The sequence below is a fragment of the Euleptes europaea genome, chromosome 18 (genome assembly GCF_029931775.1).
Source record: "Euleptes europaea isolate rEulEur1 chromosome 18, rEulEur1.hap1, whole genome shotgun sequence".
Taxonomy (NCBI): domain Eukaryota; kingdom Metazoa; phylum Chordata; class Lepidosauria; order Squamata; family Sphaerodactylidae; genus Euleptes; species Euleptes europaea.
The window spans coordinates 32,467,393-32,607,619 of record NC_079329.1 but is presented as its reverse complement, the minus strand read 5'-3'; the positions used below and the strand labels follow the sequence as shown (position 1 = coordinate 32,607,619).

General features: G+C 43.5%; 8 protein-coding genes across 8 annotated transcripts; 4 read left to right on the top strand and 4 right to left on the bottom strand.

Annotated features, from left to right (window-relative positions):
- Positions 1 to 7,511: 7,511 nt before the first annotated feature.
- LOC130490869 (vomeronasal type-2 receptor 26-like) lies at positions 7,512 to 28,780 on the bottom strand. Its single transcript, XM_056864673.1, has 10 exons — positions 28,516 to 28,780; positions 26,691 to 26,751; positions 26,072 to 26,133; positions 18,972 to 18,982; positions 15,998 to 16,344; positions 12,785 to 13,076; positions 11,821 to 12,678; positions 11,432 to 11,659; positions 9,659 to 9,785; positions 7,512 to 8,425 (listed from the first exon to the last, which is right to left on the bottom strand). The coding sequence occupies exons 1-10, from the start codon at positions 28,778 to 28,780 to the stop codon at positions 7,512 to 7,514; spliced, it is 3,165 nt and encodes a 1,054-aa protein (XP_056720651.1).
- Positions 28,781 to 36,163: 7,383 nt separating this feature from the next.
- On the bottom strand, positions 36,164 to 44,060 carry LOC130490868 (vomeronasal type-2 receptor 26-like). Its single transcript, XM_056864672.1, has 6 exons — positions 43,801 to 44,060; positions 42,011 to 42,302; positions 41,045 to 41,902; positions 40,616 to 40,843; positions 38,270 to 38,396; positions 36,164 to 37,080 (listed from the first exon to the last, which is right to left on the bottom strand). The coding sequence occupies exons 1-6, from the start codon at positions 44,058 to 44,060 to the stop codon at positions 36,164 to 36,166; spliced, it is 2,682 nt and encodes an 893-aa protein (XP_056720650.1).
- Positions 44,061 to 51,863: 7,803 nt separating this feature from the next.
- On the top strand, positions 51,864 to 65,384 carry LOC130490867 (vomeronasal type-2 receptor 26-like). Its single transcript, XM_056864671.1, has 6 exons — positions 51,864 to 52,123; positions 58,355 to 58,646; positions 58,746 to 59,603; positions 60,355 to 60,582; positions 62,546 to 62,669; positions 64,480 to 65,384. Exons 1-6 carry the CDS (start codon positions 51,864 to 51,866, stop codon positions 65,382 to 65,384), a joined length of 2,667 nt encoding a protein of 888 aa, XP_056720649.1.
- A 6,903-nt stretch (positions 65,385 to 72,287) lies between these two features.
- On the top strand, positions 72,288 to 73,077 carry LOC130490866 (erythroblast NAD(P)(+)--arginine ADP-ribosyltransferase-like). The gene is made up of 2 exons (XM_056864670.1): positions 72,288 to 72,993; positions 73,058 to 73,077. Exons 1-2 carry the CDS (start codon positions 72,288 to 72,290, stop codon positions 73,075 to 73,077), a joined length of 726 nt encoding a protein of 241 aa, XP_056720648.1.
- A 2,428-nt stretch (positions 73,078 to 75,505) lies between these two features.
- On the top strand, positions 75,506 to 88,554 carry LOC130490865 (vomeronasal type-2 receptor 26-like). The gene is made up of 5 exons (XM_056864669.1): positions 75,506 to 75,654; positions 81,814 to 82,120; positions 83,704 to 83,808; positions 85,043 to 85,166; positions 87,650 to 88,554. The coding sequence occupies exons 1-5, from the start codon at positions 75,506 to 75,508 to the stop codon at positions 88,552 to 88,554; spliced, it is 1,590 nt and encodes a 529-aa protein (XP_056720647.1).
- Positions 88,555 to 95,713: 7,159 nt separating this feature from the next.
- Positions 95,714 to 103,323, top strand: LOC130490864 (vomeronasal type-2 receptor 26-like). Its single transcript, XM_056864667.1, has 6 exons — positions 95,714 to 95,976; positions 97,760 to 98,051; positions 98,153 to 99,010; positions 99,478 to 99,582; positions 100,603 to 100,744; positions 102,422 to 103,323. The coding sequence occupies exons 1-6, from the start codon at positions 95,714 to 95,716 to the stop codon at positions 103,321 to 103,323; spliced, it is 2,562 nt and encodes an 853-aa protein (XP_056720645.1).
- A 9,520-nt stretch (positions 103,324 to 112,843) lies between these two features.
- LOC130490863 (vomeronasal type-2 receptor 26-like) lies at positions 112,844 to 123,688 on the bottom strand. The gene is made up of 5 exons (XM_056864666.1): positions 123,609 to 123,688; positions 122,540 to 122,831; positions 118,305 to 118,532; positions 115,578 to 115,704; positions 112,844 to 113,742 (listed from the first exon to the last, which is right to left on the bottom strand). The coding sequence occupies exons 1-5, from the start codon at positions 123,686 to 123,688 to the stop codon at positions 112,844 to 112,846; spliced, it is 1,626 nt and encodes a 541-aa protein (XP_056720644.1).
- Positions 123,689 to 126,683: 2,995 nt separating this feature from the next.
- Positions 126,684 to 140,144, bottom strand: LOC130490862 (vomeronasal type-2 receptor 26-like). Its single transcript, XM_056864665.1, has 6 exons — positions 140,068 to 140,144; positions 138,926 to 139,217; positions 136,845 to 137,681; positions 135,599 to 135,826; positions 133,137 to 133,263; positions 126,684 to 127,582 (listed from the first exon to the last, which is right to left on the bottom strand). The coding sequence occupies exons 1-6, from the start codon at positions 140,142 to 140,144 to the stop codon at positions 126,684 to 126,686; spliced, it is 2,460 nt and encodes an 819-aa protein (XP_056720643.1).
- Positions 140,145 to 140,227: the final 83 nt, after the last annotated feature.

The window sequence follows — 140,227 nt, the reverse complement described above, 5'->3', positions numbered from 1 at the left end:
CAGGTTAATAGCCAAAACACAGACATATTTTTTTAAAAGATCATGAATAGATAAAACATCCATTGGTTTAAAAGGGCTTTATTTTTACACCAGTGTGGTGTAGTGGTTAAATGTTGGATTAGGATCTGGGAAACGCAGGATCGAATCCTCACTCTTCCAGAGAAGCTTGGTGGGAGACCTTGGGCCAGTCATATACTCTACCTCACCGGGTTGTTGTGAGGATAAAATGGAAGAGAAGAAAAGGATGTAAGCCTCTTCGGGTCCCCATTCTGGAGAAAGACAGGGCATGAATCAAGTAAATCGATAAAAATAAAGTTTAAAAGTGTTTAGCTTTTCTATAGAGGGTCAACAAAGAAGATACTGATTAGTTGCAGAGAGGGAGATTCAGGGCGAAAATGCATGGGAGGTTTTGCCTTGGATTTGCCACTCTCTAAATGCCCATTTTCCCCATCAGAATTCTCAAAACTCTGCATGGGGGCTTATTGTTTAGTTCTGAGAATTTGGCTGGGGAAAATGTACATTTAGAGAGCGGCAAATCCAAGGCAAAACCTCCCATGTGTTTTCGCCCTCAGAATCTGAGGAAAAGCATTCTTGCACGCTGACTTTAGCCTCCAAAGTGCTGTATGCATTGTTTATATAAGTAAAAGGGGGAAATTATAAATTACTTACATAGGTTCATTAATCAACATCTGTGTGGGTTGCTTCTCAAAAGAAGGTGTCTCATGCACTAAGAAGACCTGAGAGACAATCCCACCAACGACAAGGTCACCAGGTTGAGAAAATTCATGAGACAGAGGAAGAGGATCCACTGCTGTGGTGCAATTAATGGAATGCTTCTTGCACACACTACAAGTCAGCAGTACAAGCAGCAACAGTAATACCAGCAGCACTCGAATGACAAATCTTTTCTCCCAGTTATCGGTTTCCATGTCTCTTGACAGCACTGAGTGCTTAATATTCAGTTTAAAAAAATAGCATGGAATGTTGCCTCTGCCCCCAGAAACACACTAAGATCACCTATATAATGCAAGAGAGGAGCACATATTGAAGCTTTGCAGATGAAAACACTGGGGAGAGGGGTGTCTGCCGCTCTAAATGAGAGAGCAAAGTGAGCCATGGGGGAAGAAAACACCTTGCAGCAGAAGAGAGTGTGGACATCTATTTTGCATAGTGAAACTCATCAGGAAATTATTCTGGGTCTGACCCTTGCCAAGACTTTGGTTGTTGACAGGGTATAAGAAGCAGCAGCTGACTTTAAGGATCTGAGGAATTTGCCTCTCTAGTTGCAATTGGAAGAACACTTACCTGGGAGGAAGACCCATCCAATAAAACGGTTCTTTCTTTTAAAGGGACCTGCTTAGGATTGCAGCCTCTGAATTTACCATCATCTCCCTGACAATCACTTTCTGAGCAAACTTTATTCTGAAGTCACTTTATGTGCTTGGAGGCAGTGGTAATTGGTACTTGGTGGAAGTGTGGCAATTTTCTCTAATTGCATAGGCCTGGCTTGACTGATCTTTTGGGGAGATGCCATTTCAGAGGGCTGGCCCTAAGGGGGGAGGGTTGTGTTGAGATAAACAGAAGTTACGAAGCAGTGTAAGGAAATCCTAGAGAAGAAGAGTTGGTTTTTATATGCCGACTTTCTCTACCACTTAGGAGAGAATCAAACTGGCTTACAATCACCTTCCCCTCCCCACAACAGACACTCTGTGAGGTAGGTGGGGCTGAGAGAGCTATGACTAGCCTAAGGTCACCCAGCTGGCTTCATGTGTAGGAGTGGGGAAACAAACCCAGTTCACCAGATCAGCGTCTGCCACCCATGTGGAGGAGTGGGGACTCAAACCCGGTTCTCCAGATCAGACTCCACTGCTCTTAACCACTACACCACACTAAAAGTCATTGTTCAATATGCAGCTCATTTTTGCTCAAACAGTTTGAGCCTGACCTCCAGGTCTCTTGTGCATCTGTGCCTGTACCAAAGACCGCCCCCACCCCACATTCAACGAAGTGAGGGGAGGGGAGCATTTGGCTGCAGTAGCGTGAAAAGAGAGCCAGTCCTCTTGCATCTTCTGGCCTGATGTGGGAAGAGGGCAGGCCTGGGAAAAGGGCTTAATAGCGCCGGGGTGGAGATTTCCTCCTTCTTTTGAAGCGGACGGAGCAGACAGGTGGACAGAGGAACGGAGGAACTCACACTCGGACACGTGGCTGAGTATCTAGGAAGAGGGAGATGGGCAGGGGCCGTCCGTTTGGTACAGTCCTTCCAAGGGGGGGGGGCAAGCATCTGCTTGTGCGCAGAGGGTCTCAACATCTCCTGCTTTCCGCCTCTCCGGACACAGTCCTCTTTTCGTTCCCTGCCGCATGTGCGCGCGGTTTCACTCCTTTTGTTTCCTTTGTCTACGTGCGCTTTCAGGAGTCATATCCTTTGTTCCATTAGCTTGTGCTTAGGAAGCCGGGTTGCGAACTGGCTGCCCGGCGTCAGGGTCCTACTGTCCCCATTGTTCAGTTGCTTGTAGCCTAGCTGTTGCTTCTCTCTCACGCACGTTTTTGGAACAGAAATGTTTCTTTTCTGCAGCATCTACCTCCTGCTTCACGCACGTTTCTGGAACGGAAGCCCCCTTCATTTCTTTTCTGACGCGTCTACCTCTTGCTTCTACCAGCCATGGGACCAAGGAAAGGTGCACAGCCCTCACAGGCCAGAAGGCCCAAGAGGACACGGAGGCCCACCCAAAAAGTACTGGAGGGGCAGGCTGCTGGCCATGTGGCCCGGCACATCCAAGCCACAAGCACGACCACCCAGAAAGGGAAGCGGGCGGTGCTTTTCAAGCAGCGGGTGGAGTGCAAGGAATCATGGGGCAGGGGAGGCTGCCTGCTCAGGGTGGGGCCTCACTGCAGGGGGCTCATGATTTGGAATCCATTTATCAGATTGTGTCCATGATTGCAGGATGTATGGATGCGATTGCAGGGTGTATGGATACGCTGGAACAGGGGAATGCCAGGGAACACAGGGAGGACAGTGAGTCTGCCCCTGCACTGACAAGGGAGAGCTGCTCACCGCCCAGGCTCTCAGAAACAGGTGAATCCCCAGTGCATACACAGTCACGGGCCACAACATCTACTGGGGAGTCTTTAGTTAACAATCAGGCAATGGACTTGCCACCCCCTTACCACTCAAATGAGGCACTGCCTGCCTTGGGGCCCCCGCAGCTCTCCGGGTTGGGGGGGGGCTTCCAGGCTGGGGCAGCAGCCTTTTCGTCAGCCTGCGGCCACTGCCCATGATCAAATGTCAGTGATCAATCAGGTGTGGCAAGGACAGCAAGCCACTGACCCCCGGGGGACACTGGATGGGGGAGCCACAGGGCCCACTCCAGTGGCTGTGCAGCCAACTGCCGCAGCTATGCTTGGCCAGGGCCCTCAGCCTCAGTTGATAACACATGGGGAGGATCCCACCTTCCCCAGGCTCTCACAGACAAAATACTTAGAGGGGAATATGTGGATATCTTTTCACTGCTGAACGGGGATGAGGAGCCAAAAGGGAGAGACAAGGAAGGGCATAGGGATGACGATAAGTGGCGAAGGAAGAAAGTGGACCGCACTTGGCCCAACTGGTTGGTAGGTTACCTTATCTATCAGGGGGTGATTGTGCGTGAACAGCCATCCAGGGCCTCGGCCTTGGTCAAGTATCTGGACATCATTAATCATGCTTATAACGAGTTCATGGGTCAAGCTTGGCTCCAATACGACGAGAATTTCAGACTGCGAGCAGCTCATAACCCAGCCCTTGCTTGGGACGTCCCGCAGGGTGAATTGTGGATGCAGTGCATGATGCCTGCAAGGGCAGTGCAGGGTGAGAGGTCCCACAGTGGACACCTCATCAATTGCTCCCCAAGTTTCAGGCTCCCGGGGGGGGCAGGTGGTTCAACCCCGCTTGCTTTGATGGGATTTCAGTTCCACCGGCCACTGTGATCATAGCACATGCAGATACAGGCACGAATGCCCCATCTGTAGGGAACCCCACCCCGTCACTTCTTGCCCCAAGGGTTGACCCCATAGGCGGGGTCGAGGGGACTAGGGCTGGGGGCAGAAAGGAGGTGGGGGAGCTGCCACAGGTGCTGCTCCAAAAGGCACCCAGTCCAATTAAAGTCCCCGAACTCAGGCGCCTTTTAACTGCCTACCCGAAGAATTTGGACGCGCAATATTTGATTGACGGTTTTACATATGGTTTTCAGATCCCAGCGGTGGGCTCTAGGGTGCATAGCATGGCCAGGAATCTGAAGTCAATAACTGGGATGGATGGTGTAGTTAAAACAAAAATTGATAAGGAATTCAAGGAAGGCAGAGTAGCAGGCCCGTTCAGTGCCTTGCCCCTAAAAAATCTGGTGTATTTCACCACTGGGTATAGTCCCAAAGAAGGCTCCTGGGGAGTTTAGGCTGATACATCATCTATCATTCCTGAAGGGCGGATCGGTGAATGACGCCATTCCCCAGGAGCTTTGTTCGGTCAAATATTCATCCTTTGATAATGCAGTGCGTTTGATACGCACTTTTGGAGAGGGTGCGCTGTTGGGGAAGTGTGACATTAAGTCTGCGTTCTGCCTCCTCCCCATCCACTTGACTTCGATCTCCTGGGTTTCTCATTTCAAGGCAAATTCTATTTTGACAATGCATTGCCTATGGGGTGTTCCATATCTTGTGCGGCATTTGAGAAATTCAGTTCCATGCTAGAGTGGGCAGTTAAGGTGCTTTCTGGTCAACCCAGCGTAACACATTATCTATATGATTTCCTTTTTGCAGCCCCCCCCCCCCCCGAGTCGTATAAGTGTTTGGAGCTCATGCAGCGATTTCATGCATTGTGCAGGGAGCTGGGAGTGCCCCTAGCCCATGAAAAGACCGAGGGCCCATCCACCAAGCTGACCTATCTAGGAATCGAACTGGATACCATGGGGCAGCTTTCGAGGCTGCCAGTCCAAAAGCTTGCTGAGCTCCAGGGCCTCGTGCTTGGTGCTGTGCAGGCAAGGAAAGTCACGCTGCGTGAGCTCCAATCATTGGTGGGACATTTGAATTTCGCATGCAGTGTAGTCACGCCGGGGCATCCCTTTGTGCGTCGCCTCTGCCGGGCCATGGCCGCGTGCGGGCCGCCCACCACAGAATACGGGTCACTAGCACCATGAGGCAGGACCTTTGCATGTGGGCCCCGTTTTTTCAAAAGTTACAATGGGGTATCTTTCTGGAGGGAAGACCTTTTGCTCGAGGCAGAACTTCAGGTGCACTCTGATGCAGCTGGGGCCCATGGGTTTGGCGTTTACTTCCGGGGCAGGTGGTGTGCCGAGCGGTGGCCAGCAGAATGGAAGGCCAGTGACATTATAAGGGACCTCACTTTCCTAGAATTTTTCCCAATGGTAATGGCAGGCTCTAGCCAATCATTCAGTGCGTTTCTGGTGTGACAATAAGGCTGTGGTCCACATCGTTAACACACTGTCCTCCCAATCCCCTAGAGTCATGTCCTTGGTGCGGGCTTTTGTACTACAGTGCCTCAAATTTAGCATCCTTTTTTCAGCTCGCCATGTTCCTGGGATAACAAATAATTGCGCTGATGCACTATCCCGTTTTCAGATAGAGCTCTTCAGGATCCTGGCCCCTCTAGCCCTGGAATCACCAGAGGAGATGCCCGTGGCACTGTGGAGTCTTGGAGGGGTGAGGCCTGGTGTGCCATAGACAACTCTTTGGCCCCACATACTCGGAATGGCTATGCCAGGAGTTTCCAGGCTTTTGAGGAATTTAGGGGGAAGGAGTAGCTGCAGCCAGTTTGGCCTATACCGGTGGACCACCTCATGCAGTACTGCATCCAGCTGCACAACACAGGGTACACGGTTTCCACTATATCTGGCCGCCTGTCAGCTTTGGTATTCTACACAAAGGCTGCCAGGAGGGCAGACATGACAGGCGACTTTAGGGTGAGAAGGATGCTGGAGGGATGGGCCAGAGCAGAGCAAAGGAAGCCAGATGCCAGGGCCCCGGTGTCCCCTGAGTTGGTAGCAGGTTTGTCTCTGGCCTTAGAATCGCACTGCGCCTCAGCTTTCGAGGTCAAACTGTATCGTGCAGCTGCCCTCCTGGCCTTCTTTGGGGCCCTGCAGATTAGTGAATCAGGCAGAGCACTGCATATGCGGGATGTTTCCGTAACTGCCACGGGTTTAGCAGTCAGGCTCCGAGCATCTAAGACTGATCAGAAGGGTAAGGGAGAGGTATTTCAACTGTACCCCTGTGCATCAGTGGCTGTTTGCCCCATGCAAGCCGTGAAGAGCTATGTTGCAACACGGGGACAGGGAACTGGGCCTTTTTTCCAGCATGCCGATGGCAAGCCACTTACTAGGTACCAGTTCTGGGTGGTACCTAGTAATTCAATAATGCTAGGAAAAGTCGAAGGGAGGAAGAAAAGAGGAAGACCCAACAGGAGATGGATTAACTTGATAAAGGAAGCCTCGGTCCTCAGTTTGCAAGACCTGAGCAAGGCTGTTAACAAGAGGACATTTTGTAGGACATCGATTCATAGGGTCACCATGAGTCAGAAGCGACTTGACTGCACTTGACACACACAGGTAGTTTCTGAAGCAAAAAGTAGGGAATAACTGCAGAGCCAGGGTCGAAGGCAACTGGGCAGTTTGCATTGCAATGCTGGGTACCCAAATAGCATGAACAACGTTAAGGAGGATTTCTGTGTTCAGTAGCTAGATAAGTTTATTGTCGCACCCACATGGTCATACAAGCAAAAAAACCAAAAGCAGAATGATAAGCATAAAATAAAAATAAACTGTGCAGCTATAAAAACAAAATGCCAACAGTGGTCACATTCAGAATAGAACCTAAAACTACACTATGGCCAAATGTCCATCAAGGTTAGTGAGTAAAATATATTTTTCCTGGTTTTAAAAGGGTAGGAGCTTAGCATCCTGAGAGAAGGCCTCCTCAATCATGTTGTCAATACTTTGGAATTCCCTTACCAGGGAGATTCATCTGTCACCCTCTATCATTGTCTCCCACCACTGAGTGAATACTGTTTTCTTCCTATTGTTTCTCATACCCCACGTTGCTCTTATTGGCCCACCTCCCTGGGTTTTTTTTTATTGTTGTTGCTATGTTTATAAATCTGTACAGAATTCTTTAATTTTTAATCCTCTTTAATATTTTAAATGTTTTTACTGTTTGCCAATTTCTGGGGAGAGGGAGAGGCTTCATTCCTTCTCTTTTCTGCCCACTCGAATGCTAGAAGGAAGCACATACAATGAGCAGAACGAGAGATTACTTGAGTAAATAGATATAACAATCTTATAAACATTGGTGGGTGTGTTGCACAGCAAATTGAAGAGACTGTCAACGAGTAGCTTAATGAATAAGGAAACAACTCCATGAAAAATGTAAACCAGGTCCACACCAGTTCGACGGTTACAGTTTGCATAAGGAGTCCTAGAAATGATAGATTACTGTCATATTGCTGAAGTACATATGAACAAAGAATATTAATTGGTGTTTTCATTTTTCCTCTTCTTAAAGAGTTCCCTATTGTTTAGCTCAGGTTTCAGAACAATAATGTAAATTTTGGGGGTAAAAATGCAAACCAGTAACCCAGCACCAGAGACTAAGATGGAGAAGATCTCCACGGCCACCATGGATTTCCCCTTGGTGCTCAGGTAAGTTGGGATAAAGGACAGCCAAACACTACAAAAGAGCAACATGCTGAATGTGATAAATTTGGCTTCGTTGAAAGTGTCTGGTAACTTCCTGGCTAGAAAAGCCACAATGAAGCTGACTATCGCCAGGAAGCCCATGTAGCCCAAGACACAGTAAAACACTGCTGCTGAGCCCTCATTACATTCCAGTATGATTTCCTCATTCCTTGAGAGCATATCCATATCTGGGAATGGAGGGGAAGTACTTAGCCAAAGAACACAAATGCCCACTTGAACGAGGGAGCAGGAAAGCACAACAGAATATGGCAGTCTTTTCCCTATAATTAGCCTCATCCTAGATCCTGGTTTGGTAGCCATGAAGGCTAAAACGACAGTAATGGTTTTGGCCAGCACAGTAGAAATGGCTACTGAGAAGATGACGCCAAAAGTCATTTGTCGGAGAAGGCAGGTCACCTTTCCGGGCTGCCCAATGAACAGCAAAGAGGAGAGGAAGCAATAAACAAGGGAGATTAACAGGATATACGTAAGGCTTTGGTTGTTGGCTTTGACTATGGGACTGTCCCGATGCTTCACAAATGTCCCAAACACCAAAACTGTGGCCAAAGAGAAGGAAATAGCCAAGGTAGCTAAGGTGATACCTATTGGTTCTTTGTAAGAAAGGAAGCTTGTATCTTTGGGAACACAGTGATTTTGGTAATTGTTGGAATAATGATCTTGTGGACATTTGATACAGGTATCCATGTCTGGAAGAAAAAACCCAAAAACAAAATAAATGCTATTTAAGTGTTTCAATGCAAGATGACCCTGGTGGTCCCTTACAACTCTATGATTCTATGATTCTAAGACATTTCCTTTATGAACCTTTGTTAAGCTTCATTCTCTCATCCTTAGCCCCCAACTGCAATATGGGAATTATTTCTAGACTACAGAGGAGCCAGCATGGTGTAGTGGTTAAGAGTGGTGGTTTGGAGCAATGGACTCTGATCTGGAGAACGGGGTTTGATTCCCCACTCCTACACATGAGCAGCGGAGGCTAATCTGTTGAACTGGTTGGTTTCCCCACTCCTACACATGAGGCCTGCTGGGTAACCTTGGTCTAGTCATACTCTTTCAGCCTTACCTACCTCACAGGGTGTTTGTTGTGGGGAGGGGAAGACAAAATGATTGTTAGTCGGTCTGAGTCTTCCTTAAGTTGTAGAGAAAGTCAGCATATAAAAAAAAACTCTTCTTCTTCTAACTTCTGGTTAAACTGGAGTTGTTTTTTGAATCAGAGCTCCCGTCCCCATAGTGGGCTCATCATTGGATTGATTCTCAGTCGGTTAAGTACCTAAAGAGAAATTTACCATTCTTTCTTGTTTTTAAACCGTTGTTCGCCCCGAGGAAGCGAGAAACTTAGGATAATATGGGTATTGTTTCAAAAGCTAAGAAAGTCAAGGGAGTTTCCTGTGTACTTTGGTGATTCTGTTTTTCAAAGTTTACCAGTTTTAGTAGAAGATCTTCAAGGGCAACCAGCAATTGCACAGGGGGAGAAAATAATTAATGGGATGGATGTCTGTTTTGTTCAGATCAAATAGACTCCCTAGCCCACATTGTTTTAGCATGTTCACAAAACAATATTGAATGAAATATATGTATCACTCCCTGGATAAAACAGCTAATGACACTTTCTGAGAAGGGGATACTGAGTTATCTGCCTGCCTCTGCATCATGCTCCTGGTATTCCTTGGAGGTCTCCCATCCAAATATTTGCAAGGGTCGAGGCTGAGAGTTTCCATGGCAGAGTGTGGATTCAAACCTGGCTCTCCCAGATCCTAGTCTCCTTAACCACTATTTGGGAATATTATTAAGCAAGGAGAAAACCAACATGTGGCAGGCGTTCCCAGGTGCTCCAGATAACATAATGTATACTACATCCTTAAGATTGTTCTTTTTGAATATATCATATTAGAGTATATGTTTGACACTGGGTCTCCTACCCTTCTTTTCAGAGATCATTCCTTCTGGACATGGAACACAATCATAGCAGCAAAATTTCTCTCCCTCCTTCTTTTTCCTGATGTAGCCAGGACTACAGTTTTCACTGCAGACAGAAAGAGGCACAACCTGTCCATATACAGAAAGGGATATTAGCACCTAGTACATTGAGAAGGGCATGTCAGTCCATCCTGGGTTATTGACAGTGGAGTGACAGTATGTGTAGTGGTTAGAGTGTTGAACTAAGATCTATAAACTCAAATTAAAACTATTTTTCAGCCATAGATGTCATGCAAGAACCATAGATCAGTCATCCTTTCTTAGCATAAACTACCTCACAGAGTTGTAGTTATTTGGAGGAAAAGGCAGAGTATAAATATCGAAATAAAAACAAATGGTAAAAACACATATTTTACTGTTTCTTAACAAATTTCAGATGACCTGGGATGTATTAATGATGCACAAAACAGACCATGATCATCAAAATGAAATGCTGCCTTTCAAGCCCCAAACATATTAATTCTTAGATGCATGATAAAGGTGCTTTTATGGCAAACATCTTCATTTTGAGTTGTGATTAGATCAATAAAGTACAAGTTATCTTTAGATCCTGCATGAAAACTCTGCAACCAAAGATATGCATCATTGTTAAAAGACCAGCTACAGGTAATTGGTTACAATGCAAAAAAATACACTGGAACACATGAAAAATACCTTGCCCTATAAGCAGGTTTTAAGGATAAGAAGCCACTGCGCTTATAATGAAGACTGTTCTCGTGAATCAAAACATCTTAATGAGCAGAACATTAGTGGAATGTTTTGATGCTCACATTGGGGTTTGCAAACGAAGTTCAAGAATGGTCTTTTCTTTGGTCTATGTAATTTTTGTAATCTTTTTTTTTCTTTTGGTCTATGTAAATCTATGTATTGTTTTTTTCATTCTTAATTTCTGACGTTCCTGTTTTGTTCTGTTTTTTGTACTTTCTAACAATAAAACTCTTTAAAAATGAATCAAAACATCACATTGAAACATATTATACAAAGGTGACTGAAGAATGTGTTCAGGTGTGCCTGACTAAAAGCAGTTCATGAAAAAATGGAAAAAACATCATCATGTTCAAGAAAGAAGTAAAAAGGAAAATCCATATTTAAATACTGAATGTCCATGGCATCCGAGAATGCCAATTTAGACCTGTCATAGCATGCAAAAATGCTATAAAAATTGCCAGGTTTGCCAACGGTGATACTTCTTAGGTTAACATAACAGATGTTCAGAGAAAGATTTGTGTGGAGCAATTCCACCTTGGGGTAGTTGTGTTATAGTTCCCTGGATTTCATTGATCCAATTGTAAGAAGAAAATATATACTCCAATATTTAACTATGTGTAATTGCTTGCAAATTTGGTTTATTGTGTCACATATCTCAACAATAATTTTGTGCAGTTTTGTTATAGTGATCCTCCCAAGCAGCTCTACTTAGAAGGAAGCCCCATGGTATTAATGGGACTTACTTCCTAGAAAAGGTCCTTACAAGTAAAGCTTTAGAATGGGGGCCACCCAGCTTTTCAATTGGTGAAAAAGGAAGGAAGGTTTCTTTTTCACCAGTCAGTGCTGAGGATCGTGGAACTTGCATGGGGGGAAAAAACCCATTTGGGATGTAGGGTCTACAAAGGAGGAGAATTGAATGGCCTTGAGCAATAAGGCTAACAGGAACCAGCCAATGAAGTTAAAAGTTGACTGTTCTTCACACAAAAGCATCAACTTCTGAGACCCACCTGGTTAAAGGTTCTATGCCACACAATTTTATTGTCATCAATTGTTAATTCTTTGCCAGGAGGAGCCCAAGGATCAAGTCTTCCTATTTTTACTCTAGTGAAGGAGCCATTTGGGAAAGTGATCCAGTTTGTAACATCAAAACCAGCTCTCAGTTCCCCATTTTCATTAAAATGCATAGTGTCACCCGCACTGTTATTGAATGTGATGTTCCTTAGAAAACGATGCAGCTGGTGGATAGAGAAAAAGAAATAAAAATTGTTATCAGATTCAGATTATTTTATATGGTTATCATATAGTCACTTCTTCCTAGTGAATAGAAATTAAGAGAAACATAATAAATTATAAACTTTAATTTGGAAATCTGAAATACCAGTTTGTAATACAATACCTGCCATGGCTGCAGGTTCCGAAGCACCAACTGCTCTCCTTTCAACAATCGTCTCTGGTTGGATCGGGAAAGGTATACTGCCTGCAAAGCATGTGCCGCAGCGTAGACAGCATTGTAGATATTGTAGCTGTGGCCAGTCATGCTCATTTCAAAGAAAATCCCAGGAAGAGTCTCCAGCTTCTCCTCACCTGTGCAAGTGTTCTTGCTATCACCATGAATGCTGGAAACTTTCAAGGAACAGCTGAATGCCTGCTCCCAGAAGTTCTGGATAAAACCATCTCTTTTTGCCCAGGAGGGGTTTATGGCTTGAAGAAATTTTTGGAAACCTGGTGGCTGATTGGAGTGAACTGCGAAGGATATGGTACCATGGAAACTTTCTATATCCCAAGTCCTTTGTACGGACAGGGATTCAAAATCCCATTGAGATGTAACAATCCATACTTTGTGCACAGGTGGAAATGAGATCAAGGGTGCTAGAAACAGCAGCAATCTCAAAATGAATTGGGATGGATGTTCTGCATAAACAAAGCATACAGTAGCTTTGTTGTCAAAAGCAACCAAAGACATTTCTGCCTGTCTTAAAACAGAGTCTGTCAAATCATTCAGATAAGTCAGTTTTGGTAATCTCAGAGTGAAAGCAAAGCAGATGTCATTTTGAGACAGCAGTGGTACCACCGTTTGCAAAAACCTGTCACCCCTGTCATCATCCACAGCTAAGAGCCCAATCCATGTCCAATTGAAATGCCGAAGTAAGCGGATAACTCCCATGTATTGATAGGCTTCCTTTGGGACCATCTGGTACAAGAAAGAGAACTGAGTTTCATCACTCTGTGCTGGGGAAAATGATCCATAAGTGAGCTGAAAGAAAACATGTAGGTATATTATTTTACAGATGAATTATTACAAATTGTTCAAATGTATGTCAAAAATATGCAAGTTCCCCACTTTATTTTATGTGATCTACCTGTGGCACCTTGTAGTTGGCAGTAATGGTGGCCATGTTAACAGAAGTTTCAGAGTCAAGTCCTCCAATGACGGCTGTCAGATTTTTAAAAATAGCACACTTGTAGTTGGGGACAAACTGCTGCTGCGTGGAAAGCAAACTCAGGGTGGCTTTGTTGGTCATCTTTGCATTATAATAGCTGTTGAGGATGCGGACACCCAAAGTAATGTTGGGCAAGATGTGGGGACTCTCATTAATCTCCTTTATAGCAAAGGCCAAGGCCAAGATGTGCTGGTAGTTCTTTGGCTCTGATCTGTAATTAAAATCACAAGTTCTTCAATGAATCATTCAAAGTTTATCTGTACATTATATTGCAGGCAGCTCTCTTAATCGTGCCTTTAACATCTGCTTATGTTTTAAATTACAAATACGGATTTCTACATATTCAATGCTCTTTTTTGCTCTTTCGTCCAATCTGCCTTACAGCTCTGTAGCTTTTGAAAGCTGCAGTGTATTGAAAACCTCATTTCATATAGATTGACCTTAAAAAGCCTCAATGGCCTCATTTCTGAAGGTAATGTGTTAAAGACAGTTTTGGAGTAACTAAAATAAGGTAGGTTTCCCTAACTTATATTGCCAGATGCCTTTGGTAGCTCTTCTGTGTGATTAATAAACGATTACTGGTTAATTAACCTATCCCGACAGAGTTCTACCACCTCCCCAATCTTGCTGCAAAACTGTTCTGCTCAACAGGCAATTCCATCACTCACAAATAGGATTGCCAGCTCTGGGCTGGGAAATACCTGGAGATTTTTGGGGTGGAGCCTGAGGAGGGCGGGGTTTGTGAAGGGGAGGGACTTCGATGCCATAGTCAATTGCCAAGGTGGCCATTTTCTCCAGGGGAACTGATCTTTATTGGCTGGAAATCAGTTGTAAGAGCAGGAGATCTCCAGCTTGTACCTGGAGAGTGGAAACCCTACTCACAAAAACTAACTTTATGAGCCCCCCTAGAGACAAGTATATGATTGTACAAAATCAATATCTTGTCTGACCATTCCCTGTTTATTAATTAATTAGTTAGAACATTTTTATGCTCCCTCTTCAGGAACATGCTGACGGCTGAGCGTACACGCATGTGATGACCCAAGGCTTAATCTGTGAGAGAAGCTCTGAGAAAGGGAGTGGGCAGAGCTAAGAGGCTTTCGCTCTTCTGAAGAAAGGAACTGTAGTCTGATTTTGGTTATCTGCATGATCAGTAGCTGAGTTTGACTCTGAGAACCTGAGGGTTCAGTTTTGCCAAATCCTGTGGAGTGACAGGCAGAAACTGAGCGGGAAAGGGCCCTTTCTCAAGTCACTAAGGGGAGTAAGCTCTAAGAAAGAGATATTCCAGATACAGGGTTTTGTGAGTGGATCTCTGCCAAAGAAAGGTGGGGTAGTTCTATAGTAGGGTTATCTCCAGGTAATAGCTGTAGATCTCCTGCTATTACAATTGATCACCAGCCAACAGAGATCAGTTCACCTGGAGAAAATGGCCACTTTGGCAATTGGACTCTGTGGCATTGAAGTCCCTCCTCACCCCAAACCCCACCCTCCTCAGGCTCTGCCTCAAATCTATCCCACCAGTGGCGAAGAGGGACCTGGCTACCCTACCAATCTGGCCTGGAGGAAAATTCCTTCTTGACTCCAAAGAGGTGATCAGCATTACCCAGGGTATGTAAGAAAGGGCCACAAAAGGGGTGCATTTTGTCTACGGGCGCGAAAAGAGAGCCAGTCCTCTTGCATCTTTGGCCTGACGTGGGGAAGAGGGCGGGCCTGGGGGAAAGGGCTTAATAGCGCCGGGGTGGAGATTTCCTCCCTCTTTGGAAGCGGACGGAGCAGACATCCCACCCTCCCTCTCCGTGTTTCAGAGTAGGCATAAGCTGGTCGCCCATCTGGGGGCCGGGTAGGAATTTTTTACCCCCCAGGCACCATTGGCAACTAGCCGAAGGGGTTTTTTCGCCTACCCTGCTCTGAAAGTGATAGGTAGCATGCGGGAGCAGTGTGGGAAAAAGGTGGCTTCATGGTTCATTTTACAACTCCGGTGAGCACCCTGAGGCATCACTTGGGAAGATGAAGGAGTAACCCTCAAACCAGGACTGGGGCCTCGGTGCCTGGCAGGGACCTGGGACAGGAACTCCTTGAGGGGTGCTGCTATCCTTTACCTATAGACCTCGCGGCTAGGGTGGATTGGACGCGGCACACCTCCCTCGAGCACTAAAAAGGCTTGGCAAGGAAGAGCGGGAGCCGTACCACGTGTGACGGCTCGGAGCTCAGAGCCAGGGTGGGTCTCACCCTTAGAGCGAGGATGCAAAAGCAAGAGGAGGCCTGACTCTTCAGCATCCCCACAATGGCCCGCACTGCAGTCAGTTATTAGGGATGTTTTGGTTTTGTGCGCTGCAGATCCCTCTTGAATGATTAAATAAAGTTGGCCCTTTTATTATCCCAGCTCTGGTGTCGGCTCTCATTATTTACGCATCTGTGGACAATCAGTATTGCTGTCTGATGGACATCTACCCTCTGCTTAAAAAACCCCAATGAAGGAGAGCCTTCCACCACCCAAGGAAGACTGGTACACTGAATAAATTATGCAAATAGTGAAACAATACAAAGAGCAGTAATAGATTATAAAATATAAATATGAATAATTTAAATGAGAGACCTTCTATGAAGAGTGCCTATAATCCCACAATCCCCAAGCAGCAGATTAATAGCCAAAACACACAGACAATTTTTTAAAAGATCAAGAATACATAAAACATCCATTGCTTTAAAAAGGCTTTCTTTTTTACACCAGTGTGGTGTAGTGGTTAAAATGTTGGATAAGGGTCTGGGAAACTCAGGTTCGAATCCCCTGTCTGCCAGAGAAGCTTGGTGGGTGACCTTGGGCCAGTCATATACTCTCAACCTAACCTACCTCACCGGGTTGTTGTGAGGATAAAATGGAAGAGAAGAGGATGTAAGCCTCTTTGGGTCCCCACTGTGGAGAAAGGCAGAGTATAAATCAAGTAAATCAATAAAAATAAATTTTAAAAGTGTTTTGTTTTTCTATAGAGGCTCAACAAAGAAGATACTGATTAATTGCAGAGAGGGGGTTGCAGAATCTGAGGGAAAGCATTCTTGCACGCTGACTTTAGCCTCCAAAGTGCTGTATGCACTGTTTATATAAATAGAAGGGGGAAATTACAAATTCCTTACATAGGTTCGTTAATCAACATCTGGGCGGGTTGCGTCTCAAAAGAATGTGTCTCATGCACTAAGAAGACCTGAGAAGCAATCCCACCAACGACTAGGCCACCAGGTTGAGAAAACTCATGAGACAGAGGAAGAGGATCCACTTCCGTGGTGCAATTAATGGAATGCTTCTTGCACACACTACAAGTCAGCAGTACAAGCAGCAACAGTAGTACCAGCAGCACTCGAATGACAAATCTTTTCTTCCAGTTATCGGTTTCCATGTCTCTTGACAGCACCGAGTGACCAGCATTCAGTTCAAAAGGAACCGTGGAATGTTGCTTCTGCCCCCAGAAACGCACTAAGATCACCTATATAGTGCAAGAGAGGCTCCTATATTGAAGCTTTGCAAATGAAAACACTGGGGAGGGGGGTGTCTGCAGCGCTAAACGAGAAAACAAAGCGAGCCATGGGGGGAGAAAATACCTTGCCGCAGAAGAAAGTGTGGACGTCTATTTTGCATAGTGCAACTCATCAGGAAATTATTCTGGGTCTGACCCTTGCCAAGACTTTGGTTGTTGACAGGGTATAAGAGGCGGCAGCTGCCTCCTGGGATCAAAGGAATTTGCCTCTCTGGTTGCAATCTGAAGAACACTTTCCTGGGAGTAAGACCCATTCAATAAAACGGTTCGTTCTTCTAAAGGGACCTGCTTATTTTTGGAGCCTCTGAATTTACCATCATCATCCTAACCACCACTTTCTGGCAAACTTTATTCTGAAGTCACTTTACTTGCTTGGAGACAATAGTAATTGGTACTTGGTGGAACTGTGGCAATTATCTCAAATTGAATAGGGCTGGCTTGATAGGTCTTTAGGGGAGATGCCACTTCAGAGTGCTGGCCCTAAGGGGGGAGCATTGTGTTGAGGTTAACAGAAGTTACGTAGCCAGTGTAAGGAAATCCTAGAGGTCATTGTTCAACATGCAGCTCATTTTTGCTCAAACAGCTCGAGCCTGACCTCCAGGTCTCATGTGCATCTGTGCCTGTGCCAAAACAAAGAGGCATACACAGCACTTGAGCTGTGGGTCTGTTTGTCCCAGTCCCATTCCAAATAAAATACAGAAGAACAACGGGATGACTAAAGTAAACCAACCGATGGCTGCAGCACGAATGAACAAGATATAAGCAAGCCTCATCCTCATTGGCCAGGCTTTTCCCACTTGCTGCTAACCTGCCCTCCCTTCCTTTTAGGATTGCCAGCTTCAGGTTGGGAAATACCTCGAGATTTTGGGGGCAGAGCCTGAGGAGGGAGGGACGGACTTCAATGCCATAGAATTCAGTTTTCAAAGAAGCCATTTTCTTCAGATGAACTGATTTCTATCAGCCACGGATTAGTTGCAGCAGTTGGAGATCTCCAGCCACCACACTCTATGTCTGTATTCCCTTTTAGAGGCTCCACCTCATTGCTGTGCCTCTTGTAATGCTTCTGCTAGCAAGCACAGGAGCCACTGACTGTAACTTTGTGATTTAGATCTTTTGTGCTCCAGGGAGAGTGAGCTTCTCTGCTGCCCTTTCCCACTACCACACTTCAGATATCAAGGCCACTAAGGTGTGGTGTTTTTGCAGAGATCAGACTTAGACTCTTTAAAAAGATACAAAAAGTTAATAAATGCTTAAAGGAATACACATGTCCTGTTCAAGCTATCGGGCATAGCAAGAGAACAAAGAAAAAGTGAAATACATAGTCCTCCCTTAATTATCTATGTACTTCCTAAAAGATGTTTAAAGTAGGATAGACTAGCTTTTCTTGTAATCGCAGTAAGAGTTCTTCAATACATTAGATCTCCATGTCAGGACTTGTTACTATAGCCTCCTGCCTTGCGTTCAAGCTGGAGTCCCTTAATGAAAGCTTAGTCCATTGTGGCTTCTGTTATCCAAAGAGCAGCCCAGAATGGAAGAGCACCTCTTCCTTGTGTCCAGAGTTTTTATAATCTCTTCCACCCCTTTTGGAATGATTTCCTGTCTTCCTGCATGGCTTAAATCATCAGGCCATTCTTTATTTATAGCCCATGTGTCTCGCTGAATCAATATTAGATATATGTTATGTACTACTCAGACAAAGATATCTGTATGTTGTATATAGCTATTTTTACAAAGAAAAGAAAAAGAAAGTATCCGTCTGCCCAGGTTATTGCCACACACACATATACCCCATGCATGTCGCATTAGAAACTACAATTGTCTGTGCCAGGCATAAAGCCTCAGACCGTAAAGCTCAGCACCTCACAATTTGCCATTCTCCTCAAGAGGATCCTGGGAGGAGGGGTGTGCATTCAGATACACCTCCGCCAAAAATAAATGTGAAATTAGCAGTTTTAGGTTGGCTAAGGAATAAATAAAACAATGCCCAAATGCTCTCAAGCCTCGGTCCTCAGTTTGCAAGACCTGAGCAAGGCTGCTAACAAGAGGATGTTTCGGAGAATATCGATTCATAGGGTCACCATGAGTCGGAAACAATTTGACAGCAGTTGACACACACTGGTAATTTCTGAAGCAAAAAGTAGGGAATAACTGCAGAGCCAGGGTCGAAGACAACTGGGCAGTTTGCTCTGCAATACTGGGTACCCAAATAGCATGAACAATGTTAGGGAGGATTTTTGTGTTCAGTAGATAGATAGATAAGTTTATTGTTGCGCCCACATGGTCATAATAAGTATAAAATAAAAAGCAAAAAGAGAAGCATAAAATACAAATAAATTGTGCATCTTAAAAAAACAAAATGCCAACAATTGTCACATTCAGAACAGAACCTAAACATACAGTGTGACCAAATGACCATCAAGGTTTGAGTGTCAAAATTTTTTCCTGGTATTAAAAGATAACAAGGCAAAAATAGTCTCTTGATGAGTGACATTAAGAAAGACATCCACCAGAAAAAGCTCAAGAAGTTCCATGTCTGTGAAGTTGATGATAATATGACCCAACCACCTTTCTCTTACCGGTACTCCTTCTTAGAAGGGGAAATGGAAGATAAAATTTTTGAGGTATTCCACTTGATCTTGGCATCACTTTATGGGAACATTGTTAAATCTGCCTGCAAGACGTGGCAAGGGCATGGTCTGGAAACAAAAGCTGGTAAAAGCCTTTCTTAATGGGGGATTGGTGAGGTTGACTAAGTACCGTGAAGTGAATTTGTTTTTCTTAAAGGAAGGGTACTCGAGAGAGAGCTTCGAGTGCTGAACCAGGGCATCTTCTCAGCTGGCATCATGCTTGTGGAGCCAGTCATGGATTTTGTTGTATCCCATGATCTAACATCCTCTACAGAGGGTATGGAATACATTTGCAAAACATGGGACAGCATGTTCATCCACTGATCGGCCTCCTGAAAATGCCAGTAGCAAGATTTAATGAAGAGATCTTCCAGAAGGCTATCAAGTTTCTTAAACTATTTTAGCAACTTCACTTGAGCCTTAATAGTAACTGAGGTCTGTCTCTAGCTTTAAATGTGCAGCTGGAGTACCCTGAGGGAGATCCAACTATTTTCTTAGAAAGTCATTCTGTAGAGTTTTTAAGTGATTGAGCACCTTCTCATTCCAGCCCCAAATGGCTTCCCCGTGCAGACATTGGGTAATACTTTGCCATGGAATATTTTGGTCATTTATGCATGGGAGTTTTACCTGAGGTTCGTTGCTGGCTGGACCCACACTTTCCAGTTGGGAATCTCTGCACCAGCAGTCTCCAAAGTCCATGTGGGCTTGGAGGGGGCGGTGGCGCAGAGCTGAACATGTTTCTCAGACCAATATATTCCAGAAAGGTTTTCAGCATGTCTAATTCCAGCAATGACATATCACAGCACTGCTTGACCTAATCACCTGAAAAAGTCTAATTTCTCCCCCACCCCCGGGTGCAACACAAGGTGAGAAATTCAGTAAGCAGTGCTTCAGTTCTTCAATACATTTGTGACATGGTGTGACATGTCAACCTTCCAGGAGCCCAGGGACAAATTATTTGATATATCTGTACCTTGGACCTCTCATTGGCTTTTTACTCCCTTGACCCTGGGATGGGGAGTTGGTGATATGATATTTCAGTGGTTCTGCTAACACATGTGAAGCAAGAATTGGAAGGTAGTGCTGGTGCCTAATGGTAGCTTCTCTCATTCTTTGAAAAATGAGGCAACTTCTTCAGCTATGTAAACCAATCCATCAAGGATTCAGTTGCTGATATAATAATAATGACAGATTTCACTAGTTAGATGATAACACCACAATAGGAAATCTACATAACAGTAGCAATTCCTGTTTCCTGATGAATTACAGAATATTTTGGACACATGGCACAAAGTCTTCCATTTATTTCTAAAATAAGGGAAATGAATTCTTGAAGTACCTTTAAATTTGTTGTACAACATTTCCTCAAACATATACCAGAACATTATGTAAGCCTTTAGTCAAGTAATCTATCCTCTGGGGATTGTATTCCCCACCTTCTTAGAAATGACCTTAAAATAAGATATTGTTGGGTAGGGCTGTCAATTCGGTTCGGCCCGAACTGAAAATCAGCCGAATTCTCCTTGATTCGGCGATTTTCAGTTCAGACGGATCCGAACTCCAAAATGAGAGTAATCCGGATGGCCGAACTCTTCATGTTCGGCGTGTTCGGCGTGTGAATTCGGTGAATTCGGTGGTTCGGCGGAGACGCATGCGCAGGAGCTGATCCGGCCGCTTTCTCCCACGGCCAATGGTAGCCCAGCAGAATCTTCCCCTGGCCAATCAGAGCTTTGATTTGAAGTTTTGAACTGGCCAAGAGAAAGTTTAAAACGCCTGCCGCCCATCCCTTCCTTCCCCAGTGTTTGCCATTTTGGTGGCGAGATCCAGCCAGCAGAATTGTTGCAGTTGTGAGAGATCCACCTGAGTTCATCTTTTGGAACTGGTTTGAGGGTGTTTTGTGGTGTTTGTGTTGTGCGGGTGCGGGTGGTTGCTTTGCTTGGGGTTCCACGGTCCGGCCTAGCCCCCCCCCCGGTTGCCTTGAGAAGGGCGTGCGGTCTCCGCGCGGAGGCGCACCCTCTCGCCGCCGGCCGGGCCTCCCGCGTTCCCATCCCAACCCCCGGTGCTTGGGTGCCACTTGAGTTCATCCAGCGCCTTCGGATTTTGGTTGTCTCGTGTGGCCTGTGAGTGGTGCGGTGGGTTGCTTTGCTTGGGGTTCCACGGTCCGGCCTAGCCCCCCCCGGTTGCCTTGAGAAGGGCGTGCGGTCTCCGTGCGGAGGCGCACCCTCTTGCCGCCGGCCGGGCCTCCCGCGTTCCCATCCCAACCCCCGGTGCTTGGGTGCCACTTGAGTTCATCCAGCGCCTTCGGATTTTGGTTGTCTCGTGTGGCCTGTGAGTGGTGCGGTGGGTTGCTTTGCTTGGGGTTCCACGGTCCGGCCTAGCCCCCCCCCGGTTGCCTTGAGAAGGGCGTGCGGTCTCCGTGCGGAGGCGCGAGGACCCTCTCGCCGCTGAGGCTCGCGCGACCCCATCCCACCCCCTCCACCGTGCTTGCGTGCCACCTTATCTGACCCAGCAAACCCGCCTCTGGGTTTTGCCAAGGGGAAAGATGAGTGCCAGGCGTCCAGGAAACAGGGGCCCTGGGGGGAAAGCACTGCAGAAGACCAGAGGGGTGGAGGGGAGGGGTAGGGGGAGGGCCTCGGTTCACCCCCGCCCTGTGCGTAGATCAGCTTCGGTGGCACCCTCAGGGGTGCAGCGGCGGATCGATTTTTCAGACGGTGCCTCCGCAGCTGCCAATCCTGCACAGGTGAGAGGTGATGCTCACACTGGTACAGGGACTGCTGCTGATGCTGCTGCTGTCCAGACTGTACCTCCTCCTGCTCCTCCCATTGTTGACGTGGAGGGGCCTGTCACGCGGCAGCGGGAGGAGGAGGAGGGGGTGCTGTCTGGGGAGGAGTTCGGGATGGAATGTTTTGATACCAATGCATTGAGGTATCTCACCCCCACTTCAAGAAGAGTGGTCGAGGAGTTTGCACACTCGATGGACAGCCCGCCGACTTTGCCTGCTTCTCCAACTCCCAGAAGCAGTTTGGGAACTACGGAATGTGAGGAGAGGGTGGAGGAGTCGCAAGAGGAAGAGTTTGTGTTGTTGCTGGAGCCATCTCAAACCCTTACCCCGCCGTCCCCTCCCCGCAAGGTCCCTAGACAGCAAGAGTCTGCCCCGAGCACCTCCAGGCAGGTTGCTCCTGCGGCAACCTCCGCGCACAAGCCGCATGGGAGCCACTTCACATCCTCGGTTTGGAAGCATTTCGAAGTGGCAGAGGATGATACCCGCATTGCCGAATGCCAGCTCTGCAGGGCGCGGGTGAGTCGAGGGAAAGATCTCAAGCATCTCTCGACCACCGCACTCCGGAACCATCTCCGGAAGCACCATAACGCGGTGCTGCTCCAGGAGGAGAGACAGGCTGGTACTTCGCTGGCAAGGGTTCCCGGGGCCAGTGCACTGCCATTTTCTGCTGCTCTCCCCGTCGCGCCCCGTGCTGCGACTCCCCTAGAAAAGACCCGCCAAACCACTCTTTCAGAGATGTTTGGTGTGGGGGATGGCGTCTGTAGGATGCCGAGAGGTGGGGTCAGAGCAGCCACGAAAAAGGCCACTCGTCTGCTCGGCGAAATGATTGCCGTGGACGATATGCCCTATCGTGTTGTTGAGAAGGTTGGATTCCGCAGACTCATCCAATTCTTTGCGCCCTGGTACAAGTTACCATCTCGCAACATGATGGCTACATCCATTGTGCCATCGTTGTACGCGGGCGCAAAGGCGCATGTGAGGACACAGCTGTCGCGCGCTGCCGGCGGCACTGTGCACTTCACATCCGACATTTGGACAAGTCTGAATGCGGAATCTTTCATCTCCCTCACCGCGCATTGGTGGCAACCACAGGACCTCGTGGGTGGGGGAGGGGTGGGCAGCGTTAGGCAGGGAGACTGTCGCCGGCCCGGCTATTGCAAGGCCATGCTACACGCGGAGGAGTTCGTGGAGGCGCACACGGCGGCCAACATCGTCGCCGTCCTGAAGCCACACATACAGAATTGGCTAGGCAGGGAAGTCACCATGGGATTCATGGTGACCGATGGTGGCGCAAACATCAGGGCGGCGGCAGGGCAATTGGGTGTTGAATCACGGATCTACTGTGCGGCCCATCTTCTCCACCTCGTGGTGAAAGATGCCCTGGGCCTCGGATCACAACCTGAATCCAAAATGGATGGGCAGACTCGCAACTTCCGGAAGCTCATGGTAAAATGCCGGCAGCTTGCAAGTCACTTCTCGCGCAGTCCAAAGGACAACTACGCACTGCGTGAGATGCAGGTCCGGGAAGGCGTGCCAGAGCACCGTGTGAAGGGTGATGTCAACACGCGTTGGAACTCCACTTACGCCATGCTCGAGCGTTTGGTGGAGCAGAAGAGGGCCCTCAGAGCATTTTTTCTGGAATCAGAATCCGTGGGGTCTGAGCGGCAGCTCAACCAACGTGAGTGGCAGATTATTGCTCAGACTGTGCAAGTGCTTGAGCCCTTCAAGCATTGCACAGAGATGCTCTCCTCGGACACGGCTACGCTGGCTCTGTTCACCCCCATGGCCCACAGGCTCCGTGTTAGGATGAGGACCTTTCAACAGCAGTTCCAGGAACAGGGAGATGATCAGACAGCCTTGACCGGCCTAGTGACGAGGCTTCTTGAAGGAGTGTCCAACCGTCTGATGCCTGTCGCTCAGGAGCCGGTCTACATGTTGGCGAGCATGTGCGACCCGCGCATCAAGGGCAGCATTGCAGAGCGTTCCAGCGAGCTTCTGCGCTGGAGAGACAAGCTGTCCCAGCGAGTTGAGCGATTGCGGGCCCAACGAGGGATTGACACTGAGGAGGTGGAGAGGGAGGAAGACTCCCTTGTCACCCATCCCACACCTTCAGCATCTTGTGCCGTCCCCCTGCAGGCCACCACCTCGATGGCGATGGAGATGGACGTCATCGGGTGGGCAGTTGGCCCCTCCGAGGCTTTGTCTAAGCGCAGGAGACAGGACACGGGAGAAGCAATGGTAAGGGAGTACCTTTCTGAGCCCTACGAGCCACAGATGACGTGTCCGCTGACCTACTGGGCCGCGAAACAGTCAGTCTGGCCGGACCTCGCAGTCGTGGCCCAGAGGCTCCTCTCCTGCCCTCCTACGAGCGTCCAGAGTGAGCGCCTATTTTCTCATTTGGGTGAAGTTCTTCGCCCACAACGCGCAAGCCTGGCACCCTGGCACGCTGAGCAGTTGGCATTCCTAAAGGTCAACCTGCCCTTGTTTGGCTTCCCCGACCTGGACACTGAGGAAGGATGAGGTTAGAACAAGCGTGTTGTCACCGCATGTCCTCGATGGACTGTGTCGGTGGGAATCTGGTGAGGCGCTCTTTCCCGATTTAAAAAAGGAAAGAGCATCCATTCCCCTCTGCAGACTAATTTGACCACTGACTAGCCAAAACGAGGTATAAAGCTGTATTCAAGACTCAAACTCCGTGTGCTCTCTCCCCTCTCTAATCACCTTCTCTGTATGTTTTTTTGCATCCCGGATGAGCTCTGGTGTTTCTTTCTTCTGGCTGACATCCTGGAGGCTTCTACTGCACCCGAGCTTCAGGCAAAGAAAGGTGAGACTTTATCTGGTTCATGGGCTTCCCCTGCCCGTTTTCTCCCCAAGCATTCATGTGTCTGGTCAGGAATTCTCACTTTAGAACAACACGTAGCAGAAGGGGGACCCCTTCATGCGCAATGCTCATGAGTTGCCATTTTAATGTTCGGGATTGGGCTGTGTGTGGAAGAAAGTCAGTGTAAGAATTAGGCCTGCAGCCACTTCTGCTCTGCTCCCCACCACTGCTCCTGATTCAAGTCCAGAAGCTTGCATCACGAACCGTTCCCCATTCTGATTTGGCTGGAGTAAAAAAACCTGTCAGTGCTGAGGGACTAATTTCTGTAGAGTTGTGGCTGTTTGGCAGTCTGTCTCCCTTCCTCATTTCCCCCTTTTTTCCCCCTTCACAGGTCAGATTGTCCTTTCTGGCGTGAGCCATCCAGGAAGCCTCTACTGTCACTGAGCGCCATGTAATTGAAGTGTGGGCCTGATCTGTCGCGTGAGCTTCCACGCCTCTCATGACCCATTGGTTCTAAAGGAATAATGTTCCGGATTTCCACCCAGGCCCAAAGGCCACACAGCATGGTGTGGGCCGCACCCATAAACGTTCATCACGCTTATGTGGGTGGGGGGGTGGTTCCCTTAACTCGAAGGCCAATGATGACACCTTGGGCACGCACACTGAAAAGCTCCTCCGTCTGCACGCTGCTTGTTGATGTGTCGTGCCGGAGAGGGCTGCCCTGGACACAGGCGCAGTAAAACCCCTCTCCCCCAATTGCTCTGAGGCCTTCCCTTAATGGTGTAAACCTTTGGTTTTTCTTTAAAAAGGAAACATTGGGGAAATGTCTGTAACCTTATGAGTCTTCCTGAGGACACTTGTGTAATGCCAAAGATTAACTTTTCCTTTATTAAAATTTAAAAATTTGAAAAAACCTCAATAAAACAACAGTTTAAACCGAACAAGTATAAATACAAAAACATTATTAAACTTGGTGTTCTCCTCTGGCTCCCCGTGGTTCTGGTTAGCGCCGCTCCTCCTCCAGGAGCGACACGCGTTGCTCGAGGTTTTCCACTGCAGAGGGGGGGGGGAAACAGTGTTGACATGTCAGTTCACAACTTTACTATGTTGAAAGGGGGGGGTTGCAATGCCAGTATCAATGACTCTATGGGCAAAGCGTTGGCTGAGCTGAGCCGCCACCCAAATCCCAGCTCTCCTCCGGTCATAGCTCCCCAAGTAGCTTAAAATTTTCTTAGAAATAGAAAACTTTGAAAGCGTTCAGGAAGAACTGTTGAGCTATGCCTATGTTGCAGGTCATGTGTGGGTGATTTTTTTTTTTTTTGAGATTTGTAGAAGAGAACACAGATAGTTGCAGCCTGGCCACTTCTAAGCGAGTTAAGCAATGTGGGCTTCTACTGTGGTCCCTCATAATACAGAAAAATGGTTCAAATCACTGCAAGGACTCACCGGAGGCACGCAGTTCTCTCACCAACCCCCATATTTCGCACTCTGGCCCATGGCCAGGGTATCTGTAAGAGGAAAAACTTGTTCAGTGAGATCGTTCGCATTGGGCGGCCGCCTTAATTTTCTGGTGGCGGTCAAATAGGGCAATAGTCCAGTGAAAACTGTAAGCCTTACACAAATAAGTGATGGGAGGGCATGAGCTTGAGTGTGCCACGGCTCACCGTCTTATCAGAAGAAGTGAACACTGGCTCACGAGAGATCATCCCCTCCCATCCCCCTTTTTCTCAAGGCTTCAAGGTGCTACTGTAATCTTGGGCTTGTAAATGGATCAAAACTTTAAATTGAAGTTAGGACCAGATGATGACATTGCGACATGTAGAAGCGGCCATTCATGGGGGAAGCATGCTGTGCGGGCAAATGCTCATAGGCTCAGTGAGTCTCCGCTAACTGCAGGCCAGAACACAGTCCGAGACACAGACCGTGTATTTAAAGCTGCTGGAGGGTCGGAGGGTGATGGCAAGGGACACAGAAAGTGGGCCTTTGAGGAGTGTTAAATGATGGCAAACGTGGGGATGGCAACAACTCCTATTACGGTCCTGCCCAGCCTACACTCCATACTCACCGCTCTTGGAGGCACTGCTGAATGCCCTGTTGCCCCGCCATGTCCATTTGGTTTTCCGCCTCTGGGGGGAGAGGGAGATAGAGAAGGAGCATGGTTACAATAACGCAAGGCCACCCAGAAATTGCGCTATGTGCCACTCTTAGACTTAGGCTCCACAAGTGTGAGTAAGCGTTGTGCTGCTGCCCTCCTTGTCAAGTTGTGACGTTGGCTGGGAACCCCTGTTAATTTATCCAATTCAAGAATTTGCCTAAAACTGTTAAGTGATGTGGTATTGTCATTGGAAATTTCAGCAGGGTGGTTATTGTTACCCTGCTGAATCCTTCCATCTTCATTCAAACACTGTGGGAGCAGTTGCCAGGGGAGGGAAATTTATTGGCCGTCCCAACGGAGACCCCACCCACCGCTCAAAATACCAAGCTTTCCATTAAGGGTATGATTTCAGCATCCTGTTTCATGAGATCAGCATTCTGTGATGACGGGCAAATGCTGATGACATGAGAAGGGGCATTAGATGCGAGAGATCCCAAGTCGAGGGAAACATGGCACCCCGGCTTGTGCACGAAAATTGGCCAGGAATGTGATGCCCCCAGAATAAAAATTAAAAAAAAAAATTTCTATGCTTCCCCGTGCTGTCCTCATACCTGGCCCATGATACAAAGCACTGCTTTGACACATTCACCTTTCACTGTTCATACCATGCACTCACTTGGAGAGTGCAATGATTTCAGAAGGGAGAAACCAATTTTTTCTAGCTTATCATGAAGACCAGAGCTCATCTGACACAATAATCAACGATTTGACATGGACGCAGCACCAAAAAACCAGTTAGTGTTGACTTTCAGAAAATTATTACAAAAGGCTTGGATGAAGCTTGGAGGAGAAGCTTGGATCCTCTCTGCCCCTGAGGCGGGGGCAAAAAAAAAAAAAAAAAAAAACCCTTTAATTGACTCGCATCATGGGCCAGCAACCACAATGGGAAGAATGTAATATTTTCTTCCTTTCTAGGCGCTGCTTGAGTGCCTGTGAATTTGATGTTTAGGAATGCAAGGAGGTAGGAACATAATAGAATATCCTGTGCACACTTGAGGTTGGGATGAGAAGGTGACACAGGGAAGGCAATGTGCAGCTGGTGTGAGGGTGCAGGGTCTGGTTTGAAGAGTGCTTGGGTTATTAATCTTGTAGGCGTTAGCTTGAGATATCACATTGGATCTCCAGCACACTTTGAAAACAGTAACCGGTAAAGGTCCTCACATTGGCACATAATCCCAATGAATGCCCATGCACCCCAATCCCCACCCTCCTCATGCTCCACCCCTGAATCTCCAGGGAAACCCTCATCTGCACATTGGCAACCCTAACCGCAGTTTTGCAGAGATGACTGAGGTTCACCAGCATGCAGAGAAGGGGAAGTTAGAGTTGGGAATTCCCCCAAAAAAAGAGCCTTGAATGGGAGAATAAGGGAGGGCAAGGTCATTCAATTGCATTCCATAAGCACCTTAAACTGGAAGACCAACCAGATTTGCAGAGTGTCATGTCTTCATTGTCTTGTGATCCCCCTGGTGTGAGGGTGGGAGCTTGGACTCTTGAAAGCTTACACCCCCGAAAATGGTAAAGGGCTTTCAATGGCAAATCCAAAAGTTAGAAGGAAGGTTGACTCTACCTGGAACTACAAGGTTACCTGAAGTTGGAATTAAAGCCTGAGGCAGGACCAGATGTTCCCATTAAAATCTGAAAATGTACGTTGATGTTCCCTAATGTGTCATTAGGCCAACAAAACAAGCCCATCACCTAAAAACAAAAGGTCTAGGTAAAGCGATTGACTCACCCATACGAACGGCCATCTCTGCGCGGGCCGCATTCCGAACCTCCACCAGCCGGTCGTAGTGGGGTGGTAGTTCCCCCCCCAACAAGTCGAATATCTGGAGGGAGATGTATAGGAGGTTAAACTTCCTGTAGCAGGCGTTGGCGGTCCTCCGCGCATATCCCGCGCGAGAGAGAAGCCGCGCCACCCTGGTAAAGAAGGGGCGTTGGGGGAGGTCGCTGATGGTCACGTCAAAGGCCAGCCCATGATGGACAATGATCCTCAGCATCTCCTCGACCTCAACGCCCCTCCACTGCAGGGCGCGTCTTGCTCTCCCCGCCATGTTCGCGCACGAGGTCGGACTAGTGCTGGGGCGGAGCTACGCGCGGCGTGTTGGGGTGGGGTTGGGTTGGGGAATGACGGGAGTTGCCAGGCGGGAGATTTGAAAGTCTAAAGCACACTGTGAAAACACTTCCTCAGCGGGGGAGAGGGAGAGGGAGGTGGGGGAGCAAAGCTTTCTGTTCTCCCCCTCTTCCTTAACCAACATCGTTTCTCAGAGTTTGGGGCACTGGGGTTAGCGACTGACAGCTGGCCTGGCTGAGCTTCCGTTTCACCCCGCCACAAGGACAATTGTCCATGGTCTAACATTATTCTGCTACCACAACTCCTTGGGTAGGTGTAGGGTACTTCTGCCTCGCCAGACGCCACAGACAGAACAGTCACGAACACCGGTCTGGACCAGAGGGTTTGGCACATGTCATTTAAACGGCCGGGACTCGGGACTCCCGAGTTGGGAGCCCCGCTCGGCCCCTGACCGCGGCCGGCGATTTGACACCTGTCAAAACAATGTAGCTTTCACCTAAGCGAATGCGACCTGGTTTTCGGACTTAAAAAGAAGGTTGGGCTTTGAGTCGGACGTCCGTCTTTTGCGCGGGTGGGGGAAACACCACCACTTGGGGCGGGCAGCTTCTTCACTCAGTTTAGGCTGTCCGTAACGTGGACAGCGAGCTGGAGCGCAGCGCTTGCAGCCTGTGTGTGTGATGATCCATCGTCCCATCAAACGGCTTAGGCAACCACGGACCTCATTCTCAAAAGCTGGGGAAGTCGCGTGTAATGGTCTTGAATCCAGCGTTACTTTCGCCCCCGCCCCCCTCCAAGGCTCTTTGCGACCGGGGCTTGACAAAAGCTGCCGGGCGGCGGCCAAAAAACTAAGTGGAAGATATGGACGGGAGAAAACACACACGGAGAAAAAAGGAAGGGGGGCCACTGGTTTCCCTTCTCAACCACTTTTAGTCGTGCGATCGATGCTTATCTTTCGTGCCTCACCCCGGGCCCGGGGTGCAGTATGTGTGGATTGCGTGTGTGGGCAACAATTTCAGAAGGGAGAAACAAAATATTGCAAGGTTATCAAAAGCCTGCTTAACTATGCTGATAATTTTCCTTGGGTGTTGGTTGAAACGACAGCTCAACAAGCTGAGGGTCGTCAATCGCACAACCAACTAGCATATAAGCCGCTCTAAAAGGAAAGGAGGAGGGGAGGAAATTGAACTCTCTAAGTATCCACCCCCCCCCGCCCTTTTCTTCCTTTCTGTCATCCGATTTTAAAGCGGTTTTTTTTGTTTATTATTTTAATTTTTTGTATTGTGTGTGTGCAAAGGCATCATATGAATTGTAGTCCTCCTCACCAGGGAAGGTGAGACAGCCCCGTCCCAAAGAGACTGCCCCCTCCCAAAGAGACAGCCCCAGCATTCCTAAGTCCCCTCTAGTTAGAAAGAAGGGAGCAACCCCCCCTCCCATCGTTTCAAGATCTATTCTTTAACAGTGAAGGTGGGGTTGTTATTGGCCAAACCCCGAGCACAAAAATTAAAAAGTTTTTTTTTGAGGATTAGCTCCGCTGGCGGCGTGTCGTCGCACCCACCGTAAAGGCGGGAGCCTCCGTGCAACGACCGATTTCAGGCTAATGAAGGATAGCCGTGCAATGGTGGGGGAGAAAAAACTGTGGGAAAACCAATAGGAAAACGCAAGGGTGGGGTGCGTTAACGCTCGGGCCATCCTGGTTTTGGACGGCCCACCCACCAATGCAGGAAAGCCTCCCACCACCACCGCATGGTCTCCCAAAGACACCCACCCTGAGATCACAGGGACCCCTTTCCCTCGACAAACAAAAGCACCCCTGGCAGACCAGCACCTCCCGTGGTCTGAAGAACCTGTCGCTATCTCTTTAACGGACAGCACCTTGACTGGATACCTGTCCAAACACCAGGAGCACTCAGATACCCTTCATGCCCCTGGACATAAAAATTTGCATACACCTAACCCTCTGGTGCAGACCGAGATTGCGCATTTTGAGCATGAAGGGCCCTGGCCCCCTCCCCTGGAGCATACCAAGGCAACTTATAGGAAATGTTGTATATGTTGCTGTGTTTGTGATTCTATCTTTTACCAGTATAGGAGAGGTCCCCCCCCCCCGAGAAGGCGATTCCGGCCCCTGTGGAATCGCCCTGTCAGGAAGAGACCTCAAGGTCCTGGTTACATAGTTAGCCCGCTCAGTGGGCTGACTATCCAAAACCAGAAAGGCCCGAGCGCAATCCAAGAGACCCTCACGGGTCTAGTGGGAGGACCGCATTTACTGGTGGGTGCGAGGACATGCCACCAGGGAGAATTAGCTCACAGCTAATGGAGTGCACCTCGGTCTGACTTGGTGCCCTAGCCCCGGTTACCTTCTGCAGACTGTGTCCACTGTCCAACTAAACCTCTCGTACAATTCTTTTTTCTCATATGTGTAAGAATAAGAAACCAGGAAGCCTCACATGCACATGGATATAGGAATGTTATTAAAAATGCTTTATTAATGGAAGTGTAAATTTATTGTGTACCAGGATGCCTCTCGCCATATGCAAATGCCTCTCCTCCCCCAAAAAACGCCTCCCGGCTCCAACGTGATATCCCTAAAGGAAGGTCCGCAGCTCAAAAGGCCGTGAGAACAGGGAGGATTAACACACCTCCCCTTACGGAGAAGTCCGAGAAAGGCCGATCTCTGCCGAAGGGACTGCACCCTGCCCCTCTCCCTCATCTGTTAAGTCTGTTCTTTGACCTTAATAGGCGGGACTACCATTTTTCGGCTTGCCCCTTTGGAAAAATTGGCTGGGAACAGTCAGGATCAGGAAATTGATGGCATTTTCACTATGGTGCTCGCGGGAATGGAACTGCCAGATCTGGCCTTTGCCCTGGAAGCCCAGGCGAGTTATCGTCAGGCCGGTTTTGGACCACCAGCCCACGGCCAGCACTAGGCCGGCTCGGTAAAGAGTAGGGGCTAGAAAGTCGTCCGGATCAAGGGCACCTGTAGACGCACCTAACATGGCGACCGACAAAAAATTGCAAGCAGCCCACACTAAGAAGGTCAGAGACAGACCCAATCCCCCGCACATGCCCCTGCAGGTCTCCAAACGGAGCACCTGATATGTAGCCGCACTAGGAGTCCCCTCCCCACCACACAGCCACAGGTGCCCCTACCCAGCATGCCAGTATGCTCGCCAATTTGCATACGACAGCCCCTCCAGCCCTAAGACAGTAATTGTGCATAAATGTCTTACTGCATGTGTTGTATGTGTATTTTGTTTGATCTATCTTTTACCAAGTATATTGAGGCCCTTCCCGAGGACGCGATTCCAGCCTGACCAAATGGAATCGCGTCGTTAGTCAGAGCCTCGACGGTTCGCCCGGATTAACCCACACGGCGGGATCATCCGGTCCGAAACCAGAATGGCGCGAGTGTCAGCCAACGAGGTCACCTTTGGTGACTCGCCGGATAGGCGCCACCCCCGAGAGCTCCCATAGTGAAAACTGCGCAAGCGCGAGTCCTCATGATTGATGAATGGCTATGCAAGGCGAGGGCATCCACTACAGTAGATCAGCCCTAAAAGGATATAGTGGACACAAAACCAGTGCACAGGAAGGGTCCCCGGAATCCCGTACAAAGAGACCCCTTGATGACAGGCAGAGGTGCCAGAGTGAAATGATATAGTAATCTTATTGTGCCCCTAGCATGTCCATGGATCCAACCAGATTGCCTTGCAAGGCAGTATGTAAATCACCCCACGCCCCCTTAGCCAGGCCATCCCATTACCAACCCCCGAGACAGGCCAGGCCCCAAAGAGTGCTACCGAAGAAGCCCGAAGATAGCCGAGCCCAGCCGATTGCCAACGGAAGAGGCAAAGAAGTCTTTTTTTTAGGCCCCCTCCCCCTTACTGTGGGGAGGAGCGAATTGCGCTAAATGTGTACCTTACCCTTCTGCTAGGAGGGGAACGAGATTTTCTGCTGAACAAATGCCTGTAAACCAGCGGCATGTCTTCCTAATTTTTTTTTAATATTTGTAACTTTAAAAAGGGTACAAATTTTTTCCTTCTAAATTTTAAAATCTGGCAGCCCCGCGTAAGGTTTTTTCTTTGTATCCTATGCACACTGTTATGACTCCATGTATATTAATGTAGTCTGTTAGTTTAGCAATCTAAGGTTGTCTTTAGAAAAAAAGGAATGTTTTATTTGGTATTGTAAAATTAACCAGATGCTTTGACTTATGCACCCATGCATCCGCCACGGAATACGCTCTAAAATTTAACCATGCACACTTCTTGAGAGGTTGTTGTCCAACCTCCCTAGCCGGCCCACGTTTTTAATCTAAGATTTTAGTATAGTACAAATGGTTCCCATCCCAAAACACCATTGGCCAACACAACCCGACCCCGTTGTCCCCAAGCAAGACTTCAATCAACACGTGTTAAGTGTGCCGCCATGTCAGACGTTGTCTTCAGGCGGCAAGGAGGGGAAATGATAGCATACGGGCCTGCCTAAATCTCCAGGACTGGACCTGGCAACCCGGTATGCAAAAGCACTGCTTTCCAGCCGCGCGCCCGCCTCAAACGCTACTGTGAGTGAAGTCGCGGCGGGCGCGGCTTTTTTGAAACTGACACAGCCGCTCTCACCAGCCCGGTCCGCCATCAGGATGGAACAAGACAAAGACGCCAAGCCAAGGGCCGTTTCTTGTGAGCCTGAGAGGAGCCAGGTTCCAGTAAAACCTCCGTTCCAGTAGCAGCCATTTTGCAGAGAGCTCAGCTGACGTGACACAACCACACGTACTACTCAATGCGAGCTGCTCCCCCTCCCAACTTCCTCCGATGCTCAATGGGTCGTTGCACTGCAGTAATTCTGTCTGTGTCGCCACAGACAGAACTGTCACGATTCTCACGAACACCGGTCTGGACCAGAGGGTTTGGCACATGTCAATTTCACGGCCGGGAGCGCTCGGTCTCTGACCGCGGCCGTCGATTTGACAGCTGTCAAACACTTGTCTTCACCTAAGCGAATGCTGCCTGGTTTTCTGATTTAAACAGAAGGTTGGGCTTTGAGTTGGACGTCCGACTTTTGCGGGGGGGGGGGAAATCACCTTACAGTGATGTTTTAGAAGCCCCCACACTTGGGGCGGGCGGGCAGCTTCTTCACTCAGTTAGGCTGTCCGTAACGTCGTGGACAGCTGAGCTGGAGCGCAGCGCTTGCAGCCTGTGTGTGTGATGATCCATTCCATCGTCCCATCAAACGGCTTAGGCAACCACGGACCTCATTCTCAAATGCTGGGGAAGTCGCGTGTAATGGTCTTGAATCCAGCGTTACTTCCACCCCCGACCCCCGGCTCCAACCTTTGCAACCGGGGCTTGACAAAAGCCGCCGGGCGGCGGCCAAAAAACAAAGTGGGAGTGGGAGATAATAGACGGGGGAGAAAACACACACAGAGAGAGAAAAAAGGAAGGGGGGCCAATCATTTCCTTTCGTTCAACCACTTTTAGTCGTGCGGTGCGATGCTTATCTTTCGCGCCTCACCCCGGGTCCGGGATGCAGTATGTGGATTGCGTGTGTGGGCTCTCAAAGTCCAATGTGTTACAGTGATTTGTGCAAACTTGAAAATGCAGCTGAGCAGCCGAGTAACTTGAGTCACGGACCGTCAATTCTATGCTTTGCGATGGGCAGTGGGGGGGGGGTTTCCCGGATCCATATCTCGACTCCCTGGGAACCCATCGTTACCAAACTTGGCGTTCCTTTCATTTAGGGTCAAAATCAGCCATGCTGAAAGTTTTGGACGTCCCGCTCAAAATATGCCCCTCCCCACGCAGCCGCCGACCGAGACTCTGGTCTGGCAATATTCGGCCGAATTTTTCTCCGAACTTTGAATTCCGGCCGAATTGAACGGATCCGAAGCAGGGGAGTTCGGAATTCGGCACGTACCGAACCCACAAGGGCCGGATTCGGCCGAATCCGAACTGTACCGAATTTTTTTTTTTTGACAGCCCTATTGTTGGGTCATGGGAACTGAAATCTTAAACTTACCGAGGAATCCTAATCAGTTCTACTCAAAATCCTAGTCAATGCTATTCAGTGGGGGTTATTAATCTTAGGAAAGTGTCCTTAGGATTCCACTATGACATACCAAACAGTACCTGCTTTCTAGAATCAGAAGGATCATGACTAAAAGCAGGCTTGTGGTCATCTACCTCTGTTCAATACCTTCTGGATTTCCTTCTCCCATATGAAAATACCCATTCACTCTGATCATCTTGGGAGGCCCTGCTTCAGGTACCCCTTGTCAAATGAAGGTAGGTGGGTAGCAACCTGAGAGAGGCCTCCTCAATCATGTTGCCAATACTTTGGAATTCCCTCTCCGGGGAGTTTCATCTGTTGCCCTCTACCATTGTCTCCCACCACTAAGTGAATACTGTTTTTTTCTGTTGTTTCACATACCCCATGTTTCTCTTATTGGCACTCCTCCCTGGCTTTTGTTGTTGTTATGTTTATAAATCTGTACAGAATTCTTTAAAAAAAATTAATTCTCTTTAATATTTTAAATGTTTTCATTGTTTGTCAATTTCTGGGGAAAGGGAGAGGCTTCATTCCTTCACTTAGCTGTCTACTCGAATGCTAGAAGGAAGCACATACAATGAACACAATGAGATATCACTTGAGTAAACAGATATAACAATCTGATAAATATTGGTAGGTATGTTGCACAGCAAACTGACGAGACTGTCAATAAGTAGTTTAAGCAAGAAGGAAAAAACTCCATGAAAAAAATAAACCAGGTCCACACAAATTCGACAGTCGAAGGCCAAAAACGCATGGTCCTTTAACCCACTTTATTCCCCATTTCAGCCAGGATCAAATTTACCCTGGCTGTGGGAAAACTGTATGCATTACCTTGAAAAGCAGGGACGAAACTGTGTGCAAATCCATCCGTGTAAACAGAAAAAGTGGGAGACGTGCACAGTTCCAGTTTAGCTTGCAACACCCCCGCCCCCGGTGATTGGTCGTTTCCCGGGGCAGGGAAGGCCCTCATTGGTAAATTTGAAATGACCAATCACCGGTGTCATGGGGTGTGTGCCAAACTAAACAGGAACTTCATGTCTCCCGCATTTTCTGCTTACATGGATCGATTGGCACAGTTTTGTCCCTGCCTTTCAAGGTAATGTGTACAGTTTCCCCCCCAGCCCAGATAAATATGATCCTGGCTGAAACGGGGAATGAAGTACGGTAGGTTAAGGGACCATGCATTTTTGGCCACAGTTTGCATAAGGTGTCTTAGAAATGATTTCTGTGATATCGTTGAAGTACATATGAACGAGAAATATTAATTGGTGTTGTTTTCATTTTTCCTCTTCTTAAAGAGTTCCCTATTGTTTAGCTCAGGCTTCAGAACAATAATGTAAATTTTGGGGGTAAAAATGCAAACCAGTAACCCAGCACCAGAGACTAAGATGGAGAAGATCTCCACGGCCACCATGGCTTTCCCCTTGGTGCTCAGGTAAGTTGGGATAAAGGACAGCCAAACACTACAAAAGAGCAACATGCTGAAAGTGATAAATTTGGTTTCGTTGAAAGTGTCTGGTAACTTTCTGGCTAGAAAAGCCACAATGAAGCTGACTATCGCCAGGAAGCCCATGTAGCCCAACACACAGTAAAACACGGCTGCTGATCCCTCATTACATTCCAGTATGATTTCTTCATTCCTTGAGAGCATGTCCATATCTGGGAATGGAGGGGAAGTACTTAGCCAAAGAACACAAATGCCCACTTGAACAAGGGCGCAGGAAAGCACAACAGAATATGGCAGTCTTTTCCCCATAAATAGCTTCATCCTAGATCCTGGTTTGGTAGCCATGAAGGCTAAAACGACAGTAATGGTTTTGGCCAGCACAGTAGAAATGGCTACTGAGAAGATGACGCCAAAAGTCATTTGTCGGAGAAGGCAGGTCACCTTTCCGGGCTGCCCAATGAACAGCAAGGAGGAGAGGAAGCAATAAACAATGGAGATTAGCAGGATATATGTAAGGTTTCGGTTGTTGGCTTTGACTATGGGACTGTCCCGATGCTTCACAAATGTCCCAAACACCAAAACTGTGGCCAAAGAGAAGGAAATAGCCAAGGTAGCTGAGGTGATACCTATTGGTTCTTCGTAAGAAAGGAAGCTTGTGTCTTTGGGAACACAGTTATTTTGGTGATGGTTGGAATAATGATCTTGTGGACATTTGATACAGGTATCCATGTCTGAAAAAACAACAACAAAGGAGATGCTATTTGTTTCAAGACATTTCCTTTATAAACCTTTGTTAAGTTTCATTCTCTCAACCTTATCCCCCAACTGCACTATGGGAGTTATTTCTAGATGCGAGAGGATCATAACTTCTGGTTAGATTGGAATCAGAGGTCCCATCCCCATAGCTCATGGCTGTAAAATCTAGAGAAAGGAATGAATGGGATGGAGCTGAAGAAATCTGGTCCTCTCTAACACTGGCTCATTTAACAGGTTGTGTTAATGATTATTGGAGTTAAGCTTGTGCAGCACATGGAATGGTCAAAAAAGCAGCATTCAAACCGAACTAGATTTTCTGTTAGTCTCAATAAACCACAATAATATTGGCCAATACAAGCTGTTTTCATGGATGATCCTGAAGGCCACCCCCAGGACAACAGTGAGGGCTGTAGCATATAAAGGTCTGACTAAGGGGTGTCTGTCTGCATCACAGAATCAGCCTAGCTTTAGCATTCTGTGCAAAACAAAAGAATAAAATAGAAAAACGGCCATCACCACGGCCTGGTATTCTTGGATTATTATTATTATTGGCTGACAAGCCACAGCTGACTTATGGCAATTCCTGGTGTAGTTTTTAATTCAAGAGACATTCAGAAGGGGTTTGTAATTGCCTGCTTCCGATGCCTGGTCTCTCATCCAAATACTTGCCTTGGTTGAGGCTGAGAGTGTGTGACTGGCCCAAGGTCATCCATCAGGTTTCCATGATCTGTTTAAAGGGGCCCCCGCGCACCTTCAGGGGAGCCCCCTGAAGGCGCGCAGGGGGGCTTGGAATAGATTTGTGCCTCCCGGCCGGGAGGCACAAATCTATTTAAAGGCGCGCGGGGGGGGGGGGCTTTAAATAGATCTGCCGGGAGGCACAGATCTATTACAGGCCGCCCCGTGCGCCTTCAGGGGGCGCGGGGGGCTTGGAATAGATGTGTGTCTCCCGGCCGGGAAATTCAGCTGTTTTTCGGTTCGGGATGAACCAAATCGACAGCCCTACTCCAAACCGCTGCTCTTAGCCATTACACCATGAAGGCAGGTGTTCCCAGATACTCCAGATCACATAATGTGTTCCAGATCACATAATGTATAGACCATCCTTAACATTGTTCTTCTTGAATATATCATATTAGAGTATGTGTTTGACATATGGTCTCCTACCCTTCTTCTCAGAGATCATTCCTTCTGGACATGGAGCACAATCATAGCAGCAAAATTTCTCTCCCTCCTTCTTTTTCCTGATGTAGCCAGGACTACAATTTTCACTGCAGACAGAAAGAGGCACAACCTGTTTATATACAGAAAGAGATATTAGCACCTAGTACACTGAGAAGGGCATGTCAGTCCATCCTGGGTTATTGACAGTGGAGTGACAGTGTGTGTAGTGGTTAGAGTGTTGGACTAAGATCTATAAACTCAAGTTCAAAATCTTTTTCTGCCATAGATGTCATGCAAGAACCAAAGATCAGTTATCCTTTCTTAGCGTAAACTACCTCACAGGCTTGTAGTTATTTGGAGAAATATGCTGAGTATAAATATCTAAATAAAAATGAATGGTAAAAACACATATTTTTCCGTTTCTTAAAAAAATCAGATCACCTGTGATGTGTTACTGACCCACAAAACAGAGACCGCGGTCATCAAAATGGTATGCTGCCTTTCAAGGTCCAAACATATTAATACTTAGATGTATGATAAAGGTGCTTTTATAGCAAACATCTTCATTTTCAGTTGTGATTAGATCAATAAAGTACAAGTTATCTTTAGATCCTATATGAAACATTTGCAACCAAAGAAATGCATCATTGTTAAAAGACCAGCTATGGGTAATCATTTAAGATATAAAAAAAATGACACTGAAACACATGCCGCCCTATAAGCAGTTTTTAAGGATAAGAAGCAACTGCACTTATAATGAAGACTTTCCTCATGAATCAAAACATCTCAGGGAAACATATGATATAGAGGCAACTGAAGGATGTGTTCACGTGTGCCCAAATAAAAGCAGTTCATTAACATAAGGAAGAACATCACCATGTTCAAGAAAGAAGTAAAAAAGGAAAATCCATATTTAAATACTGAATGGCATCCTTGAATGCCAAGTTAGACCCATCAGAGCATGCAAAAATGCCATACAAATTGCCAGGTTTGGCAATGGTGATACTACTTATGTAAACATAACTAATGTTCACAGCAGGATCTGTATGGAGCACTTCCACCTTGGGGTAGTTGTGTTGCAGCCCATTCCTGAGAGATGAAGAGGCTGGGGATGGCATGGCCATGTAAGTCCCCAGCACCTCCAAAGAGGTTTCACCGCTGCACTGGGGGAAAAAAGGGCTTTATTAAAATTAAAAATTGGAAAACCCCATTGAAAATAGTGATGCTGCACCAACAAAAAGGTGGTGCACCACCACCATTGCTTCAGGAGGCATTCCCTGGCTGAAAGGGGTTAGGAAGTTTCCTAATGGCAGCTTGGCCCCCAGAAAACCCCAAGAATGGCTCTTGGGATGCCAGCACAAGGAATTGTGCCAGGAGGATGGCTGCGGGAGGCCAAGCCGGCACCTGCAGACCATGCTGCTGCTACAGTCCAAGGGTGGGGGGTGTAAGTGCCCCTACGCAGACGTCCTTTCCAGTTTAGACCATGCAAGTGGAACAGACACTGGCATAGGGGTCATGTGTGTGTGTGTAAAGTGCCTTCAAGTCGCAGCCGACTTATGGTGACCCCTTTTGGGGGTTTTCATGGCAAGAGACTAACAGAGGTGGTTTGCCAGTGCCTTCCTCTGCACAGCAACCCTGGTATTCCTTGGTGGTCTCCCATCCAAATACTAACCAGGGCTGACCCTGCTTAGCTTCTGAGATCTGACGAGATCAGGCTAGTCTGGGCCATCCAGGTCAGGGCATAGGGGTCATGCCGCCTCCTAAACCCATTCGGACTCAACCTCAGGAATGTGCTGTTATAGAACCCTGGAATAATGAGGGATTACATTGATCCAATTGTGAGAAGAAATATATGCTCTCCAATATTTAACTATTTGTAACTCTGCACATTTGATTTATTATGTCACATATTTCTTCAATGATTTTTGTGAAGGAAAACCACCCGCATTTTTTTAGTGTGCACTTTTATTACAGTGACCATCCTAAGCAGATGTACTTAGAAGGAAGCCCCATGGTATTAATGGGTCTTGCTTCCTGAAAAAGGTTCTTAGAACTAAAGCTTTAGAATGGGGGCCAACCAGCTTTTCAAATGGTGAAAAAGGGAGGAAGGGTCCTCTTTGACCAGTCAGAGCTGAGAATGATGGAACTTGCATGGGGAAAAAAACATGTATGGTATACACGAGAGGAGAACTGAATGATCTTCAGTAGCAATGCTACCAGGAACCAACCAATGAGGTTAAAAGTTGACTGTGACCTCATCCCATGCTTCAAGTGCAAGCAGAGCTCTGGGGGGGGGGGGAGAACTTATTTTGTGTTTTTCACACAAAAGTATCTGCTTCTGAGTCCTACCTGGTTAAAGGTTCTATGCCACACAATTTTATTGTCATCAATCATTAATTCTTTGCCAGGAGGAGCCCAAGGATCGAACCTTCCCACTTTTACTCTAATGAAGGAGCCATTTGGGAAAGTGATCCAGTTTGTAACATCAAACCCAGCTCTCAGTTCCCCTTTTTCATTAAAATGCATGGCATCACCTGCAGTGTTGTGGAATGTGATGTTTCTTAGAAAACGATGCAGCTAGTGGATAGAGAAAAAGAAATAAGAATTGTTATGAACTTTGCAGTATCTTGATTTTGCATGATTCAGATTTCATATACTCATTGCTTTTTTTTGTTAAAATTCTTTCATTTTTCTTCCATGTGAGTAGAAATTCAGAGTAATATGATAAATTATAAACTTCAGCTCAGAAACCCGAGATACCCCATTGTAATACAATACCTGCCATGGCTGCACATTCTGAAGCACCAACTGCTCTCCTTTCAACAGTTGTCTGTGGTTGGATCTGGAAAGGTACATGGCCTGCAAAGCATGTGCCACAGCATAGATGGCATTGTAGACATTGTAGCTGTGGCCAGTCATGCTCATTTCAAAGAAAATCCCAGGAAGAGTCTCCAGCTTCTCCTCACCTGTGCAAGTGTTCTCGCTATCACCATGAATGCTGGAAACTTTCAAGGAACAGCTGAATACCTGCTCCCAGAAGTTCTGGATAAAACCATCTCTTTTTGCCCAGGAGGGGTTTATGGCTTGAAGAAATGTATGGAAACCTGGTGGCTGATTGGAGTGAACTGCGAAGGATATGGTACCATGGAAGCTTTCTATATCCCAAATCCTTTGTACGGACAGGGATTCAAAATCCCATTGCGATGTAACAATCCATACTTTATGCAAAGGTGGAAGTGAGATAAAGGGTGCTAGATACAGCAGCAATTTCAAAATGTATTTGGATGTATATTCTGCATAAACAAAACATACAGTAGCTTTTTCGTCAAAAGCAACCAAAAACATTTCTGCCTGACTCAAAACTGCATCTGTCAAATCATTCAGATAAGTCTGTTTTGGTATTCTCAGAGTGAAAGCAAAGCAGATGTCATTTTTGGACAGCAGTGGTACCACCGTTTGCAAAAACCTGTCACCCCTGTCATCATCCACAGCTAAGAGCCCAATCCATGTCCAATTGAAATGCCGAAGTAAGCGGATAACTCCCATGTATTGATAGGCTTCCTTTGGGACCATCTGGTACAGGGAAGAGAACTGTGTTTCCTCACTCTGTGCTGGGGAAAATGATCCATAAGTGAGCTGAAAGAAAACATGTAGGTAAATTTTTTTGTCCAGATGAATTACTACAGATTGTTCAAATGTATGTTAAAGATATGCAACATCACCGCTTTATTGCATGTGACCTACCTGTGGCATCTTGTAGTTGGCAATAATGGTGGCCATGTTTACGGACGTTTCAGAGTCAAGTCCTCCAATGACAGCTGTCAGAGTTTTAAAAATAGCACACTTGTAGTTGGGGACAAACCGCTGCTGTGTGGAAAGCAAACTCAGGGTGGCTTTATTGGTCATCCTTGCATTATAATAGCTGTTGAGGATGCGGACACCCAAAGTAATGTTGGGCAAGATGTGCGGATTTTCATTAATCTCCTTTAAAGCAAATGCCAAGGCCAAGATGTGCTGGTAGTTCTTTGGCTCTGATCTGTAATTTGAATAACAAGCTGTTCAAAGAATCATCCAAAATTTATCAGTACATTATATTAGAGGCAGCTCTCTTAATGGTGCTTTTAAAATCTGCTTATGTTTTATATTACAAATACTGATTTCTCCATATTGAATACTCTTTTTTGCTCATTTGTCCAACTTGTATCAGAGCTCTATAGCTTTTGAAAGCTGCACTGTATTGAAAAACACATTTCATAAATATTCCCCCCCCCCAAAAAAAAACCCTCAATGACTTATTTCACAAGGTAAAATAATGCTTTAAAGACACTTTGGGAGTAACTAAAATAAGGTAGATTTCCCTGACTTATATTGCCTAATGCTTTTCATAGCCCTTCTGTGTGATTAATAAACTGGTAATAGTTACTATACTCATCCCAACTGAGTGCTACTACCTCCCCAATCTTGCTGCATAACTACTTTGTTCAACAGGCAATTGTTTAAATAAACAATTAAACCACTCACAACTAAGGTTGCCAGCTCCGGGTTCGGAAATACCTGGAGATTTTTGAGGTGGAGCCTGAGGAGGGTGGGGATTTGGGAGGGGAAGGACCTCAATGCCATGTGATTGTACAAAATCAATATCCTATCTGGCCATTCCCTGTTAATTAATTAATTAGAACATTTTTTATGCCACCTTTCCAGGAACATGCCCTAGGTGGCTGACAAAATAAAAACAATAAAAACAAAACATTAAAAGGTTTTGAGCAAACTCCAGCATCAAAAAAGCCCCAGCATAAAATTATATATAATAGACCATAGACAACTTTAAATAAAAGTTTCCAAGATTACCCTGGGTATATAAGAAAGGGCCACGAGAGCTGAGCACTGACTCATCCCTTCCCACCATCTTTCTTATGATCTGCCTAAGTTCACAAAATCAGTATTGCTGTCTGATCTAGCTTAAAAAACCCCAAAGAAGAACCCACCACCTCCCAAGGAAGCCTTGTACACTGAATAAATTATGCAAATGGTAGAACAATACAAAGAGCAGGAATCGATTTAAAATATAAAAAATGAAGACTTTAATTGAGAGGCCTTCTATAAAGAATGCCTACAATCCCACGATCCCCAAGGAGTAGATTAATAGCCAAAACACACATTTTTTTTTAAAAGATCATGAATATATAATCCCCATCTGCCAGGGAAACTTTCTGGTGACCTTGGGCCAGTCATATACTCTCAACCTAACCTACCTCATCAGGTTGTTGTGAGGATAAAATGGAAGAGAAGAAAATGAAGTAAGCCTCCTTGGGTCCCCATTGTGGAGAAAGGCAGGGTATAAATAAAGAAAATCGATAAAAATAAATTCAAAGAGTTTCATTTTTCTATAGATGGTCAACAAAGAAGGTACTGATTAATTGCAGAGATGGGTTTTTAGAATCTGAGCGAAAGCTCTCTTTTACGCTGACTTTAGCATCAAAAGTGCTGTATGCATTGTATATATAAATAAAAGAGGGAAATTACAGATTCCTTACACAGGTTCGTTAATCAATAATTGTGTGGGTTGCATCTCAAAAGAAGGTGTCTCATGCATTAAGAAGACCTGAGAAGCAATCCCACCAACAACTAGGTCACCAGGTTGAGAAAATTCGTGAGACAGAGGAAGAGGATCCACTGCTGTGGTGCAATTAATGAAATGCTTCTTGCACACACTACAAGTCAGCAGTACAAGCAGCAACAGTAGTACCAGCAGCACTCGAACGACAAATCTTTTCTTCCAGTTATCAGCTTCCATGTCTCTTGACAGCACCACGTGCTTAATATTCAGTTCAAAAAGAAACGTGGAATGTTGCCTCTGCCCCCAGAAACACACCAAGATTGCCTATATCATGCAAGAGAGGCATACATATTGAAGCTTTGCAGATGAAAACACTGGGCAGGGGTGGTGGTGTCTGCAGCTCTAAATAAGAGAACTAAGGGGGAGAAAACACCTTGCAGCAGAAGAAAGTGTGGACACTTATTCTGCATAGTGCAACTCATCAGGAAATTATTCTGGGTCTGACCCTTGCCAAGACTTTGGTTGTTGACAGGGTATAAGAGGCAGCAGCTGAATCCTGAGATCTGAGGAATTTGCCTCTCCAGTTGCAATCATAAGAACTCCTGGGAGTAAAATGGTACTTTCCTCTAAGGGGACCTGTTTAGGGTTGCAGCCTCTGAATTTAGCATCCTCTCTCTAACAACCACCTTCCTGGCAAACTTTATTCTGAAGTCACTTTATGTGCTTGGAGAAAATTGGTACTTGGTGGAAGTGTGGCAATTATCTCTAACTGCATAGGCCTGACTTGACTGGTCGGTAGGGGAGATGCCACTTCAGAGTGCTGGCCCTAAGTGGGGAGGTAAACACAAGTTACCTAGTCAGTGTAAGGCAATCCTAGAAGTCATTGTTCAATATGCAGGTCATTTTTGCTCAAACAGCTCGAGCCTGACCTCCAGGTCTCCTGTGTATCTGTGCCTGTGCCAAAACAAAGAGGCATTCACAGCACTTGAGCTGTGGGTCTGTTTGTCTCAGTCCCATTCCAAATAAAATACAGAGGAATAACTGGATGACTAAAGTAAACCAACCAATGGCTGCAGTGCAAATGAGCAAGATATAAGCAGGCCTCACCCCCTTTAAAAAGTTAAAGGTCCCCTGTGCAAGCACTGGGTCATTCCTGACCCATGGGGTGACGTCACATCCTGACATTTACTAGGCAGACTTTGTTTATGGGGTGGTTTGCCAGTGCCTTCCCCAGTCATCTTCCCTTTACCCTCAGCAAGCAGGGTGCTCATTTTACTGACCTTGGAAGGATGGAAGGCTGAGTCAACCTTGAGCCGGCTACCTGAAACTGACTTCCGTCGGGATTGAACTCAGGTTGTGAGCAGAGCTTGGACTGCAGTACAGCAGTTTACCACTCTGCATCACGGGGCTCCTTCACCCCCTTTGGCAAGGCTTTTAACCTGTCCTCCCTCCCTTTTAGGGGTGCTAGCTCCAGATTGGGAAATACCTAGAGATTTTGGGGATACAGCCTTAGGAGGGACTTCATTGGGTATAATGCCATAGAAGCCACCTTCCAAAGTGGCTTTTTTCCTCCAGGGATCTGCTCTCTGTTGCCTGGAGATCCAGTTGTAATTAGGGTTTGCAAATCGTAGAGTTGGAAAGGACCACCAGGACCATCAAGTCCAACCCCCTGCACAATGCAGGAAATTCACAACTACCTCCCCCCTCCACATCCCTAGTGACCAGAAGATGGCCAAGATGCCCTCCCTCTCATCATCTGCCTAAGGTCACAGAATCAGCATTGCTGACAGATGGCCATCTAACCTCTTCTTAAAAACCTCCAGGGAAGGAGAGCTTACCACCTCCCAAGGAAGCTTGTTCCACTGAGGAACTGCTCTAACTTGTTGGAAACTCTTTTGATTTAATTCCAACCCGTTGGTTCTGGTCCGACCTTCTTGAGCAACAGAAAACAACTCGGCACCCTCCTCTATATGTCAGCCCTTCAAGTACTTGAACATGGTTATCATATCCCCTCTCAGTCTTCTTCTCGTCAGGCTAAAAAAACCCAGCTCCTTCAACCTTTCCTCATAGGACTTGGTCTCCAGACCCCTCACCATCTTTGTTGCCCTTCTCTGGAGACGTTCCAGCTTGTCTACATCTTTCTTAAATTGTGGTGCCCAAAACTGAACACAGTACTCTAGTTGAGGTCTAACCAGAGCAGAGTAAAGCGATACCATCACTTCGCGTGATCTGGACACTATACTTCTGTTGATGCAGCCCAAGACTGCATTTGCCTTTTAAGTTACAGCATCACACTGCTGAGTCATGTTCAGTGTTTGGTCTACTAAGACCCCAAGATCCTTTTCTCACACACTACTGTTCAAACAAGTCTCCCCCATCCTATAATTATGCATTTGATTTTTCCTACCTAAATGCAAATATTTACATTTGTCTTTGTTGAAGTGCATTTTATAAGTTCTAGCCCATTTCTCCAGCCTGTCAAGATCATCCTGCATCTTGGCTCTGTCTTCTACCGTATTTGCTACCCCTCCCAATTTAGTATCATCTGCAAATTTAATAAGCATCCCCTCTATTCCTTCATCCAAATCATTTATAAAGTTGTTGAACAACACAGGGCCCAGCACAGATCCCTGAGGAACTCCACTAGTCACTTCTCTCCAAGTGGATGAGGAACCACTAACTAGCACTCTTTGAGTATGATCTGTCAACCAGTGGCAGATCCATCTAACAATAATAGGATCTAACCCACATTTTCACAATTTGTCAGCTGGAATACTATGTGGAACCTTATCAAAAGCCTTACTGAAATCTAGGTAAACTATGTCTACAGCATTCCCCTGATCCAGCAAGGTAGTAACTTTCTCAAAAAAGGAGATAAGATTAGTGTGACATGACTTATTCTTGAGAAACCCATGCTGGCTCTTAGTGATCAGATCCATCCTTTCTAAATTATCAAGGACTGACTGACTGATGATTTGTTAGAACACTTTTCCTGGTACAGAAGTCAAGCTGATGGGTCGGTAGTTACCTGGATCCTCCTTTTCCCCCTTTTTGAAGATGGGGACAACATTTGCCCACCTCCAATCTTCTGGCACCTCACCTGTTTGCCAAGACTTTTCAAAAATAATGGACAGAGGTTCCGAAATTACATCTGCAAGTTCTTTGAGTACCCTTGGGTGCAATTCATCTGGCCCAGAGGATTTTGTTTCATCTAAAGAAACCAGGTGTTTGTGCACTACCCCAATGCCAATTCTAGGCTGCAAATCCCCTCCCTCATCACATGTTCTGTTTATGCCATGTTGAGCGCCACTTCCCTCACGAGAAAAAACTGAGGAAAAGTAGGAATTGAGGAGTTCTGCCCTCTCTTCATCTCCTGTTACAATTTCACTTTCCGGTCCATGCAATGGGCTTATCTTGTCCTTGTTCTTACTCTTACTCTGTACATAGGAAAAGAACCCTTTTTTGTTGTGTTTAGCATCTCTCGCTAGCCTAAGTTCATACTGAGCTTTAACTTTCCTGACACTCTCCCTACAAGCACTAGTTATTTGCTTATATTCCTCTTTGGTTATAAGGCCCTCCTTCCACTTCCTAAATGAGTCTTTTTTTATTTCTCAACTCTTTAAAAAGCTGTTTATAGAGCCACCCTGGCCTCTTTAGGCTCCTCCTATTTTTCCTTCTCATAAGAATGGTTTGGGATTGCGCTTTCAGTATTTTATTTTTAAGAAATGCCCACCCTTCTTGAACTTCCTTCTCCTTAAGTATTTCTGACCATGGGATTCTACCTAGCATAAGTTTAAGTTTGTTAAAATTTGCTCTTTTGAAGTCCAACCTACATGTCTGACTACGTACAGGTTTTCCTCTCCCCAAGATTGTAAATTCCAAGAGTACGTGGTCACTACTACCCAGGGTACCTACTACTTTAACCTCATCGACCAGTTCTTCCCTGTTGGTGAGAATCAAGTCTAAGATAGCAGACCCCCTTGTTTCCCTGTCCACTGTCATGGTCTCTGACATAATTATGGTATTTTGTGTACACGTGCAGAATTCCCTGTAGAGCTTGAACACATCATGTAAACTGAGCCACATACTGCAGAGGTTTGCGTAATGTGTAATGAAAAGCCTGTGTAATGCCTGTGTAATGCAAATGTCCTTAGAACAGGCTGACAGAATTCTCTCAAGGTCAGCTCTTTCAAGAGCTAACTAACTAACTTATCTGGTCTTGTCCTTAAAGGGGGAAGAGCAGAGCACCTTTCGTTATCTGTCAGATGTAACTAAAATCACCTTTCTGACTCAGCTGTCAGCTGTATCTCAAAAACAGAACAGTTTTGCCCTCCTCAAGGTCTACTTGATATCTTAATGTACTGAGAATGCATTAATAGCTTCAACTTTGCTTTTTATAACTTAAAGGCATTAAAGATTCCTGCAGTCTTATCAAGGATATGCTTTCTTTCAATGCCATTCTCCAGGTGAACTGATCTCTATCGGCCTGAGAGCAATTGTAATAGCAGGAGATCTCCAGCTAGTACCTTCAGATTGGCAACCCTATGCTGAGCTCTTTTACATTAACTCATTAAATACGTAATGTGGTCTGCATCTTTATTTGGGGTGCTGGGGCAACGTGTCTTTGAATAATGATCACCTGCCTGCAGCCACTGCTCCTGAATATCCTAGCCAATAGTTTCAATAGGGAAAAAAAATCACAGACACATATAAATAAATATTTCTGAGGGGGAGGAGCCCTGTGCTTTTCAATTCAGCTAAGGAGCAGAAACCTTCTCAAATTAAGCAATAGACTGCTACAGACCACAGTCTGCCACACTTTCTTTTGTCTGCATTGAAGTGCAACTGCTTATTGATAGTGCATAGCACTAACAAGTTATATAGACTCCCTCATAGCTTGTTGTGTTGCTTATGTGATTGCATCAGGTCCTTAAAATGCACAGTTCATTCACTCAGCAACCTATTGATCCCAGTGGACTAGAAAACATCGAATAGATTGGCAGCCATTAGTGTGGTTGTCAGATTCAGACAGATGTCAAACTGGAAAGCACAGTTTTTCCCCTAGAAGTATTTATTTATATGCCTCTTTGACTGTATTTGCCCTGACCTGAATGGCTCAGGCTAGCCTGATCTCGGCAGATCTCATAAGCTAAGCAGGTTCAGCCCTGGTTACTTCTTGGATGTAGGGCTGTCAAAAAAAAAAATTCGGTACAGTTCGGATTCGGCCGAATTTGACCCTTGTGGGTTCGGTACGTGCCGAAGTCCGAACTCCCCCACTTCGGATCCCCGGTAATTCGGGGGGATCCGGAGTTCGGGGGGAAATTCGGCCCCAGCGCGCCTTCAGAGGGATTCCCTGAAGGCACGCGGGGGCCCTTTAAACTGATCTGAGCCTCCCAGCTGGAAGGCGCAGATCAGTTTAAAGGGCAGCCTGCCCCCCTTCAGCAGGCTCCGCTGGAGAGGCTCGGGCTGTCCTTTAAACTGATCTGCGCGGAGGCGCAGATCAGTTTAAAGGGCAGCCCGCACCTTTCAGCGGGCTCCGCTGGAGAGGCTCGGGCTGTCCTTTAAACTGATCTGCGCCTCCCGGCCGGGAGGCGCAGATCAGTTTAAAGGGCAGCCCGCCCCCCTTCAGCGGGCTCCGCTGGAGAGGCTCAGGCTGCCCTTTAAACTGATCTGAGCCTCCCAGCTGGGAGGCGCAGGTCAGTTTAAAGGGCAGCCCATGCCTCTCCAGCGGAGCCCGCTGAAGGGGGGCGGGCTGCCCTTTAAACTGATTTGCGCCTCCCGGCCGGGAGGCACACGTCAGTTTAAAGGGCAGCCCGCGCCTCTCCAGCGGAGCCCGCTGAAGGGGGGCGGGCTGCCCTTTAAACTGATCTGAGCCTCCCGGCCGGGAGGCACAGGTCAGTTTAAAGGGCAGCCCGCGCCTCTCCAGCAGAGCCCGCTAAAGGGGGGCGGGCTGCCCTTTAAACTGATCTGCGCCTCCCAGCTGGGAGGCGCAGGTCAGTTTAAAGGGCAGCCCGTGCCTCTCCAGCGGAGCCCGCTGAAGGGGGGCGGGCTGCCCTTTAAACTGATTTGTGCCTCCTGGCCGGGAGGCACAGGTCAGTTTAAAGGGCAGCCCGCGCCTCTCCAGCGGAGCCTGCTGAAGGGGGGCGGGCTGCCCTTTAAACTGATCTGAGCCTCCCGGCCGGGAGGCACAGGTCAGTTTAAAGGGCAGCCCGCGCCTCTCCAGCGGAGCCCGCTAAAGGGGGGCGGGCTGCCCTTAAACTGATCTGCGCCTCCCAGCTGGGAGGCGCAGGTCAGTTTAAAGGGCAGCCCGCGCCTCTCCAGCGGAGCCCGCTGAAAGGTGCGGGCTGCCCTTTAAACTGACCTGCACCTCCCAGCTGGGAGGCTCAGATCAGTTTAAAGGGGAGCCCGAGCCTCTCCAGCGGGCTCCCCTGAAGGGGGGCCGAATTTGCCGAATTTATTCGCGAACTCCTGAACTCGCTGAATTCGGCCCCCCCGGTTGCCCGCCAGTTTTGAGTTCGGATCCGTCCGAACAGAAAATCACCGAATCAGGGGAAATTCGGTTGATTTTCAGTTCGGACCAAACCGAATTGACAGCCCTACTTGGATGGGAGACCAACAAGGAATACCAGCATCATTCTGCAGAGGAAGGCAATGGCAAATGGCCTCTGTCAGTCTCTTGCCTTGATAACACAACTGGGTTGTCATAGGTTGGCTGCAACTTGATGGCACTTTACACACACATGACTGTATTCTTCCTCTGAAACCTTTGGCAAGGGCATTTAGGAGCAGCAGCTACAGGCAGGATATCATTATACAAAGACATGTTTCTGACAACACATGCAGATTCAGAAAGCAATCCAAAGAACAAATTTACAGCCCATTCCTGAGAAATGGGCTGAAAGTCTTTAGGAGGTGGTGGGACCTTGCTGCCAGCATAAGTACGTGTAATCGAGTGATTACATGCACTTACGGTGGCAGCGAGGCCAGTCCCGCCGGCGGCAGAGCACCGCAAGACCGCATCTCCACTGGAGCGGCCTCTCCGTGGTGCAGGCAATGGCGTAGAGAGGCCGCGCCGGTGCAGGGGGGCATTCCGGGGGGAGGAGCCGCCAGCTAGGTGGCTCCTTAACCCATTTCGGCCTGGTATGCCGGCACCAGGAACGGCGGTGCTGCACCTCCTTTTTAGCAGGCTTTTTTGCAGGCGCAGCTTCGCTGTTCCCTATGGGGAGAAAAGCCCCAGTTGAACAAAAAAAAGCCGTGAAAAAGCTTTTTTTTGTTTAACGGCGTACGGGAATCGGCTTAGGAAGAGGTGCCGCTGCGCCTCTTCCCAGCCGTCCCCGTACGCCTCAGCTCAGGAATGGTCTGTAAAGCTGTTTGTGGAAAAAAAAAATGATCTGCCTACTGAACAATGACCTCTACGATTGCCTCACACTAGTAGGGTTACTTGTGTTTACCTGAGCCCAACCCTCACCACTTAAGGGCAACACTCTGCAGTGGCATCTTCCCAGAACACCAATCAAGCCAGGCCTCTGCAATTAGAGATATTTGTCACCATTCCACCAAGCGCAAGTTAGAATTATCTCCAAGCATGGAATAAAGTTTGCCCAGAAGGTGGTTATTAGCAGAAGCAAGAATCTTAAGCAGGCCTACTTTGAAGAAAGAATCATTTTATGGAACGGGTCTTACTCCCAGGAAAGTGTTCTTCAGATTGTAACCTGAGAGGCAAACTTCTCCCATCCTGGGAGCCAGCTGCTGCCTGCCACATATTGTGACGCAGCCGCATCAACGAACGAAGTCTCAGTAGGTATAAAAGGACAGACCCAGAAGCCTTTACTGCAAAGTTGGACCCTACCGAATAACTGTCTGCACTTTCCTTTGCTGCAGGGCATTCCCCGCCCATGGAACACTTTGTTCCCATTTAGAGCTCCCGCCTCCCTAGTGTTTTCATGTGCAAACCTGCTATATGTGCCACTCTCTTGCACTATGTAGGTGACCGTTGGGTGTTTCTGGGGGCAGAAACACCATTCCCTGCTGTTGAGGGACATGGAAAATAATAATTGGAAAGAAAGATTGGTCATTCAAGTGCTGCTGGTACTACTGTTGCTGCTTGTACTGCTGACTTGTAATGTGTGCAAGAAGCATTCAGTCAATTGCACCTCAGAAGTGGATCCTCTTCCTCTGTCTCATGAATTTTCTCAGCCTGGTGACCTCATCATTGGTGGGATTGCCTCCCAGTTCTTCTTGGTGCATGAGACACCTTCTTTTGAGACAGAACCCTCGCAGATGCTGATTAATGAGCCTATGTAAGGAATTTGTTGTAATTTTTTTAAATTTCTATGATCTATTTTTTAAAATTTTATACATATGTTGTGATTATTAATCTGCTGTTCTGGGACTGTGGGGTAGCATACATTTTTATAGAAGGCTTTTCATTAAAGTCCCCCTATTTATATGTTGCAGTCTATTACAGATTGAGTATCCCTTATCTGGACATCCAAAATAAGAAAAGATCTGAAATACGAACATTTTGAACCAGCATTCAGGCATTACTAACAGACCCTCAAGCTGTTTTCTGATGGTTCAATGTACACAAAATTATTTAAAATGTTGTTTAAAATTACATTCAGGCTATGTGTATAAAATGTATATAAAACATAAATGAATTTTGTGTTTCGACTTGGGTCCCATCCTCAAGATATCTCATTATGTATATGCAAATATTCCAAAATACAGAAAGATCTGAAATACAGAACACTTCTGGTCCCAAGCATTCCGGTTAAGGTGCATTCAACCTGTGGAGTTCTTTGTATTTTGCTACGTTTTGCATAATTTAAAACATTATTTTAAACATTTAAGCCTTTTGTAGCACAACCCAAAACAGTTATACCCTTCTAAGTGCATTGACACCATTAGATTAAGAAGGCTATAATGCTGTTTAAGATTCCATTGTTAGTTCATTTTTAAATTAATATAAATGAAATACAAAGGCAATGAAATAATTTATTTACCATGGCACAGAATTCAGTGGTGAGACTCTTATATTTAAGAGGTGGGTGGCAGTTGGAAGCTGGTGACATAATTATTTGTGTAGCCTCCAGGATCAAAAAACTTGTAAAACAGGGCCTGGTGATAATTCACTGAGGCCATTTTTGCATGGTAATTAGCAGCACATTCCAGGCTGAGTTGTCCAGCATATTTTTTTTTAATTTTGCACGAAAAACCGTCATTCCGGAAGTGACTGTGAAGCCGGCGCATATCTGCTTTGCACTACTAAAGAGTCCCTTTAACATGACCTTTAGTGTTTGCCGCAAAGAATCCCCCTCAAGGAAACATGCAAAACAATAGAGGCATGCTAGCTATGCACATGCTAATGGCTTTTCAAACAGGAACAAAGGATCAGGCGAGTGGGGGTGGTGGAATTTCTCCTTTTGTGTCAGGACCGTGAATAGGCATTTTTAAAGTCACATTTTAAAAAAGAGCTTTGAGCAAGCATCAAAATTGACCATGCAAAAATGACCTGAGTAACAGCATGAAAAGTACTCCAGTCACATACAACTAGGATATGGTACCATATGATGTTTGCGAGCACATATACTGTAATTACAATCATTTGGTTGGGAATCAATGAACCAACAAATGGACCAACAATACAAAAAAATTAAAACGAGTGTATGCTCAGCATACAATGTAGCAGAGCAGTTAGGGCCAGAGCATTACATTTTGTCTCTTAATTGTGGGCAGATAATGGAGGAAGGTCATATGGAAAAAACATGCACGTGGGTTAGCAGTGACATAGCAGTCAAGGGCTTATGCATTTCCCATACATGACAGGACCTGTTACAGTAATGTAGATAAGAATAAATCTCCAGAACATTTATTTGCCAAAAGATTACTTTCCTCATCTCATTTCATAGAAGAAGAAGGAGAAGAGTTGTTTTTTACATGCCAACTTTCTCTACCACTTAAGGAAGAGTCAAACTGTCTTACAATCACCTTCCCCTCCCCACAACAGACACCCTGTGAGGTAGGTGAGGCTGAGAGAGTGTGACTAGCCCAAGGTCACCCAGCTAACTTCATGTGTAGGAGTGGGGAAACCAACCCGGTTCACCAGATTAGAATCCACTGCTCCAAACCACCGCTCTTAACCACTACACCACACTGGCTGGGTGGGCCCTATCCTTTTAGTTATCCAGTGAGTTATGTGAGATCTGTCTCACAAGCCCTGCTTTCTCTCCACTGTCTTCCAAAGTCAGACAAGTGACAACAATAGCCAGGGTCTTTTAAGCAGTGGCACCTTGCTTGTAGGAACCCCTTCACTTTGAGGCTTACCTGGCACCCACATTGCCTTCTGTTTGGTGCCAGGCCAAAATGGCATGTTCACCAAAGGGTTTACCAGCAATGCGTTGATTTTTAGCTTGGAAACTTTTAAGCTGTTTGCGGTCTATTTTTATGATCTATGTTTTTCTGCTGGGTTGGGGCTTTTTTTAATACTGTATTTTAATTCATATCTTCTAAAGTTTTGATTGTAATATTTTTATTTCGTAAGCCACCTCTGGCACAGTCCTGGAGAGGTAGCATAACAATGTTCTAATTAAATAAATAATGAGCAAGGAATAGCCAGATTGGATATTTATTTTTTAACAAATACATAATTGTCTCGAAGAGGAGTTTATTAGTTTAGTTTTTGATCAGAGAAATATGGACTTCATGGTTGTGTGTGTGTGTGTGTTTTACTTCTCCTAATAGGAGTTGTCACCTTATCTCAAAAATGATTTCATTCTAGTATTCTATATGACTATCATGCTGCACTTCAAAATATGCTTCTTAAAATATGCCAAGGTGTGATGTGGACTTCCAAGTGGGCTGGAGAAAGAATGCATGGCCTTTCTCCATGTATTTAAGATCATGTATCTATAGGGAGGGAAGCTGGCATGGAAGGAAGGTGGCATGGCATGGCATGGCATGGTGAGCCAGCGTGGTGTAGTGATTAGGAGCAGTGGACTCTAATCTGGAGAATATGGTTTGATTCCCTGCTCCTCCACATGAGTGGTGGACTCTAATCTGGTGAACTGGGTTGGTTTCCCCACTCCTACACATGAAGCCAGCTGGGTGACCTTGGGCTAGTTCTCTCTGAACTTTCAGCCTCACCTACCTCACAAGGCGCCTGTTGTGTGTGTGGGAGAACCAATGGTAAGCTGCTTAGAGACTCCTTATGGTAAAGAAAAGTGGGGTAATCAAACGAACTCTTCTTCTATATCCAATAGGGCTGTCGATTCAGTTCCATCCAAACTGAAAAACAGCTGAATTTTCCCCGATTCGGCGGTTTTCCATTCGGATGGAACTGAATTCAAAAAAAGGCGGGAAAACGACGAGCCGAATTTGACGAGTTCGGGCGGATGCCGAATAAATTCTGGCAAATTTGGAGCCCCCGAAGCAGCATTCTCCCGCGGCCAATCAGTGGCCACGCTGAGTCTTCTTCCGGCCAATCAGTCATGGTTGAGTGCATGAGCCTACCTGCTGCATGGCCTGGGGAGAGAAAGAGAGAGTGTTTGTGTGTGAGAGAGATCCCTGTGGGGGGGGGTGTGTGTGCACATTTGCGCCTTTCCGCGGCTCTGGGGAGGCATGTTTGGAGGTAGAGGTCCCACACTTTCAGTGTAGCTTGAGGGGAACCTTCTTGCAAGAACCCCCAAGTTTTGTGAAGATTGGGTCAGGGGGTCCCGAGTTATGGGGTCCCCTCATCCACCCATTGGAATGAATGGGAGAAGGCAATCCTTAATGTGCATCTAGAGCAGTGGTTCCCAACCTTTTTTTGACCAGGGACCACTAGGACTTTTTTGTTCGGTGCAGGGACCCCAAGGTTCAAAATAAAAATTCCGAGAATTTGAAAATAAACTTTAATCATAACTGTTAGTTAAACATTAAACTTAGAATAATATTTGAATGTATATTTTTATAATAGAGGACTTTTAATTGAAAATATTAATTTATTGTGGGTTTATAACTTTGTTTCGCGGACCTTAATTTGGTTCTCGTGGACCCCTGGGGGTCCACGGACCCCAGGTTGGGAACCAGTAATCTAGAGAGCGGCAAATCCAAGGCAAAACCTCCTGTGCATAAATGGCCAGAGAGTATGTGTGTGTGAGTCTGCTAGAATCGTATTGGATTACTCCAGTCCCTGCTCCTGATGGAAGAGAAGACATCCACAGTTTGACCCATTTTGGGGCTTTTATCTATAATTTTTTCCTGTGTGTGTGTATGTGTGTGTGGGGGAGATTCTGTGTGTGTGTGTGTGTGTGTGTGTGTGTGTCAGGGGGCAAGCCAAAGGGGAGTGGGTTTACCTTTTCTGCTGGGGAGTGGGCTTGATTGCCTCTGTGTGGGACTGTGCTATCTGCTGTTTTCACTGGTTGCCAACTTCGTGTGGAGTTAACTGTGGGTCAGTGAGTCTCTCTCTGGCTGGTTCCTATTGTTTCCAATGGGCTGTGCAGCCGCTCCTGTTGTTTTAGTACATCCCCTGTAATGTATTTCAATGGATTCAATGCAAGTAAACTGACATTCCCCTCTCCTATTATCTTCAATGGGCTGGGCAGCCTCTCCCATTTCTTCCAATGGGCTGACTTGTCATTCGTTTTAGTACATCCCTTTTAATGGCTTTATTCCGATGGGTAGATGGGGGAAACCCCTTCCGGGCCCCATAACTTGGGACCCCTGACCCAATCTTCACAAAACTTGGGGGTCCTTCAAGCTACACTGAAAGTGTGGGACCTCTACCTCCAAAAATGCCTCTCCCAGAGCTGCGGAAAGCCACAAATGTGTTTTTAAAGGCTTTATTCCAATGGGCAGATGGGGGACCCCTTCCGGGCCCCATAACCCGGGACCCCCTGACCCAATCTTCACAAAACTTGGGGGTTCTTGCAAGAAGGTTCCCCTCAAGCTACACTGAAAGTGCGGGACCTCTACCTCCAAAAATGCCCCCCCCCGGAGCCGTAGAAAGGCACTAATGTGTTTTAATGGCTTTAAATGGCCAAATTTATTTGCGAACTCCGAACTTAGTGCCGAAATCCACGGATCAGAATCGGGGGAGTTTGGACTTCGGCATTTCCCATATAAAAATGGGCTGAATTTTGCCGAATCTGAATTGTACCGATTTTTTTTCAACAAACTTTTTTTCTATATCTCATCAGCTCTTTGAAGCTACATAAAGTTGGTACTTGGATGGGAGCCCACCAAGGAAATCTCTGCAGAGGAAGGTGATGGCAAACCACCTCTGCTTCTCACTTGCCTTGAAAGCCCCTTCCTGGGGTTGCCATTAATCAGTTGCAGCTTGATGACACATAAACACATATCTATGTTTATGCATTTGTACTATATAAGTCTAGGAACTGACAGATGCTCACAGTTACAACCAGACATAGTGTAAAATAACAAAGTCAAAGTGAGATTGACAGATAATTTCATTGTGTTGGATTCAGCCTGCTTTTCTGTTAGTGAAAAATAAAAGAGGGATACACATAGCCAAAAAGGCTTTGCCAAAAAATTCCAAGACCTATGTGAACAACAGACATATGGGATCGGGGCTATAGTAAAGACGGGAATGAGGCAAGGTTTATTAAAACACTGAGTGAATGTAAACTATGGTATATTTTCTGGCACCTTTGAATATGGTTCTTGGAAAGCGAGAAAAGCGTCCCTTCTACAGGACTTACGTGGCTGTCTTATTTCTACATGAACAATAAGGATGCCATGAATTCTGCTGTGAAAATATTTTCTGGTCAAACATACGGTGTTCAAAGCTGGCAATCAGATGATTGAACCATTTTGCATTGGGTTTTCCCAAACATGGGCATGCACAAAGGCACTGTTGATTTAAATTGATTGGTAGCCATTAGCACCACTCCCAAATGGTAGGGTTTTATTGAAACATGGCAATTATTTAAAACTGATTTCCATGATTTATGAGTGATAGTAGAACACAGGTTGTATGAGAGTGGGCATGCATAAAAAGCCAATTCCACTGTACTGAATGCTTAGTAAGGAATACAGTGAAGCAACCTGTTGGATACCCTAAACAGACAAACAAACTGATTATAGAAAATCAGATCTCTGTTCACAACCAGCAAACAGGACATGAGGCAAATAGGCAGATATTCGTGTATCCCTCATGCAAAGCAAATGAGTGGATTGGTTGCCTTCAAACAGTTTATTAATCAAATACAGAAGGGTTACCAAAAGCATTAGGCAATATATATTATATAATGCTTTCTTATTTTAGGTAGTCCCAACGTGACTTTGAAATAAAGTTATTAAGGTTTTTGAAAAAAAATTGAGGTTTCAATACATCTCAGCTTTGAAAAGCTACAGAGCTGTGACACAGGTCAAACAAATGAGCAAAATGAGAGAGCATTCAGTGAGAAACTAGTATTTGTAATTTAAAGATTATCAGAAGTTAAAGGCACAGTTAAAAGAGCTGTCTGTGAAGCTGCAGGTGGAAATGCTCTTTTGACGATGCTTTAACCAGCATGTGTCTCTAATTACAGATCAGAGCCAAAGAACTACCAGCATATCTTGGCCTTGGCATTTGCTATAAAAGAGATTAATGAGAATCCCCACATCTTGCCAAACATTACTTTGGGTTTCCACATCCTCAACAGCTATTATAATGCAAGGATGACCAATAAAGCCACCCTGAGTTTGCTTTCCACACAGCAGCGGTTTGTCCCCAACTACAAGTGTGCTATTTTTAGAAATCTGACAGCTGTTATTGGAGGACTTGATTCTGAAACTTCAATCAATATGGCTACAATTACTGCCCTCTACAAGATGCCTCAGGTAGGACATAGACAATCAACAGCACATTTTTTTGGTATACAATTGAACATCCTTTAGTAATTCAACTGGAAACAGATATACCTACATGTTTTCTTTCAGCTCACTTATGGATCATTTTCCCCAGCACAGAGTGATGAAACTCAGTTCTCTTCCTTGTACCAGATGGTCCCAAAGGAAGCCTATCAATACATGGGAGTTATCCGCTTACTTCGGCATTTCAATTGGACATGGATTGGGCTCTTAGCTGTGGATGATGACAGGGGTGACAGGTTTTTGCAAACGGTGGTACCACTGCTGTCCAAAAATGACATCTGCTTTGCTTTCACTCTGAGATTACCAAAACTGACTTATCTGAATGATTTGACAGACTCAGTTGTAAGACAGAAAGAAATGTTTTTGGTTCTTTTTGAGGACAAAGCCAGTGTATGCTGTGTTTATGCAGAACATCCATCCCAATTTATTTTGAGATTGCTGCTGTTTCTGGCACCTTTGATCTCATTTCCACCTTTGCACAAAGTATGGATTATTACATCTCAGTGGAATTTTGAATCAATGTCCTTTCAAAGGATTTGGGATATAGAAAGCTTCCATGGTACCATATCCTTCGCAGTTCACTCCAATCAGCCACCAGGTTTCCATACATTTCTTCAAGCCATAAACCCCTCCTGGGCAAAAGGAGATGGTTTTATCCTGAGCTTCTGGGAGCAGGCATTCAGCTGTTCCTTGAAAGTTTCCAGCATTCATGGTGATAGTGAGAACACTTGCACAGGTGAGGAAAAGCTGGAGACTCTTCCTGGGATTTTCTTTGAAATGAGCATGACTGGCCACAGCTACAATGTCTACAATGCCATCTATGCTGTGGCACATGCTTTGCAGGCTGTATACCTTTCCAGATCCAACCAGAGAAGACTGTGGAAAGGAGAGCAGTTGGTGCTTCAGAACCTGCAGCCATGTCAGGTATTGTATTACAACCAGGTATTGTATTACAACCTGGTATTTCTGGATGCACACCTTAATGTGGTGAGGGGGGTTGTGTGTCAGGGAAGCTGAGAGCAATACGGTAAGGGGTCTAGACTCCATCAAGAGACTAAACTCCTAGCAGAGTCACTCAAGACGGAATGGTCACAGCTGAGACACCAGATGAACATGCATCCACCCCCTTAAGGGATCAATGGCCACATCTGCTGAAGAGAACAAGCAGTTCAAATGGGGATGGGAGCAGAGGAATCCCTGAAGGTTAGCTACTGGGCAGCAGCAGTAGGGGAAGGTGACACTGGCGGAGGATCTTTCATAGACAATGGCAGTGCCACTATGGCTAACCCTGGTTAGTACTGCACAGAAGAAGGCACTGGTAAACCACTTCTGACCAACCTTTGCCTTGAAAACCCTATGATGAGACAATCCAAAATGAAAAAAGCCACAGCCTTCAATTTTCAAGATCTGAGCAAGGCTGTCAAAGATAGGACATTTTGGAGGACTTTCATTCATAGGGTCGCCATGAGTCGGAAGCGACTTGACGGCACTTAACGCACACATTTCAGGTTTCTGAGCTGAAGTTTATAATTTATCAAGTTTCTCTAAATTTCTATTCACAAGGAAGAAAAATTTCAGCATTTTAACAAAAAAAGCATGAAATAATCTGAATTGTGCGAAGTCAAGATACTGCAAAGCTCACAACAAATCTTATTTCTTTTTTTCTATCCACTAGCTGCATCGTTTTCTAAGGAATATTACATTCAACAACAGTGCGGGTGACACCATGCGTTTTAATGAAAATAGGGAACTGAGAGCTGGTTTCGATGTTACTAACTGGATCACTTTCCCAAATGGCTCCTTCATTAGAGTAAAAGTGGGAAGACTTGATCCTTGGGCTCCTCCAGGCAAAGAATTAACAATTGATGACAATAAAATTGTGTGGCATAGAACATTTAAGCAGGTGGGACTCAGAGTTCTTTTGTGTGAAGGACTCAAAAGAGGTTCTTCCCCACCCCCACCCCCCCGAGTTCTACCAGCACTTGAAGCATGAGGTCATGGTCCACTTTTAACCTCATGGGTTGGTTCATGCTTTCATTGTTGCTCAAGGTTGACCATTTCTCCTCCTGACTATAACCTGCATCTCACATGGGTTTTGTCCATGCAGGTCCCATGATCCCCAGCATTGACTCTTGGGTGATCAAGAAGGACCCTTTCTCTCTTTTTCGCCAATTGAATAATTGGATCTCAATTTAAGGCTGCAGCCCTAAGGACCTTTTCCTGAGAGTAAACTCAATTATATAACACTGGGCTTACTTCTCAGGAGAGCAGCTTTGGGTAATCCCTAAATTGGTAATAGAATTGCACAAAAAAACAAAAACAAAAAAAACTGGTGGTTTTCCTTCATGAAACCTATTATAAGGATATGTGATGGAAATAAACCAAATTTGCAGAGTTTCAAGTTGTGAAATATTTCAGTAGATATTTTCTTTATTCAATTGGACCAATGAAATCCCTCATTCGTCCAGTGAACTGGAAGAAAAAAAATGTCCCTGAGGTGGACTTGATTAATACAGATGTTGTTATGTAATATTAACACAATGTAGTTGGCAATTTTCTTAATGTATGCATGCCATGATAGGGCTAACATGACATCCTGAGATTACATGCACAAAGAAACAGTATTTAAATATAGATTTTCTTTTTACATCTTTCTTGAATATGATGAAGTTCTTCCCTGTTTTCATGGGTTGCTTTAATTCTGACACAACCTGAACACTTCCATGGGTTACCCTCTGTATTGTTATGCTCATAAGAACATTATTCAAAAGAGTGCAGTTGATTTATATCCTTTAAAACTATTTATAGGGCAAGGAATTCTTCGTGTGCTTATGGTATCTGCTATTTAAGATACATTAGCAGACACCATTATCCATAGATGGCCTTTTAACAGTTACACATTCGTTTGGCTACATATTTTTAACACAGGATCTAAACGTGACTTGTACATTATTGTTCTGAACAATGAAGGTGTTTGCCATAAAAACACTTTTTATCATGCATCTAAGTATTAACGCGCCTGGGGCTTGAGAACAGTATATAATTTTGATGACCACAGTCTATGGCTGCTTTCATACATCATTGGTTAAGTGCACAATAGCAGTAGTTTGCATCTGGATTTTCCTGTGTGCAACCAGAAAATTCAAATGCAAACAACTGCTGTAGCACTTCCAGAGTGCACTTCTGACCTGTATGAAAGGAGCCAATGTTGTGTGTGTCAGTAATTTATCACATGTGAAACAACAACCCTGTTAGGTAATGGGCAGGGCAATCCTGAGTGTGGGGGGGAGTTAGGGGATGGCCGGGGTTCCTGGCCCAAAAAGCAAGGGGAAAAAGCAATTTCAACAAATCCCCATGAAACTCCTCCATTGGGTTTCACTGGGCCACACCAGCTGTTTTGGAGGTGTAACTCGATGGCTGCAAAAAGGGGTGTCCCAGGCCAACAGTGCATAGGGAGCTGACTAATGTCAGCTCCGTCCCTGGGAACACCCCCAAACGCCCCCTGGACACTGGTGCATGCATTAATGCAAGAAAAATGCTGCTGGTGAAACAGTGCCAGCACCTGAGCCTCATGCTACCATGCAGCTCAACAGCACTTACACTGGTGTAGGGGTCACACCACCTCCTCAGCAGTTCCTCCTCCTTTTTCAGGATTGCTCATTTAGTCTAAGACAGAATGACTGATCTATGCTCACCCAGTGACCTTCCATGGAAGAACAGGATTTTGAGGCTGGATTTGTAGATCTTTGTCCAGCACTGTAACTACTACACAACACTGGCTCTCCTAATTTAACAGCCCAGGATGTGCTGACCTGCCACTTCTACTGTACCAGGTGGTAATAACCCTTTCTGTCTATGGACAGGAGGTGCCTCTTTCTGTCTGCAATGAAAATTGTCATCCTGGGTATACCAAGCAAAAGAAGGAGGGAAAGAAATTTTGCTGTTATGATTGTGTTCAGTGTCCAGAAGGAATGATCTCTGAAAAGAAGGGTAAGAGACACAATGTCAACTATATTCTCTAAATATGATATATTCAAGAAGAACAAGGATGGTCCATACATTATGTGATCTGGAGTGTTTGGGAACAATGATTGGACTGTTTAAATATTTTAAATGCTGTTTTAATGTTTAACACATTTTAATTTGTTCATGTTTACCACCATGGAGACCCTATTTGGATGGAAAGGCAGTGCAGAAATATTTAAAATAATAAACAGACAAATAAATAAATAGATTTTCAGATCATTTGCCAAAACAGACTACTATGAATATGGCTTATTGAAAATTCAACTCTAGTGTTTTAATTGTACTTTTGAGGGCATACCAAGCATTGGACAATCTTGACCAATAATAATTAGCAAAATCTGTGAAATGGGCCAATATTAGAGGGGATTATATTTCTCTGCTCCACCCAATTAATGATTTTTCCCTCTCTAATCTTTCCTTTTAAATTGGTAAATTTTGAGGGACCGAACCACAGGAGTACACAAGAAAACCCCCAGACTTCCTCAGCTTTTTGAAACAATACCCATATTTCCCTCATTTTCCATCTTCTTCAGGACAGAAATGGCTTTTAAAAAACAAACAAAATTGGTCAGACTGCTCTTTACAACTTTAATCAATTGAAAATCAATCCAATGATGACTCCAGTGTGAGGAAGGGAACTCTGATTTAAACATAAACTCTAGTCCAGGGGTGTCAAACATGCAGCCTGCAGGCCAGATGCAGCCCAAGGAGGGCTTTTCTCTGGCCCGCGGAGCCAACAGCCAGCCCTTCTCACCCAACCCTTGCTGGGTTTCCTGAGGATGGAGCAGCCCCTTGGTCCCAGCCAGCCACCTTCCCCACTGCCATCTTGGGCTTCCCAGGGCTGCTCCGCCCACAGGCCCAGCCCAGCCACCTTCCCCCTGCCTTCCTGGGACTGCAGCAGCCCCACGAGCCCAGCCAGCAGTCTCCCCCCCCCCTTTCTGGGCTTCCTGGGGCCTCTCTGGGCTTGCCAGCCAAGGCACGTCCCCCTCCCAGTTCAGATCTGGGCTGGCGAGCTCCCTGCTGCGAGCTTGCCAGCCAAAGCAGCCCCCTCAATCCAGATATGAGCTGGCGAACCCCCCCCCCATCCATATCTGGGCTGGCAAGTCTGCTGTGGGCTCACCAGCCACGGCAGCCACCCCCACCCCCGTTTAAAAATAAAAAAAAATGTCAGGGACTAGAGATAAAAACTTTATGGATGACACATGCAAAGTCAATTAATATATTATTTTTACTTTATTTTTTACATAAAATAAAAACAAATAAAACAAAAATTTGTTAAATAAAACAAAATACTGTAAGAATGTTATTGTTGTAAGCTTGTTTGTGTTTTAAGTAAAAAATAATATCATTAGTTGACTTTGCTTGTGTCTTTTATAAAGTTTGTATCTCCAGGCATTACATTTTATGGTATTTATTTATTTATTTGGTATTCATAGTCTGGCCCAACCAAGTGACATTTATGTCATATCCGACCCTCCTAACAAATGAGTTTGACGCCTCTGCTCTAGTCTAATCCGATGCCATGATTGTACATAGTCAATATGATACGATACAACACCATTTATTGCATTTAGCCAAAGATCGTTGCAATCAATCACCAAGATATAACATAAATCATAAATAACTTTGTTAAAATAACCAGATCTAAAAGTCAATAAATTATTTCCATATTGCAGTTAGTGGCTAAATTTAAGAGAGTAACGCTTAACAAAATCCACAAAATAAATGTCTTGAAATATTTCAACAACTTTTAATTTTTATTTACTTTCTCTAGACATGGATTCCTGTGTCAAATGTCCACAAGATCACTATTCCAACCATCACCAAAATCAATGTGTTCCCAAACATATAAGCTTCCTTTCTTACAAAGAACCATTGGGTATCACCTTAGCTACCTTAGCTATTCTTTTCTCTCTAGTCACAGTTTTGGTTCTTGGGACATTTGTGAAGCACCAGGATAGTCCCATAGTCAAAGCCAACAACCGAAGCCTAACCTATGTTCTTCTTATATCCCTTGTTCATTGTTTCCTCTCCTCTTTGCTGTTCATTGGGCAGCCCGGAAAGGTGGTCTGCTTCCTCCGACAAGTGACATTTGGTATCATATTCTCAGTAGCCATTTCTAGTCTGTTGGCCAAAACCATTACTGTAGTTTTGGCTTTCATGGCTACAAAACCAGGATCTAGGATGAGGCTATTTATGGGGAAAAGACTGCCGTATTCTGTTGTGCTTTCCTGCTCCCTCGTTCAAGTGGGCATTTGTGTTTTTTGGCTAATTACTTCCCCTCCGTTCCCAGATATGGACATGGTCTCAATGAATGAGGAAATCATACTGGAATGCAATGAAGGTTCAGCAGCTATTTTTTACTGCGTCTTGGGTTACATGGGCTTCCTGGCTATAGTCAGTTTCATTGTAGCTTTTCTAGCCAGGAAGTTACCAGACAGTTTCAACGAAGCCAAATTTATCACTTTCAGCATGTTGCTCTTTTGTAGTGTTTGGCTGTCCTTTATCCCAACTTACCTGAGCACCAAGGGAAAATCCATGGTGGCCGTGGAGATCTTCTCCATCTTAGTATCTGGTGCTGGTTTACTTTTTTGCATTTTCCCCCCAAAATGTTACATCATTGTTCTGAGGCCTGAGCTAAACAACAGGGAACTCTTAATAAAGAGGGGGAAATGGTAATAAAAATTTGTATTTTTCTTTCATATATACTGCAATGAAATGACATCTACCCTTCCTGAGTCCTTCTACAAAACTGTGATGATCAAATTGGTATGGACCTGGTTTACTTTTATCATGGAGTTGTTCCTTATTCTTTAATTTAATGGCTAACAGTCTGTTACATTTTTATTCAACATCCCCATGACTAATTGTCAGACTGTTTTTTTTACAATTTATTCAAGTGTTCATTATTGTATGTTCATTGTATGCACCTCTATCTGGTATAGAGATAGATTTACTTAATAAAGTCCTAGACTAATAAAAAAAATCCATATGATAATTCAAACCAATAACTTCCAGACCTCCTTCTAGTATGTGAGTAGGCAGATCTGTGAATGAATTATGCATCTAAATTTCTCCAGAATTATGTATATGTGTATCAATATATCTAATTGTCAATGTGGCACTGTCTGTGTATACTTAAATCTAGTGACTGGATTCATGAACAGAAGAGACAGATGAACAGCCAAGACAGATCTTTCTTCAGAAAAAACAACAACAACCCAGATTTGCAAAATAAAATAAAATCTGAACCTTAAAAAAATGGGGGTTAATAGAAGAAGAAGAGTTGGTTTTTATATGCCGACTTTCTCTGCCACTTAAGGAAGAATCAAACCGACTTACAATCACCTTCCCCTTCCCACAACAGACACCCTGTGAGGTAGGTGAAGCTGAGAGAGCTGTGACTAGCCCAAGGTCACCCAGCTGGCTTCGTGTGTAGGAGTGGGGAAACAAGTCCAGTTCACCAGATTAGCCTCTGCCACTCATGTGGAGGAATGGGGAATCAAACCCGGTTCTCCAGATCAGACTCCACCGCTCCAAACCACCGTTCTTAACCACTACACCACGCTTCTCATTGGCTGCTGTGGAAGTTGGCAGGCAACCAGGATGGTGGTGTCAGCTTCCAAGCCTTGGTGTCTGTGAGTAAAAGATAGGGTGAGGGGCAGGGCCCTTCCACAACTTTTGAGGGAGGATTAATCAGGGCTGGGTCTGGCAGCAAACACTGCACAACTTGCTATCATGTGACTTCCATGACTCATCCAGGCCTGGCAGTTCATTATTTTCAACAGGAACTACCCCATGAAAGAGTATGTGGTGTGGTAGATAGAGTATCAGACTATGGTTTAGAAGACCTAGGTTGAAATCCACACTCTGCCATGGAAGCTTGCTGGGTGACCCTGGGGTGACCACACACACTCAGCCTAACCTACCTCAAAAGGTTGTTGTGAGGGTACAATGGAGGAGAGGAGAATGAAGCCAGCTGCTTTGGGTCCCTGTTGTGAAGCAAGTTGGGGTACAAATTAAATAAGTAATAATAAACATTGCTGAAGTTGGGTGACAGAGAAAGGTTGCTTGGTGAGTGGAAAGGAGAGATAGGAGCAACGAAAGGTGAGGATATAAGGACTGCCAGGTGGAGAGCTAGGATTTCCGGCTCTGGGTTGGGAAATACCTGGAGATTTTTGGGGTGGAGCCTGAGGAGGGTGGGGTTTGTGGAGGGGAGGAATTTCACTGGGTTATAGAGCCATAAAGCCCACCTTCCAAAGATGCTATTTTCTCCTGGTGAACTGTTCTCGGTTGTCTGGAGATCAGTTGTAATCAGTTGTGGGAGATCTTCAGCCACCACCTGGAGGTTGGCAACCCTATGGAGAGCCCTGACCTGGATAGCCTCAGGCTAGCTTGATCTCATCAGATCTCAGAAGCTAAGTAGGGTCAGCTCTGGTTAGTATTTGGATGGGCGACCTCCAAGGAATACCAGGGTCATGACTCAGAGACAGTCAATGGCAAACTACCTATGAATGTAGAAAAACTCAACCAGATAAGTACAGGGAGCTTTAAAGGTTGAGCTAGAAAATATAAACTATAACAAAATAATTATATTTATTACAAGATGTACACTATAAATTTGTTAAAAATGCAGGTTCTAGAATACAGGCTACAGAAAAAAAACATCAGTTACAAATATATCATACACAGTTGATATACATTCAATATAAATGACCAACTACTCCCTACCTTCGGAGAGCTTATATGCTGGCCCGTTTTAATGTTCTCCCTTCTGCCATTCTGTTTGGGAGATATAAGAAAATTCCATACTCTGCTAGAGCGTGTAATTGTGTTATGGGAGAGATAGAAAGTATTGACCATATTCTTTTGTACTGTCCTTTTTACTACGAAACTCATGCTGCACTTTTAAACCCTTTTGTATCAAACTATGCTAATCAAGCTGATGACAGTAAGATGAACTTGTTGTTATCTTCCCGAAGTCCTGAGATCATCGAATCTGTAGCCAAATTTTTTGATGATGTAATTAAGAGACGAGGTAAAATGTTGTACAGTAGCTAGTTTTATTCTTATTGATTGTACTTAGTATGTCAATAAAGGTATTGAAATTGAAATTGAAATATAAATGACCAATACTGGACCATATGAATTTTGACCTGTGTAGGCCTTACTCAGTGGTCATAAATACAATGGACAGTTGCTCACACTGGTGTAGAATTATCTATATTATTTATTACACCTTATAATAAATATAATTATTTTGCTATCGTTTTTAGTTTGTAGCTCAACCTTTGTAGCTCCCTTTATATCTGATTGAACAGCAGATGTAATCTGTCTATTGAGAAGTGTGGGGTATTTTTTATCATTTCCTTCCATGAGCTTCATGTGCTAGTTTACTGAGAGTTTAAACAGATTTGGAGAAGATACCACATGCATGAGTGACAAGGGGTATGTGCGTGTATGATAATTCAACTCACAAAGCAGTCTTCAGTTAGATATAATTGTCAAGGATTCAGCTTGGTTAGTTAGAGCTGGCACAGAATGAATGGAAAGTAACAAACTTGAATTATTAGCATGGGCTCTTCCTTTCAGTAAAGCATCTGGGTGGTAAAATAGTCCCTGAAATTTTATTCCAATTAGAGGAATAAGATTGTTACAACTGGAAATGCACTTCATAGTGAAGCCAAGAGTTTGCCTTATCATACTTGATTCTCTTTCATACTTTACACCTGTTCTTAATCCTCACTGTGCCCATCCAATATTCTTTATTTTTATCCTTTCCTTTGTAGACAACTCACTCTCCTTCTCAGATGTTATGGAGACTGAGGGGCTAGAGGTTGGAGGATGTCATGTTGAGGAGGAGGGACATGATCCTTTAGATGGGCCCCCTTTCTCAAATGATGGACCAATATTCTCTCATACCCCTCAGGGCTTGGGGGGAGATACACTTTTGGAAGTGGGTGATTCAATTATTAGCAATCCAGAGAGCAGAGTATGTGACAAGCATTTTGGATGCATGGTGATTTAAAAAGTAGTAGAAGAAGAAGAGTAGGTTTTTATACCCTGGTTTTCTCTACCTTTAAGGAGTCTCTAAGTGGTTTATATTCGCCTTCCCTTCCTCTCCCCACAACAGACAATTTGTGAAGTTGGTGGGACTGAGAGAGTTCTGAGAGAACTGTGACTGGCCCAAGGTAACCCAGCAGGCTTCATGTGTAGGAGTGGGGAAACCAACCCGGTTCACCAGATTAGTGTCTACCGCTCATGTGGAGGAGTGGGGAATCAAACCTGGTTCTCCAGATTAGAGTCTATGGCTCTTAAACACTATACCACGCTGGTTTAACTGCTGGGTCTGAAGTTTGTGGACATTACACACATTCTAGATCAGAGTGGAGCTGTGGAGGAGTCAGAGGTTGAGGTGCACATTGGCAACTAGGATATTGGGAAATATAGTCCTGTGGTCCCAGAGGGGGAAAAAAGGGTTATTAGGCAGAACATTAAAGGCCCAATGCACAGATTAGCTAACAGTTCCATGTAGGGTTGCCAGCTCTTGTTGGGAAATACCTGGAGATTTGGGGAGTAGAGCCTGAGTAAGGTGGGGTTTGGGGAGGGGAGGGACTTTAATGGGGTATAATGCCATAGAGTCTACCTTCCAAAGCAGCCATTTTCTCCTGGTAAACTAGTCTCTGTCACCTGGAGATCAGTTGCAATAGCAGGAGATCTCCAGCCACTTGTGGTTGGCAACCCTAGTTCCATGTCCAGGCCTGCCAGACAAATGCAGGTTAGGGGTCTCAGTGAGTGGATGAGAAAGTGGTGCTTGGAGGAAGGGTTTAGATTTGTTAGGCTAGAGGATGTAGTGATGATCCCAGTCATACACAATTTTAAAAGTGGATTAGACAGCTCCACAGAGGATAGTTGTATCAGTGGCTACTAGCCATGGGGAGTAAAGGGAACCCATTCAGAGGCAGTAAACCTCTGAATATCAGAGCACATTAGGGGAAGACCTCATCTTCTTTGCTGTGTTATTGGTCTTCCAGAATAACTGGTTGGCAAGTGTGTGAGACAGGGTGCTGGACTAGAAGAGCCACTTTCTGATCCAGCAAGACTCTTGTTATGTTCTTATGTTCTGTTGTGGTATGCTAATAGCCCTTTAGGCTGCCCTGGTACACCCAGCAAGGTGTTCAGGACTGGAGCTAGTGTGCAAGGATGGAACACTGCTGTATATCCAGAGTCAAAGAGGGGTCTCCTGGCATCCATCTTGTTTGTGCCATGCTGCAGAACCCAACTGGTCAATGTCATTCTGTTTACCGTGTTTCCCCCTTGGGAGGACATCTGGTATTCCTTGGAATATCAAGAGACAAAAACAAATTCTTTAGCATTCCTTTAGTTCTCCTGCAGTAGACCAGTTGCCAGGTCTCATCATCTCCATTCAGTATGGACACAGTAATCTCATCAAGTAGCTAGCCTAGTCTTCTGACTCACCCTGCCAGAACATTTCCAGCCTCACCTTCATTTCCAATTCTATAGCTCTGCTGTGAGGTGCTTAGCCGCAAGTACCTAGATATTGTTTATGATCTGCCTCACCTCCAAGTTCTATTCTCCTTCCCATTCCTAATCCAATCTAGAGCAATCAAGCCTTTGTCACTGGCAATGACCAGTCATTCCCAGACATTGCCAGGAGCAGTGAGACATAGCCAAATTGCTAGTTCTTCTCCTGGATCCAAAGTGTGTGCCATGATACTTGTGTGTATCGTTATTCCTTTCCTTGCAAGTAGCGCAGGGCATTACTTGTCTCCACTCAGCTACCTCTATCTGGACCCTCGTTCCCTGGAAGGTCAATATAATTTCCCCTGGGTACCTTCAATCCTTGTGACCACCCCCTCAAACCTTTACTTTCTGAGTTCTGGGTGTATTGGGCATATTGTGTGTCTGTGCAAACAAATTTGACTGTTTAAATAAAACCCTTAAAATTCACAAAGCGCTTCTTTATTGGGAACCTTTTTCACTGGTGCGCTCATCCGCGTAAAAATTGCTTTTAAAGATCCCCTTGCCAACCTCTTGCAAAGCTTTACCAGTCTCCAGCTAATTTCCCCCAATAAGAGGAGACCCCTCTGCTTGGCGTAACAGTTCTTTATCAACTCCACATTTCAAATTTTAAACTATATTTAGAGAATTACAATGGATGAGAGTACATTGAGAGAATGGAAACATGCTTTATCAAAGCAGATCTTGTACCCATCATATTATCTGCCTGATGACCACTCTTCCTATCACATGAGCCACACCAAATCTTTGTGATAACCAGAGTAACAGTTTTACTCATGGGGCAGATTCATATAAAAAAGAGCACCCACAGACTTCAGTTACACGACGCAGAAAGAAGACCCTACATTTAGACAGAGTTGCTACTCACTACAGAGGTGTATTAGGATGGAGAGCCATTTTTGTCCTCTTGTCCTGTTTTTAGGTGTTATCATATTATTGCCTACTGCAGGAAATGCTGAGGTAAGTACCATATCTCCCGATCCCCAATGACAACCAGCATATGAAGAGTGACTAATAGCTGCATGCCAATAAAGGTCAATTGATTGATTGATTGACTAATAGTGCAATACGAAACAGCATTACACCCTGATACGTTTATGGACCTCAGTGGACTTAAAAGGGTGTAACTGCTTAGAAATGCATTCTAAATTACAGAAAGCCAAACTAGGAGACCACCAAGAGTTTCCTTTGGTTGGAGAGGGCAGCAGGGTCTTTTGGGTTACAGCAGTGGGAATTGATGAGAAACAGAGATCCAAAATGCAGCTTAGAGATGTCCTTTGGGGTAAAACTTTGTCTCATGCTCATAATATGAAAGCTCATAGGTTCATCAATACCTCCATGCCACCTGCCACTACTTCTCAGGCAATGGAGCACTTCGGGTCCATGACTTCCCAATCCTCTTTTACCTACTACTGATCCTTGAGGACTAGTAATATGGAGAAATTAATGGAGCTTTGAAAAAGAATAATAAAAAAAAAAACAATCTGTGAGCTCTCAAGTTATCCAGGAAGCCCACACCTTTTCCTATTAAATGGAATGGTAGTAGTAGTTAGCAATAACACAATACTCTTCTTGAAAAAGTTGTGGCTAGTACGGGAAGTGTGTGTGTATGTGTGTGTGTGTGTGTGCTGATGGTTGACCATTAGGCCAGGAAGTAATTGGATAGATTTAGGGTTGCCAGGTCCCTCTTTTCCACTGGTGGGAGGTTTTTAGGGTGGAGCCTGAGGAGGGCATGGTTTTGGGAGGGGAGGGACTTCAATGCCATAGAGTCCAATTGCCAAAGCAGCCATTTTCTCCAGGTGAACTGATCTCTATCAACTGGAGATCAGTGGTAATAGCAGGAGATCTCCAGCAAGTACCTGGAGGTTGGCAACCCTAGATAGATTCCATTGTGAAGTGTATAGCAAAGCCAGAGACGTACTGGGGAAAAAAAGCAAACTTGTATGTTACAATAGGACCTACAAAAGTCTAGTGTTACAATCGGACATTTATTTTTCATGATATGTAATTATCAATTAGCTTCAGACTGGCTCCCATGAGATGGCAGCAAACACATCCAACCCAGTATTGAACCTGGCTTCTTATGCCCTTGATGACAAATACAAGGGTTGTGTGAAAGCCATGAAGAACAATCTCAAGTCTCTCCTTGAGATGGAGCTGGCAGGATCCTCAACATATAAAGCTACATGGGAAGAAGCCCTGAAAGAATGGTGGCCGAAGAAGGATTCACAGTCTTTACCTCAGAATATAAAAGAGTTTGCTGAAGTGGCAATCTTGACATATGCATCCGAAGTCCCTAAAATCTACCCAGAATTCAATACTGCCACCCGAACTGCAGGAAAAGGCCCCAAAGAATATGAGGCCTACCCTTTCAAATCCCTTCATTTCCTTTTAACATGGGCAGCCAAAGCATTCCAGTCGACAGCGCCCAAATGTGTCCGTGTCTACAGGGGCACCACAGTGGAGTTTTCCGTCGAGAAAATGTTCCGGTTTGGACAGTTCACCTCCACTTCAGAAAGTAAAAAGGAAGCCAATCATTTTGGGAAGACAACCTTCTTCAAGGTGCTCACTTGCAAGGGCTACTCAATAAGCGAGAAGTCCATCTTTGAACACGAAAAGGAAGTCCTAATTCCTCCTTATGAGCTGTTCCGGGTCACCTCAGTTGAAGACACTGCAAAGGGCAAGATCATAAACGCCAAGTCTGTGGGAAGCTGCAGCAACCACAACTGTGCTTTCATGGGGAAAGGTAAGAAAACACAAGCTGGATTTCATTTTATTTTTCTGATTTCTTTTCTGTGATTTTTTTTCAGACTTCCTTGGAGACTTTTGAGAAGTAAGATATAAAGATTTTTAATGCTGGAAAAATACTTGTCCTACTCCTATTTGCATTTGTGTGTGGCAGTGGTGAAGAAGAAGAAGAAGAAGAAGAAGGAGAGAGAGAGAGAGAGAGAGAGAGAGAGAGAGAGAGAGAGAGAGAGAGAGAGAGAGAGAGAGAGAGAGAGAATGGAAGAATAAATCTTATATGAAAATTCATTATGGGGACTTCTTCCTCCATGAGTAGGGTTGCCAGGTCCCTCTTGGCCACCGGTGGGAGATTTTTGGGGTGGAGCCTGAGGAGGGTGGAGTTTGGGGAGAGGCTTCAATGCCATAGAGTCCAATTGCTAAAGCGGCCATTTTCTCCAGGTGAACTGATCTCTATTGGCTGGAGATCAGTTTTAATAGCAGGAGATCGTCAGCCGCTACCTGGAGGTTGGCAGCCCTATCCATGAGGACTAGGCAGATCAGAGAAGAAGTTATGGGATTTTGCACCTTTTAAATAGCAAAAAGGTTGGGTTGGGAAAATGGCTATTTAAAGCAAGTGGGGGGACTAACTAATTTTTCATTTTCTAATATGCAGGGTGGAATGGTACCATGGCCTGTCATGATCACCAAGGTATGTGGGCTAATGAGGTAGAACTTCAGATCTGGTGGGAGGAGTGACCAACTTTTGAATCAGCCCCTTCAAGTCAGTTGGATCTGCAGCCAATAGCGTGTGATACTTATTGGGTCCCATGAAATGAAAAACTCCACTTGATGATTTATGTATATAAAATTTACAATAGGATGAAACACAGGTGGTGCCCAATAGAAACCAAGCCAAACACACGCAGCTGTAATGGCTAGGTTACCAGCTGCAGAAACCATACCAAGGGCGAAAAAGCATGGTCGCTTTATCCTCCTTTATCCCCTGTTTCAGCCAGGATTCAGCCAGGATTGAACGCATGCTTTTCGCCGAACGTGCGTTCAATCCTGGCTGAATTCTGGCTGAAACAGGGAATAAAGGAGGATAAAGTGACCATGTGTTTTCACCCCAACCGTGACTTTTCCTGGTATAGAATCAAATAAGTCTCATTTACGAACAAAGTATAATGATGTGTGTCTGTCAAAATAAAAATATGTTTTCTAGAAACATGAGTCACTGCCTTGCAGTCATGGATTCTGTTTTTTTATGTACATGAGAGTCACAATCCTTTACTGGAGTCTGCATAGCACAGGGAATGTTTAAGGGGAAGGGTAAATAGCAGCAAGATGGGAAGATGACTGGGGAAGGCACTGGCAAACCACCCCGCAAACAAAAGTCTGCCTTGGAAACGTCGGGATGTGACGTCACCCCATGGGTCAGGAATGACCCGGTGCTTGCACAGGGGACCTTTACCTTTTAAAATAGCAGCAAGGCTCTCCTGAGCTGGCCTTGCCAGAAAGTTAAAAAACTATTACTTATCCACTACATTCCAAAAGGGAGGCACTATTTGTGGTGGAAAGGGTCATCAAATCACAGCTGACTTACAGCTACCCAGCTAGGGTTGCCAGCTCTGGGTTGGGAAATACCTGGAGATTTTGGGGGTGGAGCCTGAGGAAGGAGTAGTTTGGAGAGGGAGGGGCTTCAATGCTTCAATGCCATAGAGTTCAATTGCCAAAGCGGGAGAATAGATTTTCTCCGGGAGAATGGATTTTCCTTGGGAGAACAGTTGTACTAGCGGGAGATCTCCAGCCAACACTTGGAGGTTAGCAACCCTATACCCAGCAGGGTTTTCCAGGCGAGATATGTTCAGAGGTGGTTTGCCATTGCCTGCCCTTGCATAGTAACCCTGGGCTTCCATGGTGGCTCATTAAAGTACTAATCAGGGTTGACCCTGCTTAGCTTCTGAGTTCCAACAAGATCAGGCTAGCTTGAACTATCCAGGTCAAGGTAGGCAGTATTTAGATGCCTGAGTGTTAAGCTGCCGTACTGCAGTCAAAAGCTCTGCTCACGACCTGAGTTCAGTCCCGACGGAAGTCGGTTTCAGGTAGCTGGCCCAAGGTTGACTCAGCCTTCCATCCTTCTGAGGTCGGTGAAATGAGTACCCAGCTTGCCGGGGGTAAAGGGAAGATGACTGGGGAAGGCACTGGCAAACCACTCCGCAAACAAAGTCTGCCTTGGAAACGTCGGGATGTGACGTCACCCCATGGGTCAGGAATGACCTGGTGCTTGCACAGGGGACCTTTACCTTTTAATCTCTTTTACTGTGACATTAAAATGAGCTGCTCGCTAGAACAGCCTAATATCATTCTGAGTTTTTGCTAAGGCAAATTGTAAGGCTATCCCTTTTGTAAAAGGGTGCTGCTTATTTGTTAGCAGAGCATAGATGGGGCATTTGCATCCTAGTTGCAGAAAAGTTACTTCCACAAGCAACTACTTAAAAAACAAAAACAATTGGTTCGCACATTTGATTGACAAAATGGAAATGCTTCAAGATCCCCCCTTGAGCCTTTTAGAGGCTGATTACACCATGTACATCAATGCAATCAGTAGGGTGACACACATGATCAGCAAAGTGATAGGACTGGGATCACAGGAATCTAAAACAAACAGAAATCTGAAACAAGAGTAAGTATTTAATATAGCATGCTAATTGACCAGTAAATGGTATTGCATATGAAGAAATGTATGCACTGAGACCACCACTTGAAGTCAATCAATTGTTATATATAGATTACAACATTCCCAGAAAACCCTGTTGTTCAATGTGATGCTGGGGCAGCATTTGTTAACTTTTGACTTTGGTTTCCTCTCCAGTGCTGTATCTGTGAGCCACTGATCAGGGAGAGCAAGCTTCCAGAAAGTACATTTTCCAAGCATTCTGGTGGACTTGTTTCTACATGTTTAAAAAGAATATCAGAAAAGTAACAACAAAAGTTTCTATGTTGTGTATGTATATGGAATGTTAACTTTCAATTCTCCTTATTAGCTTCCTAAGAATGTACTGTTCCCTCATCCAACATTATATTTTGCTTTTCTTCCTTCCCTTCCTCAACTATATTTTCGAATGGATAAGAACAAAAGAAAAGCCCTGCTGGACCAGACCAAGGCCCATCAAGTCTAGCAGTCTGTTCACACAGTTGCCAACCAGGTGCCAAACATATGTTTTCTATAACTTGTGCATATTGTATTTTTTTAAAAAAAATCAAGCTTATTTATGTATGCAAGTCAACAAAAATAAAAGAGCACCTCCATCCATCAAGTTAAATGATTCCAGTCCCTGGTTCCACCCACATTGTATAGCATTAAACAGCAGTCTTATTTAAACATTTCAGTAAGAAGGGGGCAAATGGTAGGAGCAGAGACTCAGTAAGATGAAACGTTTGCCTCTGGATATATTTAATTAGGGTCTTTGCCCCTGTTTGCTCCATTTGCCAATCCTGTAGCACCCTGCACTTGTCAGACTAAGATCTGGGATACTCAGGTTGGAATCCCCATTCTGCCTTGGAAACTTGCTGGGTGACCTTGGGCCACTCACACACTCTCACCTGACCATCATTGGGCATGGCAGCACTGGCTGTTCCCTAACTGACCAGCTGGATGGTAGGGCTACACCTAGGGCTGCCAGATACCTCCACCATTAGCGGGAGGTTTTGGGGGTGGAGCCTGAAGAGGACAGGGGTGTGGGGAAGGGAGGGACTTCAATGCCACAGAGTCCAGTTGCCAAAGCGGCCATTTTCTCCAGGTGAACTGATCTCTATAGGCTGGAGATCAGTTGTAATAACTGGAGATCTCCAGCTACTACCTGGAGGTTGGCAACCCTAGCTACACCTTCAACGTGTGGTAGTGTCCCCATGGAGCCAGAAGACAAAGCGGCAGCTATGGTAGGACCTGGCCATCAGGGACTGCTGGGACAGAGTTGGAGAGAAGCCTCCAAGGGCCATCTGGTCTATGAAGCACGGGGTTGGGAATGCAAGATCTACATGGGCCTGTTTAAAACTTCACAGCTACTGCCAAGGAGGAGGAGGTTGTGGCTGCTCCCTTTCCACACCTACAAAGATGTGGAGGAAGGAACAAGGAACACCTTGACAGGAGGACACATCAAGCTGCCTATACTGAATCAAACCATTGGTCCATCAATGTCAGCATTGCCTGATCAGGCTGGCAGTAGCTCTCTGGGGTATCTGGCAGAGGTCTTTCGCATCACCTACTGCCTCATCATTTGAACTGGAGATTGCGGAGATTGAAGCTGGAACCTTCTGCATGCCAAGCAAATGCTCCACCACTGAGCCATAGGCCCTCCTTAGGTCTCCCACTGCCCTCTATGTTGCTAAAAGACTTAGCCTTCTGTTCTACTGCACTGTTGTGGGGGAGATGGTGAATGCAAATCATGAATCATCATGTTGCTGATAGTCATTAATTCCTCAGGGGTGCCAAAAATCTCCTCCTGAGATAAACAGTCATATCTATTTGGATGCTTAAAGGGAGCGAAGTAGTCCTTTAGCTTCGTTTGCTTGCTCAGAGGAGTTGAACATTCCTAGTATCACAGAATCATAGAATCATAGAGTTGGAAGGGACCACAAGGGTCATCTAGTCCAACCCCCTGCCCAATGCAGGAAACTAACAACTACCTCCCCCCCACATCCCCAGTGACCCCAACCCTCCCCCCACCATGCAGGATCCCACAATCAAAGCACTCCCGACAGATGGCCATCCAGCCTCTTCAAATGAATAAGTTCTTTTCACTCCCATAATTCAGTTCTTGCTTTTACTTTGTCACTCCAAGGCTGTCAAATCAACACCCAACCCAGCTGTTCCAGTTAATTAATACTCAGGCTCAGTTAGTAGCCCCGTGGTGCAGAGTGGTAAGTTGCAGAACTGCAGTCCAAGCTCTGCTCACAACCTGAGTTCGATCCCAACGGAAGTTGGTTTCAGGTAGCTGGCTCAAGGTTGACTCAGCCTTCCATCCTTCCGAGGTTGGTAAAATGAGTACCCAGTTTGCTGGGGGTAAAGAGAAGATGAGTGGGGAAGGCACTGGCAAACCACCCCGTAAACAAAGTCTGCCTAGTAAACATAGGGATGTGACATCACCCCATGGGTCAGGAACGACCCGATGCTTGCACAGGGGACCTTTACCTTTACCTTTTTCCTGGCTTCACAATGAAAATAAGGCTTCAAAGTCAAAACGTTCATCCAGATAAGATAAAGGTTAGCCCCCAACCATCGTCAACTCACATTTAAGGCTCTACATTAAATTCTCCTAGAGAAGAGTCAGAAGTTTTTCTCCCTCTCCCATAATACTAGAACGTGGGGTCATCTGCTGAAGCTGGAGGGTGAGATTCAAAACAGATAAAAGGAAGTATTTTTTCACACAACGCATAGTTAAATTGTGGAACTCCCTGCCCCAGGATGTGGTGATGGCTGCCTGCTTGGAGGACTTTAAGAGGGGAGTGGACATATTCATGAAGGAAAGGGATATTCATGGCTATTAGTTAGAATGGATACTAGTCATGCTGCATACCTATTCTCTCCAGGATCAGAGGAGCATGCCTACTATCTTAGGTGCTGTGGAACACAGTCAGGATTATGCTGCTGCAGTCGTTTTGTTTGTTGGGCTTCCTAGAGGCGCCTGGTTGGCCACTGTGTGAACAGACTGCTGGACTTGATGGGCCTTGGTCTGATCCAGCAGGGCCTTTCTTATGTTCTTAAGTTTATCTAAAGTTAATTAAAATAAATGAAGAGCAGAGCTCTGAGAACACACTTCCAACAGGCAGCCACCATCTTCTCCCCATTTGTGTCTGAAGCTAAAGGGACCTGGAGACCCCAACCTCACTCCCAACTGGGGACCAGTAGGTGACTCCAGCTGTTGGGTCAACCCCTTTCTTCTGTGCACGGCCATCCCATCCAGCCATATCCAGCCACATTTGTATTTGTACTGTGCTTTTCAGAGTTGCACAATCTGCCCACCAATAAATTAGCATTGGTAATGAGACAGGAATCCCAGCTCTCTATTCAGTCCAGGAGAATGCAGTGTCTTGAGCTTCATTATTAATTAAAATTCAGCAGTCTCTCTTTCTAATCTCCCTTTGAAATCCCTTTGTAAGAGAAATGCTACTGTTACATCAGCAACTGAATGTCCTGGAAAGTTAAAATGTTTCCCCAATGGGTTCTGAATGTTGTGGTTTTTGATGTCAGACTTATGTCTGTTCAATCTTTTTTCACCGGGACTGGACTGTTCAATCTTTTTTCACCGGGACTGGATTGTTTGTCCAGTGTAGAGGATGGAAGGGCATTGCTGGCATGTGGTAGCATAAATCACATTAGAAGATGAACAGGAGTATGAACCTGCTATAGTGTGGCTGACGTTGCTGGGCCCAGTGATGGTGTTGCTAAGTTTTATATGAGAGCAAAGTTGGCACCTTGGTTTGTTGCAGGCCTTGGTACTGGAGTCCATGCTACTGTTAAGTAGCTTATCAATGCAGGTGATAAGTTGTTTTAGGTTAGCAGACTGTCTTTAAGCAAAAACGTGTGTCCCCCCCCCCCGCGAGCCTTAGCGAGGAAAATGTCACAATCCAGCATTCTCCATGCTTTCTAACCCCAAATTTATGTCAGTTCTCATCTATAATAAATGATAGGTAATTCAGGTGTTGTCATGTTTTCATAAACCTGAGAAAAAACACTTTATATGGTGGAATTAGAGAAAGTGCTTGGTGATCCAGGTGCTCAGTCCCATTATTACTGGATCTCAAGAATTATGTGAGCTGTCATTTTAGTTTTCACCATAGGCATAGCTGGGGAGCTGGTCAAATTCATAGCAGGGCTCCCATCTTATGGTAAAGCAAACATGAACAATTTTGCTTATGAACTTGGTGGAAAAATAATTCGATTCGGCTGATTTTACTTTTCTTTCAGAGAGTTGAAACTTATCAAGGCTCTCTTCACCTGCTTCTTTCTTCTTCCCAAACTCAGCAAGCTATTGTCCTGGGCCTGCTGGGACCTCCGAGGTGGCTTGTGGGGTTTGGTGCCACAGCAAAATCACCACTTGGAGAATTTATTTTCTCCACTGTAATTATCAGCATCCCTCTGAGTAATTATCCAGCTAGCTAAAGCCCAGTGGATACCTGAAAGGCAAAAGGAAAATAAAGAACAAAGTTAGAATGCAATTATAAGAGTCCATATAACACTCAAAACTGGAATGAGGTGCCAGTCTGATATCAGATAGATTAGTGATGGCCCACTAATGGCACACATGACCATAAACAACTTAAAAAGACATGGGAACTGAAAGTGTTCAAATCAGCAAAACTAACCATTTTTTGATGGGAAATGGGTGTTTGAATGATGTCAATGTATGCCATGTATGGATTGTAGGACAGCCGGGAGAAAGGCTGTAACTTGGCGGACCAATCAAGGGAAGCCAAGAGGGTTGGCGTTGGGGCATCTGTAGGGCTGGACATCTGTAATAGCTATAAAAGAGCAAGCACTGGACCATATGCTTTGAGCAGCTAGAAGCACTTGCATGTGCTAAGCTGTCTCCCATTTATTATGGCCAAATAAATGCTTCAGCAGATCTCTCTGTGTCTGGTCTTCTCTATCCCTAAGTAAGATTGGGTCAGGGGATAAGAGTGTTGATTATTGATTTATTGGTATTACTTCTGACAGTATACATCTTGAAGGGAAAATCTGTCCTCAGAATGGTGTCGCTCTTGGTGTTGCTGCTTGGGCTGCTGCCTTCTGCTGCATGCGAGACATGTTTGGTTCATCACAGCAGGAAGACTTGTGACATTAAATGCCATGTAAGAGACCTCCTCCCTGTTTACCATGAGTTCTATCAGGCGGGAGACCTCGTCCTCGGAGTGCTTGGGCTGTTGCTGTAGCCCATTGGTCCTGAGATAAGAACCTGAAGTTGTAGAGGGCAGACACTATTCGTAGAGAATAATGAACAGAAGTTTTGTTTTTTAAAAACTCATAAGACCAGGACACTGGTACAGAGAAATGGCGGTGAGATAACGTTTTTTTTTTCCTCAGTGTACTGACTGCATTGTCTGACATTCAGGAAAGTGCAGAATAAAATTGCTGCTATCCAGATAACGTTATAAATGGAAACATGGAAATCTGCATGCGGAAGAGAAGGCTTGCTACCAGGATGGTGCTGGTACTGATATTGCTGGTTTTGTTACTGGGTCATGCTGTCTGCAAGACTCATTCAACTAATTGCAGCATATATGAGGATGCCTTCCCTATTTCTCATGAATTTTATCAGGCTGGTAACCTTGTCCTTGGTGCAGTTATCACACACATCTTCTTGTTTTACAGAGCTCCCACTTTCATGGAATATCCCTCACTGAAATTGACTGATAAACCTATGTAAGGATTTTTTTTTCCTTTCTGAAAAACGCTCACAACATAAAAACTGAGGAAAATAATGATTAGGCAGTTGGCTCTCTTCAGACTTGATGTGAAACCATGGTATAGGTAAAGTAACTTTGGTTAGCTGATCATCCAAAAGTGGAACACAATGGTTACTTTGGGTGCCTCAAACCAAAAGAAGCATCTAATTTACTGCTTGTTGAAATGACTTTTTCATACAGTTTTAGGGTTACATTTAAACCTTTAAAAACATGCAAAACTGTGTAGGGCCAAGAAAGGTGGCCTGCCTTTGTCCTCTATCAGTAGCAATATTTTAGGCAGAAGTCAACAAATAAAGCTTTTCATATAAAATTATTATCTGTTGAAATGACTAGAAAGTTTACTGTTCAGCTAACTATTCTGTAACTCTCATTACAGTTCCGTGGTAAAGAATTACCAGAATATCTTGGCTTTGGCATTTGCTGTAGAAGAGATCAACGAGAATCCCTACATTTTACCAAACATCACTTTGGGCTTCCATGTCCTCAGTAATTACTACCTTGCAAAGATTACCTATAAGGTTACCCTAAATCTATTTTCTATACATAGGTTTATACCCAATTTCAAATGTGATACAAAGAAAAATCTTATAACTGCAATTGGAGGGATTGACCCAGAAGCCACTGCTGATATGGTCACCATTTTGTCTATTTACAAGATTCCACAGGTATATCAGGTGCACAAGGTATGAATATTCCACAAGTGTAGTGTAACTGTGTTTTGCAACCGTCTAAAAATAACTTTACTTTGTTCCAGTTCACTTATGGATCATTTTCCCCAGCTCCAAGTAAAAATATGCTGTTCCCTTCCTTGTACCAGATGGTCCCAAGTGAAGCCTATCAGTACAGGGGAATCATGCAGCTCCTTTGCCATTTCAGATGGACATGGATTGGACTCTTTGCTGTGAATGATGACAATGGAGACAGGTTCTTGCAGATGGTGATTCCCATGCTTTCTCTACATAGCATCTGCTCTGCCTTCACATTAAGAACACCAGAACGGAATTACTTGGATGTTGCCCTAGATGCATTTTTCAGACTGCTGGGAAAATATCCAGTTCTTGTGGACAGCAGAGCTAATGCATATTTAGTGTATTCAGAACCCCCATCAATAGAGGCTTTGAAAATGTTGATGACCTTAGCAGAAATATCTTCAGGTCTAACTCTGGGTAAAATATGGATTGCAACATCCCGCTGGGATTTCTCCTCCCTGTCCTTTAAAAAACTGTGGGATACCCAAACCTTCCATGGGGCTATATCCTTCACAGATCACCACAGTCAGCCACCCGGATTCATAAAATTTCTTCAGACCATAAAGCCATCCTGGAGAAAAGGAGATGGGTTTCTCCAGGAATTCTGGGAACAGGCATTTAGCTGTTCATTGGCAGTATCTAGTAAGGATGTGGAGCACGAGAAAACCTGCACTGGGGAAGAGAAGCTAGAGAGTCTTCCTTTGATTCTGTTTGAAATGAGCATGACTAGCCACAGCTACATTATCTACAATGCTGTGTATGCTGTGGCACATGCTTTGAATGCAATATGTACTCCAAGACTGAATCACAGAAGACTGGAGTTTCAGAATTTGCAGCCATGGCAGGTAATGATACCTCAAAGATCTGCATTATAGCTTAAAGCATGCTATCATATGATTTAGAAGCTGTGATAACTCAAGCTATGTAAACCCATTTAAGTAAATTGTGCCAACCATAGGATAACATACCGACTGTGTCTTGAGCCAGAATAACTTTGCAATAGCAAAATAAAATTAGAGTTCAAAATCAGAATAGTCTTCATCTATATAAGCTAATCTATATATCTATTTCCAAGATGTGCCCCGTGCCTGTGGATACTTAAATCCACAGATGGGGGCACACTCATCCCAAACAGATGTTTCTTCAGACTCGGGGTATTTCCCAAGTATGATTATTTCAACAACATCTGCAAATGCTCTTTCAAAATGGCACTGGCTGCCACTGCCGCCAAAACCCGGGTCGGCCACCAGGCCAGGCCAAAGAGGCAGATGCTGAGAGTGGCTCCCAGACTGCGCTACTGCCATGGACACTGCTCCAGGGACGGCTCGGTTTTGCTCTCTGCAGCGGGGGCTGTCTCCAGTGCAGAGAGCTGGGGCTGGCCAAGGGATTCCTCCCTGTGAGGGGGAGATGGGATTCTCCCCCTGCGAGTCTCATGAGCCCCCACTTGTATATTCTAATCTTCTTTGTAAAGATTACACCCATGGTGGATTTTTCTTTTCTCTTCTTTAACACCCTAGCTCAATCACTTTCTAAGGACCATGGTGTTCAACAACAGTGCCGGAGAAACTTCACATTTTGATCACAATGGAGATTTAGTAGCAGGTTTTGATATTATAAACTGGGTAACTTTCCCAAATAACTCATTTGTGAAAGTCAAAATTGGAAGACTGGATCCTCAAGCTCCGCAAGGAAAAGAGTTAACTCTTAATAATGATTTAATTGTTTGGCCTAGAAACTTTAACCAGGTAAGACACATATGACTTAGATGTCTGCAGATGCCCGAGGCTATGAACAGCTTTAACCATTTTCCATTTGAACCATACAATGTCTTACCGACTATTCAGGTGCTATTTTTGCATTCTTTTTTTAAAAAAATGCTAGTTACCTCCCTTCTGTATATGGAGAGTGCTAAAAATATTTACCTGTTTGTACATGTAGAGTCCTTCTGTTCCAAGGATGATGACAGCACTCTTTTGGCCTGAGTTCCTCTCAAAAAACCTGTCTTCCCAACAATGTCAGTTCTAATCTTATCTCACCATATAAGAACAAACTTTTCACATTATCTTAGTGATCCTTCAGTTTTAATGTGGCACCGTCTCTATCATTTTATAAATACACCAGGGCCTCTTTTCTCAAGCACTTTCGTAATATATTTAACTGTCAATATGTTCTGGACATTGGGGCACCAGAAGTGTTCACAGCCACCTGATTCCAGCTAAATTCCAGTCCACTAGGACCTTTGAGACCAACAAGATTTTTTGTAGTAAGAGCTTTCAAGAGTTCAGATAACTTTGACTCTCAAAAAAAAAGTCTCTAAGTTGCTATGAGACTTAAAACTAGCTGTTCGACTGCAGACCAATGCGGAGACCCTCTGAAATGGAATCCGGCTGTAATTTATATCTCTGTGATGCTATTAGTCCAAGGCAACAGCCTCGTTTTGTAGGCATTGGGTTGAAGCTCATCTCTCTTTTTTAAAAGATTTTTTAATTCCATTTCAATAAGAATACAAATAAAGAATAGAAAATAATAAAATACATAAAAAATAGAAAGTAATGCCATATAATACATACATCAAAAAGAAAAAACAAGGTTCTGGGTGATCATATAAAAATGTGAAAACATCACAATAATTTCCCTTAATTATAAACTGTTCTAGACTCTTAATAACAGGTACTCTTAATTTTTGCTTGCTCGTTCATTCTCTATAATGTTGATGCTTTTGCAATTAAATAATAATACTTGTCTTCACTAGTCTACTAATTTTAACATTAGTACTAACTTATTTTTTAAATTAATTGCTATTGTTTTCTTATCTAATCTGAAGTTCATCTTATCTCCCTTTATCTTTGTGGACAGGTCCTGCCTCTTTCTGTGTGTAATGACAACTGTAATCCTGGTTACCACAAGAAAAAAAAGGAAGGAAGCTTTTGCTGCTATGATTGTACTTCATGTCCAGAAGGGATGATCTCTGAACAAAAAGGTAGGAGACAATCAATCAATCAATCAATCAATCAATCAATCTTTAATTTACAGTCATTTGACCAAATCAAAATAACATACGATCACCATAAAACAATGTTAATTGCTCAACAAATCCATAGATAAAAATTATTGACATGATCCCAATAAAATCCCATTTCTGAAATGGACCATATTATAACTTCTAAAAGGTTTATCTAATAGTATTTACTATTTATGACTTACATCTTTCCGTGCCTTATATATAGCGGCACAAAGTTCAGCCACACGTCTCGAGATTAATGGGTTACTATCTTCCAAAAGTCGTTGAGTACGAATTTCATCAGGTAGGAGACATAGTGCACAGATATATCAACCATATCCCATAACAGATATGTTCAACTAAACTAATGGGAGGATGGGCTATGAAACCTGTGACCTGAAGGGAATTGGAACCATTCTGTTAGTGAGAAACTAGGAAGGGTGGACTAGGGTTGCCAGCTCTGGGTTGGGAATTACCAGGAGATTTTGGGGGTGGAGTCTGAGGAGGGCAGGGTTTGGAGAGGGGAGGGACTTCAATGCCATAGAGTCCAATGGCCAAAGCAGCCATTTTCTCCAGAGGAACTGATCTCTACCACCTGGAGATCAGTTATAATAGCATGAGATCTGCAGCAACCACCTGGAGGTTGGCAACCCTAAGGGAGGTGTGTGTGGCCTTTACACATGAGACTCTTATGCCTTCTGGGATCTTAAATCTGTGTATACACAGGCAGAATCTTGGGGGTGATATTTCTGAATAAAGTACATGAGGGGGGAGAGAAAAGGCAACTTTGACATGAACTGTTTGATCTTTATCAAACACAGGAACACAGAATGAAAAGTGAGAAAAGAACCCTGATCAAAAGGCAGTGCAATAAAATACACCAAAGATGGGAAATGCTGTGAAAACCTGGTAAATGACACAAATTGGGGAATGCAGGTCACAAAAACAGGGCGATCAACAAGTTAAGCAATTCCAGGGGAAGCTGTCCTGTTAAGCTCTCTGTAGTCATCCATAGTTAATCCAAATGGACCCCACCTGTAGACACGTGTGCGGTGTCCCCAGGAAAGAACTTCAAGATTCAAGTCCAGTAATACCTTAAAGACCAAACAGATTTCCCTGGTATAAGCTTTCAAGAGTCAAAGCTCCCTTCATCAGCTTTGACTCTCAAAAGGTTATACCCTAGAAATCTGGTTGGTCTTTAAGGTACAACTGGACTTGAATCTTGCTCTTCTACTGCAGACTGCCATGGCTACCCACTTGTAGTACAGAGGGAATACGTTTCTCCATGGCCTGGGTGGGAAAGGGTTAACACTCAGAAGTCTTAGATCCTTCTGAGTTAGAGATCTGCCAGGACCCACAATGGGCCAGACCAAATGATTTAGCCGGCCTTAAATACTATGTTAATGCTAAGTATTATAACTGTAATTAAGAAGGCAATTTCATATGAATCTGGGGGCACATTGGCATATGTAGCATCTCTGTGTAGAACAATCTGCTGCAATGAGGCTTTCAGGTTAGAAACCTGATTAAACGTTTCAATGTCTGAATTGCAGAATCATAAAAGGCACTTATTGAATTTCTGCAAAAGAGGAAAAGAATGAAACAGACAGATTCTCCCTGCAAAGGAATGAGCTGAAGACAAGCCTATGCCTGGGAGTGGGGGGGGGGGGATAAATGGTAGAAAATGGCACCATGCTGATGATGCAACATCACGTCCAGCAATTACTGGACGTGACAACATGGCTCCAATGTAGGGTTGTCAGGTCCCTCTTCTCCTCCAGTGGGAGGCTTTTGTGTGCAAGTGTGTGTGTGCGGCATGCATGCGCGTGCAAGCCGACACATGTGCTTCACTTCCCGTTTAGAACCCTTTGCCACTTTAGAACCCTTTACCACCTGGCCCTTTACCACTCAAACTAAGAGGTATAAGGCCCCTCGCGAGGCAGAACTTCCGGTTCTAAACTGGAAGTGACGCTCGCAGTATGCACGTTCAGTATGCGCTCATGTGTGCACATTTGCCCCTGGCCCTCAGGATGTCGGCGGGCAGAAGTGTCAATTGCCAGGGGTTTGCCTGCCAGCAGCGGGCACCTGACAACCCTACACTGTGATTAAGGTTACCAGCTCCAGGTTGGGAAATAGCTGGAGGCGGATCCTGAGGAGGATGGGGTTTGGGATGGGGACTTCAATGCCATACAGTCCAATTGCCAAAGTGGCCATTTTCTCCATGTGAACTGATCTCTATTGGCTGGAGATCAGTTGTAATAGCGGGAGATCTCCAGCTAGTACCCGGAGGCTGGCAACCCTATTGGCAACCCTAAATGTGATAGCCATGCAATGCTCTAGGATTTGGACAAAACTCTATGGTAGCACAAAAAGCAAGAGCACATTATCAAATTATGGGAATCGATTTCCCTCAATGTTGATTAATGTTTTCACATATTTATAACCTCTTCTCTTTTTTCCAGACATGGATGCCTGTGTCAATTGTCCAGAAGATCAATATTCCAAGAAGGGCCAAAATCAGTGCATTCCAAAGGTTATAACCTACCTTTCTTACGAAGAACCATTAGGGATCACTTTAGCTTTGTTTGATATTTGTTTCGCTCTGACAACAGCTTTGGTGCTTGGGACATTTGTGAAGCATCAGGAAACTCCCTTAGTCAAAGCCAACAACCGGAGCCTCACTTACATTCTCCTCATCTCTCTCCTTCTGTGCTTCCTCTGCTGTTTACTCTTCATTGGGCAGCCAATTAAAATGACCTGCCTTCTCCGACAAATTACCTTTGGCATTGTCTTCTCTGTGGCACTCTCCACTGTATTGGCCAAAACCATCACTGTGGTATTTGCATTCATGGCTACCAAACCAGGATCTAAGATGAAGAACTGGATAGGGAAAAAAATGACGAACTCTATTGTCCTTTCCTCTTCCTTTATTCAAGTTGGCATATGTACTCTTTGGCTAACTTCTTCTCCTCCCTTCCTGGACATGGACAGGCACTCATTCCATGACCAAATCATAGTGGAATGTAACGAGGGCTCAGCTACCCTTTTTTATTGTCTCTTAGGCTATATGGGCCTCCTTGCAATTAGTAGCTTCACCGTTGCTTTCTTCGCTAGGAAGTTGCCAGACAGTTTCAATGAAGCCAAATTGATCACTTTCAGCATGTTGGTCTTTTGCAGTGTTTGGCTATCCTTCATTCCTACTTACCTGAGCACCAAAGGGAAATCCATAGTGGTTGTGGAGATCTTTAGTATCTTAGCCTCTGGTGCTGGCTTACTGGGTTGTATTTTTTTCCCCAAGTGCTACATCATTGTGCTGAAGCCTGAGCTGAACAACAAACAGCAGTTAATAAAGAGAAAAAAGAAATAACGTCTTACAATCTTAACCAGACATACATTGAAGGATCAAATTAATTCATTGTATAATGTCAAAACAGTAGTTGTGTCTTGGGCTGTAATGACCCTTCCCAGAAGCCCCAACACTGGTTCACTGTTCCGCATATGATGTATTTCTTGTGGGAGTACATGGGGCTACATCAATCAGATGTCCGCCATAATTTCAATAGGGGCTATAGTTATTAAGGTTCCCATTAGAGAACCTTTGGTGCCTTAGCCGGAGAAACGAAACCGGCATCGGAAGGTGGGGGGAGCCGGGTTCGCAGGTCATCGGCCGGGGCCGGATAAATGGAACCAGCAGTGGGGGTGGCAGGAGCCAGGTCGGCAGGTCGCTGAGGCTCGGGGGCAAGGCGAACTGGCGCATGCCTCGTCGCGTGCGGGAGCCCTTACAAGGGGCTTGAGGCGGGGTTCCCACTCCGGTCCTCCCCAGGAGCTTAAATTGAGCGTGGCGCACTCAAACTGGCAGTCCGTCCCTGGTTTCGACTCAATAAACTTAGAACGGGGTATAGTGTAAAAGTTACAGTTTAGGAAAACATGTTCAGTGGTTTCTAAATCCCTGGATTTGTAGGGGCATAGGCCAGTAATACCAAAATATTGCTCCTCTTTGACTACATTAACTAAATTCCCCATATGTGCATTTCCATCTTGCAACTTAATGATCTATAATATTATAAGGATCTGTCAGTCTATCCATCAAATTCCCTTCTGGTCAGCACTGCAAACAGCAAAAGTGATTGTGTCTTCTTCTTCTTCTTCTTCTTCTTCTTCTTCTTCTTCTTCTTCTTCTTCTTCTTCTTCTTCTTCTTCTTCTTCTTCTTCTTCTTCTTCTTCTTCTTCTTCTTCTTCTTCTTTTGCAAACTGTAGCCAAAACTGGATTTAAAATAAATGCTTGAATTTTCATTGTCCATTCCCTCCAATCACTCAGGTATTTTATTTTAATTTATTTATTAAAATATTTATATCCAACCTTTCCTTTGGGCTTGAAGCGGCTTCCCAAACACACTTTCCCAAACACATTTTAACAAACTCCAATGAGACAAAATAAGAGTAATACAGAAAACACACAAACTCACACAAACACACATAAATACAGATAAGGATAATTAGGGTTGCCAGGTCCCTCTTCGCCACCAGCAGGAGGTTTTTGGGGCAGAGCCAGAGGAAGGCGGGGTTTCGGGAGGGACTTCAATGCCATAGAGTCCAGTCACCAAAGCGGCCATTTTCTCCAGGTGAACTGATCTCTATCAGCTGGAGATCTGTTGTAATAGCTGGCGATCTCCAGCTAGTACCTGGAAGTTGGCAACCCTAAGGATAACCAGTTCCAGAAAACAGAGAGAAAAGACAAAAGTACCCAGTCTTCCCTTAAAAGGAAAGACTATTGAACTATTGTCACTGATTTATTTAGATATTCATATGGTGCTTTTTTCCCTGATGGGGACCCATAGCCTCTTACAGCATCATTCTTCCTTCCTCTATTTTATCCTCACAACAACAACCTGTAAGGTAGGTCAGACTAAGAAAGAGAGGCAGGCCCAAGGTCACCCAGTGAGCTTCCTTTTTCTAAACAATTTTATAAGAGCTGCACATCAAATTGACTGCATATTGTATATGTGTAAATGTGTCAATCGCCTCCGTTTTCTGATCATGGGTCATATGGAAAGACGTGATGTGGGCTTAACATGACTTTGTATTAGGGTTGCCAGGTCCCCTTTTGCTACCGGCGGGAGGTTTTTGGGATGGAGCCTAAGGGCGGCAGGGTTTGCGGAGGGGAAGGGCTGCAATGCCATAGAGTCCAATGGCCAGGGGAACTGATCTCTTATCGGCTGGAGATAAGTTGTAATAGCAGGAGATCTCCTGGTAGTTGGCAACCCTACTTTGTATGTCTAAGGTGGGGAAAGAATGATGTGAAGAGGAGGAGAACATGATGTGTGTAATGATTGACATCTTGGCAAGTATATAATCTTATGCTGGACTAAAAGTGCTGTCTTCTGCTTTGGGCTGGAGCCTTATTCAGCTGAATAATAAATCTTTAATCCTCCTTTGTCGTCTCCTCTCTGCCTGATTGGCAGGGGCGGGGAGGGGTTCCACTATTTTGGCTAACAACCCTAGCTGGAGCTCAGTTGCAATAGCGGGAGATCTCCAGCCACCACCTGGAGGTTGGCAACCCTAGTGCCTATGTATTGTCTGCCCAGTTTATTAAAGTCACAGTGTTTTTCCTTTGCACAGGATGCTTGTGCACAATGTATTCACAGCATGTATTCACAGCAGAGGCCTATCGAGACATTAACAAGTAAGTTGGAAGGAAGCCCTCGATGAAACTTTCTCATCTGCATTGACTCAGCAGCTCACACACACAAACTCGCGGCTCTGGCTTAATGAATGACATTTACTGTAACCTATGGTTACCTGCACGCCTGGTGAAGGACTGCTCCAAAGAGGCAATCCCCTTAGGCACCAATCCAGGCTGCCCCCTGCAATTAGGTCTAATTGCGCCAGCAACAAGTGCAGTCAGAGCAGGCATCAGGTGTGCCTGCCAACTAACTTTGAAATGAACTTTGCAATTATTAAGCGGGATGGGTGCTGCAGTCGGGGAGAGCCACGTTCCTGTCCCTGGGACGCAGCTGCTGCTTCTCCCGCACTCTGTGTTTATCATATCAATTCACACATGGCCCAGCTGATGGCAGATGCTTAGCTGAATAATGCGGGGGGGGGGGGATCATACTTTCCCCTTGAGTTTAGGGTAGTTTCTTCTTTTTCCACTCTGAGCTGCTAAAAAAAAAAAACCTGTCAAAGTTTTCAGACATGAAGCTTCAAGTCCCTTGCACATTACTTACTTGATCACTGTTGTTGTTGTTTTTTTAAGGAAAATGTCATTTGTAACATAAGGGTTCTGGTCAATGTAGATTCTGCATTAACATTAGAAGAAGTGTCCCTTATAAGAAAAAAAAAACACTTCATCATACAGCTGGCACTGATTGTAATGATAATTTACAATGTCAACTATTCAGATCTCACCACAACCACAACCTCACTAATAGTGCAATCTAATGCAGAGTTGTTTCTGTCTAATAGGCTTAGACTGGAGTATCTCTGCATTTCTTGGCATTGTGAATGGTTTTAGGCAAGTCATGGGTCTCTCATTCTCCCAAAGCCCCATTTAACATTCATCAATATAACTAATTCTCAACATGGCCAGATCTCTGGATACATGAGATTGGAGCCAAGAACAGACAAGACAGATCATTCTACAAACCTCAGGGCTTGCAGAAAAATCTGAAATAAAAAGAGGGTTGAAGCGAAACAGTGCCTGTAGGTTTAAAAAATGAATGCCCTCAGTGGCATACCTAATCCTCACAGTATTGCCAGCCTTCAAGCCTTGGTTTCTGTCAGTAAAAGGCATGGAGGGGAGACAGGGCACTTTTCATGGCTATTTTGGCTTCCCAGTCCACCCATGCTCCCCTCCTTCCAGTCCAGAATTAATTAGGATCTGGCTAGCAATAACCACCAGGCCACTTGCTACATGTAATTTGTGTAACCCACCCAGGTGTGGTGGTGGCTATGATGCCATGCAATTCACCTGGGCCCAGTGGCAACCTCCACACAACCTGTCAGACTTGCGTGGGCCCAGCAGTGGCTACCCCACAAGTAACTGGAGCAACTTGTTGCCATACATCTTTTGCAGTTTGGTCAGACTTTTACCAGGAAGAGGGTGCTGGGGGAAGGAAGGAGGGAAAGCTGAGAGCCAGTGTGGCATAATTGTTAGTGTGTCAGCAGTCAAAGCATCAGAACCACTCAAAACAGCATTCTGGCATGGACGTTTGCTAGATGACCTTGGCATAGGATTGCCAGGTCCTTCTTTACCACTAGCTGGAGGTTTTTGGAGTGGAGCCTGAGGAGGGCAGGGTTTGGAGAGGGGAGGGACTTCAATGCCATAGAGCCCAATTGCCAAAGTGGCCATTTTCTCCTGGTGAATTGATCTCTACCAGCTGGAGATCAGTTGTAATAACAGGAGATCTCCAGCCACCAACCACAGGTTGGCAACCCTACCTTAGGCCAATCTCTCTCTCTCTCTCTCTCTCTCTCTCTCTCTCTCTCTCTCTCTCTCTCTCTCTCTCTCTCTCTCTCTCTCTCTGTCAAATCTACCTTGCAATGTTATTGGGAAGATAAAATGGAGGAGAGGAGAATGATGTAAGTTGCTTTGGTCCACATAGCGGAGAAAAGTGAGGTATAAATTAAGTAAAAAATAAAGCCGAAGACTGGCGGGATAGATAAAAGAAAGGTTGGCTAGTAAGAGGGAAGGAGAGAAGGAAAGAGGAAAGAGGAAGAGTATAAGGAAGGTTGTTATATAATCATGGGGCTGCCACTGAAAAGTCTTTCTGGTATATCCACCAGACGATCATCTTTGATTGGTGAGATTCAGGAAGGATGACCTCTCTCTGTGATATTAATTCTGGGCAGGAACATATGGGAGAAGATGGTCCTTCAGATACATCAGTCCCAAGCCACTTAGGACTTTAACAGCCCATTCCTGAGGTAGGGGGCTGAAAGTGGTCTGGAGGTGGCGTGGCCCTGCTGCCAGCTGGCAGCGGGTGCAGTTCTGTTGGCGCCTGGGTGCCCCGGAGCTACATGCCACTCCTCCGACGCCGCAGTCTCTCTGGGACATAAATCCCAGAAGAGAAATGTGGTGCCAGTGTGTGTGTGTGTGTGGGGGGGGGGGGAAGCATAGTCAGCTTCCAAACCCACTCCAGCCCAGGAACACTCCCTTGAACAACAGCATTGCTGCATCAGGTTTTTCCTGGTGCAGCATGGCTGTTTTCTATGGGGGGAAAAGCCCCATTTTCCTTGTCAACTTTTTAAAAGCCTTGCAGCACCCAGGTAACCTCTTTGGAGGCGCCACGGCAGACCCTCGGCTACGCTGTCCCCAGCTGCCTCAAGGCTCAGGAATGAGCTGTTAATGACAAAACCAACACTTTGAATTGGGCTTGGAAGAAGAACAGTAGCCAGTGTAATTGCGGTAGTATCAGGGTCATCTGTTCATGATGGCTGGCCCAGACCAGGAGTCTAGCCACAGCATTCTGCAGTATCTGCCACCTCAAAACAGTCTTCAAGGATAGCTCCAAGTAGAGTGCATTGCAATAGTCCAGTCTAGCTGTAATTAAGGCATGGATTATTGTGGCTAGATCTGACTGAATGGGTGCAGGAATGGGTGCAGCTGATGCACCAGTTGAAGCTGGACATGAAGTGCCTATAAACTTCATTTATGGGAAAATATATATTCTTTCACATGTATGAATACTCACAGATTTATAAGGTGTTATGCTCAGGTATAAGAGCATAACATCAAGCACATATCTATTCTTTAAAGGCACTGTCCCATGTATAAGGGGTAAAAGAATTAATCTTTGGTTCAGATTCACTAGTGTGTGATCACTGGGTTAGCATAAGCTAACAGCCATTGCTAATCAGATGCCAGTGAGATCATCCTTGCTCGGCTGGTACAGCCAGCCGCCTTAACAAGGCCTAAACCTTTGATTTAAGACACCAGGAGTGTCAGATAAGAATGTTAAGTTTCGGTTTTTCATTAGGGATCATATAGCCACCTAAAGTGAACGCCTTAAAGACCACGCTAACTGAATATGCTAATGATTGTATACACACACACACACACACACACACACACACACACACACACACACACGAATCTAATGTGTATTGGCTCTGATGATTATACGTAACTATGATTATTGCTGTCCATCCTAACGTCTATAAAACACAATGTCTTTCTTTGTTCTGGGTGGAATGCTCTGACACTTTTATGAGCATCTCCACACACGCTGTTCTTTTATTGGCCTAATAAAAGAATCGTTTACTCCTGATAACCTCTCCTGAATTACTTTATTGGGCAACTGAAGGTAATTGAGGCATATCGGACAAAAGCACTCTTAACCACAGCAGCCACCTTTTCAGGGGACTACTTTGGCAAGCAGCGCTCCCAAGTTGTGAACCTAGTTTTTCTACAGGAGTATAACCACGAGTGGAAATGATTGTTGAATCCAACACAGTATATAGGTCACTGCTCATTGTATGAGCATCACCTCACTATCTGTGCAGTGTGAATGTTGCGTGATATGGTTCGAAGCCTGGCATGTTGTCTCTGGTGTGGTTCACATCTTCACGCAGGAGGCCTTTCCTCTCATTTCTTGATAAACTTCAGAAGAACAATTTAAAATTATGCTGGAGTCTCAGAAAAAATAGCTAATTAGTTACATGGGATTCCACAATAAAGGTCAACGCTTCAGAGGTTTTGCTTTTCTCTTCTGGAGTTGTTAAAATTACAGGTTTCCCTCCTCTTCCCAATGGGATTTCAAATGGTCATTATCAAGATTAATAACTCCAGCTGAATGATGATATAAAGATTTTGTATATAGATTGGAAGTGGTTCTAGCAATAGGGAGAGGTCTCTGTCCATCTTTTATATCTTCATTTCCCCTTTATACTTTGAAATATGTTTCCCTCTTTGTTCCCCAAATTGCATATCTGTAACTCTGCTCTTAATCCTGTATCTTTCCCCCTTATTATCCCACTATTTTCCTACCTTAGTGTGGAAACTGGTACCATGTAAAATAGTGAGTATCTAACAATCACACCCACCATTATGCTTTTTAAATCATTGTCCTGCATTCTCCAGAATCGTTGGATTTCTCCCCCTCCTCATTTTTCTCTTTTTTACAAATGAAAACACCCAATGAAGAATTCTCAGGCCTCCTTGGTTTTTATGCACAGAGGCCAAAAGGCTGATCTCTGTCTTGGTTTGTGTAGAGGTAAAGATCAGTAATTGAGAGTACAGAATGAGTTAGTTCCACTCTATTTGGTATTTGATGAGGCTCTTGTTGTAGACATTGAGTATTGATTTTGTGTGAGGAGTGTATGTTGTATGTATGGTGTGTGTGTCTTAAAAAAATATTTTTTAAATACACTGAAACAGACAGATAGGTAACAAAAGGTGACCTTTTAAATTATAAAACAGAGTTATTGGTGCAAAAACTTATTTGTACACCAAATTTTGCAAACACTCCAATGAAAAGCATTTGTTACAAAATTGATGCTAGCCAGACACTGCTGTAGAAGGAAATATGGGGATCTGCATCTGGAAAGAAGGTTTTGTCACGTGGATGTTGGTGATACCATTGCTACAGCTTGCCATCTTGTGTTGTACTGTATTTAAGATGACTCGTTCTAGTCTTTGCATTGTACATAAGGATCCACTTCCCATCCTTCATGAATTCTATCAGCCAGGTGATCTTATCATTGGTGGGATTGTCTCCCAAGTCTTCTTACTACACGAGACTTTCTCTTTCAAGGAACAGCCCCGGAGGATATTGATTGGTGAACCCGTGTAAGGCATTCTTTTTTATTTTCTTTCTCTAGCATGCTCACATCATATAGTTAAGAAAAATGTGTTAATCTGGGTCCTACTTTTATTTTTTTAAAAGGAACTATTCCATAAGATGGGGATGTGGAATGGTATAGAATAACCTGATCTCATCAGAGCTTGTAGGCTAAGCAGGGTTGATACTTGGAGGGGGGAGCACCAAGGAAGATTCTGTAGAGGAAGGCCATGGCAAACATCTCTACTTCTCACTTGCCTTGAAACTCCTGGCTGGGGTCACCATAAGTCGGTTGTCACTTGATGGCACATGCATGCATATTCCACAAGATAGTATACTACCATTTTGCTTGCCATGCAATTTTTTTTTTTTACATTATTTTGTTGGATGAGCAGAAGGAAACTCTCTTGGACAAGCTCCATTGAACTGAAAGGAGTCTGTACCTTTCTGTGGGACTTGTGAAGAAATGCACAATGAAGCATGCCCTTAGTTTTTAAAGTGCCTTTTTGTGAAAACCATACAATGACTGTCGGTTGACTTCAACAAACCACTGCAATTCTTTTAATACTCCATCCCTGCTTGTCTTTTGCATCCATCACTTTTCCCTACTTTTTTAAATAAGTTCATCATCAAGAAAAAGCAGGGATTCCTCTTAAGTTCACATACCAGTTATAAGTGTGTACAGTAACAGAAGAGCTTTTACTTTGGCAAGAACGAATTCCCTTCCTTTGGCAGTTTTGGAGGGCAGATATTAAGAAGTGCCATCAAACAGAACATGTAGCTAATCACATGACAAAGTTGAAACCATTGAACATATGATCTTGGAGTGACCTATATTTAATGAGCTGAGGGCCAGCTTAATTACACCTCTATTTAAAAATATGAAAATGTCCAATGAGGCATCTGGCAGTATGAGGGCGCAGGTGATGTGGCTACTGTCAGATACAAATGATTATGTTACACTGTCTGTGGTAAAATTGATAGGGGCAATAATTAAATACCAAAAGAATAACACAAAATAAGGCACTTTTAGTCCTTTATTTTCTGCTCAAGGCTATAGCTGTATGAACAGTGACAGACAGACAGACAGACAGACAGACAGGTGATAGATAGACAGACAGACTGACACTCAGACAGACAGAGTAGCAGATAAATTCAAGGTAAATATGGTCTTGACTTTCATTTTTCCATATCAATTTTTATTTTATTAGAAATTACATTTCTTAAATGCTGTAATGTATTGACCCTTCTAGACCCGTTGCTTAATCCAAGCCATTTTCACATTTTATTCTCGAAACAAAGGAAACTAGAGCTAATGAAGATTCCCTAATGTGTGTGTGTGTTGCTTATGTTTTTACATACTAGTGGGGTTGATCCAACCAGTTTTTCTGCAAGTTGTTCTGAAACAGAAGTTTATTAAACACAGAAACTATCCCAAAGAGCTCTAAGCATACAGATCTTGAATCAGGGAAGTGAATACTTTACAGCTCTCCTCTTGGTTTACTTGTTTCTGGAAGAGCTGTTCACAAAAGACTGGTACTTTCCCCCTATATAATCCATAATAAATATGCAAAGTTGTGTTGTAAGAAAAGAACCACACCATCTTTTACACCTTTTAGGGGACTGGGTCTGCAGAAACCATCAAGAAACGTTTGTCACACCATGAAGATTTCTGCTGAAGAAACATATTTTAAAGGCTTGCCTATAATTTACAATAACAAGGAAGGGAACATGTGCTTTATTTTTGCATTTTCTGTTGTTTGTCTAAAAATACTTCAACTCTCATTGCAGTTCAGTGCCAAAATACTACCAGAACGTCTTAGCTTTGGTATATGCTGTCAAAGAAATCAATGAGAATTCCAGCATCTTACCAAACATTACTCTGGGTTTCCACATTCTCAATAACTACTACATTTCAAGGATGACATATAAAGCTACCCTGAGCCTGTTTACCACACAACATAGGTTTCTCCCCAACTTCAGGTCTCACACCCAGAAAATGCTGGTAGCTGTCATTGGAGGACTTGTCTCTGAAATTTCAGACAATATCGCTACCATTTTAACCTTATACAAGGTTCCACAGGTAGGCCACATGTACGCATGTATGGAAATTTCAAAAATTTGGCACACAATTGAACATGCTCTTGGGCTACTTCTAAAAAAATGCCACATATTATCTTTCAGCTCACTTACGGATCATTTTCACCGGCAGAGTACCATGAAAATGCATTCCCTTCTTTGTACCAAATGGTCCCAAATGAGGTCTATCAGTACAAGGGGATTGTCCAGTTACTGCACCATTTCAGGTGGACATGGATTGGGCTCTTGGCCGCAGATGATGACAGAGGGGAGATTTTTCTGCAGACAATCATACCGATGCTTTCTCAAAATGGTATCTGTTTTGCCTTCATACAAAAATTGCCAAAGCGGACCTATATGGAAAAGTTGATAGATTTGTTTGTAGAGCAGCTGGAAACGTATCCTCTTCTCACAGAAAGCAAAGCAAATGTGTATTTTGTACTGGGGGAACGTTCATCAGTGTCAGTTTTGAGATGGGTGCTCTTTCTAGCACACATCATGTCCAAGCCCACTCTTGGGAAAGTGTGGATTGTTACATCCCAATGGGAATTTGAATCACTGACCATTCAAAGGAGTTGGGATATAGATGATTTCCATGGTGCCATATCCTTCACAGTTCACTCTAGTCAGCTACCAGAATTCCAAAACTTTCTTCAGATCATAAATCCTTTCTGGGCCAAAGATGACGGTTTTATCCAGAACTTCTGGGAGCAAGCATTTATTTGCTCATTGAGAATGCCTAATGGGCATGATGAAAACCACAAAACCTGCACTGGGGAAGAGAAGCTGGAGAGCCTACCTGGGACTTTGTTTGAAATGAGCATGACTGGCCACAGCTACAATATCTACAATGCCATCTATGCTGTAGCACATGCTTTGCATGCCATTTATGTATACAGACTGAAACACAGAAGGCTGATGGATGGGAGGAATCTAGAGTTTCAGAATATCCAGCCCTGGCAGGTAAGCCTCAAAGACACAGATGCATTTTCTAAAGAAGACCAGTTTATCATCCTGAGATAAATCTGCAGAAAACAAATTGGCAAAAAAATGTGATGTCTGAGCTTTATGAATTCATTTAGTAAAGTATTAGCAGGTACGGGGTAAATTTTAAAACAAACCTGGCTTGTTCATACTTTGCCACCCTTCAATATGGAGCCTAAAAAGGGTAAATCACAGAATTTGTATATATTCAGAGAGAGGGGGGGGTTCTAGCACACAAAAGCTTACGTTACATTTTATTTGTTAGTCTTTATGGTGTCACAAGCCACTTTGATGTCTTGGCTGCAGTGGGGAACCATGGCTTCATTTATGTAATTTATAAATACCTTGCAAATTAAGAATAATCCAGACCTTGGAGACCTTTGTAAAGCTAACTTGAAAGTGTTTAAGATTTTATTTTCCCTTTCCTTCGTTTTCTTGCTAACCAGCTCCATCACTTCCTAAAAAGGATTATCTTCAATAACAGCGCGGGTGATAGTGTGCATTTTGATGAAAAAGGCGAATTGGTTGCGAGTTTTGATGTCACAAACTGGGTAACCTTCCCAAATGGCTCTTTTGTGAGAGTAAAAGTGGGAAATGTGGATCCTCAAGCTCCTCCGGGAAAAGGGTTAAGCCTAAATAATGCTAAAATTGTGTGGCATAGAAGCTTTAACCAGGTGAGACATAGTTACTGATTCTAGGGTCTCTAAAAACAACTGGGGATGGTTCCATTTCATCTGATTCAGAGTTCTACCAGCCTTTCAGTCAAAAAGCAGGTTGGTGTGGTGGCCAAGAGGGCTTTTTATTAGTGGTATCTGCTTTGCTGATGCTCCCTTTTGTTAGACTCATCTGACTCAGCCCATGCTAATCCAAGCTTTTGTAACCAGACAGTTGGAATATCATAACATGTTCCATGTGGGACTGTCCTTGAAGACAACCCAGACACTGCAGCTGTTTCAGAATGAGGCAGCCTTTTTATTGTCAGGAGGTAGCCTGAACAGCTATGTTGGCTGCTGTTGTGTGCCCAAGCTCAATTTAAGTTTCCGGTTCTGGTGTGGAAAGTCCTTCATGGCCTAAGACCTACATCTTTGGAAAACTGTTTCTCCCCGTATGTCCCCACACACCAATTATGGTTCTCTACCTGTCACTTTCTAGCTGTATACCTGCTTAGGATTCCCCACTTGGCATCTACTTGGCATCCAATCAATCTTGCCCAATTCTCCTCCTTGTTACAGCCCCCATCCCACATGAATTTTGTCACAGTAGGGCCTCAGTCCAACCTTTTCTGGTGATTCAGTGGGACCCCTCCCTCCTTTTTCGTCATCAGGAAAGTAGGTTGGATCAAACCCTACAGATGGTTTCAATTTACCATTTTAAGCCAACTTGAGCCACAAAGAAAAAGCAGTGTATAAATATTTTTAAGTAGGTAAATGCATAACCCCCCCATGGCAATAATTTAGCAACAAAATGTTGAAATGTTGATCCATATATGCGGAGTTCTGTGTGGTTGTCATTCCATTTCAAAAGCTTGCTTTTCATTGTGAACGCACATTTGTTCAATGCTTATCTTCCTTTTTGTTTATGGACAGGTGTTGCCTCTTTCTGTGTGCAATGACCACTGCCATCCAGGCTTCAGCAGGAAAAAGAAGGAGGGAGAAAAGTTTTGCTGCTATGATTGCACTCAATGTCCAGATGGAATGATCTCTGATCAGGAAGGTAGGAAACAAAATAGACTGAGATATTAGCAATGCCCTTTAAGAGAACATGCCCTGTCCTGAATGGCCAAGGCTAGACTGATCTCATCAGATCTCAGAAGTTAAGTAGGGTTGGACCTGGTTAGTACTTGGATGGGAGACTACCAAGGAATAGCAGGGTCACTATGCAGAGGAAGGCAATGGCAAACTGCCTTTGTTAGCCTCTTGCCTTGAAAACCCTACTGGGTTGCCATATGTCAGCTGTGATTTGACAGTGCCTTACACACATATAAAAGAACATATTCAACAAAGGTAATTCAGTAGTTGTTCATACAACCTGGAGTATAAAGAGAACAGGAACACCGATTATTCATTCGTTACTGAGATTGCCACAGGTTTTTCTCATGAAATCATCATGAGAGATCAGTTTGTGGCAAAGAGTATCTTCACATGCATTAACAGTATTAATTTCATTATCTGAAAAGCAAATAAAGAGAAGCAAGTGAGAGACCAGAATTGACAAAAGCCTGCTTATAACTCCAGTTCCCTCCTGTCATCAATGAGGTCATGAGATAGAGAATAGGGAGCAGGAATAAGAAACCTTCTATTGGTCCTATATCCAGCGATTACCCTGAACCTACCTTCCTGAGAGATATCATGACTTGAATATTTTCCCCATTGGCATTAGTTTTTAACCCCTGTCACCCTACCAACAGTGCCATCATAAGCAGAGATACAAGTTTCATGCACACTATGAGGCCTCTGCCATGCAGCATCCTTCTTTTCCTCTCACGTGTCCATGTGCACAAGGGCTCATTAAAAGCAATTGCAGAAGAGAATGTGCACTCCACTGCCAAGGTGATCTACTGCACAAGGAAAGTGTGCAGAGGATCCGAGTCACACTCCTCTAAGTCCATTATTGTCAACTCTGCTGAGAAAGGCACTAGCAGAAAGACAATTCGTGGATAAAAGGCTACATAAATATGTAATCATTAAAATAACCCACAGGTGATTCACAAATTCACAATCTCATAATTTATGACAGCTATGTAAAATATTTAATATAAATAATACTAACACCATACAAAAATTTGTAACAAAGTTATATACCACAGGTTTCCAGACAAAGAGATCGATCCATTTAGGTTTTTCACTCAGTCTTGCTCAATTTTCTCTCCTTACTACAGCCCTTCCCTCCTGACTTTTATGCGTGGCAGTGCCGCGGAACCATAAAATATGGTACCCATGGTCCTTTGCATATTTTTTTCCATACTGAATTGTATGGTTCAAACATAGCAACTCCAACTGCATGACTGATTTGGTTTCTTCCGTATAAAGATAGTTCACACAAATCTTTAATGTGGTATAAAAAGCTGTTTTATTTTTTGATGTAGCCTCAAAAGCACATTATTATTTCACACATTGAGAAACAACCATTTATATAGAATGTTTGAGTGTATAAAAGTGCTACAGACATCTCAGAGGAACACTGTGAGGTGGGTCAGTATTACTTTCCACATTATTACTGTTGGGGTGTTAAGACTTGACAGAATTTCTTGCTAGCTGATGTAAATTCTGAATTGGGTAATTTTACAGTGCCAGAACATAAAAAGTTGTGTTCTCATTGGTTGGTACCAATCATGTGACACTATTTCCCAAGACATGGCTTAAAGCACTGCATTATTTCAACAATTTTCAGACATGGATGCCTGTATCCAATGTTCAGAAGATCACCATTCAAATAAGGACAAAAAGCAATGCATTCCCAAGATGAGTACCTACCTTTCCTACAAAGAACCTTTAGGAATCACCTTAGCAACAATGGCTATTTCTTGCTGTGTACTGATAGCTCTGGTGCTTGTCATCTTCATGCAACACCACAGCACTCCCATCGTCAAAGCCAACAACCGAAGCCTCTCCTATGTTCTCCTGGTCTCTCTGTTTCTTTGTTTCCTTTGCTCCTTCCTCTTCATTGGACAGCCCGTAAAAGTGACCTGCCTTCTTCGGCAAATTGCTTTTGGCATTGTTTTCTCCGTGGCCCTCTCAAGTGTGTTGGCTAAAACCATCAATGTGGTTCTGGCCTTCATGGCTAATAAACCAGGATCCTCAATGAGGAAATGGGTGGGATCAAGACTGGCACATTCTATTCTCTTTTCCTGCTCTGTAATTCAGGCAGGACTTTGTACTGTTTGGGTAAGTACCTACCCTCCATTCCCAGATTCAGACATGCATTCAGTGGATGGGAAAATTGTACTGGAATGTAATGAAGGCTCAAATGCCATGTTTTATTGTGTCCTGGGCTATCTGGGCATCCTGGCCATCGCCAGCTTCACTGTGGCTTTTTTTGCTAGGAAGTTACCCGACAGTTTTAATGAAGCCAAATTCATCACCTTCAGCATGTTGGTCTTTTGCAGTGTTTGGCTGTCCTTTGTTCCGACTTATCTGAGCACTAAAGGGAAATACATGGTGGCCGTGGAGATCTTCTCCATCTTGTCCTCCAGTGCTGGTTTATTGGGTTGTATATTTTCCCCCAAATGTTACATAATTGTTTTAAGGCCTGACCTGAATAATAGGAAGCAATTCTTAAGGAGAAAAAAATAAGTTTATGTATATCTGCATTCTGCTCTCATAGCTGTTTCCAGAGCAATGTCAGAATATTTTTATATCATATGTTGGTTTGGGGAATCAATTACACTTTGGAACTAGTTACATTTCTCATGATTCTAAACCAATAATTAAGGATTTTAATCTTTTGTTAAAGAATGCAGAAAAAACTGAGACTAATACAGTTCCACTCCTATGTCACGTGAAGGTCTCAGATGGGGATCTGCTTCATTATTAAAAGATGTCATATATTTTATTTGTAATCTGCCTAAGTCGCTGAGATATTTTGTACAATTGTATGTGTTCTATCTTGTATTGTATTGTATTTGAATGAAAAACTAATAAAACAAAACAACTATTTATTGTCAAGATAAAACAGAACTGTTTTCTTCTTTGGGTTTCTCTCTTGTGTGTTTCTGTTTCCCTCTACTCTGTTAGGACTACTGGCACCTCACCCTCTCCTGGCCTAGCAGAGGATGACATTTAAGTATAGATAATGCTGTAAAGAGAAATGCTCTTAATGCCTCTTTATCCAATTTCTCCCTGAAATCCAGCCATTCATTTATTTCCCCTTTTTAATTTTTTTGACTTAGATCAAAATAGACATTCAAAGAGAGGGAAGAGCAGGAGGTTCTGCAAATTTTCAGAATTCTCTCTGCAGATGCTCTGACAGAGGAAATGTCTGTCCAGCTCTTCCTGTCCTCCTACTAGAGAACCTCCTTAGGACAACAGATTAGCCTGGCTCCCCTTCCGGAAGTTATTTCTAATTATGTAATGGATAGTTAGCTCCCAGTTACAGAATACATTATGGGAATTTGGAAAATGCGTAGAAATAAGCAACAACCTAAAAACCCTAAAAATCTTAAACTACTTGTATAGTCTATCAATACAGTCCTGACCATAGTTACACACTTCTAAGTCCATCAACTTCAGTGTTCTTCAGACAGATGTAAATCTGCTTTGGATTGCATTGTAAATGCCTGGTGTTCACAATTTACAGTACCATTTACAGTACAAGCCTAAAAAGAGTTATTCCAATCTAAGCCCATTCATTTCAAGGGGCTTAGACTGGAGTAACTTTGCATAGGATTGCACGGTCAGTGTTACTTAGGGTTGTATGGCAGTGTCTGGAAACTGGCCAGAGAACTGTGGGTGACTATATGGAGGTATGATGCTGGCTGTGGTGTTACATCGCAGAAGTGACATAGGCAGCTCTAGGAAGAGTCAAAAAGTATATGGTTTCACTGTAGAATTTGTGGTAATTTTTACAGACACCCAGAAGTGATCTAGGAATTACTGGAAACTATGGTAAAACCATAGAGTTTCCAGCAATTCCAATAGCAAACCTTTTGTCACTTTCAGCGTTCTGTCAGAAATGATGCAACACCACTGCTGGCATCAGCATGGTGTCGTGGTTAAGAGTGGAGGAAACAGAGGGAAACAGAGTTCTAAGCTGGAAATCCGGGTTCAATTCCCCACTCCTCCACATGAAGCCTGCTGGAGATCTTGTACTAGTCACAGTTTTCTCAGAACTCTCTCAGCCCCACCTACCTCACATTGTGACATTCGTTGGGGTGGGGGAGGGAGGGAAGGCAATTGTAAGCTTGCCTTGAGACTTTGTCAGTGGAGAAAAGCAGGGTACAACTCACCTTTCTTCTAAAAATATATATTTCCCCATCCATCAGGATGAGAGTCATAATACAAGTTTTCTTTGCTCTTATCTGCCCACTCATGATAACCATGTTCCATAACAACCTTGTTAACATCAGCAGACCCCTAAAGCACTGAAAGTAATGAGCTTATCAAGGTGGACATACCCTTCTCTGCTCCTTAATCACCTTGCAACATCATGGAGGTCACCATTTTCCATTGGGTCTTTCCTTCCAGACAACCCATACTGTCCCTGTCAACTATGGCCACATATATAATTTAATAATAAAGAAAATAATAATGATCCAAGCAGTTTGTGAAAAAGGGAGGAGGAAGTCTCCTTTGTCCTCCAAAATGATTATGCTGCCATGTGGGGCAGTTATAGTGCTCCATTCCATTCCATAAACCTTTAATGGCATAGAGGCAGTTATAGTAAAGGAGGGAACTGGGCAAGCAAGAGTTTTTAAAAAGTTGGATTTTGCCTCAGTTAATTGAAATACTACATATATTTACAAAGAGGAGATCAAAAAAGCCCCCCTTTCTATTGTCAGTGTAGAAATATTATGTATTAATATAGCTCTAATATAGACTATCATAAAAGTGGTTGTATCAATGTATGCATAGAACACATTGGTGCTCTTAAATAGTCATTGTTCTGTCCTTCACAAGGATCAAAGCAAAGTACCATCTCTCCCACAGCATGGAACTGAAGGAAGAGTGCTGTTCAGAAATACATAATCTTATTCCAAATGAGGTAGATTAATCCATATCTACTGTCTAACAGGGTTGTACAAAAACAATTTTTTGGTAAATTTCGGGTTCACGTTTATTGGGCCTGATTTTTTTCACTAAACCCGAAATAAGCCAAATACCCATATTGGTAAATCTCAGTATTCGGCTTATTTTTGGATTTACTGAAAAATTTGGGACCATTATAGTCTATGAGGATTTGTTTCGAAGCTCCTGGGGGGCATTTTTGGAGGTAGGGTCCCCAAATTGGCAGCGTGGCTGCATGCAGGGGACTATTCCTAGATGGACACCAAAGTCTGGTGAACTTTGGAACAGGGAGTCCAATTTCATGGGCCCACAAAGAGGTCGCCCCCATCCTGCAGGCATTTGCGAGCTGAGCTGTCCATCAGTTTTCAGGTTCAAAAGTTCAGTGTGGCCAAGGACTGATGAAAAGAGCCAATTCCAGGCTGGTGCCTCAAAGTCTGGGGGCTGCCTTCATTCCTGGGTCACTTTGCATGATGTCCATGCAAATAAACTTCCAAATGGAGGGGAAAGGCTTAAATGCAAGAGTAATAAGGCACAGAAAACTTTTCTTTTGAAATCAAATGACATCCCGTGAGCAGTCCTTTAATGTGGTCATGAAAAATCTGATTCCAACAGATGGTCACAGTGCAGGGAAACAATATCAGAGCCAGCCAAAGTCATGACCAAGGCAGCTCATGTTAAGAAGATTGCTCATCCACATGGGTGAGGGAGTGTTCTTCAGAAGGCCCATGAGCAGCTGAAGGAAGCTAACTTTCTCCAGACTGGGTAAGCCCCCCTTTTTAAAGTGCAGATCAGTTGGTCAGACAAAGCTGGCTCCGATTACATGACCTGATCTCAAAAGGGCCCCAACTATGGGGCCCTAAGGAAGGAAGGAAGGAAGGAAGGAAGGAAGGAAGGAAGGAAGGAAGGAAGGAAGGAAGGAAGGAAGGAAGGAAGGAAGGAAGGAAGGAAGGAAGGAAGGAAGGAAGGAAGGAAGAGGGGAGAAAGAGGGGAGAAAGCACAGAGCCGTGCCTCTGAGCAAAGGCATACAGCCGAATCTGAAAAGCCGAATACCTATTCGAATTTTTCCGGAATCACCTATTCAGCTTCATTTTTATCTCCAGGTTTTGGTGTCTGGTAAACCTGAATCCCGAAAATTACCAAAATGGCTAATTTTGGGTTTATTTTCAGTTCAGATGTATTGATATGTACAACCCTACTGTCTAGCTTTGTCTCCATAAATGACCTTTCAGTGAAATATTGTTCTACAGAAAACATACAAAACATTGGAAAGTATAAAATATAGAGAGAGATACAAGTGGGGAAATAGTGAAATGCCATAGAACACTGACTTTCCCCACAAATAAAATATAAAATAAAAATAAATTAAATTAAATTAACAAGACAGCAATTTTGTTGTCACTGTTCTTTTAGGACATGGTCAGACAACAGGTATTACACTTGCTCTTAGCCACAAGTCTGAGAAGCAATAGACAACAGGTAACGTCCAAATTTCAAAGAAATATTGTTCATACAAGAGGCTTAAAAGGTTGGGAACTATCCCACCACTATTTCAAACAAATGCTTCTGGGATTATCCCCCCCCCCCATTTCTGTACCAAATATCTTTGCCTTCCTGGACTAATTAATGTGGAATATGCTCATGACTTCTTATCTTCCCTACATTATTTAAGTATCTTGAGGAAAAACTGTTCTCTATCTTTTTAAAACTATTCCTCCTCAATGTCCATCATTTTAGACTACGTTTATTAAGTATGTGTAAGAATTTGCACAACACCCAGTACCAAAGCAGTTCAGAACTTTATTGGAACATAGGCAAGGCCTGGTCTGGGCCTTGAAATATCATAATCACCCATAGCCAGCAACCAATTTAACCAGTGAAACAAGTGAAAAGTGAAGCTAAGCAAAGGCATTTTCCATAAGAGAGCCTGTTAAAATAAATATACAATACAAGAGGGGAACATTATCCAATTCACTGCTCCTCACAAAATATCGTCGTGTCTGTTCATCCCAGTTCTTCGGAATACCCCCTCCACATGGTCTGCCTGCCTATACATATTATCTAACCACTCCTCGTCTCTGTAGAGCTTTTTGCTTGGCTAGATTGAATGCTAACCCTTCTATGGTAATGCAGGGCAGAATTCTGAATATACCATACTCAGACAGGATCTGCCCTTGCTCTTCTGGCTCTATTGACTCATTAGCCCATGCCCTTTTGGAATGCCGCTTTTACGAGGAACTTCGATCGCACTATATTTCCCCCTTTTTAATATACAAATCCAATGCCTCTGTGACTGACATAATGCCTTTTTTACTGATAGGGACCCCAAGGCTACATTGTCAGTGGCAAGATTTGTTTCAGTCCTTATATCCCTCCAACACTAGATATATGCTGCTCAAGATCAATTGATCAAAGAGCTTCTAAGGGATAAAAGGTAAAAGGAAAGGATTATATTAGCAAACAGACATTGTTCTCCCATGTTTCATGGTATTGTCTCAGATTATGGCACTGTAGCTGTTTACTTACATCGCTTGGAATCACTTGACATACACAGACATACACATTCTTCCATCAGCCATTTGGTATGGTAGATTTAAGAGAATTCCCTTTAGTAATAGATGTTGTCCATCTATGATTGGGGTACCTAAAAATTTAATTCACATGTTATTGCACTCTAAGTTTTACTTGAGACTGAGAAATGTTCTTAGACCTCTGTTGTCTTACGCTCAGAGCTTTTTAGACCAGCGGTTGGTGGTGCTTCTTTTAGCAGATGGAAATCTTTTTATTACTCGACAAGTAACCAGATACTTGCTAGCTGCAGTGAGGATACACAAACAGGTTGCATGTGTCCCTAGATAGTATATACCCTGGTTATATACCCTGGTTAGTTTTTGTAATATTACTATGATGTGATAAATGCCTAATAAAAGTGATGATGATGATGATGTACCTATTATTTGAGTGTATGAAATTAGTTTCTTCTGGAAGAAAGTTTGTAGTTGGTATCAGACAGATTCGGCTCCATGACCAGTGTTCACAGCAAGCCAAATCCCTCCCTCATGGCTAGTTAATGTCAACTCTGGACCTACATCTGTTCTCATGCGCAGGTGTGATACAATTTTTTTTCTAGAAATAGTTGGAGTGAATGAAATGAAGCCGTGTAAAGCCTACCAAGATGGTCAAAATTTATCCTATGGGGCTAAAGTTACAGCCATTTGTTTCCATGAGATAGGTTTCAGTCCAGTAGCAACTTAGAGAAAAACAACATTTTGGGGGTATAAGCTTTCACGAAACTGGAGCTATGTGGAGCTACAGACAGTCAGAGGTATTTGACAAAATTGAGCTTTTACTCTCAAATGTTTGTACCTCACAAATGGTATCTAAGAAAACTCTTATATTATCTTTAATTTGCCTTCCTGGAACAAAACCTGCTTGGTCTTCATGTATAAGGTCCTTAATAAAATGCTTTATCCTATTCGATAAGACCGAAGCATAGATCTTATAATCCACATTTAACAGCGAGATAGGTCTATAATTTGAAGTTTTTTCTGGATCTCTTCCTTCCTTAGGTATCAACGATATAAATGCATGTGACCAAGTCTCTGGGGATGCTCCCTTATCCAAAATTGTATTACAAAGTAATACAAAAAAATTCACTAAATTGTCACTGAATGTTTTATAAAATAGTGCAGTAATTCCATCTGGTCCTGGTGTCTTGTCCGTTTTTTGTTTCATTATTGCTTCTTGTATTTCTTCCTTTGTAATTGGAGCATCTATCCATTCTTGTTGGGGCTTTGAAAGGACATTCATCTGTATTGAATTTAAAAACTTGTCTATTTTCTTTTTTGAGATATTTTCTTTCTGATATAACTTAGTACAGAATGAAAAAATTCTTTTTGTATATCCGTAGTTGTATAAACTGGTCCTTTAGCAGATTGAATTTTTGTTATAATCTTCTTTTGAAATGAATCTTTCAGTTGGGTTGCCAAAAAATTTCCAGGTTTATTAGCATGTTCAAAGTATTTTGGTTTATCAGACTTTAAATTTTTGTTCATTTCCTCCATTATTATCAAATTTAGTTGGTGTTTAGATACAGAGATCTTCATTTGTATGTCATTTTTCTCTTCCTCATGTAGAGCCATAACCAGTTTTTGCTCCAAATTTTGTAAATCCCAGAGTATATTATTGGTAAATTGTAGTTGGGTTTTCTTCCACACCGTGTGTTTCTGTATCATAAATCCTCTTAAAGATAATATAAGAGTTTTATTAGACTCATTGGAATATTATGACCAGAATATTCAACAAACGGCGGCCTTTGTATTTTTGGATGCAGAGAAAGCTTTTGATATGGTCTCCTGGGACTTTATGAAAAAGATATTGGAAAAATTAAATTTTGGAGACCGTTTTTTGAGAGGTATATCGGCCATATACACATCCCAACAGGCAAAAATCTTGGTGAACGAATCGATGTCTGATAATTGTTCAATTAAGAAAGGAACCAGACAAGGATGTCCCCTGTCTCCATTATTATTTTTGTTGGTGTTGGAATCACTATGCTGTAAGCTAAGGAGTATGGAGGTCATTCGCGGATTAAAAATTAAAAAACATGAATTCAAATTGAGAGCATTTGCGGATGATCTTCTGTTAATTTTGGAGAACCCAACACAATCAATGAAGATATTGCTGGAAACTTTGGACGATTTTGGAAATGTATCGGGATTTAAAGTTAACCAAGAAAAAACAAAGACAATATTTAAGAACTTATCAGAAACAGAACAACAGGAATTTATATCATATACAGGTTGGGAGAAGGCTAATAAGGTCAAATATTTGGGAATCTGGATCTCTGCAAAGAATAAAGAATTGCTAACTAATAACTATTTTAAATTATGGGACAAAATAAAAACTGACATGATCATTTGGTCAAATAAAAAACTGTCACTTTTGGGACGTATATCAACAGTCCAAATGAATATTTTACCAAGGATGCTTTTCTTATTCCAAAATTTGCCTATAATATCACATGTTAAATACTTTGATACTTGGAGGAAAGACGTATTAAATTTCATCTAGCAAGGGAAAAAGCCGAGGATTGCTTATAAACACTTGGTGGACTCTAAAGTTAGAGGAGGCTTAGCATTACCTAACTTTCAACTCTATGCTGAAGCGGCCGCTTTAGTATGGCTAAAGGACTGGATGAACTTATCTAATTCGCGTTTGTTAGATCTTGAAGGTTTTAACAATATAAGTGGATGGCATGGCTATTTGTGGTATGGTAAAATTAAGATACAAGCATCATTTCGTAACCATATAATCAGGTCCTCCTTATTTCATATTTGGATGAGATATAAACATATTCTTGAACCAGTAACACCGATGTGGATATCACCTCAAAAAATGTTGACATTACGCCCACTTAGACTGGACAAATTTATCACCTACCAAGAGTTAATTAACTGGGAAGGAAAGAAAAGCTCACTAAAAGACTTTCAGTTACTTAAAGACGATTTACAATGGCTCCAATATCATCAAATTAAATCAGTATTTACACAAGACATGAAGAATGGATTCTCTAAAGAAAAATCGCCTTTTCACAGGATGCTATTAGATAATAACACTCAACTGATTTCTAAAATGTATAATCTTCTTTTAACAATTTATTGTGAGCAGGAAATAATCAAACCAACAATGATTAATTGGGCTCAAACTGTGGGACATGATATTGCCCTAAACAAATGGGAAAGACTATGGGTGAAAGACCTGAAAGGAATAAATGTGCAGTCAATTCGAGAAAATATCTACAAAATGATGTACAGATGGCATTTAACACCTAAGAAGATTGCAAGGATTTACAAAGTGACATCCCCTAAATGTTGGAAATGTAATAAAGAAGTTGGTTCTTTTTATCATATGTGGTGGACTTGTGATAAAGCTAAGGATTTTTGGGATATGATTTATAATGAATTAAGACTAATAGTACAAAAAAATATACCCAAAACACCAGAAATGATGCTATTAAGTATGATACCTGATGATTTGTTAATACAAAGGACTTTTTTGATTTATGCGACAACAGCTGCAAGACTGCTTTATGCAGCAAAATGGAAAGGGGCAGACACTCCTGGGAAAAAAGACTGGATTATGAAAATGTTTGAACTGGTGGAAATGGCAAAACTTACAGCTACTTTAAATCAAAAAGACAATGTTCAATTTATGGGGGAATGGGAGGCTTGGATGAAATACTGTGAATATGAATTAGGACTGGGGAAAATGGAAGAGTACCTTTTAATCTGATCTAGATGACATTGCTAACATAAAGAAGTGTAATCAATTATTTTAATAGTATATTGTGATTGAAACTTAATTGAGATATAAGAATAATTAAGATCAGACCATATCACGATGGGATAGAATACTTTATTAAGAGGCGGACGGAGGTGTTGGGGAAGTCAATAAATTTTCCTTTATTTTTTATTTTTATTTAGCATTTAAATAATTATAACAACATTACTTATGATTTAGTTTTTTATATTACTTTTATTGTTGTTTGTTAACGTGGAAAATTTATATTATAAAAACCAATAAAAATTTTCAAAAAAACAAACAAAAAAGGTATCTAAGATGCTTCTGGACTCAAATCTAGCTCTTCTACTGCAGGAGAACGTGACTACACTTCCTGAAGTTGTTTCCAAGAAATTTCCCCAAAGTAACTACCACCTTCAGTATTTAAATAGCTGCTTCCTAGGCCATGTTTGAATACACCCACTCTTCTGAGGAATAATCTATAAATCAGCTATAACACAAGACAAAGTAAAGTTGAGATAAACAATTATTGTGTGAGAAGACAGAAACAAACTGGGAATGAGGATGCAGATCTCTAAACGCCAGAAGAGACTGGCACAAGAAAGCTGATACTGCAATGTCTTGGTGTGTGTTTTTCTAGTGAGATCAACTGCTTGTTTTCTTTTTGGTGGAACAGATTAGCCTGGCTAATCTGAAATGCTAATGAAAAAATGTTTTCTGAAGTAAGCTCATAGTTCAACATCACAATTTGGGGAATGAATAATAGTAAACAATCCAAGTATGTACAAGGCTACTTTTTTCTTTTCATAAGTTGCCCCTTGCTGTTCAAGGCAGGCCTCACAACGATTATATAGCATTTGGGGAAAAAAATAAAACCTGTTAACCCTGCACTAGAGGCCAAAATGGCAAAGATCTCCACGGCCACCATATATTTCCCCTTTGTACTCAGATAAGACGGAACAAAGGAAAACCAAACACTGCAAAAGACCAGCATGCTGAAAGTGATGAACTTGGCTTCGTTGAAAGAATCTGGCAACTTCCTCGCTAGGAAAGCCACAGTGAAGCTGACCATAGCCAGAAATCCCAGGTATCCCAGAACACTATAAAACATAAGTACCGATCCTTCGTTGCATTCTATTATGATTTCTGCAGAGAGAGAACGCATGTCAAGATCTGGGAATGGAGGAGTAGTACACACCCACAGGACACAAATTATGGCCTGAATGAGGGAGCAACAAAGAATAGAGTTTGTGAGTCTTTTCCCTGCCCATTTCCTCAACCTGCTCCCTGGATTGGTGGCCATGAAAGCCAGCACCACAGTGACTGTTTTTGCCAACACGCAAGAAATAGCCACTGAGAAGGTGATGCCAAAAGCAATTTGTCGTAAGCAGCAGGTCACTGGCTGAGGCCTGCCAATGAATAGCAGGGAGCAAAGAAAGCAGAGCACAAGGGAAATTAGTAGAGAATAACTAAGCTCCCGATTGTTGGCTTTGACAATGGGAGTGTCCTGGTTCTTTATGAAAATTCCCAGCACCAAAGACGTCATCAGAGAACAAGACAGTGCCAAGAACACCAAAGTGATCCCTAAAGGTTCTGAGAAAGAGAGGAAGTTTAGAGCTTTTGGAAGGCATTGATCTCTGTTCATATTGGGATACTGATCTTCTGGGCATTTGAAACAGTCATCCATATCTGAAAGAGAGAACATATGATATTATTCATGCAATTGTTTTTCATGCTCCCAGGTACCCAAATGAAGAAGCAGTATTCTAGTTTATTTCTTTACATTGTTTACACGTCTCCTTTCCATCCAATGATGACCCAAAGTGTCTTAGATTGTTCTCCCCCCTTCTCCATTTTATCCTCACAAAAACCCTGTGAGGTACGTTAGGATGCGTGTATGTCCCAAGGTCATCCAGTGAGTTTCCATGGCAGAATGGTGATTTGAACCTGCATCTACCAGACTGTAGTGCTACACTCTAATCCCCACGCAACACTGGTCGATTATTTCTCCTAGACAACCATAAGAACATAAGAAAAGCCATGCTGGATCAGACCAAGGCCCATCAAGTCCAGAAATCTGTTACACAGCGGCCAACCAGGTACCTCCAGGAAGCCCACAAACAAGACAACTGCAGCAGCACCATCCTGCCTGTGTTCCACAGCACCTAATATATTCGGCATGCTCCTCTGATTCTGGAGAGAATAGATATGCATCATGACTAGTTGCCATTTTAACTAGTAGCCATGAATACCCCTCACCTTTCATTAGGACAACTTCATAACAATGCAGTGTAATCAATGGGCCTATCAAGGCCCAAATGAAGGTCCCTCTTTAAGGCCCCCTCCCCTCTTTCATCACTAGGGTTGCCATCTCCAGGTTGGAAAATACCTGGAGATTTTGGGGGTGCAGCCTGTGGAAGGCAGGGTTTGGAGAGGGGAGGGACTTTAATGCTAGTGTTAGTGTGTAACAAAATCGTTTTTGGGACTGGGCCCCTTGCCAGAGTAGGATGGCATAGGTCCATCGGGGTATTTAACGGGTGCGTCAAGATCTTCTGGGCCTGGAGTAGGACCTGGAGTAGGGGTCACTGGGGTGTGGGGGGGGAGTAGTTGTGAATGTCCTGCATTGTGCAGGGGGTTGGACTAGATGACTTTGGGGGTCCCTTCCAGCTCTATGATTCTAGGAGTCTTGCTGGGCGACAAGCCTCCCCACACACTTCGTAATGCCAAAGAGTCCAATTGCCAAGCGGCCATTTTCTCCAGGGGAACTGATCTCTGTCACCTGGAGATCAGTTGTAATAGCAGGAGATCTCCAGCCACCACCTGGTGACTTTGAAGTCTCATGGTGTTCACCACTGTCCATTTTCTTTATCTTTCTATCCAACACTTATTGACCCTGTCCATTGTGTTGTAAAACCAAATTCATTTAATACCACAGAATTGCACAGAGTTATCCAAATGCTTCCCTTCTATAGCCAATGTAAAAAACCTTTATATATAGCTCCATTGGCCAGCTTGTGGGTGGTTTGAATGTACAGAAGTCATAGTTCTCTATAAAAGGCTCTATTATACCTGTTCTTGATTGGCTTGTTACCTTTGCTTATGAATGATTTGTGTCCAATCTTTCCAAGGCAAATCACCACCACCACCCCAGACCACACAGAACTGCCTTGCCTTCTTTAGAATATGTACCCGGATGCCTTAGAAACTGCCATCCTTTTCTGGTGATAGGTGCAACGTTGAGAATTGAGGTGCTTAATTTACGTTCAGATTTACGAGTAACTGTCTAAATTAAACCAATTGTCAGGCTTTTGACATGCTTAGATATTTTTGAGATACACATAAGATTTTCTGAAATGGTCAATAAAGACAATGAATGTTCAACCTGCATATTTTGGACTTTGGAAGTCTGTCAGTCTCTGGGCTGTCATCATCCTAGTTATTTTGAAGAGCTCAAGTGGTGCTAAAACAGGAATGATGAATGCTGTTACACAGTATTTTATGAGAGGTTGCTTCATGTCTCCTACCTTTCTGGTCAGAAATCTTCCCTTCTGGACAAGGAACGCAATTGTAGCAACAAAATTGTTCCTCCTCCTTCATCTGTTTGTAGTAGCCTGTGTGGCAGTTGTCATTACACACAGCAAGGGGCATCACCTAGTCATAAAATTAGGAGAAAATGCATTACTCCTCTGCCTTGATGAAAAGAATACCAATATTGGTTCTCTTCAAGGCCAGGAGAAGAAGGAGCAGAGCTGGTTTTTGTTCCCCAATTTTCACTGCCTTTAAGGAGTCTTAAACCAGCTTACAATCACCTTCCCTTCCACTCCCCAAAACAGACACCTTGTGAGGTAGGTAGGGCTGAGAGAGCTCTAAGAGAACTGTGACTGGCCCAGGGTCACCCAGCAGGCTTCATATGGGGGAGTGGGGAAACAAACCTGGTTCACCAGATTAGAGTCAGCTGCTCTAAACATCTACACCACACTGGGGTTGATGGCCACCGAGGTAGAAAGAAGCTTTACACAGATCATTTTCAGATTAAAAAAAATATTCATTGTCTTAAATATAATAATTCAAATTCCTAATCTTTATTAATTTCCATTGATGCTACTGGTAAATAGAACTTGACCTTAACATTTTGTTTTGGGTATCTAACCAGTTGGAGGTGAACTCTCACAGATGGGAAATATCATCTTAAAATTCAAGCAGCTAGGAGAAAGGGCCTGTAGTTTATCAAGCATTACTTTTTCAAATGCAGAGCTATCATAGTGTGACGTCATGACTTGAAATATGAAGAACTTTTATTACTGTGCAGGGATTTTTAAGTGAGAGGTTTATAGGCAGATCTATATTAAACACAGAAAATGTATAGCACGCTGGCAAGGAGAGATAAACTATCTCTTTCTTTCTCTCTTTCTTTCTCTCTCTCTCTCTCTCTCTCTCTCTCTCTCTCCCCCCCCCCCTCTCTCCCTCTCCCTCTTTTTCTTTTTTTCTTTCTTTTGGAAAAATAATATGCTGCCTCTTCAGGAAAAGAAAAAAAATACCCCATATTGTGAAGCCTAAACAATATATGTTATTTGTATTACTTTACACACCTACATTAATTTGTATGCATTGTGTAATAATATTTGATAATTTCAATATTTGGGATTTTTTTCTTTTCTTTTTCACCCCTCTCCGTCACATTCATATTTATCTTCAGGAAACTGCCTGAAGAGGCTTACAAAATAAAAATAATAAAAAGAAAACATTGAAAGAGATTAATTAAAATCCAGTATTAACAACCCAGCCCTGCATAAACATATGGATTATAAAAATAAATTATTGAAAGCTGAAAATAATATTTCCTAGACGAAAATGTCATTTAAAGATCAACCCTTTAGTTAAACTCCACCACTGCTTGCCCTTTAGCACCCCATACTCTAGCGATAGATACAATTTCCTCCCAGCCAGGGACTGATCATGGCAGACAGATGTGACAGGAGAAAGTACATTAAGAAGAAGTGTTAGGGATGAGATCTGACCTAGATGGCCCAAGCTGGCCTGATCGCATCAGATATTGGCAGCTCAGATCTCAAAAGCTAAGCGGGAGACCACCAAGGAAGTAAAAGGTTGCTTTTCAGAGTCAGGCAATGACAAACTACCTTTCTTTGTGTCTTGCCTTGAGAATCTTACAGGGTTCATCATAGGTTGGCTGTGAGTAGACAGCACTTTACATGTACAAGGGATAAGTTGGTTTAGCTGACCTTACCAATCCTTAATGTGTACATTTTCCACTGTCTGCTGCATCATCTCCCTTTCCATCCAGTTTCCAAGGAGTTTACCTGCACAGTTTCCAGGGAGTTTAACAGCGCAGTCCTAAGTAGGGGGTAGTTAGGGAGCACCCAAGCATGGCACCAGCCTCCTGAGTGGCTTGCCAACCCCAAAAAAGAAGGCAAAATATAATTTTGTAAAAACCCTGTGAACCTCCTCCATAAAGTTTCACGGGGCTATGCCTGCCTTTTCGCAGGTGAAAGTTGCCACCAGCTAAAGAGGGCATTCCTGGGGCAAAAGCGCTTAGGGAATGCCCCAGGAATGCCCCGGAACACCCCCTTTGGTGCTGGCACAAGCCCTTGCACCGGGGAAATGCTGCCAGTGAGGCTGTGCCGGCACCTCAGGCCTTGTGCTGTCCCACCGCTCCACAGAACCGGTGTAAGTGGCCCTGTGCCAGCATCCATGCCAGTTTAGCTGGCGCAAGTAGCACTAACACCAGAGCAGGGATCACACCGGCTCCAAAACCCTTCTGTCCACCCACCCCATTAGGATTGATCTTCCCATAAAGTTTTTCTTCTTCCTCTAAATTTGTGTGATTTGTGTGGTGTTGGGAATGGTGGATGTCTTTCCTCCGTTTCTATGCATTGTACTGCCATGCCTCCATTTTATTCTCCCTTTCCTTTTTTGAATTGCTTTGAGTAAAACACACGGTAAAGAGCCATATAATGACCATTTACATTTCTATTTGACAACCTATATCTCAATCCCACCCTGACCTGGATGGCCCAGGCTAGCCTGATCTCGTCAGATCTCAGAATCTAAGCAGGGTCAGACCTGGTTAGTATTTGGATGGGAGACCACCAAGGATTACCAGGGTTGCTGTGCAGAGGAAGGCACTGGCAAACCACCTCTGTTAGTCTCTTGCCATGAAAACCCCATAAGGGGTCGCCATAGGTCGGCTGCGACTTGACGGCACTTTACACACACACACATCTCAATCCCACCTGATTAAAGGTGTTGTGCCAGGTGATGGCCTCCACGTTAACACTCAACTCATTGCCTGGTAAAGCCTGTGGATCCATCCTGCCTACTTTCACTCTTAAGAAGGACTGATTGGGGAAAGTAACCCAGTTGACAATATCCAATCCAGCTGCTAGTTCACCATTTTCATCAAAAGACACCAGATCCCCAGCACTGTTGTTAAATGAGATACTTCTCAGGAAAGGATGGATCTAAAGAGAAAGAGGAAAATGTTAATTTTGCTAAATGATAAAAGTAAGTGATGTCCTTTTTGTTCCTCTAATATTTAGAAGTAAGAATGAACGTAAATAGTTCATTCCATTCTTAACCTTCAAACAACCAAAAAATACACATATTGCATTTGGGTTACCTATTTCCCCCTAGCTAAATTCCAATCATTCGAAACAACAAACACTCTGTATTGAACCTAAAGGTATTAGAAAACTAACATAGGCCCCTGAACATTAAAGAAACATCTAAAAAAAATGAAAATACCTCATATTAATAACTTTTTGTAGCATTGGGTATATTTTCTACCCTAAGAAAATATCTCTCTGTGGTGAGGTAAATATTTATCAGATAGAGACATTGGTTTATCCTAAACTACTGTATCTCTCAGAGCACTGAAAAAGGTTTTCCTTTGGAAAGAGTTCATGCGGTATTTTTTCCCACCCCAATACATTACATGAGCTGGGTTAACAAACTACCCCAATGAACCCCAAAGACTGGGGTAAAGTGACCACATAAGCCCATCTTTTGACCACTGGAAATGATATACTTACATGGCTGGTATTTGTCTTAAGTCACTAGACCCCAACAAAGAGTTCATCTCTCTCCGGCATTTATCCCAAACAAACCCCTTTTTCCTGTCTCCCTGCTGCCATCACATGCCACTAGTCCAATTGCAGATATAATTGGCCTGAGATCAGTCACTTTATAAGATTTGAATCTCCTCCTCATCTAGGGTTTCCTACTCTGGCTCGGGGTGTTCCTGGAGCTTTGAGGATGGTACCTGGGGTAGACAGGATTTGGAGAGGGCAGGGATCTGACTGAAAATGAGTAATAATAACGTCTACCCTCCAAAGTAGTAATTTCCTCCTGAGGAACTGAGCTGTATAATCTGGAGATCACATAGTCTATAATTCCAGCAGAACTCCAAGTTTTTCCTGGAATTTGTCAATTATATCCATAGTCATATCTCAGGGGTTCTTCACTAAGCATGTGCCAGTTCCATGGTTGCAATGAATCCAGGATTCCAATTTTAGGAGAAAAAAGCACCATTAATTTTCTTGTTGAATATAGCATTCCATTAAAACACAAGAAAAAAATTGAACATTTAGGACTACAAAACTACTTTCGCCTGATCATAGAAAAAGCAAATGTCATACGATAAAACACAGTGCTTCATTCCCCATTCTGAACATCCCTATTCTCAGACTTGGATGTACTGATGAACTGAATATTATCATACTTTAACCCGAAAGCCATGTCAAGAAAACTGCATGGAAATACCTGCCAGTGTTGAGGGTTTGGAAGACTCTCTCTTCCTCTGTTTCTCTTTCCTCCCAATCTTTCCCTGTACACATAAATGTGATGTAAAGCATGTGCTATGGCATAAACTGCATTGTAGACACTGTAGCTGAGGCCTGTCATACTTGTTTCAAAGAAAGCTCCAGGAAGGCTCTCCAGTTTTTCTTCCCCTGTACAGATATCACTGTTCTCTAGCATCTCAATGGAATCATCAAACACACAGTTGAATGCCTGTTCCCAGAAGATTTTGAGAAAGCCGTCTCCATTTGGTGAATTAGGTTGCAGGAACTGAAGGAATTTAGGGAATTCTAGGATTTCATTTGAGTGTATGGCGAAAGATAAGGCCCCATGGAAGACGTTGATATCAAAACCTCTATAAAGTGACAGTGAAGAGAATTCCCAGTGGGCTGTCATAATCCACACCTTAGCTACAGATGTTTCCGGAATCCCTGATAACAACGAATTCATGATTAGCAACAATTTAAAAAATGAAATTGTTTTACGGTCTGCATTTACAATAAATGCTTTGACTGTGGAGTTTATTATGGAATAGTACAGTGGTTTCCAGATCGTTGATATTTCCATCGTTTTTACAACAGAAGTTCCATCTGGTATTTTGACAATATGGGCTACGCAGATGTTTTTCTTGGAAAGCATAGGTACCAAGGTCTGCAGAAACTTATCTCCGAGATCATAGTCTCCCGCCATGATCCCAACCCACGTCCACTGGAGCTGCAAAAGGAGCTGGACCATCCCTGTGTACTGCACTTCTTCGTTGGGGACCATCCGGTAGAAGGAAGAGAACTGGGTTTTAACATTCGTTACCAGAGTGAATACACAGTAAGCAATCTAAACAAAATAAAATACACTGTCAGAACACATTATGCTGTACTGGAATTCTCACTTCCCAAAAGCTGGTGGGAAAATCCAAAATAAACCCACAAGGCTATTTTTACTATCAAAGTTATTTGAAAGAATATGCTTTAAAAATGTGCTTGTATCAATGGCATTCTTTCCCATACAATTAAACCTTTAAGCCAGGGGTCTCCAACATGGAGCCCGTTGGTGCCACGGAGCCCACTGACACCACTCCTGATGCCCGCCAAGGATTTTAGGACAGTGGGTGAAGCCAGATGGCGCTTTTGCCCAGCAAGGCTTCTGATTGGCCCTTGGAGAGCTGATTGGCTGTGCATTGCCAGCAGCTGCCACCACAGCACAAGGACCCTTACTCCATGATGTGTGTAAGCAAGAAAATACTTTTAAGCAACATGTTCATTTGAAAGGGAGAGAGCTTCTGCCTGAATTGTTGTATAGTTATTGTTAGAATTGTCTATATCCTCCCTTCCTGACATTTTGGGGTTGGTTCTGCCTCCTGTTTTTTTTGTGAATTGTTCTACACTGATGGAATGGTCTCTTAATTTAATCCTTTATATCATACTCATAATTTTTGGTTAAGTTTGTGTTTGCATAGTTTGTTTTACATTTTCTGCATTGAATTCTTGTTAGAAATAATGTCACATCATCTGTGCCTCAAAGATATATAAAAATATCATCTCTCTCACCCCCAAACAACGGGTTGAAATGCAGTCAGCAGTTAGCCAGGAGTAAGACACACTTAGCATAGCAGGACTTACTTTTGAGTAGATATGGACAGAATGACACTATTATTGTAAAAGGGATAAACATTACCGCACCCCCTGCAAAGACAGTACTTTCCCTTGGGATGTTTTGTTCTTGCTTGTGGCTAAAGATAAGTATGAATGACACCCTTAAGACATGTGCTTGGTTAATCATATTTTATGCCACTAAAGGTTGTGTGTGTGTTAATCAGATGGCTGAAACTATTAATTAATCTTTCCTGAAGACTGAAACCATTTTCTGATTTTGTGCATTCTCCCTATGTGATCCTATACATAAGAGTGATTTCTTATGTATAGGAACACATAGGGAGAATGCACAAAATCAGAAAGTGATCCTGCCACGTATAAATAATATGACTGGGGTGTAAACATACTCTGATGCAAGGATATTTGCTGGAGAAATGAGCAAGATTTTGGATTCCATCACTCATATCACATGTTCAGACTTTTTATTGTTTGCTCTTCTCAGAACAGAAATGAAGGCCAGAAGACATAGTCAAATTCTGGTTATTAAATTGGGGGCCCTGAAAGGACTTTTGCCCCTCCCCCCTTGGCAGTCAGGACAAGTCTGAAAAGTGCACATCTGGGCTAATTGTGTGGGTTGCAAAACACTGCCATTCCCGACTCCAGTAAGTCTTATTCCATGAAGGGACATAACAGGAGCAGGGCATTCTCTATGAGTGATTTGTCCTTATAGTCCAACTTTTCTCTGTTTTAAAGAAACCAAGGCTTGGGATGCTTGACAATATGGTGGTGGTTTCCTAGCAACAGTCAAAATGACGAGTGAGATCTAACAGAACTTCCTTTTCATAACACTATAGTTTTTAAAATTAATTGGAGACTTTAAATCCGTTTTTTTTCCTTTTTATTTAGATTTCAGATTTTTCTGCAAACCTTGGCCTTCCTTCAGATTTGTAGAGAATCATCCCCCCCCCCGGTCCCTGGATCCATTCTTTGGATTTCTTGATCCACAGTCGATGGCCCTGTTCAGAATAAGGTATAATGTCATAAGACCTGAAATGCTTCCTGGGCCATGCCCATCTTTTTACCTGAGGCACCTTGTAGATTTCTAAGAGATTAGCCATTTGAAGGGATATTTCATAGGTAAGACCACCAATGACAGCAATCAGATTCTTTGACTTGCCACATTTGAAATTGGAGACCATCTTGTTTTGGCAGGTTAGAAGTTTCAGGGTATTCAGAGAAGTCATCCTTATATTCATGTAACTGTCATATATGTGGAAGCCAAGACTGATATTTGGTAGAATGTTGGGGTTCTCATTGACCTCCTTCACAGCAAATATCAAGGATAGAACATGTCGGTAGACCTTTGGTATAGTACTAAAGGAAGAATCACATTATGTATGACACACACATTGAGTACTCATGATACATTTTAAAGAGCATTCCCACTGTACGTATCATCGTGACTACACATATATTTAGGGTGCAAGTTTACATTTCTTCAACCTTATATGTATAAGAAAGAGTTCTTTTAAAAAAACCTTTAGATTACTACAGTTTTTTTGTAGATTTTTGATAATCTTAATATATAGATGGTAGTACTTTCTAGTTGTTGTTTCCAACAATCGCCCAGAAGATATGAAGTTTCTTTAGAGTATTCTGAAACTTTTCAAGTAAAACTGAGCACTCAGTAGAAACATGAGTTCAGGGAAGCGGACAAAACAGATGACTAAGAACAGGGTCTCTCATATCCAACTTGCATTTGGGTGTCAGTCTCTCCATCCTTCATCTCTGGATGGAGATTTACTTTAACTATCATCTTTACTTTAACTGGCAGATAGTTTACAACAAAATAGGACATTTCAAATGACAGGGAATTGGAATGGATCTTCACCAACTGCAACCATCAAAAGATGGATGATGCTTTGGGGGCAAAATAACAGTCATCCTATATGTTCCAGAATTTTCCTAAGGATACAAACAAAATGAAGAGTTGTAGTAAAGGGGGCGTAGACTGATTAGAAAGGGCATGAACAATATTTAATTAGCCTAGTAATAGTCATTAAATCCTGAAATAAGACTTGTATAACCTATTTTTAAGGTTAGAGCTTGACCTTGTCCATATTATTAAAGAAAAAAAAAGTTTTATCTTACATGTCTCCTTCTTCAAGTTTCATACTGGGATAACGCCTAAAAGAAATATCACCAAATAGGCCATCAAAAAATGAACCCATGGCTCCAATTATTTGGTCCCCAAACCGATAATAGTCATAAGTCACCTGGGAAGGGTCTGACATAGTACACAAGTTACTAGCTGTGTCGCTTAGAGTTGAAAGTAACTGCAGCTCGACAATTAAGAGCAACTGGAATACCATTCCCATCTCCAGTTAATCTGAATGCAGCATGTCCAGTTGTTATCATCAGCTTCAACCCAGTTACCAATTTTCAATGCCTTCCCAAAATAAGAAGTAACTGGCAAAGATTGCATTGGTACACTCTGGTCTATTCCCAGTCCATCACCAAAGAATTGAGTGGAAGAGGGATATTTTATATAAAAATTTCAGACCTGAGTTGTTGATTGTGTAAGTGGCCCTGGAATATGCCTACTGGATCTGGCACCACACAGAATGCGCACTTAGTAATTTGGATAATTACAGTATTTAAGTTAACTGTCCAGATCATTGTGCTGCATGGGGCCTCCTTTGTAGCAGAAAGCCAGAAAAAAAAACATGTTTGTTAGTTTTTTGTATATGTCTAATTCAGAAGTCCCCAACTGTTTTGAGCATGTGGGCACCTTGGGAATTCTGAAGGAGGATGGGGGGGTGCAACCTTCTCTGCTCAGTTTCAAGGCAAGTGAGAAGTAGAGGTGTTTGCTTTCCAAAGGTCTTCCTCTACAGAGTCTTCCTTGGTGGTCCCTCCTCCAAGGATCAACCCTGCTTAGTTTAAAAGATCTGATGAGATCAGGGTATTCCATGCCAGTCCACATCCCCATCATGTGGAATACTTCCTTTTTAAAAAAATGAAAGTTGGACCCAGATTAATGCACTCTTCTTCACTATGTGAGCATGCTCGAGAAAGAAAAATAAAATAAAATAAAATGAATGTCTTACACACCGGTTCTCCAATCAACATCCTCTGGGGCTGATCCTTGAAAGAGAAAGTCTTGTGTATTAAGAAGTCTTGGGAGGCAATCCCACCAATGATAAGATTATCTAGCTGATAGAATTTATGAAGAATGGGAAGTGATGAAGCTACAGCACTGGGCAGCCCATTCCTAAAGGGGGGGTAGTTCTGCCTCCTCCGTGGCAAATATCTCAGTCTTCCTGGACTAATTAACCTGGAATATGCTCATGACTTCTTACCTTCCTTACATTATTTAAGTATCTTGAGGAAAAACTATTCTCTATCTTTGTAAAACTATACCTCTTTAATGCACACCATTTTAGTCTACGTTTATTAGGTATGTGAAAGGATTGCACAACACCCAGTACCAAAACTGTTCAGAACTTTATTGGAACATAGGCAAGGCTTGGTCTGGACCCTGAAAGATCATAATCACCCATAGCCAGCAACCAATATAACAAGTGAAAAGTGAAGTTAAGTAAAGGCATTTTCCTTAAGAGAGTCTGTTAAAATAAAAATACAATGCACAAGAATGTTAGCAAATTCACTGCTCCTTACAATATAACAGTATGTACCTGTTACATTAGCATACAGATATTGTTCTCCCATGTTTCATGGTGTTGTCTCAGATTATGGCCCTGTAGACATTTACTTACTTCTCTTGGAATCGCCTGACATACACAGAGCATTTATGCTTGCCAGGCTTAATATTCTTCCATCAGCCATTTTATATGGTAGATTTAAGAGAATTCTCTTTAGTGATAGGTGTTGTCCATGTATGGTTAGGGTACCTAAACATTTAATTCAGGTATTATTGCACTCTAAGTTTTACCTGAGACTGTGGAATGTTCTTTTTCTACCTCTGTTGTCTAACACAGCAGTTAGTGGTGCTTCTTTTAGCGGATAGAAATCCTTTTATTACTCAACAAGTAGCCAGAAACTTACTAGGTGCATCAAGGATATGTAAACAGTTTGTGCATGTCCCTAGATAATGCTACTGCTAATTTTATTTTAACGTTTTATAGCCTGTTTGGTTTTTGAAATCCTGTTTTATAACTACGGTGTGATAAATGCCTAATAAAAGTGATGATGATGGCGTACCAATTATTTGAGGGTTTGAAATTGTTTCTTCTGGAAGAAAGTTTGTAGTTGGTATCAGACAGATCCTGCTCCACAACCAGTGTTCACAACAAGCCATATTTATTTAGTTATTTTTCATATTTGTAGTCTGCCCTCCCCAGCAAGCTGCCTCAGGGCGGATGACATCATTTTATCCCTCCTTCATGGCTAGTGGGCGTCAACACTGGACTTACGTCTGTCCTCATGTACAGGTGTAATACAATTCTTTTCTAGAAATAGTTGGAGTGAATGAAATGAAGCCTTGTAAAGCCTACCAAGATGGTCAAAATTTATCCTTTTGGGCCAAAGTTACAGCTCTTTGTTTGCAAGAGATAGGATTGAGTCCAGCAACAACTTAGAGACCAACAAAATTTTGGGGAGTATAAGCTTTCCAGAGACTGGAGCTATGTTGAGCTACAGACAGACAAAGGTATCTGACAAAGTGGAACTTTGACTCTCAAAAGCTTGTAGCTCAAAAATGATATCTAAGATGCTTCTGGACTCGAATCTAGCTCTTCTACTGCATGTAAACATGGCTACCCTTCCTAATGTTGTTTCCAAGAAATTCCCTCAAAAGTATCTTCTACCTTCAGTATTTAAATAGCTGCTTCCTAGACTTTTTTCAATTTCAGTCGATCTTCTGAGATATAATCCATAAACCAGTAATAATACAAGACAAAGTACAGTTGAAGAAAGTGAGTGTTGTGTGAGTAGAGAGAAACAAACTGGTAACGAGGATGTGGATCTCCAAACACCAGAAGATTCTTCTGGTATAAGAAGCTGATACTAAAATGTGTTGATGTGAGTTTGTCTAGTGACTTCAAATCCACTGCTTGCTTGCTTGCTTGTTTGTTTTTTAGGTGGAACAAATTAGCCTGACTACTCTTTTGGCATTTATTTCAAAAAACATTTTCTGAAATAAGCTCATAGTTCAACATCCTATTTTGGGGAATGAATAATAATAAACAGGCAAAAACATGGAAAAGGCTACTTATTTCTCTTCATAAGTTGGCCCTTGCTGTTCAAGGCAGGCTTCGCAATGATTATATAGCATTTGGGGGAAAAAATAAAAGCTATTAACCCAACACCAGAGGCCAAAATGGCAAAGATCTCCACGGCCACCATATATTTCCCCTTTGTACTCAGATAAGACGGAACAAAGGAAAACCAAACACTGCAAAAGACCAGCATGCTGAAAGTGATGAACTTGGCTTCGTTGAAAGAATCTGGCAACTTCCTCGCTAGGAAAGCCACAGTGAAGCTGACCATAGCCAGAAATCCCAGGTATCCCAGAACACTATAAAACATAAGTACCGACCCTTCGTTGCATTCTATTATGATTTCTGCAGAGAGAGAACGCATGTCAAGATCTGGGAATGGAGGAGTAGTACACACCCACAGGACACAAATTATGGCCTGAATGAGGGAGCAACAAAGAATAGAGTTTGTGAGTCTTTTCCCTGTCCATTTCCTCAACCTGCTCCCCGGATTGGTGGCCAGGAAAGCCAGGACCACAGTGACTGTTTTTGCCAACACGCAAGAAATGGCCACTGAGAAGGTGATGCCAAAAGCAATTTGTCGTAAGCAGCAGGTCACTGGCTGAGGCCTGCCAATGAAGAGCAGGGAGCAAAGAAAGCAGAGCAGAAGGGAAATTAGTAGAGAATAACTAAGCTCCCGATTGTTGGCTTTGACAATGGGAGTGTCCTGGTTCTTTATGAAAATTCCCAGCACCAAAGACGTCATCAGAGAACAAGACAGTGCCAAGAACACCAAAGTGATCCCTAAAGGTTCTGAGAAAGAGAGGAAGTTTAGAGCTTTTGGAAGGCATTGATCTCTCTTCATATTGGGATACTGATCTTCTGGGCATTTGAAACAGTCATCCATATCTGAAAGAGAGAACATATGACTTTTAAAGATGTCAATCATGCAATTGTTTTTCATGCTCTCAGATAAGGTTTCCAACCTCCAGGTACTAGCTGAAGATGTCCTGCTATTCCAACTTATCTCCAGCCAATAGAGACCAGTTCACCTGGAGAAAATGGTAACTTTGGCAATTGGACTCTATGGCATTCAAGTCCCTCCCCTCCCCAAACCCTATCCTGCTCAGGCTTTGCCTCAAAAACCTCCCACCGGTGGCAAAATGGGACCTGGCAACCCTACTTCCAGATAGCCAAATGAAGAAACAGTATTCCAGTTTATTTATTTACATTGTTTACACCCCTCCTTTCTGTCCAATGATGACCCAAAGGGCCCCAGATTGTTCTCCCCCCCCTCCATTTTATCCTCACAAAAACCCTGTGAGGTATATTAGGATGAGTGTATGTCCCAAGGTCATCCAGTGAGTTTCCATGGCAGAGTGGTGATTCGAATCTGCATCTACCAGATTGTAGTCCCATGTTTTAATCACCACACTAAACTAGTTGATTACTTCTCCTAGAGAACCAGATGAAGACCCCATTTGTACATGAACTATCATCTTTTCTAAGCTATTTCAATTAAACTTCCCCTAATTCTATTTATGTACACTTCAAGTTGAGACTTAGTAAAGTATCCTTGCAATTAAAAGCAGAGTTTCACTCTTCTCGTTTCCTTTCATTGACTTCTTAGGTTGTAACTCTGTTTAGGATAGGACTATACATTTTCTGCTGCCCACCATTTTAGTGTAACTCCACCCCAGCATGATAGATGAGTCTATGAATATAGCTTCTCTTTGCTCTTAATTCATCACTTATACTAATGGCTTTCCAAAATAGCTTTTTCATTAGGAGCAACTTTATAAACAATGCAGTGTAATCAATGGGCCTATCGATGCCTAAATGGTGGTCCTTCCACCAAGACCCCCTCCTTCATTACCTTGAAGACTCATAGAGTTCACCATTGTTCATTTTCTTTATCTTTCTGTTCAACTTATATTGACCCTGATGTGTTGTAAAGCCAAATTCAATTAATACCACCGAATTGCAGAGTTGTCATAACGGTTCCCTTCTATAGCTAGGGTTGCCAGACACCAGGTAATGGCTGGCAGTTGCCCACCAATTAAGAGGGCTGTCCACCTCTCCTCAGCTGGTTGGTGGGCAGAAGCAGGCCAGCTGAAGGGGAGGGGTGATTAACCTTTACTTTACCTTTTATCCCTTAGAAGCTCCTTGATCCATTGATCTTGAGCAGCATATATCTAGTGTTTGAGGGATATAAGGACTGAAACAAATCTTGCCACTGACAATGTAGCCTTGGGATCCCTATCGCTTAGTAGAAAAGGCATTATGTCAGACACAGAGGCATTAGAGTTGTATGTTAAAAGGGGGGAGATATAATGTGATCGAAGTTGCTCGTAAAAGCGGCATTCTAAAAGGGCATGAGGTAGGGAATTGATAGAGCCAGAAGAGCAAGGACAGGTCCTGTCTGGATATGGGGGGGGGGGTGATTAACGTCACTTTCTTAATCGTCCCTACCCTTCAGCTGGCCTTCTTCTGCCTACCAGCCAGCTGAGGAGCGGAGGTACTTGGAAGTGACGGCGATGTTCTAGCACATTCCTCCAAAAATATATATATGGAAACCATTTATTCTTTTTTTGGGGGGAGAGGAATGTGCTAGAGCATCCCCATCACTTCTGGGTTGACCTTGGAAGTGACTTTAATCACCGCCCCTTCAGCTGGCCTGCTCCTTTATTCCAGAAGTGATGTTATTGTGTTGATCACCTCCCCAGCCCAACAACAACAAAGCTCCCGCTGGTGGCAAGGGGGGACCTGGCAACCCTATCTCTAGTCTAAGTTAAAAAAGAAAATCTGTAGATATAGCTCCATTGGCCACCATGTGGGCAGTTTGTATGTACACAAGGCATAGTTCTCTTTAAAATGCTCTATTATGCCTGTTCATCATCATCATCATCTTAGACCTTTAATGGCATAACAATTATTACAAAAGAATGGGATCATAAAACATAATAACAATAATTTAAAAGTAGATAAAATAAGGAACAATATGATCAAAGATCAGGACTTCCAAGATTTTGCACTCTCAGCACATCTGCTAAAAAATTGGCAACATCCTCAGTAATCTCAGTAATTCAATAATCAGTAATTATTGAATGGAATCATTCAATAAAAATTGACATTTTATTTTATTAGACGAGATTATAACCAGGTTTTTAACCATTTCCCACGGGATGTTTCATATAAAGAACAATCAAACATTTTATGTTCAATTGTATCTAGGGAGTTGGGACCACAAGGACAAATCCAATCCTGTTTTGGAATTTGATGGTACCTTCCACGAAGCATCCTTGATGGAAAAGCATTAACTCTAGCAAGAGAGACTACTCTACGAAGGATAGGGATATCCAGATTATAAAAATAATGGGGAGTACTGCCAAAATTATTCTTAAGACCCAACATTGCAGAAGAGCAAACATAAGGTTGGATTGGATGCATTTTTTGAATCTCCACATCTAAGAAACATTATTTAATAACTTTAAAAATGTGGGCTTCAGTAGTTAGAACCAAATCCTCCAAACAAACACCAATGGATCTTATTTTGGTTAAAATTGTATGGTCCCAGGAGATATGGTGAATTTCTTTTAACAAAAGTGGTAAGAGGGAGCCATGCTCAGTTCTAAAGTACAATTTGAGCCAATATCGAACAGTTAATAACCAAGCCTTGGTTTCAATCAAATTTTGGCCTAGTTCAGAGCAGTTTGCATGGCAAGAAGCACAATTAGGGAAACCCAAGATTTGTCTAAAAAAATTTGCTTGTACAGATTCTAATTCACGATAAAAAGCATTGATTCAAATAGGAATACCATACAAAGTCTGAGATAAAATTTTTGAGTTGAATACTTTGACTGCAGCGGGAACAAATTGAATGCCCTCAGAAAAAAAGAAAGACTTTAATTGATTTGAAGAAATTCTCCCTAATTTGGCAGTCCTATTTCTATGTATTGCCCATTTGAGATTAAAGGTAAAAGCCAGATATTTATAACTCTTTACCTGTTGAATTTTGACCTTACCAATATGCCAACTAGAGGGCGACCAATTCTTTGAGAAAACTAAGACATTGGTCTTAGAATAATTAATTTTAAGGAGGTTTAGATGGCAATATTTCTCAAAGGCCCCTAGATAACGTTGGAGTCCAATTTTAGAAAAAGATAAAATTGCGGTGTCATCGGCATATAGAAGGATAGGCGCTGCTTTGCCTCCTAATTTTGGTGGGTGACCATTGATAGGTTCCAAAACACAAGCCAAATCTGAGAGATATAAATTAAAGAGAAGGGGGGCAAGGATACATCCTTGCTTCACTCCTTTATTAGATGGAATTTTCCCAGTAAGTCCGCCATTTGAGGAATACTTTACTTGGCTTGTTGTGGATGTGTGTAATTTTTTTAAAAGGAATAAAAGACGTTGATCAATTCCCAATTTAATCAGCTTAGTCCAAAGTTTATCTCTAGTAATTGACTCAAAGGCGCTTTTTAAATCAATAAAGGCGACAAAAAGTTTCTTCTTGCCTAGTTTCATACATTTTTCTGCAAGTGAAGCAAGGATCAAACAATGATCCAGAGTTGATTTATTTTTGGAGAAGCCGATTTGCTCTGGGCCAACAATAGAATTACCCTTTACCCATCTAAGAAGACACTGTTCTAAATGTGTCATGAGTCAGCCTGCAGAGACCTCCTCTGACGAAGGGGAAATAGAAGCTAGGACAGAGGGACATCCTCAGGCAGAAGTCCCACAGGAACAACCACAGGGCCTACAGCCTGCCAGAATAGAGGATCAGCCAAAGTCAGGAGATGACTGCAGTCACCATGCCTGCAGCCTGCCAGCTCAAGGTCTCCAGTTGGACCTGACACCTTGCAACTTGCAGTGTCTCCAGAGCAGAGAAGAAAACAGGTCAGTCTGGCAATGCAGCAGAGACGGCAGAGTGCTAGACTGAAGGCTTTACAGAGGAACCTCCTCAGTAGCAGTGATGAGGAAGAGCAGGGCTGAAGCACCACCTGTGAACTCAGCCTCATCAGCATCAGCTGGCTCTGCTACAGCAGCAGGGGAAGAGATTTAAGCCATCAGTTAGGCTTGGCTATTGTGCAAGCAACTTGTCACCAACCTCCTTGTGTACCGGCCTTGTTTCCCTGCTATCCTTTGGATTCCTGGTATCCTGACTTCTTACTGGCTTTGACTAATGCCTTGGACTTCTTGGTTGGCTGAGAAAAAGCCGATTGAAGTTGAACCCAGCAAAGGTGAATGCCCTGTGGCTAGGTTGGGGTGGTTTGGGATCAGGGTGCCAGCTCCCAGTTCTTGATGGTGTGCAACTAACATTTGCACCTACCGTCAAGAGTCTGGGGGTGATCCTGGATGCCTCCTTATCTATGGAGGTCCAGGTTACAGCCATGATTAAGGTTGCTTTTCTCCATCTGTGCCCTATCCTTTTTCCAGCTGGTGCCCTATCTCTATCTAGCCATGGTGATCCATGCAATGGTCACCTCTAGGCTAGTCTACTGTAACTCGCTCTACATAGGGCTGCCCTTGCAACTGACCCAGTGTCTCCAGCTGGTACAGAATGCAGCAGCGAGACTCCTTACAGGGGTCTTGCCTGAGAGCATATACAACCAGTGCTCTGCCAACTACACTGGCTCCAGTTAGAGTATAGGATCAGGTTAAAGGTACTGGTTTTGACCTTAAAAGCCTTACACGGAATTTGAGGGCAATCTGGCTGCGACATCTGTCACCCCATTGATTGCCAGGGTTGATTTGGCCTTACACGGCCTGGGACCTTTGTATCTTCAGGTTCACCTCTCCTGGTATTCCCCCTGAAGATCTTTATGGTCATCTGATCATAATCTACTGGTGGTCCCTGGCCCTAAGAGTGTGCGGCTGTCCTCGATGAAAGCCAGGGTCCCTGGCTCCGGCCAGGTGGAATGCTCTGTCTGGTGACCTAAAGAGTTCCGCAGGGCCTGCAAGACAGAGCTATTTTGCCAGGCCTATAGTTGAGGGCAGCCACGGGTATCATCTTTGCTGGCCGGCCTACCTTTACCCCCTCCTTTTTATGTTACGTTGTATGTCAACTTGAGAGGTCAACCTGCCGCTTGTCTCGGGCAATATAATTTGGCACCATCTTGAGTTTCGAGACTAGAGTTCTGCATTTGAGGGTTATTTTATCATGCCAATAAAGGTGTCTGAAACTGAACTTGAGGGTTATTTTAATAGGGATTTTACTGTTTTAAAACATACAATTTATTCTTAATTTTATTGTTTACTATTATCAATGTATTTTAAATGATATTACCTGCCCTGAGCCTGGCCTCAGCCGGGGAGAACCGGCTATAAGTCGCAAAATAAATAAATAAAGTGGGCTTTTGGAATCCCAAGTACTTTTGAAGAACTCAAGTGGTAGTAAAGCAAGAATGATGAAAAATGTCACACAATATTTTGTGAGAGGTTGCTTGATGTCTCCTACCCTTCTGGTCAGAAATCTTCCCTTCTGGACATGGAACACAATTGTAGCAACAGAATTGCTCCCCCTCTTTCTTCTGTTTGTAGTAGCCTGGGTGGCAGTTGTCATTACACACAGCAAGGGGCATCACCTAGTCATAAAATTAGGAGAAAATGCATTACTCCTTGATGAAAAGTTTACAAGTATTGCTTCTCTTCAGGGCCAGGAGAAGATTTGGTTTTTTTACTCTACATTTCTATACTTTTAATGAGCCTCAAACCAGCTAACAATTGCCTTCCCTTCCTCTACCCAAAATAGACACCTTGTGATGTAGGTGGGACAGAGAGTTCAGAGAGAACTATGACTAGCCCAAGATAGAATTGTCAAGCATATAGAAGGTCAAGCCCTGCTGAAGAAAAACCTAACATGGTTTCTGTAAAGGAATGTCCTGTCTCACTAACCTTGTAGAGTTTTTTTTTGAAAGTGTATGTGTCAATAAGCATGTGGACAGGAATGAGCCTGTGGACATTGTGTATTTGGATTTCCAAAAGGCTTTTGACAAAGTCCCCCACCAAAGACTGCTAAGCAAACTTCATAGTCACGGGATAAGAGGACAAGTACTCTTATGCATTGAGAGCTGGCTGAAAAATAGGAAGCAGAGAGTAGGAATCAATGGTCAGTTTTCCCAATTCAGGGATGTGAACAGTGGGGTCCCTCAGGGATCTGTGTTGGGACCGGTGATTTTCAAACTGTTCATCAATGCCATGGAGTTGGGGGTGAACACTGAGGTGGCCAGGTTTGCAGGTGACACCAAATTATTTAGGCTGGTTAAAACAAAATTGAAGAGCTCCAAAAGGATCTCTACAAACTGGACAAGTGGGCATTAAAATGGCAAATAAGATTTAATGTGAGCAAGTGTAAAGTGGTGCATATTGAGGCAAAAAATCCCAACTTCACACATACACTGATGGAAGCTGTGCTGACAGCGACAGACCAAGAAAGGATCTTGAGGTGGTAGTGGATCGCTCAATGAAGATGTAACCCAGTGTGTGACTGCTGTGAAAAAGGCAAATTCCATGCTGGCCAAATTAGACGAGGAATAGAGAATAAAACTGCTGCCCTTGTACAAATCTATGGTGAGACCACACTTGGAATACTGTGTACAGTTCTGGTCACCACACCTACAAAAGGATTTCGCGGAGCTTGAGAAAGTGCAGAAAGGAGCAAGCAAAATAATCAGGGGGCTAGAGCTACTGCCCTATGAGGAGCAGCTGAAACGCTTAGGGCTGTTAAGCTTGGAAAGAAGGTATTAAAGGGGAGACATGATAGAGGTCTATAAAATGATGTATGATATGGAGACGGTGGACTGGGAAAAGCTTTTCTCCCTCTCTCATAATACTGGATCGTAGGGTCATCTGCTGAAGCTGGAGGGTGGAGATTCAAAACAGATAAAAGGAAGTATTTCTTCACACAACACATAGTTAAATTGTGGAACACCCTGCCCAGAATGTGGTGATGGTTGCCAACATGGAAGGTTTTAAGAGGGGAGTGGACATATTCATGAAGGAGAGGGGTATTCATGGATACTAGTTGGTAGTGCTGCTGCAGTTGCCTTGTTTGTGGGTTTCCTAGAGGTTCCTGGTTGGCTACTGTGTGAAGAGACTGCTTGACTTGATGGGCCTTGGTCTTATCCAGCAGGGCTTTCCTTATGTTCTTATGATCTCCGGGGGACAGAGATCAGTTCCCCTGGAGAAAATGGCCACTTTGGCAATTGAACTCTCTGGCAATGAAGTCCCTCCCATATTGCGTTCTTAAGGTCACCCAACAGGATTCGTGTGGAGGAGTGGGGAAACAGCTCCGGTTCAGCAGATTAGAGTCTGCCGCTCTTAACCACTACATCACACTTGAGTTGAAGGTCAGAGAAGTACAATGGAACTTTAAACAAATAATTTTCAGGTTTTTAAAAAATCATGCATTGTTATATATATAATAATTCCATTTCCTATTTTTATTAATTTACATTGATGCCAATGGTAAATAGATCTTGAGTGTGAAGGTTTTTTTGTTTGTTTGTTTTCTAACCTTTTGGAGCTGAACTCTCACTGATGGGAAATGTCCTCTGAAAATTCAAGCAGCTAGGAGAAAGTTTATCAAATATTACTTTGTAACATGCAGAGCTATCATGGTATGACATGAATTGAAACATGAGGAAAATTTATCTCCTGTCCTGGGATGTTCAAGTGAGAGGTTTATAGGGAGATCTATTTTAAACATAGGAAAAGTAGAGCACACTGATGAGGAGAGACAAACAGCATGCTGTGGAGTTGTGGATGCCGGACGTCTCTCCTCTGTTTCTATGCATTGTACTGCCATGCCTCCATTTTATTCTCCCTTTCCTTTTTGTATTGCTTCGAGTAAAACACACGGTAAAGAGCCAGATAATGACCATTTACATTTCTATTTGACAACCGATATCTCAATCTCACCTGATTAAAGGTGTAGTGCCAGGTGATGGCCTCCACGTTAACACTCAACTCGTTGCCTGGTAAAGCCTGTGGATCCATCCTGCCTACTTTCACTCTGAAAAAGGACTGATTGGGGAAAGTAACCCAGTTGACAATATCCAATCCAGCTACTAGTTCACCATTTTGATCAAAAGACACCAGATCCGCAGCACTGTTGTTAAATGAGATACTTCTCAGGAAAGGATGGATCTAAAGAGAAAGAGGAAAACGTTAATTTCGCTAAATGATAAAAGTAAGCGCTGTCGTTTTCATTCTCCTCTCTATATTTAGAAGTAAGAATAAACATAATTCTATCCTTACCTTTCAAACTAAAAAATACACATATTGCATTTGGGTTATATATCTCCCCCTAGCAAAATTCCAGTTATTAGAAACAACTAACACACTGTATTGAGCCGAAGGTATTTGAATACTAACATAAACTTTTAAAGAAACATCTGAACAATTTTAAAGATTTTTAAAGAAACATCTGAACAAATCTAAAATAGCTCATGTTAATAACTTCTTGTACCATGAGGTATATTTTCTACTCTAAGAAAATAGCTCTCTGTGGTGAGGTAAATATTTATCAGGAAGAGTCACTGGTTTGTCCTGAAGTACTGTATCTCTCAAGTCACTAGACCCCAACAAGGAGTTCATCTCTCTCCAGCTTTTGTCCCAAACAATCCCCTTTCTCCTGTCTCCCTGCTGCCATCACATGCCACTAGTCCAATTGCAGATATAATTGCAGTCTGATGGCCTGAGATCAGAGTCACTCTATAAGATTTGAATCTCCTCGTCATCTTGGTTTGCCAATACTGGCTTGGGATGTTCCTGGAGCTTTGAAGATGATCCCTGGGGTGGTCAGGATTTGGGGAGGGAGCTCACTGGAAATGAATTATATACAGTCAACCCTCCAAAGTAGTCATTTTCACCAGAGGAACTGAGCTCTGTAGTCTGGAGATCAGTTGTAATTCCAATCAATTAATACACAAGGGGAAAAATGAATACTTGGGACTACAAAACTATTATAGCCTGATCATAGAAAAAACATATGTCATATGCTTAAACACAAAACTTAATTCCCCTTTCGGAACATCAGTTTTCACAGACTTGAATGTATTGATGAACTGAATATTATTGTACATTAACCCAATAGCCATGTCAAGAAAACTGCATGGGATGTTAAAAAAAATACCTGCCAGTGTTGAGGGTTTGGAAGACTCACTCTTCCTCTGTTTGCCTTTCCTCCCAATTTTTCCCGGTACACATAAATCTTATGTAAGGCATGTGCTATGGCATAAACTGCATTGTAGATACTGTAGCTGAGGCCTGTCATACTTGTTTCAAAGAAAGCTCCAGAGAGGCTCTCCAGTTTCTCTTCCCCTGTACAGATATCACTGTTCTCTAGAGTCTCAATGGAATTATCAAACACACAGTTGAATGCCTGTTCCCAGAAGATTTTGAGAAAGCCGTCTCCATTTGGTGAATTAGGTTGCAGGAACTGAAGGAATTTAGGGAATTCCAGGATTTCATTTGAGTGTATGGCAAAAGATAAGGCCCCATGGAAGACGTTGATATCAAAACCTCTATAAAGTGACAGTGAAGAGAATTCCCAGTGGGCTGTCATAATCCACACCTTAGCTACAGATGTTTCCGGAATCCCTGATAACAACGAATTCATGTATAGCAACAATTTAAAAAATGAAATTGTTTTACGGTCTGCATTTACAATAAATGCTTTGACTGTGGAGTTTATTATAGAACTGTACAAAGGTTTCCAGATTGTCGATATTTCCATCATGCTTACAACAGAAGTTACATCTGGTATTTTGATAACATGGGCTATACAGATGTTTTTCTTGGAAAGCATAGGTACCAAGGTCTGCAGAAACCTATCTCCGAGATCATAGTCTCCCGCCATGATCCCAACCCACGTCCACTGGAACTGCAAAAGGAGCTGGACCATCCCTGTGTACTGCACTTCTTCGTTGGGGACCATCCGGTAGAAGGAAGAGAACTGGGTTTTAACATTCGTTACCAGAGTGAATACACAGTAAGCAATCTAAACAAAATAGAATACATTGTCACAACACATCGGAGACATTATGCTGTACTGGAATTCTCACTTCCCAAAAGCTGGTGGGAAAATCCAATGTAAACAAGGATATTTTTACTATCAAAAGTATTTGAAAGAATGTGGTGAAAAAATGGGCTTGTATCAGTGGCATTCCTTCCCAAACAATTGAACTTGTAAACCAGAGGTCTCCAACATGGTACCCATGGATGCCATGGAGCCCACTGACACCACTCCTGATGCCTGCCAAGTGGTTTAGGAAAGTGGGTTAAGCCAGATGGAGTTTTTGCCCAGCAAGGCTTCTGATTGACCCTTGGGGATCTGATTGGCTGTGCAACTCTAGAAAGACATTGCCTACCGGCTGCCACCACATCACAAGGATCCTCACTGCATGATGTGTGCAAGCAAGAAAATATTTTTAAGCAACATGTTCATTTGAAAAGGAGAGCTTCTGCCTGAAATATTGTAAAGTTAAAAATAAATAATAAATAAATAATAAAATGACCCTGTCACATATAAACAATATGATTGGGGTGTAAACATACTCTGAAGCAAGGATATTTGCTGGAGAAATGAGCAAGATTTGGCACCTCCATCACTCATATTACATGTTCAGACTTTTTATTGTTTGCTCTTCTCAGAACAGAAATGAAGGCCAGAGGACATAGTCAAATTCTCGTTATTAAAGTGGGGGACCTGAAAGGGCTGGTGCCCTCTCTTGGCAGTCAACACTAGTTTGAAAAGTTTCACATGGACCCTTCACCTGGGCTAGTTGTGTGGATTGCAAAACACCACTGTGCCTAACTCCAGCAAGTCCTATTCCATAAATGGACATAAAAGGAGCAGGACATTTTCCAGGACTGACTTGTCTATGTAGTCCAACTTCACTCTCCTTTACAGAAACCAAGACTTGGAAAGCTCAACACTATGACTGTGGTTTTATAGCAACCACCAAGATAACCAGTGGGAGCTCACAGAACATTCTTTTCATTACACTACAGGTTTTTAAATTAATTGGCGACTTTTAATCCTGCTTTTTGCTTTTTTGATTTCTGATTTTTCTGCAATCCTTGGACTTCAGATTTGTAAAGAAAGCACCTGCCCCCCCTCCCCACAACTGGTCCCTGGCTCCATTCTTTGGATTTCTTGATCCACAGTCAATAGCACAATTCGGAATACACTATAATGATATAAGACTTGAAATGCTGCCTGGGCTATGCCAGTCTTTTTACCTGAGGTATCTTGTAGATTCCTAAGATACTAGCCATTTGAAGGGATATTTCATAGGTAAGACCACCAATGACAGCAATCAGATTCTTTGACTTGTCACATTTGAAATTGGAGACAATCCTATTTTGACAGGATAGAAGTTTCAGGGTATTCAGAGAAGTCATCCTTATATTCGTGTAACTGTCATACACGTGGAAGCCGAGACTGACATTTGGTAGGATGTTGGGGTTCTCATTTATCTCCTTCACAGCAAATATCAAAGACAGAACATGTCTGTAGAACTTTGGTACAGTACTAAAGGAAGAATCATATTATGTATGACACACACATTCAGCACTCATGATACATTTTAAGAGCATTCCCGCTGTGCTCATGACTACACATATATTAGGATATAAGTTTACAGTTCTTCAAACTTATATGTATATGAAAGAGTTCTTTAAAAATCTTTTTAAAAGTCTACAGTTCCTTGTAGACTTTTGATCATCTTAATATATAGGTTGTTGTACTTCTTATTTGTTGTTTCCAACATTCTCTCAGAAGATATGATGTTTCTTTAGAGCATTCTGCAAATTTTCAAGTAAAACTGAGCTCTGAGTAGAAAAATGAGTTCAGGGAAGGGGACCAGTAGGAACAGTGTCTCATATATTCAACTTGCATTCGGGTGTCAGTCTCCAGGCAGCTGGCCTTGAAGGTTCTCCATCCTTCATCTCTGGATGGAGATTTACTTTACCTTAAAAATAAATAAATCATTGTATATGCTCCAAGATTTGACTAAGGATATAAACAAAATAAAGTGTTGTAGTAAAACAGGGGGGTTGTACTCTAATGTTTTATTGGGGGGTAGTCTGATGTTTTATTGAATCTAACACAAGATGCATAAGTTGGTACACCACTGGAGCATCATAATGGGTGAGGCAGAAAGTGCTCATAACAGGAGATAATGAGGTATGATTGAAAGAATTTGTGGAAGACACAATGGACAACAGGAGTAAGAAAAGCCCAATTTAGAAAGGGCATGAACAATTTTTAATAAGACTAATAATAGTCATTACATCCTGAAATAAGACTTGTATAAGCTATGTTAAAGGCTATGGCTTGACATTGTTTATATTATTAAAGAAAAAAGAAAGTTTTATCTTACATATCTCCTTCAAGTTTCATTTTGGGATAATGCCTGAAAGATATTTCATTAAATAGGCCACCAAGAAATGAACCCATGGCTCCAATGATTTGGTCCCCAAATTGATAATAGCCATAAGTCACCTGGGCAGGGTCTGTCATGGTACACAAGACACGAGGTG

Coding starts and splice junctions, on each gene's coding strand:
- LOC130490869 (XM_056864673.1), bottom strand. CDS start 28,780: ATGCTGAGGATCATTGTCCATCATGGGCTGGCCTTTGACGTGACCATC. Junction 26,134..26,690: donor CAGCAGTGCCTCCAAGAGCG/GTGAGTATGGAG, acceptor TTCCTCTTACAG/ATACCCTGGCCATGGGCCAG. Junction 9,786..11,431: donor GGCATAGAACCTTTAACCAG/GTGGGTCTCAGA, acceptor GTATATGGACAG/GTTGTGCCTCTTTCTGTCTG.
- LOC130490868 (XM_056864672.1), bottom strand. CDS start 44,060: ATGGAAGCTGATAACTGGAAGAAAAGATTTGTCGTTCGAGTGCTGCTG. Junction 42,303..43,800: donor TTATTGATTAACGAACCTGT/GTAAGGAATCTG, acceptor TTCAAATTACAG/ATCAGAGCCAAAGAACTACC. Junction 38,397..40,615: donor GGCATAGAACCTTTAACCAG/GTAGGACTCAGA, acceptor GTATATAAACAG/GTTGTGCCTCTTTCTGTCTG.
- LOC130490867 (XM_056864671.1), top strand. CDS start 51,864: ATGGAAAATAATAATTGGAAAGAAAGATTGGTCATTCAAGTGCTGCTG. Junction 52,124..58,354: donor ATGCTGATTAATGAGCCTAT/GTAAGGAATTTG, acceptor CTCTAATTACAG/ATCAGAGCCAAAGAACTACC. Junction 59,604..60,354: donor AGAACCTGCAGCCATGTCAG/GTATTGTATTAC, acceptor TCTATCCACTAG/CTGCATCGTTTTCTAAGGAA.
- LOC130490866 (XM_056864670.1), top strand. CDS start 72,288: ATGGCAGCAAACACATCCAACCCAGTATTGAACCTGGCTTCTTATGCC. Junction 72,994..73,057: donor CTGTGCTTTCATGGGGAAAG/GTAAGAAAACAC, acceptor ATTTTTTTTCAG/ACTTCCTTGGAGACTTTTGA.
- LOC130490865 (XM_056864669.1), top strand. CDS start 75,506: ATGGAAATGCTTCAAGATCCCCCCTTGAGCCTTTTAGAGGCTGATTAC. Junction 82,121..83,703: donor AGGTATATCAGGTGCACAAG/GTATGAATATTC, acceptor TTAACACCCTAG/CTCAATCACTTTCTAAGGAC. Junction 83,809..85,042: donor GTTTTGATATTATAAACTGG/GTAACTTTCCCA, acceptor CTTTGTGGACAG/GTCCTGCCTCTTTCTGTGTG.
- LOC130490864 (XM_056864667.1), top strand. CDS start 95,714: ATGGGGATCTGCATCTGGAAAGAAGGTTTTGTCACGTGGATGTTGGTG. Junction 98,052..98,152: donor CCTTATACAAGGTTCCACAG/GTAGGCCACATG, acceptor ATTATCTTTCAG/CTCACTTACGGATCATTTTC. Junction 99,011..99,477: donor AGAATATCCAGCCCTGGCAG/GTAAGCCTCAAA, acceptor CTTGCTAACCAG/CTCCATCACTTCCTAAAAAG.
- LOC130490863 (XM_056864666.1), bottom strand. CDS start 123,688: ATGGGTTCATTTTTTGATGGCCTATTTGGTGATATTTCTTTTAGGCGT. Junction 122,832..123,608: donor AAACTTGAAGAAGGAGACAT/GTAAGATAAAAC, acceptor TTCTTCCTTTAG/TACTATACCAAAGGTCTACC. Junction 115,705..118,304: donor GGCACAACACCTTTAATCAG/GTGGGATTGAGA, acceptor TTTTATGACTAG/GTGATGCCCCTTGCTGTGTG.
- LOC130490862 (XM_056864665.1), bottom strand. CDS start 140,144: ATGGGTTCATTTCTTGGTGGCCTATTTAATGAAATATCTTTCAGGCAT. Junction 135,827..136,844: donor GAAAGGCAAACAGAGGAAGA/GTGAGTCTTCCA, acceptor CTTTCTCTTTAG/ATCCATCCTTTCCTGAGAAG. Junction 133,264..135,598: donor GGCACTACACCTTTAATCAG/GTGAGATTGAGA, acceptor TTTTATGACTAG/GTGATGCCCCTTGCTGTGTG.